This window comes from Chionomys nivalis, chromosome 3 (genome assembly GCF_950005125.1).
Source record: "Chionomys nivalis chromosome 3, mChiNiv1.1, whole genome shotgun sequence".
In the NCBI taxonomy this organism is placed as follows: domain Eukaryota; kingdom Metazoa; phylum Chordata; class Mammalia; order Rodentia; family Cricetidae; genus Chionomys; species Chionomys nivalis.
Window position 1 is genome coordinate 6,073,240 of NC_080088.1, and position 136,459 is coordinate 6,209,698.

A 136,459-nucleotide genomic window follows, 5' to 3' on the forward strand; every position below is an offset into this window, starting at 1 on the left:
TGCTGCCTTCCCATTCCCACGGGTTCCGGAAGCCTAAGGACGGGAGCCAAGTGAACCAGGCTGAACTCTTACCAGGGACAAGCTTATGTCTCTCACTTTCCTGAAGACGCTAAGAAGCTGCGTATGCCCACTGAGCTTTTCTAAGTCATGCCAGTGCTTGGGCCTCAATATTGTGGGAAGGGGTTTTGGACAGAAGGTGGGGAAAGAAAATTGAGGATGTGAAATAAAGAAGAGTTATGGAATTCTGAATCTCCCAGGATCATCCATCAGAAAACCTCCTCATAAAGAGAAACGAGTTAATGTCTAAAAGGAAAACCACCAATTCTTCTCAAAACTACTTCATAGACTTGAAAGAGAGGAGCCCTCGCCAAATTATTCTATGGGGTCAGTATTTCCCTCTTACCAAAGGGCACACCAACTACAGACCAATATTTCTGATGAATACAGACGAAAAATTAACAAAGCACTAAGGATTTGAATATAACAGTATATCAAACTGGTTTCCATCTGGAGTTACAATTATGATTCAACACAGGGAAATTTATAGATGCAATGCATCACGTCAACAGAATGGCTGAGTTCTTTAAAATTATACGTGGGCAGGAGACGGGGCTCTGAGATTAAGCATGGGTGCTGCTCTTTCAGAGGACCTGAGTCTGATTCCTAGCTCCCACATCAGGTGGCTCACAACTTTCTCCAGTTCCAGAGGATCCAATGCCCTCTTCTGGCTTCAAATGGCACCTGCACTGACATGCACAAACCCACACACATAACATACATACAAATTAATAAAAATAAAATAAACCTTTTGAAAAATGGGTTCATCTCAGTGGGTGCAGACCATGCATTCGATAACATTCAACATCCCTTCATAATAAAAGTCTTGAAATTTTTACATAAAGGGATAATTGTTTGATATAATAAAAGGGTTTTTTTGAGGTATGGTCTCATGTAGCCCAGGATGGCCTCGAATACACTATATAGCTGAGGATGACCTTGAATTTTGACCCTCCTGCCTTGCTGAGATTACAGACACTACTCATCTTGACAAGTCTTTATAAAATTCTGGAGACTGAACCCAAGACTTCCATGCATGCAAGCACCCAAGAGGATGCTGCCTAAAAATGCTGGGACAGTGAGGATTTCAGTTGACTTGGCAGTGCTTACTGGTTTTAGCCATCACACCCAGGGGATTCTCCTGTCTTTACAAGAGTGAGATGCATTCTGAAAGGGTACTTAAATTCTTTCTTCCAGTTTCCATTGCCCATCTCTGACGGATGGCTAGAGATAAGGCTTAAATGCATCCCTGAAAAATCCACGTGTTAAAAACTTAATATTGAGCTTCACATTTAATGGTATTTATAGGTGACCTTTGGGGAGTAGTTAGATCAGTGTGAGGTGAGGAACCTCATGGTGGTATTAGTGGCTTTAGGAAGAGGAGAGGTGACATATACAGACTCCCCCTCCCCCTCTCTGGGGGTGTATGTGTGTCTCTCTCCGTCTCTCTCTTTTCTTCTCTTTTCTTTCTCTCTTGCCCTTTCTTCCTGTATAAGAAACACTTTCTACTGCAGGACAATGCATCAAGAAAGTACTTATGAGAAGCTAACATATTTGATACTGGCATGTCCAGCCCCCAAACTATGAGCAACAAATTTCTTGCCCTTATTAATTACTCACTCCATGATTTTCTGTCAAAGAAAGTACAAAACCAAGATTACAGAACGGAGCCGGGCGGTGGTGGCGCACGCCTTTAATCCCAGCACTCGGGAGGCAGAGGCAGGAGGATCTCTGTGAGACCAGCCTGGTCTACAAGAGCTAGTTCCAGGACAGGCTCCAAAAACCACAGAGAAACCTAGTCTCGAAAAACCAAAAAAAAAAAAAAAAAAAAAAAAAGATTACAGAACGGAAACCCAATGACACCCACATTCATGTCACTTTTTTCCAAGGCTGAACTCTACCTAGGGAAGAGTAGGACAGAAGCCATGGCTTTGAAGAGATGTCACAGAACAACCACTCAAAGCAAGTCACCCACACAGGTAAGATTAATGGACGTGCCGGGTAGAACCTCTGTGGCCCCAGAGACCTAGAGAAGGAATCTTGTTGCATTCACCAGAGCAGGAAAGCATCCATCACTCACGCCTGTCTCTAAAGGAAGAGCAGGGGCAGCAGCGAAATCCTAACAGCAAATGGTGTATGTTTATGTTCCTTTATGTAAAGAGTGTAGGCCAAATGTACTGCAGAAAAGAGAATTCTGGAAAAAATGATTGCGTGAATTCTCATATCATATATTCTTGACACATATGACCCACCACCCTGTGATTAAATATGGAAGGTAGTTTTTTCAGAGATACAGATAAATAGCACAGTCTGTAGGGAATGTAAAAACCAGGCACTGGGAAGATGGCTCAGCATGTAAGAGCACATTCTGTGCAGGCATGAGGACCTGAGCTGGGATCCTCAGCAGCACCTAAAGAGTCAGGTGACGGCCACACATGCACCTGTGAGCCCAGAACTGTGGGAGACACAGAGAGAAGAATTTCTCGGGGTTGCTGGTCACCAGTCTAGTTTTGGGATCAGTGAGACCCTGTCTCAAGGGAATAAGGTGGAAGAGAATGATAAAGCTGGACATGTGGTGTCCTTCTCTGGTATCCGCATGTGTGGGCACACACGTACATGCATCACATCACATACACATATGCCACACAAACACATATGCACACACCAAAGCCCAAAAATAAGTGTAAAAAGTACGTAACTTCAGCTACACACACCCAGTTAAAGTTGACCTTCAAATGATTTCCGCTCAGACTGGTTTGCTTCAAGGTGAGTGTCCCGCAAAAGCTTACAGTGCTTGGAGCTGCTGGGGATTTCGGAGTATAAATAGGGATTGTGGATAGGAGCCACTGGAGAGTTCTCGCTAGGGTTATTTGTGCTGATTAGAATTCTGGGAGCCTAAGTCCATGTGAAGCTTCTTAATACAGCGCCAATGTGCTCTGCACCTCCCACAGACAGCAGAGTGAGGGTTCACACTTACGTAAGTTGATATTCAATAAACTTTAACTCAAGAAACTGGGTGCAAACGTCCTGATAGCTAAAGGGCCAGTTGAACTGTTTGTGGAACTGGCCCAGCCCCAGGCAAGCCTGTTGCCTGACTGGGTTATCATCAGCCTCTGTGTCCTTCCAGAAAGGCAAGGTTAACGAAGCCCATTTTGTTGGGGATGACAGACCTGCACATACAAGCTACTGAATCTCACAGCTTTGGTTGTCTTGTTGCTGGTTTTGCTAAGAGGTCTAGCACGACTCCTGCACCCTGGAATACTTCTCCACCTTCCATGTCCTATAGCAGCTGACTCCTTCTGATATACACTATATCTACACCAAGACTGTCTCGGCCCACAGTGATGCTGCTTCCCTGTAGATAAGGAGTTCTTATTTACCATTATCTAGAACAGAACTGGGCACATGTGTTGGATAGATAAGTACACACGTCACTCGTCTTCAGATTCATATGCATCAAACTGAACCAGTTTTTTTTTTTAAATATTTATTTATTTATTGATTATGAATACAATATTCTGTCTGTGTGTATGCCTCCATGCCAGAAGAGGGCACCAGACCTTATTACAGATGGCTGTGAGCCACTATGTGGTTGCTGGGAATTGAACTCAGAACCTTTGGAAGAACAGGCAATGCTCTTAACCGCTGAGCCATCTCTCCAGCCCCCTGAACCAGTTTTTAAAACAACTTTTCTCCATTTTTTTTTTACAATGTCATGAGGCATTCTAGCCACAGAGACCCTTACCTATTTATTCCCTTTGGAGACGACTTCAGCACATGCATTAATTAATAGCAAGGGACAAGTCCTATACGGGGCCACTAAAGAAACACCAATAAAAGTCGTGAAGGTCGTACAGGTCGCTTCCAAGCCACTCAGCAATCTGCACACTATTAAGAAGTCACCGTCTCTAGATTAGCAGTTTAAATACTAGGGAGGATTAGACAGAGGTGGCAGCCTGGTGGATGGGTGAGTCATCACATAGGATAAGTAACCACACGGTACAGAACTGAGCTTACAAAGGTGTCTTAGACCTAGAACAAACCAAAACCTGGTTGTTTCTCCTCTCTCTCTCTCTCTCTCTCTCTCTCTCTCTCTCTCTCTCTCTCTCTCTCTCTCTCTCTCTCCTCTCCTCTCTCTCTCTCTCTCTCTCTCACACACACACACACACTAACACACTAGTACCTGCTCTTCTCACATGGTTTCTATAACATTTAGCCGTAGGATTTGTTTACGAGTCAGCTAAAGTTCACCTTGTAATTTCTTTCTAGTTTTCCTCTCCTACAAGTGACTCCAAAATCACTCCTCTGTCCACTCAACTTTGCTCAATGGGGGAATTTGGCTCAGTTGGCTCAGTGGTAGAACATTTGCCTAGCATGCACAAGGCTATGGGTTCATCCCCAGCACCAGCAGGTGGCAATGACTGTCAGTACCGAAGAAGCTTACACTCAGAAGCAGGGACCTGGCGTCCGCTAATCCATCAGGAAGTTCTGAGAGCATTCTGCACTATCATCTTGCAGGTTGATAAAAAAAACATTGTGTAGAATAACTTAAAAGATAACTGGGTAAAATGGGGAGATTCTCCGGTCAGATTGCTACCCTATCTTAGAAACACTGTAAGATCTTGACCCTCAGGGACAGTGGTGGTCCCGATAGGATCATTGTCATTCTGAGCTTTAAGTCTGATAACCTATCAGCGCTTTGCCTAGAGTTTGCTGTTGTTAGCTGGTGACCTTACTAGTGTTGTCTCAGACAACAATGCTATCACATCCTGACAGCTGCTGTGTAATAAGTGTTAGGAAGTCACACGGACTAGGGTGACCCTTGTCATTTACCCAGTGACAATGCTGGAAACGGTGCCTCTGGTGTCCGCAGCATGACTGCAAGAGCACCCCGCCCCTCTCGGTGGTGTCCTGGGCTGGAGTACGAATTACACAGAAACCCACCAGAAACCCAGCTAGACCATCAGAGCCCTTGTTCTCTGTGTTCTTTGAGCCGTTCCCCGTGACCTTGTACTCCTCTCAGAACAGATCTAATTCTGACAAATATTCCTTGAACGGTTAGAAAGATGGACGAGGAGGGGCAGAGAAGACCCTCCTCCACAATTTTATTATAAATCCTGCCCAGAAAGTTCTTCTTGAGAGATAACCTATAATCTAGAGAGGGAAGAGAGGGGTACCATAGGCCCTAGCTGTAATGCAGCCGTCACCTGCAGGGCTGGTGATGGAAAAGATATGAAGACAGGTTCCTGGGGTCTGCATTTAAGCCTCTCACCTTCACAGTGCCTTTACTTTTGGCCCCAAAACCAAGAGTGACAATTCTTTTGGAAATTTCACAATACTAAAATTTAACAGAAACTCAGTTTTCACCTCCCACCTCTACCTGTGAATATTTTACTTTATATATTAACATATATTCAAAACTATTCAGTCTCCCGTACTTTCTCTCTACCTGTTTAAGGACCTTCAGTATCCTCTAGCCCATTTCTGCTGCCCTCTCACCTTCCGGAGAGAACTCTGGATCCCAGGTGGATGCTGACCTGCTGAACAGGTGGCCGTGTAAGAAATGGTCTCAGCTGAGGGACACTCAGTGTCCAGGCGCAGGTTTTGGTTGTCATAATCGGTGGCACTACTGGTTCCAAGTGTCAGAGGACAGGGGTGTTGTTAACTACCATAAGATCTATAAGGAGACCCCTACAATCGTTCATCAGATAAAAATGCCAATAGTTGTGTTGGAGGAGGCCCAGTCACCCTCCACGCCACCCTTACAGTCTCTGAGAGAAGACACCTTGACGCCTCAGTAGCTTTGGAAGTGAACAGAAGGATTCATTGTGTGCAGGGCAGATTCCTCACCTCTGAAACACCCATCACTTACACAACTGAAGATTCTTCTCGGAGAGCAGAGCAAAACACTGCTGTTTTACAAGGATGCCAGCTTCTCTCATGGAAAACGAAAAATATTTTTTTAAAAAAGGAAATACATACACTTGACATTCTTATGCATTTATCTGGTTAGTCAACTCTCAGACAAGCAAAAAATTTCCCAAATGGCTCTAGTTCATGCCCAGGTAGAACTTGTGAGTTGAATGTATAAATCAAGATTTCGATACCATCCCCTTATTTTTTCTTGCTGAAATATTTGCAGGTATTTGCATAGGGCATTTGCATGTCTTCCTTTAGGGTCTCCCCAGCAAGGATTGGCCCACAAGCCCAGGGGTTTCTTCAGGTAGAAACCACCAATACCCCGTCCCACCCAAAGCTGATGCTCAAGGGATGAGAGCATTTCTTTTCTGAAGAGTCTCGCCAATCTCAAGGAGTCATACCAGCTAAATCTCCTAAGGGACGTGTCATTGTCCCTTGCCTCCAAGTTGTTGGGAGGATGCTCCCTAGTTCAGTCCCAAGGAAATGCTTCTGTGGGTTTACACACCCGGTCCCTTCCCTGTGTCCTGAACGCCTCAGCTCCTGAATTCCCTGTGTCCTGAACGCCTCAGCTCAGGACACAGGCCACGAGGCGACCTGCCTCTCTTGATGTGGGGTAGCTTCTTCATTCCCCAACCACAGCCTCCTCCTTTACAGACTCACAAATGGTAGCTTCCCTCACCAAAAAGAAAGATTCAAAATATAAGTATATATGTTTAATATTCAGCACACTGACCCTCTGAAGGGCTTTCAGACACTGTTCTTCATTATTTTCACGTGTATGATGTATGGTGTGTACATATTTACATGTGTAAATCCATGTGTGTATGTGTGTTCAGATGTGTGTGTGTTCAGGTGTGTGTTCAGGTGTGCGTTGTGGTACAGGTATGTGTGTGTGTGTGTGTTCAGGTATGTGTGTGTTCAGGTATGTGTGTGTTCAGGTGTGTATGTTCAGGTGTGCGTGTGTGGTTCAGGGGTGTGTGTGTGTGTGCACATGTGCACGTGTGCGCGCGTGCGTGGATACCAGAGGTCGATACCAGATGTCTTTCTCTGCACATCTTTTGTACTAAGGCAGGGTCTCTCACTCACCTCGTCCAGCTGGCCGGCTTGCTCTGGAGATAGCCTGCCTCTGCCTCCCAAGCGCTGGGGTTGCAGGTGGGCCATCACACCCACCTAGCTTCCTGGACACTGCAACCTGCTGCTCACACACGCACATCAAGAGCTTTTCCCACCAAGCCATCTCCCCAACTTCTGACTGCGTTTTGTAAAGCAAACTTTTTTAAAAGATCCTATTTCCCATGCGAGCCCGTGCCTCTCACTGACTTGTCACGCACATGCGTGTGTCAATGGGGTGGATCACGTCACTTTTCCAGAACATTTCTTCAGAGGGCAAGGACAAGTTCGGCTGCTTGTCTCTCACCTCTGAACCTGGAGCCTGACTGTCTCCCACTGACCTTTTCATACCTCCAGCCCTCGGTTTCCCAGCCTGCATGTGCCGTTGGGAAGCGGCCCCTGCTGTTGACCTCACGTTTATTTAGGATGAAGCAAGAATCTTTGTGAGCAAAACCCATGAGCTGTGGCCTTGCAAAGGAGAGACACTGTTCTCCAGACTGCTGGTGTTGGGAGGGGAGGGGGTGCTGACGTCAGCTGGACGTCAGAATCGCTAGGTGAGCGTGTCAGAATAGATAGGGCCTGGACCTGACCTGCTGGCGCTCCTCTCTAGCTGGGCCGCCTGAGGCCCTGACGTCTGCTTCCAGGGGCTTTGTAGTAATGAATCATGCTCTTCCAAACCAGGAGCACCCACTCCAAGAATCAACTGACCAACCGTACTGTCGCAGTGACTTAGGCCAATGAGCAAACACTCCAAGTGTTTATACCTTGGTTCCCCACCCCCACCTGAGAAATAAAAACTTCCATTAAAAACTTTAAGGCATCTAAACATCAAGTGACATCATTTTTTTGTACTTTGACAGGTGGTTGACATTATACCATGTTGTAAAGGATGTAACTGAGGTACAATTTTACCTTGTGCATTTTTACAATATAGAAGTGGCTAAGGCATCTGTGATTCTAAAAGTAATTTAACAATGTGATGGAAAAGGACACGTTTGTTTGTTTGTTTGTTTGTTTGAGGAAGGAGAAAATGAGTGAATGAACATTCTTCAAACACAACCATAGATGAGGTAGAAATGTTTTTTTAAATATATTTCTATTTATAAGTATGTGGCTTATAAGACACGGCTGGCCTGTACATTTCTGGCGCACTCCCATCCATGACATGTGAAGAAAATCCTGTTGGGCTAGTCTGGAGGCATTCGATATACCGAAAACACGAGTCTGGAGGCATTCGATATACCGAAAATGCAAAGCTTCCTCTAAGCCTGTCTTTACACCAGGAAGCTGCGTTTTCCCAGAATCGCACTGGCCCTTGTTTCAACAGAAACTCTGAGCTCACAAATCATCACGTGTATTTTCTACCCTAGCTAACTTCTTGCCTCTCACTCTTTCGGGCTTTGCTTTGGTGTGTGGACACTGTGATAAGCCTGGCGGGCACATTTCCGAGGTAGAGACGAAAGCGCAAATTGCCTCTGCTGGAGAGAACGTTCAGCGCTTTGGTCACGGTCGCCTCCATTAGGATTGAAGGAATCTGTGTCTGAGGTCACAGAAACTGCTCCAGAGAGGTGTGTTATACTCGGACGTGAGTCAGCATGCAAAAGGACCCCCACTCGACCCTCAAGGAGTATATGGAAACAACCAAAAATGAGTCTGATCCCTTCTTTAAGGTTATAGCACCCAAATTATCTAAGTCATACAGCTTAGAATATTTTTATCCTGCTTTTTCCATTTTTCATAATAAATTTGGTATCTATTCATGTTGTTAAATGTATCAATAGCTTTTTTCTGTTTTACTGTTATTGCTCTGGTTCTAATTGAGAAGTGTTTTGTTATATGGATATACCATGGTTTGTTTAACTATTTCCAGGTCCTAGGGTATGGAGGCCGTTTTCATTACTATATCATTTTGGTAAGGCCATACTAACACAATACCTGCTAGGTAACAGGGTTGTTCCTACTGCACTTGAAACTGTGTGAGCCCAAGCCATTGACATTCACAGATGTAGGCTCACACCCCAGGAGAACAGCCTGTCCTTAGTTTCTCCTATAGCGATGAACTGTGCTCAGAAGTTTGAGGTCACTTTTCCTCTGTGGTTGTTTGAACGAGAATGGCCCCATGGGCTCCTGTACTTGAATGTTTGTTTCCCCATTGCTGGACCTGTGAGGGAAGGATCAGGAGGCACGGCCTTGTTGGAGGAAGTGAGTCACGGGGGGTGGGATTCGGGTCCCCAAAGCCAATGCCAGACCCAGTGTCTTCCTCCACCTCCCTCACTTCTTGCCTGTGGATCAGGATGTAAGGCTCTCCGCTACCCTCCAGTGCCATGCCTGGGTGCTTGTCACCATGATGATCATGACTAAGCAAGCCCCCAATAAAATGTCTTCTTGTAGAAGCTGTTGTGAGACATTTGATCTCACTGTGGAGCTCCAAGATTGTGTTAATAAAGTTAACCTTGAATCAGGGGGTGGAGCCAGCAGCTAGTTGACTAGAATTAGCCATAGAGAGTACAGTGCACCCAGAGAGACGGATAGAGATGCACAGGAAGGAGTAGGAAGGGACTTAGTGATTCAAGGTCCTTTTGGTCTGGTGTGTGTGGAGACACATTTGCTAGGTCTCGGGTGAAAAGGGGAAGGTCAGTCGGTCACTCGTCCTCCTCTTCTGTGATCTATTAGTTTTATACCCCAATATCTGCCCCCCAAGCTGTTATTGATAATGGAACAACTTAGATAAAAACAGCAGTAAGCTGGCTTGATCACGGCATCTCCACAGCTAATGCTATTGAACAGTAACTAAGACACCCTCCATGAGCAAAACCCCAGAACTGACACCCTGATTCCTCTCTGGCTGACTGCAAATTGAAAATGCAAACAGAGGAATTTGGATTAGTGTAGCATCCTGTGGCTCAATGTGGACTTGAATTAGTATAGCATCCTGTGGATCACCGTGGACTTGGATTAGTGTAGCATCCTGTGGATCACCGTGGACTTGGATTAGTGTAGCATCCTGTGGATCACCGTGGACTTGGATTAGTGTAGCATCCTGTGGATCACCGTGGACTTGGATTAGTGTAGCATCCTGTGGATCACCGTGGACTTGGATTAGTGTAGCATCCTGTGGATCAAGGTGGATTTGGATTAGTGTAGCATCCCATGGCTCAACGTGGAGGTAGAGATGCTTTCCGATTTTTTTCCACTTTGTCCAGTGCTTAGCAAGAGACAAAATCACCCTGGTCTCACATAACACGCTGTCCCCTTCCCATCAGCAAGTCAGAGGACTGGCTCTTAAGATCATGCTTAGATAAAGCAGCAACCAGGTGCCAAAATACTCCTTCACGTGAGTCTTGGGTAGAGAGTCCAGAAGAGGAGAAAAGAGAAGAAAATACTTTACTCTCCTTCCGTGGATCCAAAATTAATCATAAATTCCCGTGAAATGACTGACTCTCTGAGATAGTCTTACCCATGTTTGTCCCCTCTCTGGGGCCTGATGCTATTGTTTTATTCTATTCTATGTGTGTGGATGTCTCACCTACATGTATGTCTGTGCGCTGTGTGCATGCAGAGCCCCTGAAGGTGGGGAGAGGGCATCGGACTCCCTGGAACTGGAGTTGAAAATGGTTGTGTGTAGCCATGTGGGTGCTGGGAACTGAAGCAGGGTCCACGGGGAGAGCTGAGCCACTCCTCCAGCCCCCCGAGGTCATTTCGTCCTGGCTTTTTTCTGCCTTACTGAGGTTTCCCAGCCCAGCTCCCATCATTCTTGCACCACCATTATCATCTGCTGCTTCCTCAAATCGGAAGTCTTGTCCTTCCACAGAGAGCAATTTCTACGAAATATTTGGAAACTACAAGAAATTCCCAAGTGGACTACAGGTCAGGCCCTGTTTTAAGCCCGTGATATACATCAGCCCATATGATTTTAATAATAATCCTTGACATGAATATTGTTTTGCCACTGCTCTACTAAAGAAAAAGAACTAGAGAGGCAGTTGGCCCAAGGGCACCCAGATGGAAACCGACAGAGGTCGAGAATGGACTTAGATAGCCTGGTTCTGGCGTCTGTGACCTTAACCCTCCCTCACCTTTAGACACCTTGCTCGTTCCTGGCACTGAGCCGTGTGTGCACACACTCAGAAGATATGCACAGAGACATGCTGGGGTGTTTGTCGCTATGCTGGGGCTGAGGTCACAGAGGTGACAAGGCCATACAGGTTATGTCCTCATAAAGCCACATTCCTGGGAGACTCCAAGCAATTAAATGAGTGGTCCCACTATGGGGAGATGCAACAGTCGGCAGATTCCGGAGCATGTAGGGTGAGGAGCCAACTGTGGCCGGGAACTGAGCCTGGAGTCAGGACTCAAAAGATCCAAGGTCCAAGGTACATATTAAGGAGGAAGAGAAGACCCCCCAACCCCATGAAAACATAGGAAACAGCTTTCAGTCTGGTAGAAAAAGAGGTGAACTTGGAAAAATCCTTGCCAGGCAAAAATATGAACCATCTAGTGCAGTACAAACTTCCTGGAACCTGTAAGGGTGACCCCGGCAAGGACTCCTAGGAATTGAGGGTATGGAGCCTGAACTGGCCACCTTCTGCAGTCACGCTGTGTTCCCATCAGTGGGACTAGGATCCACAGCCTGTCCTGGGGTCGTGGTGGCTCAGAGCATGGGAGTGGCCAACCAACATCTGGTCTTACTTGAGGCCAGAGCCATGAGAGGGAAGCCATGCCCAACACTGCCCAGGTGGCCAGGAGTTGGGAGCTGGACAGCTCAGACTACTAGGGAAGAAGCACACAGCACTGACAAGAGAAAAGGCAAGGAAATGACTCCTGGCGGCATGCTGCTATCTGTCAGATCAGTGCCTGGCCCCGTTGTCATCAGAGATGACATCAGAGTCACCAGCAGCTGAGGGGATCAGATTCAGAGATCCACGGCCAAACATTAGGTGGAGCTCAGGGAATCAGGGGAGGAAGGATTACAGGAGCCAGAGGGGTCAAAGACACCAGGAGAACACCTCCCATAGCATCAACTAAGCAGGGGTCATAGGGGCTCACAGAGACAGGAGCGACAACCAAGGAGCTTTCATGGGTCTGACCTAGGTCTTCAACAAATATGTACCCACACATAGGCCCACATATATACACATAATTTAAAATTATCAATTAATAAATCTTTTTATAATGCTACACAGTAAAATAAACAAAATACCATGTTGCTACATTGGCCTTCAAATCCATTCCTAATCTCCGGACACCCCAGAGCAGGTCAGCAATGGGGTTCACACCCATCTGCAGGCAGAAGTGCTGAGTAACAGATCACCTACTTCAGATACAAGTACCTCAGATGGTAGGTCAGATGACCCCTGCTCAGATACCCGGGTACATCAGATGGTAGGTCAGATGACCCCTGCTCAGATACCCAGGTACATCAGATGGTAGGTCAGATGACCCCTGCTCAGATACAAGTACCTTGGATAGTAGGTCAGATGACCCTTATGTATGGGGCATGAAGAGCTGAGAATGTGTCTGGTTCATTACAAATACCCAACCCTTACACCTCCCACTTCTAGAACATTCCAGGAAGGGCCACCAAAAAGAAAAGAATACAAACCAGCATAGAACTTCACTCTCAGGGCTGGGGGATGTGAAGCAGTGGTCCCTAGAGGAATGGGGTGTTCACCCCTACCCCAAGAATCAGGTCATGACCTTCTGAGAACATACTAAGACATCCTTGCATGTCAACCTCACTCTTACTGTATATTTTTTGCATAATTTCATAGCACAAATAATATGTAAGTATAGTAATATCTTTACTTACATATAAAACATGAATAAAATACATTTTATGCATGCAAATATGTAGAATTTTATCACTATATTTATAATACATTGGAATATTGAGAATATAAGCCTGAATTTTTCCCACTGATAGCAGAGGCACCCAGTCAAACGCTGGCTCTGGAGCTTTAACCCATTAGTACAGTAGCATGTGTTTAGACACATGAATTCAGTTCTCAACAGACACCCTCCCACACACCTTGGGGGAACACCTCAAAACACTGAGATTTGGGGGTGACTAGATTGGAAAGGGTTGTTCTATTTATTCCAGGGCCCTACAAAGATTTAGACCAAAAGTTTCTAGTCTCCAAAAATTGAAATTGGAAGGGAAAGTTATTAACTGTGTCCTGGAGAATTGTCTGTGGCTTCCAACAATCACTCATGAGCTCTGGACTGGGCCTGCGGCTCTGCACTGGCTAGAAGGCTCCATTTCCGTGGTGATGATCACCACCAGGTGGAATGGTGCCTGCATAACTTGCTCATCTCGGCCACAGAGAATTCTGACCATGTCTAAACTCTGCCCACCTTTCTCCCCACTCACTGTGGAAGAAATCAGTGAAGAGCTGTTTGCATCTCCCCAGAGAAACCCTTTAAGACTAACCACAGAGAAGCCCTGTGAGCGGGTATGAGCCACCATTGTGAATCCCTTCTTAGCATGGCCTGGACCTTTGGATCTGTGAGTTATGGCCAACTAAAGATAACAAGATTTTAAAAAGAGATGAGCAAATCCAGTTTCCAAATTTCCATTCCCTTCTGAACTTCATATGTAGATCTTAGATTTTTCTAAAGCCCTTTCTTCCTGATAAGCATGTGACGTCTTTACTAAAATGCACACGGACTGTTCTGCATACTTCCTGTAAATGTCAGGTGCTTTCTGCTGATGTCCTATGACATGTACCAAGCAAGCGTGCATCCTATGTCTTTAGAAAAGGCCCCGTCTTCAGTTTAAACTCTTCTGGGCCAGCCTCCTCAGTCTGGTTTCAGTGAACTTTGTTTTGTTCTGGCTTAGCCGCTAAATGCTTTTCTCTCCCCTGGGAAGCTTTTCAAAGAGTCACTTGATCCTAAGCTAAGACCCAAAGGCTAGGGGAGGTCAATGTTCCAGTTTTCTTCCATGGCCACCATCCCCTCTGAAGGCTTTTAAAATGCTGGATGGAGGGCTAGGAGGATGGATCATATATCCGAGGTGTGAGAGCCCCCCTCTCAGAATGCATTCACCTGTTAAGGAGTTTTTGGCAGGGGATCAACCCCCAGGAATTTGAAGCCTTAACCTGCTACCAAAGCCCTAGATTATGGGGCCCAAACTCCTTTATTTGAAGGGCCTTGGAATTTATAACACGCTCAACAGTACCGGGTACTTGGCGTGTCTCTGTGCCCATGTACCTAGACTCCAAAGCCTCCCAGGGTTCCCAAGAGCTAGCCCTGTGCTGGCTCTCTTTGAGGGAGCCAAAGTACTGGCAGGACCCAAGAAAATACCTCATGCTGGGGAACTGTATGAGGAGGCTCCCTTCTCTGTGAGATTTGGGAGAGGTTCATGGCCATCAGAGGACATGTCAGGACACATCCTTCCGATGACAGCATGAATCAGTTTGTCTGAAATAGCTTCAGAGTGTGAAGTATCTTATGGGGGTGTGTTCCTGTGTGTGGGGGTATTCACGTCCAGAAGCATGTGTTAATATGTGCATTTATGGAAGCCAGGTGTTAACCTGCGGAACCGTTCCTTGGGTGCTGTCTATCTTGGCTGTGTTGCTGTGGCTGCTGCTGCTGTTGCTGCTGCTGCTGCTACTGTTTGTCATGTTTTGTTTTCAGACAGGCTCTCCCACGGCTCTGGGACTTTCTCATTCAGTTAGACCGGCTGTGGCCAGCAATCTCCAGGGCTATCCTTCCCTGTGCCTCCCCAGTGCTGAGATCCCAAGCCACGCCTGCTTTTTCACATGGATTGGGGGTGGGGGCTGTCAACCTCAGGCCTGTGTAATTGCATTGCAACACTTTAATGACTGAACTATCTCCTCAGCCCATCGTCTGCAAAGTTTTGTTGAGACTGAAATAGCCAACTGTGATTGATCGAAACACAGTATAATGGAGTTCCTGGAAGTAACTAGGTAGCCTGATTGGTTTGTTCCCGTGTGGTAATACATGCTTCACGTCAAGGATACAGTGAATAAAATCTGTAATGAGATCTGTCTCTACATGCGAACATAAATCTTTCCTGACAGAGACCTTTGCCAAAAGGTTAAAGGTAAGTGTTCTGGCCAGGCAGTGGTGGCGCATGCCTTTAATCCCAGCACTTGGGAGGCAGAGGCAGGTGGATCTCTGTGAGTTCGAGGCCAGCCTGGTCTATAAGAGCTAGTTCCAGGACAGGCTCCAAAACTGCACAGAAACCCTGTATTGGGGGGAAAAAAGAGAAAAGAAAAGAAAAGAAAAGAAAAGAAAAGAAAAGAGAAAAGAAAAGAAGGTAATTGTTCTGGCTGAGAAGCACAAAAACTGTAGACCAAACTGTGTATGATTCAGAACTCATTTAACCATTGTCCTTTGACCCAGCAAACCTGCTTGGTGGAATCTGCCCTAAATGCTATTGAAAAAATAAAAAGGAGATGTGTGCACAAGACTAGCCAGAAGAATTTTATCGCCATTGGGTGGGGATGTAGATAGGTGCCCATCACAGGAAGCTGGGTAAAGAAACTACGGGGGCAGGGGTGAAGGAGGACCTGTTCTGGGAGATGCTGTGGAATGACTTCCAGGATACGGGAGTAAGGGGAAAAGAGCTAAAAGAGAAAAGGACGAAGGGGGTGGTGAGGGGACACCCCCTACATGCACACACCCACACACAACCCCCCACCCCACACACATTCCCCCACACACACACCAACATCCCCCACACACACACGCACACACAAACACCCTACACACACACCCTCACACACGCACACACACACCCGCACACACACCCCATACACCGCCCCCCCACACCCCCCACATCCACACACACACACCCCAATACACCCCCACACACCCCCACACACAAACAAACACCCCCCACCCCCCACCCCCCCACACAAACAAATACCCCACACACACCACACACCCCCACAAACGCACGCACACACACACACACCCTCACATACGTGCACACACACACCACACACACCACACTCCACACACCCCACACATACACCCACACCCCCACACACACACAAACACCCCCCCCACACTCCACACCCCCCCCCACACGCACACACACCTCCACACACAGTATTTGGAACATACAGGCAAAGAGAGGTGTAAACCAAGAATGATAAATCAAATGGAAACAAGCAGATAGTTTTTATCTGGGGCATAGACGAGACTCACAGATAACAAATACAAAGGGTCCGGTAAAAACCAGGTGAGGGCCCCACCTGGCGAAGCAGGACCAAAGACCTACAAAAACAAAAAGAGCATCCCTCCAAGGACATGAGCAGTCCCGAGGTGGGTTTCAGCACTTGGACACTGCTCAGAAAACACCGGAGTAGCAAGATTTGCAAGTCTGTGGAATGTGCCCATCAAGAGGCAAGCTGGCTAACTTAGTATTTCTCAAGCATTGGGAAGTTATTTGCCAATGGGAAGTTATTAGTTTGGTGGTTTTGTTCATTGTCAGCTCGACAACCTAGGATCACCCAGGAGGTGAGCCATTAGGCATGCCTGCAGTGGGGGCATCCTTGGTTATATTAGTCGAGTTGGAAATGAATGCCCACTGTGGGTGGCACCATTCCCATGCTTGGATCCTGGACTTCATAAACAGCACCCGTTTCCTATTTTGGATGTGATGTAACGACATCCAAAGGATGTGCTTTAACTTCCCGGTGCCTTGACTTCCCTGTCGTGATGGAGAGGATCTTGAGCTGTGAATTACAAGTCCTTCCTCCTTCAAATAGTGTTTGCCACAGTATTTTATCACAGCAAGAACAAGAAACTAAGAGAGTACCATTAGATCCGTGAAGTTGTTTCCGTGGGCTGACTCATTTCCTGGGATGATGTTTGCTGGCAACTTAACCTGTCACGAAAATATCTAAGGCTCGGAAGGACTTTTCCTCTCTCTTTCTGGCCAGCTGAGACCATTTTGGCGTTTGTGTTATAAGGGGTTTTGGTCTCTAGCAGGTGCGAAGAAAGTAGCGGCAGAGGTCCCTCGGAACAGAGTTCTGGACTTCTCGGAAACGCTCTTTTCCTACCCTGTTCCCCACAGTTTCCTCGGAGGTCCCCTATTCTGAGCACCATGACTGAGGTGTAGCCCTGAAGACTATCATACAGTTGTTATGCCATGGAGACGCCATGCTTTTCTTCGACTGTTGTTGCGGGCTCATCAGAGGAACGGATGTGAACTGTTAACAGTCGCATTTGCTTGAGTCATTTCACAGGCTCCGACATGGCCAGGGGAAGGCACTTCAAAGGTGAAGTAAGCGAGGACAGGTAAAATGCAGTCATTACAACTTTGACATGGATTCTCAGGGGGCCAGGCTGGCCTCGAACTCCCCATTCAACCAAAGGGTGACCAGGACTTCCTGCATGCCAGGGGAGCGCTCTCCTAACTGAGCTACATCCTCAGCCGTTGTTATAACTTTTGTTGAACCCCCTAATCCTCTTCTGGAGACATGTCCAGTGCTTTCACTGACACCGCAATAACTTCTGTGGTCACCGTGTCTCTCCAAACAGCACAACCAGGAGGCGTGGAAGACTGGTTCAGAGAAAACCACAAAAGAAAATGCATCTTGGTCCTTGGATTGTTGCTGTGTCTAGCAGTGAAACCTAGAACACTGTATCCATCACATAGAAAGTCTGTATAGAGGGACTCACGGACTACATAATGCTGGAGCCCCCAATGGGTTTGGTCAGCCCTGAAGTTTGAGCTTCCTGCAGATTTACAGTCGCATGGGTTAATAAATCCTCTTGTTAGAGCCTTTCCAAGTAGGGGTTTCTGGGATGCAAAGCTGAACACACCCTATTATAGGGACATTGTCTGTGTGTCCTTGATCCCTGGAGACTTGTGTTCTCTGTCTCACCATGGATTTTTCTCAGCTGCCCCCTACAGGCGAGCATGACACACTGCACCCTCACCTTTTCCCTGACTCACGGGCAGACCCACTACACCACACGCTTGGGTCTCTCAGTGTGTGTGGAGAGGAACAAAGACCCAGGGAGGACATGCTTCTTCCTTCCACTCTCTCCGTGTTGTCCACTCCTCTCCACACTTTCTAGATCGCCAGGGCAGTGACCAGCTCGATGCGGAGGCTGAGCGGTCTCCTGACTGAAGAGTTTGCATCCATCTACTACAGTGAGCCAGGGCCAGGCTTTGGGGTGAGACTTCCTCCCTCCTTTGAGCCCCTTGGGGGCCTTCTTGCCACTGAAACTGTCTCATCAATGGGTTTTTGTAGCGACTCTGGGGCACCCCAGGCTGCTATCCAAGATGCTGTTTTCCTGCCATCCAAGTGCCTGGGAAACAGATTTGTAACCAGCAGGAGGCTTGGTAAACATGAGTTCAGAAAACATAGAAAGACATTTATCATGGATCATAACAGAAGTCTGGAGTAGCAGTGGCCTCAGCAGCCCTGTGGGCAAGATGCATGCACAACATAGGGACACACACACACAGACATACACAGACACACACACACAGGCACACACAGGCACACACAGGCACACAGGCGCAGACATACACAGACACTCACACAGACACAGACAGACAGAGACACACACACAGGCATAAAGGCACAGACATACACAGACACACATAGGCACAGACACACACAGACACACACAGGCACACAGGCACAGACATACACAGACACACATAGGCACAGACATACACAGACACACACACAGGCACACAGGCACACACACACAGACACACACACAGGCACACAGGCACACACACACAGGCACACAGGCACAGACATACACAGACACACACAGGCACAGGCACAGACACACACAGACACACACAGACACACACAGGCACAGACACACAGACACACACAGACACACACACAGGCACACAGGCACACGCACACACACACACAGGCACAGACAGACACACACACAGGCACAGACACACACAGGCACACAGACACACACACAGGCACAGACACACACAGGCACACAGACACACACACAGGCACACAAGCACAGACATACACAGGCACACACACAGGCACACATACTCACAAACACAAACACATAAATAAACAAATAAATTCAAAAATAGAAAAAGAAGAAAATAAAGAGTCAGCCCCCCCCTTGTGAATTTTGCAACACTTTTTGGGGGGTAGGACGCCATCAGCATGGTCATGCCTAGGTTCCCCACACCTATAAAGAGCTCATGGCAAAGAGAAGCTAAAGTTGAAGGTAAGATGACCCATGCGAGTCAGCTGACTTTACGACAATCTGGACTCTCCTGGCAGGGCTAATGTAATGACCCCAAATGTCCTTAAACTATGAAAGAAGAGGCAAAAGAGGAAGAGACAAGTGGCACATGCAGGGTCTCTCCGATATGGGGTCGTAAGCCAGAGAATGCAGACAGCTTTCAGAAACTGGGGAAGCCAGGGGTGGCTGTGTGACGAGCAGAGGAGGCCGCTCTGCTGGACTGTTTCATAAACACAGTCTAGAAGGCACTGAGGATTAAATGTTGAAAGAAACACTAACTCTTGATACCTGTGACTCTGGCCGTGTTTGGAGGTAGAGTCTTTGTGATGCCATCAACTTAAATCGAGGTCCTACGGGATGAGAGGAGACCCTAAATCTAGAACCTGGACTCCTTGTAAAGAGAGGGGGCTTGGAAACCAAGCCACATAGAGGAGAAAGTCATGTAGAGACAGAGATCAGAACAATACTGCAAGCCAAGGAAAACCAGGGCCTACCCCAAGCTGGAAGAGACAGGAAGCAATTTGCCTTAGACCACGCTAGCCCTGCTGGTGTCTGACTTAAGACTGTGGTCCCCAGAGCTGGAGAAAAGAAGTGTCCATTGGTTTCAGCATCCCCTACCCTCAGCTGGTAGTACCGTGCCCCCTGTAACCTCAGGAAACTCATATCGAGAATTAGCTGTGTGGTCACCTCAGAGCAGACGCTCTCCCAGAGTCCCTTTAAGGTAGGCAGCTTCCTCTGCAGAGGCAAAGTGACATGGACCAGCCACTGCCTGTGCAGCTGCCATATTTCACTAGAGGTGGAGATCCATGGCTGATCTGAAGTTGGCTTTTTATTTTTGTCACCTCTGTTCCCTGTCCAGTGTGTCACCCATCTGCTTGTGGTGGCACCTGTGTTAGTCACTTTCACCTCACTGGGGCAGAGTAATGGACGGAAGTTATTAAGGGCGACAGTATTTATTCCGGCTTGGAGTTAAAGAGGAGATGGCCCAGCATGGTGAGGAGGGCATGGGTTCCACCCAGGAGCTTTCGACATGACTTGTTACAACAGAAACCACAGGCTAGAACAAGTCCAGCCCCTAGAGGCTCGCCTCCTCTAGCTAAGCCCCCGGATGCTTCCCCAGACTTCAAAACACAGTGCCATGAGCCAGGCATGGGATGTCCAAATGCATGAAGCCTGTAGGTGACATCTCACAGTCAATCCATTCAAACCACAACAACATCTTCTAAATGTAGTCTCCTAGCCAGGAGGTCCAGGCCCCAATTCCCTGATTCCAGAGTTGGCCTCCAAAGTCCCTACCCTGCATACCAGTCAGAATCCAAAACAGCATATCTCTCCCACACAGAAAGGCATTAAAATTCTGACATATTTCCAGATGCCATCGGAAACATTCCATCCTGAGGACCAGCAAGACGGTGGAGCAAGGTCCTTGCTGCCAAGCTGATGGTGGGACTTCAAGCCCTAGCACCCACATGGTGAGATGAGGGAACGACTCCTGCAAGCTGTCTTCTGATGTCCACATGTGTGCTGCAGCGTGCACGTGCATGCACACACGTGTACACGCACACACTAGGAGTTAATTGATTAATTAATCAAGATAATTTTTGAAAATCCATCTGAGCTGCCAACAGGCATGCCTTGTCAGAACAGAACCTGCCATATCCTCACCTGACAAGGGCATCCTATATATTCACCTCTGTGTAACACAGCAGGTGTATGGTGTGTGGACAGAACCACACAGTCAAGCCAGTAGCTCTCCAGACTCCTCCGTGGTCTCAACACCAACCAGACCTGACCTCCTCTGCGTCCAAACCCTCCCTCTTCTCATTCACCTCTCTCCTCTCTCCCTCCCTTCTCCCAGATTTTCTAAAGGGATGTGTGTGTGTGTGTGTGTGTGTGTGTGTGCTGTGCCCAATGTTGAAGATTTGGTCCCTGAAAATGAATGAGTGCTAAACCACGGTTTTGGAAGGCTTTAACCACTAGGGGGAGTGTTTTGCAGGCGGCTCATCTGAACCTTGGCATTTGTTGTGAAGGACTCCGTGAGGAAGGAATTCTATTCTACACATATGTAAAAAGAGAGAAAGGGCTACAGTTAGTGGCTAGGAGAGTAATTCATAGCGTCATTCTTTTGACGCTAGTCTGTGCGATCCTGAAGAGGTGCAATCACAACTCATCTGTCTCACTTTCCTGTATTGCTTTTGTGAGCGTGCCACTGCCTTTAAAGCTGCAGGCTATGTTTTGGAGCAGTTTGGGATTACGGAAAACCTGAATGGAAGGTACACTGAGTTTTACAAATGGCTCGCCTACCTCTTCTCCCCTTGTTTTCCAGTTACTAACACTTTGCAGTTGGGTGGTTCAGTTATTAAAATCAATACGCCGATATTGGTACACAATTATTGACTAAATTCACAATTGACAATAAAGTTCATTCTTGGTGTTGAGTGTCCTGCACACATTATACATAAAAACATGTATGCACGTGTGCGCCTGCATACAACATACAGGATACAGCAAAAATACTGTGACTCTCCCCACAGAGGGCACAGGCTCGGGAGAACCTGCTGCTCCTGTCACAGTGCCATGCAAAGTGGACCGCCCTTTCCCCTCCAGCAAGTTGCGACCCAAAGATTGGCAGCTAGCTCGCTCCCCGTAACAGCCAATGGTTACCTCACTCAGCATCGCCCTCTGTGGGCACAGCGCTGCCAATCACTTATGGGGGAGGGGTCTTATCTAATAGCAAGAAAATGTGTGCTAGGGACCCGGTCCTTTTCTCCTCTTTTTTTTTTTTTTCCTTTGGACTTTTCGAGACAGGGTTTCTCCGTAGCTTTTGGTTCCTTTTCCTGGAACTAGCTCTTGTAGACCAGGCTGGACTCGAACTCACAGAGATCCGCCTGCCTCTGCCTCCCGAGTGCTGGGATTAAAGGCATGCGCCACCACTGCCTGGTGACCCGGTCCTTTTCTTTTCTTTTTTTTTTTTTTCGAGACAGGGTTTCTCTGTAGCTTTGGAGCCTGTCCTGGAACTCCCTTTGTAGACCAGGCTGGTCTCGAACTCACAGAGATCCGCCTGCCTCTGCCTCCCGAGTGCTGGGATTAAAGGCGTGCGCCACCACCGCCCGGCCAACCTTTTCTGAAGCCCATCGAGGCTCAGTATCCTCAGAAAGGAAAGCAGCTGAAAAGGAAAGACCAGCAGGAGGAGACTAAAATAACTCGATATATCAATGAGGATCGCTATCAGTGGTAGCCTGGGAGTCGGATGGATGGGAAGCGGTGGGGCTGGCTGAAGAGACCTGGAGCAAGGTCTCAGCCGTGAGTCATCTGAGATGAGTCACATGAGAAATGGTCCAGTCCCGAGCTAGCCAGCCCCAGGTAGGAAGAGAGGAGAGCCGTTAATTTCATCCATACGCACAGTGATTCACCAGGCAGAAGGGTCAGGACCTGAAGCCCACGTCTTTGGTGATGATGGGTCAGTTGAACGCCGTTCACAGGGGACCCAGGTTTCTTTCCCAGAGACTGAGAAAGTGGAAGGTGTGGGCTAGAGCAGAGCAGTGGTGGGCTTGGCAGGAGGCAAGATGGCTTGCTTCTTGGCCTTCTGAACTGGAGATAGTTTGGGGGTTTGGGTCTGGGTTTCTGACTTGGACACAGTAAGTCCCACAGCTGGTAGTCCCACCCGGGAGCAGACAGCAAGACAGTTGCTATGGAGACAGTTGTCAATAGTAGACTCCTTCCATTTTGTTTGTAACACTGGAGCAGGACTCCACGGTAGACAGTGATGGCTTCCACTCACTGGTATCAGGGAAAAATATTTGGATTTTTGGTTTTCTTTTTTTTGGGGGGGGGGGTTCCTTTACAAAATAAAAAAAGACATTACGTTCTACTGCTTTGTGAAGTGAGTTTGGTGCAGAAGCTAGAGACTCGGGTGCATAGATGAGACAGACGCCTGCAGAGTACCCGAGCCAGTCCAGGTTCGTTCTCCCAGCAGGAGCCAGCCAAGCCGAGGATGCAGCCACCCTACTAACAGGACATCTGGAGCTCACACAGTGTAGGCTAACATGGCTCTGGCCCTGCTCTGCTTCCAGAGTTTCGCTGCCATTGCAGATCCTGGAGCCTTGTGGGGAGGATTTGTGGGTAAGCTATCTCGTTTATACCCAGGCTAATCCTTCCTGAAGAAACAAGCTCTTACAGAGGTGCTAAGAAGCACTATGAACCAATTCTATCAAGCAAGTAAGATGGACAGAAAAGACTGGCACGCTACTGCTCCAGGTATAAACAACTGCCGGCCGTGGTTAGTGGGACTGAGCATCAGCATCAAGAGTAGTTTAAAATATATAAGCAAATGTCACCTGCCCACCCAAGGTCCAGGGCACACCTAACACCTGCAGAAAATTGTAACATCGTAGAAGAACATTTTAGTAACAGAAGTCTGGAAAGATTTCTGTCATTAAGCAATTTTGGTGCCAAAAATCAAGGCGTGGTATCTGTTAAAGTTCTCATATTTATCTCACACTTTAAAACTTGCAGGCAATTTTCAGCCGTCTGCTTTCAAGGGGCCCTGTGGGCTGCACCCATTTCTGAAGTTCATAAAAGTAAGCAATTGCAATTGATTTCCAAGAGCAACTCACTGACACCAAGGGATGTGGAAATGCTCTAACTGCATAAAGTAAGAACAATATTCTTCTGTCTATATGTAGATGGGGTTGAAACTATGAATACTGTAGATTAATAAGCATGGTGCTCAATGGTGCCTTGCCTCTAAGACGAAATACGCTTGACAGGTGATTGTCAATGCGCAATCAAAGGAACGTAAGAGTTTTGAGAAGGCAAAATCATTTCTTATTTTATTTTACTCCCAGAGTGGATTCTCCGAAGCCCAGCCTGAGCCCAGGCATGTGAGCTCCTAACTCAACCTCCCTCCTGAGCCTTTGGGACACAGGTATGCCACACCTGAGCATTTGGAACACAGGCGTGCCACACCATGAGCACAACACGCCGCGCCCATGCCATGCCCATGCCACGCCCACACCTACTCCAACAAGACCACACCTACTCCAACAAGGCCACACCCACTCCAACAAGATCACACCTACTCCAAAAGGCCACGCCTCCTAGCAGTGCCACTCCCTTTCAGACCAGCAGGGGTGTGCATCACTACCCCGTACCCCACTCTCTCCTGTGTTTATGTCTAAGCCTATTAGACTGCTTCCTAAAAAGCCCTTTACTGTTTAAACTGGCCATTATGGTTTGTGTTTAGATGTAAACTGCCCCCTTAGGCTTATGTATTTGGATAGTTATGCCCCAACTTGGTGGTGCTGTTTGGGAAATCCCAGAATCATCAAGACACGGGGCCAGCTGGAAGAACTGGGATGCTGGAGGGGTTGTATCTCGAGCCTTACAGCCTGGCCTGCTTCGTGGTTCCTTTGTTTCCTGGTCAGCTGAGATACAAGGAAACAGCCGTAGGACACTTCTGCTGCACAGAGCTGCCCAATGCCTGCTGCATCTTGCCTGAACAGACTGCATGTGCACGAGCTGCCCACTGCCTGCTGCATCTGCCTGAACAGACTGCATGCCTTCAAACCGAGAGCCGAGAGAAGTCCTTCCTCCCCCACTTTGCTTCTCAGCAGGTATTTGGCCATAGCAATGAGAAAAGTAACTGATGAACCGCCTTCAGAGATTCCTATTCTCACAGCTGGAAGAACCCTAACTCATGTGGAACCTGCACTGAGTGTCTGCCAGCAGAGAGGAATGCGAGCTGCATTTCCATAACTCCCCCAAACTGAACCGATGGCTTTCTCCTGCGTTAACTGGATGATGCTTTTCTAACCTTAGGAGAGCATCAAAACTACCTGAGCATTTAAGGAATGAGTTTTTTTTTTGTTTGTTTGTTTGTTTTTTCGAGATAGGGTTTCTCTGTGGCTTTGGAGCCTGTCCTGTAACTAGCTCTGTAGACCAGGCTGGTATCGAACTCACAGAGATCCGCCTGCCTCTGCCTCCCAAGTGCTGGGATTAAAAGTGTGTGCCACCATCGCCCGGCTAGGAATGAGTTTTAAGAATGAACCGTAGTTAGAAAAATGTTTCTTTCTGTAAAGCAAAGCTAGAGACTGGGGACTTGTGCTTGCATTGTAAGAATCTGGGCCAGATTTTGAGGTCTCCAGAATCCACATAAGTGTTGTGTGGGTGTGGTGGCTATTCCAGCTTCAGAGAGGCAGCAGCTCACCCCCAGAATCAAGACTAGCCATCTTTGCAAGCTCTGGGCTTGACTGAGAGACCCTGTCTCAATGAATAGGATGTAGGAATGACTGGTTCCTAACGTCAGTCTTGGACGGCCAGGTATGCACATCCACGTGCACGTGGATCCACACGAATGTGCAGCTACACACACATACACACCACACACACATACACACCACACAAGCACACACACACACAAGTGGAAGAAAATAAATAAATAGATAAATAAATAAGTCAAAGCAAAGCAAAACACACACACAACATTGCTTGATATTCTGGTTTGTTTGTGTGGAGTAAAAAAGCAGGAAATTCTAATTCTAAGTCAGTCTGATTGCTTGTGCAATCTTTGGAACCCTCAAAAAGTCAGCAATTTACCTTCCACTTTAAGTAGAATTTGCAAATGTCTGTAATTTTTCAGACTCTGCAGGAATACCTTTGGTCCATTTAGTAAACATTCAACAAATGCCTGCTGCATGCGCCGCCTCCACCTTCAGTACAGGAGACTAGAAAGCAACCGAGGGAATGGCAGGAGGAAGTTTCTCACCTGGCGGACAGACAGGCTGGCTCGCCCCTCTTGGGCACTGCATAACGGAGGAGGGGCGAAGGAAGAGGCAGGTACGGGGAGCAAAAATAACCAAGCCTGGCATCCTGAGCCTCGTTTCCTTTTATGCTGGGTAACCGTCACGGCCCACATAGAGCAGCAGAGGGGGAATGAGTGGGAGGGAGGGGCAATATCCTCACTCAAATAGCCTCACCCCGTTTGAAAAAAACCTGAGTAGCTCTTCGCCTTTTCTGGTTCTTCTCGCATCTGGATCAAATCAGCTGCAAGCAGCAGGTCTGGTGCCAAGGAGAAAATAAGGTTCTCCAGTTGGACACTAGGTAGATCCGGGTTCCCTTGCTGCCGCCAATAAAGGGGCTTCAGGGAATCAGACTCGAAGGGTGCCGGGGGAGGGGGTCATCCATGTTTTATGGCGGCATGCTCTTTAAAAAGGTTGCCCCCAAGTTCAGTTGATCTCCCTTTGGAAATAGCTATGATTCTGTTTACTCCGGGGCTGTGTCATGGTTCGTTTCTGCCTATGCTGCTGACAGCTTCCATTCTCATTTTTCTCCTCTTTGGGAACAGCCACTGACTGCTGATACTGATGGTGTCACTGAAAGCATAAGGCGCAGCTTCATCAACCTGAATTTAAGAGGGCTGAGGGTTCCAGGACTACAGAATGCTGTATTCCACAGGCAAAGAGGAATGGGACATGTTCTTATTAAACACGTTGCCTGTGGGAAGCAAGAATTCTGGCTACTCAGGTTTGGAAGGCATGGTGCTAATCCTATTTGTACATAGCGTTTTGACCTGGCAATTTTAAGAGTGCTGTCTTGCGTGCATCCTGCTGGAGCTAGCTCAAGTGTGTCAGGGTGTGCGCTGTAGCCTGTGTGGAGAGAGGTTGCTCCCTCTTTCAGCTCCAGGCATTACTTAGCCTCTGCTCTCAGGCTCCCCACCTTTTCCCCCTTCTTTTCCTTCCCTTACATTTCCCCTTCTCCATCTTTTCTGCCAGGTTTCTTTGGACGTTTCTCATAATTATTTAGCTGTAGAATGAAGATAACATGAGAATGGCCGGGTTCTGCCTTGCTGCCTGCTGCCTGTTTGCTTGAGGGAAAGCCCTTTGATGGATTCCCCATGCCTCCACTCTAAGAAGCTGCAGTAGTAACAGCTGTCTCTGAGGATGCAAGTAGATGCATTTGCTGACAGAGGCACCCATGAAGCATTACATTTAAGGAGGAGGAGGAGGAGGAGAAGGAGGAGGAGGAGGAGGAGGAGGAGGAGGAAGAGGAGGAGGAGAAGAAGAAGAAGAAGAAGAAGAAGAAGAAGAAGAAGAAGAAGAAGAAGAAGAAGAAGAAGAAGAAGAAGAAGAAGAAGACAACAAAACCCATTTGGAGCTGAAAAGATGACTCAGAGGTAAGATTTCTTGCTGCTTTGTCAGAGTACCTGAGATCAGTTCCCAGCAGCTTCACCATGAGGCTCACAACCCAACTGTCTGTAACTCCAGCTCCAGGAGATGGGAGGGAGAGGACAGAGGGAGGGAAGGAAGGAGAGAGAGAAGGAGGAAGGGAAAGAGGTGGGGGGAGGGAGGGAGGGAGAGGGCGAGGCAGGGAGGGAAGGGACGGGGATAGAGATGGGGGAGAATAAAATTTAAAAAGTACCCGTGTTACTGTTGGAGAAACTGACTTGGTATCAACCACATCTTAGGTCATGAGACTAAGAAGCAGCTCTCTCCTCTCTGCTGCCTGGGGAAGACCAGGCAGAGATGTTCTCCACTCAGAGCTTTGGTAGTGACCAGCAGCACTCTGACTTTAATTATGGGTCACCTTGGCCTTGCCACTTGCCTGAGGTTGTCCTCCATTCTCCTGTCCCGGAGCTGCAACAGAGAGCCAGCTGTGATCTATGCCTGACCACATCTTTGGTTTCTGTCCCCATGGTGTGTTCTTTCCTCTCGCTCTCTGCCCATCGGGCCCACTCTCCGTGCCACAGACGGCTTAGGGTAAGCCAGCCATGAAACAGTGCCCTGTCCCAAGGATGAAAACAACAGACCCACCCAGCAACTGGTTGGCTAGGTGTTGTTTTTCCAACACTGGGGCCCTGCACCCCTTGCCATCCTCTTCAGAATGTCTGGCTGGGGTCCACAGAGGGTTTTTGACTCCGTGATGTCATTCTCTCTGCTGAACTTCATCTAATCCCACGTGACCTTTATCATACTCTATTTTAAAGATGCCGGCTATGTGGAGACAATTGCATGTCACAAAATCTGCCCCTCAAAGCACCACAAAGTGATTTTTCCAGTACACAAGGAGTCGGGCAGTTTTAGCTGTTCATCACTTGCTCAGAGAAATGTGACTCACGGCAGTGACTCCCTGCTCCCTCCCATCAGTCCCTGGCAACCTCTGGCCTATTATTCTTTGTCTCCGTGTATTTGCCTAATCTGGAAATTTTATATAAGTGGAATATATGACATTTTGTGAGTGGCTTTTCATTAGCATAATATCTCCAAGGTCCTTCATGGGAGGGTGACAATATTAATACTTCTTTCCTTTGTAAGCCAAATATGTTTTCGTTGTGTGGATATGCTCTGGTACCTCCATTCACAGGACACCTAGGTTCTTCCCATGAATAAAGATGCCAAGAGCAGCGATACCATAAATTGTCAGATGCAGGTTCTTGTATGATTTTATTTTTCTTGGGTTTATACCTAAGGAAAAAACTTCTGGGTCACATGATGGTAACTTGGGATTTTTCTTTTCCAGGAAACCACCAAACTATTTAGCAGAGTGATGTGTCACCTCACAGATCCACCTGCAGGCCCGAGGCTTCATGTTTCTTCCTATTCACATCCTCTGGGCTTCTATGAATTATTTCTGCATGAGCCGTCTTTCTTCTCTTGGATTCTTGAGGGCATCATAATGACAACCACGGGGTCATACACTCAGTTTGGTATAATTTTTTGTTGTTGTTGTTGTTTGTTTTGATTTTGGACTGGGTTTCTCTGTGGCTTTGGAGCCTGTCCTGGAACTAGCTCTTGTAGACCAGGCTGGCCGCGAACTCACAGAGATCCACCTGCCTCTGCCTCCCGAGTGCCGGGAAGTTGGGTGTATATTTTATGACAATAGCTCCACTTCCTGACTAGTTGGGGTGCCTATTTTAGGAGAGTACATGGTGCTAACCCAACACCCCCCTAAGAAGCTAGCGGCACTAGCAGAGGGTACCATTTACTGAGCACATCCTGGATTCTGTCCCGTGTGACCTCGTTTAATTAGAAGGGACACCAGGCTCCAGATTACTCTCCAAGTAATCAAGAGAAGGATGAAACTCACACTCAAGATTTCCCTCTGCCTTATGTCCTTGCACAGTGCTCCCTTGAGGTCGCCGTGTTCCCCATAACAAATTTCCCCAAACCAAGGCCAGAGTCTTGCCTCATTTCCTACCGCCGCGGTTCTAAGCCTTTCTAAGGCTGTGACCCTTCGGTACAGTTCCTCATGTTGTGGTGATGCCCAACCATAAAATTATTCCATTGCTACTTCACAATTGTAATTCTGGTACTGTTATGAATCATAATGTACACGCCGGAACTGCAGGATATATGACATATGACCTCCGTGTAATGATCGACTCCCAGGATAAGAAGCACTATCCTGCTGTATAGGGTGGTTTGAATGAGAAGTATCCCCTGTGGGCTCAGGCATTTGAATACTTGGTCCCCAGTTGGTGGCAGGGTTTGGGGAGGTTTACAAAGTATAGCTTCACTGGAGGAAGTGCCCACTGGGCGTGGGCTTTGGCAGAAATAGTCTCCCCCTATTTCTAGTTCCCTGTCCCTGCTTCTCACTAGTGGTTGGGACGTCATCTCTCATGCCTGTTACTGCCGTGGTCTTCCCACCAAAATGGACCCTTATCGCTCTGGAACCTGACTCTAATAAGCGCTTCCATAAGTTCCCTTGGTCTTGGTATTTTATCACCGTAACATAAAATTAACTGATATGCACAGCAATAAAAAAAGACATTAAAGAAGAAAGATAAGTACTTAGAGGGAAGAAAGGAGGCCAGCAGGATGGGGCAAAAGGCACAAGGGAGGACAACGGGAGGCAGATGAGAGCAAAATACAGTATCTGTGTATACATACCTACACACGATATATGTATGAAAATATACTATTGAAACCCGTTATTTTGTATGCTAATTTGTATTTCTAATTGTTTGAAATTGGACAGTGGTATAATGATTAATAAGTTGACATACAGACGCGAGGCATGTTATCACGGTGTGATTCAAACCTTATTTGTGATTCCGTGGTAGTCCACACTAAGTATCCAAAGGCTGCTGATGACCACTGAACAAGCCTCTAGCTTTTTTTCGTTCAAGTCCTCCTGGCGTGGCCGCGCGGGAACCGCAGGCGCGCTGCCTCCTGGCGAGGACCGGGCTGGTGTCCTTCAACAGGCACTGCCAGCTGTCAGAAAAGAGAACCGGCAAGAGGCCTCTGCCCGCAACAAATATGGCCGCCCTGAGGCTTCACGCTTAGGGCGGTGGGATGGGCCTCACGTGTCAAAATTCTGCTCCGTTATTGGTCATATTTATAAATAGGGCGGGACTTAATGACCCGAGCGAGCCGACCTTAAAGGGACCGCTCCTGTGCTCCTCAGGATCTGCAGCTCGAGGCCGGCGGGCGCAGGCTGGCTGCCCCTCCCGCGTGGGGCGGAGGCGGGCGGGGCGGGCGGTAGAAGCCGGCGTCCCGGCGCCGCGGTGACCCCGCGAGGGCGAAGCGGGAGCCCGCGGCCGCGGCGCAGAGCCGAGCGCAGCCGAGCCGAGCGAGGGAGCGCGCGCCGGGAATGGAGGACGGCGTGGCGGGGCCGCGGCTCGGGGAGGCGGCAGAGGCGGTCGAGGCGCGGGCGCCCCCCGGGGTGACTCTGAGGCCCTTCGCGCCCTTCTCCGCGGGTGCCGAAGCGGACGAGGGCGGCGGCGACTGGAGCTTCATCGACTGCGAGATGGAGGAGGTGGATCTGCAGGACCTGCCCAGCGCCACCATCGCCTGCCACCTGGACCCGCGCGTGTTCGTGGACGGCCTGTGCCGGGTGAGGACCTTGCGGCCGTCGGGGCGGAGGGCGGACACTTGTTGCGGGGCGCGGCCGGGGCGGGGACGGGCCGCAGCCCTGCTCCCGGGGTCGCCGACTCTGAAGGCGGGCTTCCTTCTGCACCGCCTACATGGTCCAGATCGTGTTCTACTGGATCACTGAAGATTTGAAATCAATTCCTCCTCCCCGCTGCCATGGTTGGTTACTCGTACCTGTCCCCTCTCCTCCTTCCCAGAGTGTCAAAATTGTGTGGATTAGGGAGGGGAAGGAACGACTCCCAGTATACTGGATGCCCCGATGGTAGCATGTCACCCCTATAAGGAACTAAATATCCTAAAGGCTTAGGAAAGGGTCCCCTTTCCCCTAACACCATTCTACCAAAACTGGCCAATCAACCGCAAGATAATGAGCAACCAGGATCCTCACCGAAACACCGGCTTTTCTTCCAATACTGCAGACTGATAATGTAGAGCCGTAGTCCTATTTATGAACAGTGAGTCACGTCTGTTTCCTCCTTCCTCCCAGTGAATGATGTGAACCCCTCCTCTACCGAGTAAATACAGGTCAGGGGCTAAACCCCCAGGGACAACGTATAGCTCCCCTGGCCACTTCAGATGATAATTCATTCTGAGGACCAGCACGCACTTGCTTGTTAGCCCTGAAGGCAAAATTGAAATTTTATTCTCTGCTGTATCCTCAGATCTATAACAGCCCCACAACGGAATCTTAATAAATGTTGAAATTAGTAGCTGGCCAAGTGGGCAGATCCTTAGACAATGCTGTTTCAGGATCTTGCCACAAAATGTATGAATTACCAGGCACCCAAGCAAGTAAGTACAGTCTCACAGTGAACTGATCTTGCATGAGGGAAAGCAAGAGCCTGGGGTCCCTAGGAGGTCTGAAGTGCTGGCCAGAGCTAAGCCTGCAGAGGTGATGACGGAGCTCCTGACCTGTGACAGTTGTTGCTCGGAGGACGATGTCCGAACGCTTACATGGTCATTGTAAATCCTTTCCGAAAGTAAATGGGCGTATAAATTATAAATAACCAAGATACAGTGGTGTTTCTCTTGGCAGCGACCTTCAGCTGCAGTTCATTGACATATGGACCCAGCGCCAGGCTGGGAGCTTTGCTGACATGTTTGACTGGGGGAAACAGAACAGGCAAGTAGCAGATGAAGCAGAAGGTGACCGTGCTGTAGGGAGGAGGGCTCAGGGACTAGAGGTCTGTGGAAGGAAGAAGTTGGCTGCCATACATCAAAGGAGCAACGACACGTCTGGAATGATAAGGTGGCTCTTGCTAATTTCCCCGATGCTGGCTTCCAGAGGAAGGGGTGGGTGACCGTGAATCTGCCAAGCTTGTTGCTTTCATGGGGCTTGGATTCTGGAGAGTGTGGAGAGGAACGGACCATAGGAAAGAAGCAAGGGAATGGGGTATTTTAAAGCATAGCCATTCCTTTGTATCCATGGCAGATCCTTGGTTCTGGGGCACACACCCTCATACTAAAATCCGTCCGTGCACGGCAATGTAAAATAGCATGATGCTTGCACATAGCCTATGCGCATCATCCCACGGGCTTTAGCTCGGCTTCAGGTCATGTAGGATTCCAATGGGTTGTAAATGCTGTATAAATTTATCAGTAGGTTGTAAGTGCCGTATAAATAGTTGTTACATGATTTTTTTAAAAAATAATGGCAAGAAGGAAAGTTCTGTGCCTGTTCTAGCCGGTGCAGTTTTTATGAAGAAAAAAAAAAGTTGATTCCAGATTGCCCAGATCTGAACATGAGGAACCTTTGGGCACAGAAAGCTGGCAGAAATGGTGGTCCAATGTAGAATGTGAAACAGAAACAGGTAGGAGTGACAGGTAGCAGACTGAGTGGCAGCCAGGTCCTTACAGGGTTGCATATTGGTGGTTTAGGATATTGAACCAAAGAGCTGGCTAACTGGGCTAGCCTCAAGAGCCTCACAAGAGGCATCCAGTCCATCAGTCTTCGCAGCAGCTAGAAGCCACATCAAGGAGAGGAAGCAGCATGGCTGGAGCCCCCCTCACATCCCCTCCCCGCCCCATGAGGAGCTGCCGGGCAGGAGCTCTAGATCTGAAGGTGTGTAGTGGAGGGGCCAAAACTCACAGGGAAGGAGCCCAGCGGTGGCATCCCAGATCATCCAGTGATAGGGTCTGCCTTCCAGGGTCCAGAAAAGGGCCCTCGGGACAGTGTGGATACAGAGGTACCCACTGAGGAGTTAGATCAAGTAGCCCAGGATGGCCCCTGCACAGGCTGAGAGGGCTGACAGAAGCTCCTGAGGGGAGTTTTGTATCTGGGATCCATGCGAAAGGAATAGCAAAGCTGATGGGTGGGTGCCAGGGTAGGCGAGCGGGAAAGACCAGGAGTTCTAGAGAGTGTTGAAGGGCAGGGTGCCATGGGGGGAGGTCTGAATAGCAACCAGGAGAGGGTCCCCAGAGAGTTGGACTCAGATGTTGCTCTGACTTTAAAGTTGAGTGGAAACTGTCCTATAGGGAAGGAAAGTGGGTGGACAGGAGAGGAGGCAGGTCAGGCAGGGATAGGCTGTGCTCATTGTCAGGGTTGCTGAGACAGACACTGCTTAATGCAGGGGCATAGCATTGAAGGAGAAAGACCCAGCCTGGCTGAGCCTCCCCTTTCTCTCCACCTAGAGGTCTGGAGCTTCGGGATGAATGGTGGGGGAGTGTTACCCACTGATGGGCTGCCGGTTCATGGGTCCGGAGGGTTAAAGTGACGCAGGCATCATTAACCCACCGGGCGCAGGACGCCAGTCCGCAGCGCGAACAGCTCTGTACAGGAAGACAAGCCTGACAAAACGGCCTTCATAGCAGGCTGCTGTAGGTCTTTACCCGTTAGCTAGTGAGAAAATCTAGCAGGGGTTTTAACTTGCTGTCTGTGGGCCACTTTTGGATGGTAGTTTGAAAACATGCCTGCTTCAGGTTGGCCATGTCTACTCTGGACTAGGTAGGTTACTGACAGCAGAGTTGACCCAAGGCCCTGGAGCTGGTACCCCATTTCTAGTACTGACGTCTTAAAGGAAATAAGAAACTGAACTACTCACGTGCTGAGAATTTCTGAAACTTTTATAACTGCTAATATGTGAGTTGGATACGTGAGATTTGCTTTTAGTAGACTCTGTTAGTTAAATGTCTGCATAAGAAACTGTACCCTTGTTCATGTAAAGTAGTCTCTCTAGAGACTCATACCGTTACAGGGGGTGGAGACCTTTATTAAAATAAGGCTACTTTCTGCCTGGGCAAATGTTTGCCGGGCATGCTCCGTTGCACTAGCTGCCCCTTCTACGAATAGGTTCTACTTAGAAGGCAGAGCTGTGCCTTCAACAAGCAATTACCCGTGCTTTGGGCTGTTGACTGGTTAGTTGATTCCCTTTGCTAGCCATCACCAAGCTAACGGGCAGTTTCAGTGTTCCCATTTGGCTTCCATGGGGCAGGGCTCCAGACAGTGGAGAAACATGCACTTGCCTTGATTGTCTCAGATACAAATGTGCATTTGATGGACAGAGCTTTGCCTGAAGGTTATGTCTGGAAATCGCACAGAATCTACTTATTTCTACTGAACACACATTTCTTTAAAAAAATGATTATGATTTATGATATGTAATTTTATTTTAATAACATATACTCTGATCAGCATAAAAGGAGCTTATGCAAGGGCCCTAAATTCTTTATATACATGCCCCACCCCCAAGCAAAGAGATTCCAATTGTACCTGCTCCTTGCAATCTGTTTTAAAAAATTGTGTGTGTGAGCGTGCGCACGTTTGTGCATGTGTATGTGTGTGTGTGTGTGTGTGTGTGTGTGTGAAGGGGAGGATATGTTTGTGAGGTCAGGAAAACTCCATCTCGCTTTTGAAGCAGAGTCTCCCATGTTTCTACAGACTTCAGGCCCTGCCCCTGGCCTGCAAACTGTGCGCTCTCCTGTTTCTTCCCACCTCCCACCTCACTGCAGGAGCCCTAGGGTTAGATATGAGCCACCTCTAGTTTCTCACCCGGGTGCTGGGGGGTCACACCACCAGGTTTGTACCTGCTTAGCCACCTCGCCTCCCCTCCCCCACCCTCAGAATCTCAAGGGAGGTTTGAGAAGTTCCTGTCCTACACTCCAAACCAGTTCCATTCTGAGGCGAGGGAGCCGGGAATGACCTGTGGGTGACTTTCTTAGTCAAGTCTGAAGCAGTGCCTCCTGGGCTAGAAGGGGTTTGGTCTCAGTCAGGTATGGTAGCCCAGGCTTGTACGAAGGAGCTGAGGCAGGAGGATTGTCTTTTGTTTGAGGAGACCAGGGCTATGCAGTGAGCTGTGGTCCAGCTTGAGCTACAGTGTGAAACCCTGTGGGAGGGAAATGTGGCTGGGAGAAAGAGGCAATGCATAATTTAAAGAGACACCGAGTAATTGGCCACTGGGTCCCCACTAAGCAGATGTCCAGCCTGCCTGCGCCTGGATTTCTTCCAGTCCGTGATGGACAGCAGGTTCTCTGCCCCGAGGCTCCCTTTCCTTGACAGTTTGTATGACTTTGAAGCCTAAGCAGAATGACTATCAGCAGGAGTGTCCGTGTCTTCGGGAAGTTTACTCTAAGGAAGGACCATCCTCTCCCCTTTTACCCTTACATGCGGTCCCCAAGGGTAGACCATGGACTTGTAGGCAAGTCCACATTCCATGGTGATTTGATGGTTGAAATGTTTTGGGGAACTGGAATGGCACCTCTGGTGTCCACAGCTTCCACTCCAAGGTTGAACATCATCCATGTTTCTGTCTGTTTCCATCCCAAATCAGTCTGGGTAACATACTGGAAATATGACATCCTGGGGGCGGGATGGGGGGAGGGAGTTAGGAATCCAGGTAGTTTCAGGCCATTTTCACTTTTCTGCCAATTCTGGGGGCAAAGCCTTGTTCTCTCAGGCATACATCTTGGGTGAAGTTTCCTCTTCTGTTGTTTGGGCTCTGGTGTGGTGGGTTCAGTTTATCTGGACACATTTGGAACGCTGTGATAATCTGTAAAAGTCCACATTCACTAGGTGCAAGGCTTGGTGTAGCATTTCCGCACTATTTCGACTTTAGAATTTCCGACTGTTCACAAACAGGACACTCGATAGCCACGCTGTTTCCTTTTTAAATGTTTAGTCTCTCTTCCACCCCACAAGTCAGTCCACCACCAAATCTTGCAGCATTCTTCATAGCAGAAGCTATAACTGTTCCTGTGTGTACAGCTACAAGCTCTTCAATCCTGGGGACACTTACATAAGGTGACAGAAAAAGGCTTCGTGATAGAGCAGGAGACTGACTGCTGTTGACTCGGGGTTTGCATCTCAGGCTGCGCCCTTTGTCTCTTTGTTTGGCTCCCTCAAAAATAGTGGCGAGAAAACACAATCTTGTCTTCAGTGCCAGTCAGCAAAGGGCTGGTTTGCTTCTGTGAATGCATTGCTCCTGTGTAGTGTGTGTGTGTTTGTGTGTGTGTGTGTGAATAGACCCCTTGATGATGCATGAGTCATGCACAGTCATTAGGACCCATTTTCAGAGCTGTGGGGGAGTTCCCTTTGTAAATACTAATGACTATCAGAACCAGCAGATACTGAGGTAATGAGACCAGGAGTGATTCTGCTGTGTTCTGGAAGCAGTAGCAGGTCCCCATAGCAGTAGATGGTAAAAACGTGTCCTGTGTATCTGTATTGGCCAGGACTCTCTAAGGAGCAGAACTGATAGAATGAACACACACACACAAACACACACACAGGATTATTAGAGTGGCCTACGTAGGCTCTGGTCCAAGTAGTCTCCTGACAGAAAGGCCAAGGATGCAGTGGCTAAGACTGGACATCTTTACACCATTCTGGTGCCAGAGTCCCAGGAAAGTCCTAGAAAGGTGCTGGTCCTCATTGGCATTCCAAAAAAGTGGTCTCTAACCCCCGTGCACAGTGAGTGGGTCAGGATAGATGAGACTGCCGGTGAGGGTGAGGCAAGCTGGCAGGAAGCACAAGCTTCCTTCTCCCACATCTCTTCAAGAAGGCTGCCACCAGAAGGTGTGGCCTAGATTTAGCATGGGCCTTTTCACCTCAGATGATCCAGATTGAGGGTGAGTCTCCCACCTCAGATACTCCAACCAAGAAAATTCCTCACGTGTATGCCCAGCTGCTGGGGTTGAGTTAATTCCAGATGTAGTCAAGTTGACAACCAAGATTAGCTGCCACCGTGTCTCTGGGGGAAACCAAATATGTCAAAATATAGGACCTGTTCTCATCAGCACTGGGAACATCAGTACCATAAGGCTTGGTTGGCTTCCGGCTGTATGAAATTCAGTCTCTAGAAGTCCTGGTGTAGCCTGCCCACAAGGAGGCAGTGTGGTGTAGTGGGTAGGAGCATAGGTCTTTCTCCAGCAGGCCACATTCACCCAGCCTGTGTTCTAGTTCTTCTTCCTGTGAAATGGGGATGCTAATAGTAGTTTTGGGGGAGGGGGAAGAAGAGTGGGTGACTTGGATCTAGCGAAGGTTCAGTGTGAGTTCCTGTATCAGTTTTCAATGCTGTGTAATGAACGTGTGAGTTACTGTATCACTTTCAAGCCTGGTGTGACAAACTCACCCAGATGGTTGGTGAACTATCAGGGCATGGTCGTGGGATCCAGCAGTGGCTTGGGACAGAGCTGCACTTGGGTGTCATCTGTGTCTCACGTGGAGACAGGCAAAGGCACATTTCCTGTGGACTGTCACTGGGAGCCTCAGTCCTTTGATGGTTAAAGATGGGAGTGTCCTTAGTTCTCTCCACAACTCAGAGTGGCTGCTGGCTTCCCTCAGAGCATGAGGGTGGCTGGAGCCCACCATGCCTCCTAACGGCATCTCAGAGTGAGAGCCGTTGCCGTACTGTTCTAGGAGTGAGGTCCAGACGCAGGTTTGATTTAGAATTTGTCCACTATTCTCCTAATTGTAGAATTTCTGGCTCTTAAATAAAGGTGATGCTTACAGATGCCATAATGCAAGGCTGCAGTGCTGGGAGATGGGTCCCGAGGACCAGAGACAGGCCACCTGGCAGCACCACAGTGAGGACCTTTGCTGTCCTGCTTACTTTCTTCCAGACAGTCCTCAGGAAGCAGCTCACTCGCCTCCACTCCCTAGGCAGCTGAGGATGACCTTGAACTCCTGATCTTCCTGCCTCCACCTCCCAGGTGCTGTAATCACAGGTGCGCACCACCATACCCATTGGGTTGCTGGTTTTGATTTGATTTGTTTTTCTCACTAACTGCCCCCCCCCCCGGCCTCTGTGGAGCTACTGATGTTTAGAAATGTTCGCTAAAACAGGCTTGAGATAGAGCTCAGAATGTAGAACTCTCACTTGCCGTGCTCAAGGCCCCAAGTTCAAGCCCTGGCACAGAAAACAGGTGTTTATTAAGGCGTTCTTGTTTGGTTTTCTTTTGAAGTTCACCTTCATAAAAGAATGCCTCCGCAGCTTACATAAACTGCCTAGTTGGCGGCTGTGGAGCTCCGGAGATTCAATACCTGTCACCAAGTTTCTGAAAGGAGCAGGGAGACTGAGCCCGTCGGCAACCACAGCACCCTGGCTCATCTCAGAAGATGAGCAGTCAGACCTGGTTAACTCGGAGGGAGAAACTGGACCCTGAGCAGCTCGGGAAGGCGCCCAGTACTTTTCCTCTGTTGCGCATCTTGACTGGCGAGGTATGAAATTCCCACCGCAGTCGTAATTAACCCAGTAGAGAGAGGTATTTGAGGTTGGCCTGGATTTAGAATTAAAAGACAAAAATGTTATTTAATTTAGAGAGCTAATTTTGGAGTTTTTTCCACTCAAGATAAGAAACAGCAGCTTTCCTTACTTTATCATGGCATTAGTGTGCCTTCCCGAATGCCTCTGACAGACTTCATTTTCTCACAGCTCAGAGGCTCCGCGGCTGGTGTCAGGGTGGAGTTTCTCTCCGTGGTCTACAGATGGCGCCCTCTCTCCGTATCCTCGGAGGGTCTTTCCTGGTGTGTGGGGACAGGGAGCTTCTGTGGCCTTTTCTGACAACTTGTAAAGACATAATGGCCCCGGCCTTGGACCCTGGATTAATTACTTTCTTAGAGACTTCATCTCTTAGTCCAGCCTGTGTTAGGAATTCAGCATGTGGATTTGATAGCAGAGGAAAAGACCCAAACCACGCACCTTTGCGTTTCTGGTTAATCTCTAAGACAAGTGCGTTATTAATGCGCATTTGTGTAGTACGCTTTGTTTCCCCTTCCGAGAGCCTTGTGAAACTGTCCCATTGCTTAGGTGGTTGGTTCAGTGACTCAGGTCACACGGCGCTGGTCCCACTCCTGCCCAGCTTCCATGCACTCAGAAGACCTTGAGGCTCACCCTCTCACGGAGGGACAATGATGCACGCGGAGGTTCCACGTGGGCGTTGCACGTGTTACCCACATCTTAACAACATCCCGGGAGTTTTGTGAAGGAGCTGGTTTGTGCATAGGGTGCAGATTGACACGATACAGCTCTGTCACCCCTAGATTGACACGGTGCAGCTCCGTCACCCCTAGATTGACACGGTGCAGCTCCGTCACCCCTAGATTGACACGGTGCAGCTCCGTCACCCCTAGATTGACACGGTGCAGCTCTGTCACCCCTAGATTGACACGGTGCAGCTCCGTCACCCCTAGATTGACACGGTGCAGCTCTGTCACCCCTAGATTGACACGGTGCAGCTCTGTTACCCCTAGATTGACACGGTGCAGGTACAGCTCCGTCACCCCTAGACTGACACGGTACAGCTCTGTCACCCCTAGATTGACACGGTACAGCTCTGTCACCCCTAGATTGACAGGGTACAGCTCCGTCACCCCTAGACTGACACGGTACAGCTCCGTCACTCCTAGATTGACATGGTACAGCTCCGTCACCCCTAGATTGATACGGTACAGCTCTATCACACCTAAATTGACACGGTGCAGCTCTGTCACCCCTAGACTGACACGGTACAGCTCTGTCACCCCTAGACTGACACGGTACAGCTCTGTCACCCCTAGACTGACACGGTACAGCTCTGTCACCCCTAGATTGACACGGTACAGCTCTGTCACCCCTAGATTGACACGGTACAACTGTCACCCCTAGATTGACATGGTACAGCTCTGTCACCCCTAGATTGACACGTGCAGCTCTGTCACCCCTAGATTGACACGTGCAGCTCCGTCACTCCTTTCACTGTGCCTTTCCTTTGCAAGGGATGCTGTTGATGATCCTGATGGGTCAGTCAGTACAGTGGCAGCCCTCATGCTAGTCATGTGCTCAAGCCGAGTAGTGCCTGGACATTGGAGACAGGCAGACCTGGGTCCAGCATTTCATTCCCACCCATTCGTGCGGGCATTCATCAACAAGTGTTTATCGGGTCCCACTCACATTCTGAGCATTGCACCGCTCAAAACTTGCCATGGGAGCCCAACAACTCCCATCCTCCTCCTTGATTGCACAAACACCACCATGCTCTCTACCTAAAATCCAGGAAAGTCTGTGTAAGAAGGCCTACTGCTCTGGACAGTCATCACCTCCCTTCCTCGTCCTCAGGGCATGGGGAGGACGTGAAAGTTAATTTTGGATATTGTTCATGCCATGCAAATGATGAACTGTGTTTGTTGGGTGAATTACTTTCTTGTCCAAACCTCGTCTGCCTCCATTTGAGCAAATTAGAGTCTCTGAGGTCATCTCTAGCTCCAGAACCACAGTGCACTATTCTCCCTGTGGGTGCCATAGCTTGCTTGCTCCATGCTCCCCAAACCCACAGGTTCAGTCAGACTTTCCCCAGTTAGAATCTGCTCAAGATGAGGTGTGTTCAGTACATTCTATCTGTCCTCTATCGGGTCACCTATCTTCCACCCCCTCCCCAGCCTTCCATCCACCCCCTCCCCAGTCCTCCATTCATCCACCCCCCCAGCCTTCCATCCACCCCCTCTCCAGCCTTCCATCCACCCCCTCCCCCAGGCTTCCATCCACCCCCTCCCCCAGGCTTCCATCCACCCCCTCCCCCAGGCTTCCATCCACCCCCTCCCTAGCCCTCCATCCATCCACCCCTCCCCAGCCCTCCATTCATCCACCCCCTCCCCAGCCTTCCATCCATCCACCCCCTCCCCAGCCCTCCATCCACCCCTCACCAGCCCTCCATCCACCCCCTCCCCAGCCCTCCATTCATCCACCCCTCCCCAGCCTTCCATCCACCCCTCCCCAGCCCTCCATTCATCCACCCCCTCCCCAGCCCTCCATCCATCCCCTCCCCAGCCTTCCATCCACCCCCTCCCCAGCCCTCCATCTATCCCCTCCCCAGCCCTCCATTCATCCACCCCCTCCCCAGCCTTCCATCCACCCTCTCCCCAGCCTTCCATCCATCCCCTCCCCAGCCCTCCGTGTACCTCCTCCCCCCACCATTCCTCCTCCCCGTGTCTTGTATTGTTAGTTTGTGGCTAAAGGATGGTGAATCTAGACACAAACTTTGTGCCTTTAATTGATTTTGGAAATTCATGTAAAATTAATCTGATGATCTTGCACCAGTGAGGATTTAAGTGATCCCAGCCCTGGTCATTAAGTGGTCCAGCTGCTGTCTGAAGATTTGCCAAAACACTAGAATGACATTTGTTTAAAGTCTGACAGTGGAGAGTTTTCCAAATGTCAGGGCAGGTTTACCTTATTGAGAGGATGGCTAGTAGCTGTCCGTCCACCTTGTTTATGCTTATTGCCTGGGGAAATTAGTTCTTCTTCCTCCATGTGTGTGTGTCTGTGTCTGTGTGTGTCTGTGTATGTGTGAAAGTCTCACTGTGTTGTCCAGGCTGCCCTCCAGCTCCCAACTCAGACAACCCTCTGGCTTCAGCCTCCTAAGTAAATGAGACTCCAGGTGGCTGCCACTACTCTGGACGAGGGTATTCTCAGTGCACGCCTTCCCAGTTTGGGTGGCAAACTATAGAATTAGCAATTCCAAAACTAACTCTGAGTACATCGATTTAGCATTTTATGACTTGTGTCAACTCTGTATGAGTGTCACCCTTTCTGATCTTTCTTATGACCTTCTAGGGGAGATGCTGTTATCTGCTCATCTTCTAGACAAAGGTGACTTCTCTTTATAAAACAGCAAGCATCACTGAATCTCACAGTTCCTGCAGAGCCCATGGGAGGAAGCGTCCTGTGAACCTCACCTTGCATTTGTCTGGGAATAACGGAGACCCAGGTGATTCACCAGATGTGGGCGACCTGGAGCCTCCTAGGGTGGGCAGCTCCATCATTTCTGGGTCCAGTAGAGACTTCTCTCTTATTCTACATAAAGGAGCTCAGAGGACCCAGGCAGCAGGGAGTCATCAGGCTGTCTCCAGGCCACTGTTAAGGGTCTGCCAAAGAGCAAGGTGCCCCTGCCTGTGAAATTTGTACCTATGCTGTTCAGTGGTCACCACTAGAGGGAATAACTTCCTCTGAGTTGTCCTTGGATCCTGGTTGACTTAAGACTGTTCAGGCATGCCTTTCCCTTGAGGAAGCTGGGAGCAGTCATGCCCAGAAGTGCAAAGACAGATTTGTAATTTCAGCTTCAAAGGGGAGAGACACCATCCTATCTCCTAGCAGAAAGCAGGCCAGCAGGAAGACCCTCCTGCTGCTGCTTTCCCTGCTAGGGGCATGCTGGCTGCTGGTTGGATGCTGAGGCAGGAGAGTAGAGTTTGTCTGAAGGAGAACTCTCCTAATGGAGTCATCCTCCTGTTCCAGGTGTTTCCTGACACAGTTTAGGAAATTTCAAAAACTTGACTTTTTTAAAAAAATAATATGAATAAGTAATCAGAATAAATAATTAGGACTTGATGTAGCTCCCTGGTAGGGCACTTGCCTGACATGGGCGATGCCTCGGGTTCCATGCCAGCACCATGACCCCCGCAATAAAATATCAGAGAACTCACTCATGAAAATGTCCACTAGTTCAGAAGCGCCAGGGCATTGTGAGCAGCGTCCTGTGTCAGGTCGCTAACATGAGTACTCTCAAAGGGAAAGCTTGTGTCCCAGGTAGGTCGCCATAGCTCCATGCTTAGACCTGCTCACTTGCATGGGAGAGAACCCTGTGACATCCGCCTGGACTGGGACTGAGATTCTGGGACGCAGGGGTGGATTCAGCTTCCTTCCTGCTTCTTAACCTGTGGTTTTCAGGTAGGCATTGCCAGTGCTCTGCAAACCTTGGCAGCCCCTAAAAGCAGGCCCCAACCAGAATCCATCACAGGGCTGCCCTGCACACCTGCAGGTGGCTGGAAGGTGATTCGGGCCCGTTTGAGAAGGCGTGTTACTTCCTAGACTAGGTAAATCCAAGACGGAGCTTTGGGAGTGATGTGGAGTAAAGTGGGCTGTGGTAGAGCCATGTGTCAGCAAGGAGTTCTGCACTTAGTGCAGAGGACAGCAGCAGGGGACATGTGTCCTGCAGTGACGCTGCTGGGGCCAGGTGATGTGCGAGTTCCCTCTGTGAATAAAGAAATGGCCTTGGCCTGTTGGTAGGGCAGAACCCAGGTAGGCGGGGTGGGGAGGGACTAAACTGAATGCAGGGAGAAAGGAGGCAGAGGAAGAGAGAAGCCATGTAGCCCCGCTGGAGCCAGATGGAACTTTACCCAGTACCCAGTAAGCCACAGCCACGTGGTCATACACAGATTAATAGAAATGGGTTAAGTTAAGATGTAAGAGTTAGCCAATAAGCTAGAGCTAGTGGGCCAAGCAGTGATTTAATTAATACCATTTCTGTGTGGTTATTTTGGGGCTGGGCAGCCAGGAAACAAACAAGTGGCCCCCTCTGCATGGGGAGAGTCTCTCTTAGTCGAAATGCTTGGGATCACAGGTGATTGAGGCCCCATCAGGAGCTTTTATGTGTTTGGGATGTTTGCATAGCTTTACCAGTTGAACAGCCTTACAAATCCTATGAAAGCGGTTCAGATTCTCAGGTTAGGGGGCTCAACCAGGATTTCACTGGGATGCTGTGGGAGCTACCATGGTGGCATTTATGATAGTATCGAAGACGGGAGCCACTTAGCAAATACTGACGGAGTTTCCATCACAGCCCTCATTGTACTGATGGTGACTATGCCTCCCTGGTTCCCTGTGGTTCCGTGCTAGGCCACCATTGCATGTTTGTTTCCTCATTTATTTCCTGACCCTTGTTTCCCTACTAACTAATTAGTGCCAGGATTACTCCGGCAGGCGCTCCCACTTCCGGGGCTTCTTGCTGTATATTCTACCTGAATAATTATCTCGAGAGCAGGAATACAATCAAGATGTGCGTAACTACACGCATTGGAACCCATCCTTCCTTGTGCGTGAGTCCCTTCTTCAGCCAGCGCTGTCTTCTCAAGGGCCACCCCACGTGGAAAGAAGAGGCTGAGCCCCCGAGACAAGTCACCAACTGCTGTCTGTGTCACTTGTGGGGAGCAACTTAGCTGCTGTGTGACAGCCTCCTGAGGGGAGGAACATGGAGAACAATGCCAGGCGTGCTGAGTAGGTGCTCCGAGTTTACTGTTAGTAGTAGAGATGGCTGGGCTTGCTACTTACAGGCATTTAATAAGGGTCTTGTTGTTGTTGTTTCTTTTTTCTTTTTTTTTTTTTTGTGGAGTAGTGGGAGTAACCACCACGAAAATGAAAAATAGCACTTTTCCCCTAGTAGGGTTTTACTGTGTAGCTCTGATTGATCTGAAACTTGATATTTAGACCAGGTTGGTTTTGAATTCGCAGAGGTCTGTCTGTCTCTGCCTCCTGAAAGCTGGGATTGGAAATTGTCCCAGCAAGTATGGCTTGTTTAAGTCCGTGAAATAGTAACCCTCATTTTCCTTAGGACTACCTGCAGCTCTAAGGGAAGGAAGGTGTGTGTGTGTGTGTGTTGTACAGTCTTAATTACTTGTCATTTGGAAATACCTGGAATAAACTGCAATTTTGGTACTTTGGTATTTTGTTTTATTTTGGTTTGATTTTCAAGACAGGGTTTCTCTGTATAGCCCTGGTTACCGTGGCTCTGTGTGTTAGGAAGACAGGGTTTCTCTGTATAGCCTGGTTACCGTGGCTCTGTGTGTTAGGAAGACAGGGTTTCTCTGTATAGCCTGGTTACCGTGGCTCTGTGTGTTAGGAAGACAGGGTTTCTCTGTATAGCCCTGGTTACCCTGGCTCTGTGTGTTAGGAAGACAGGGTTTCTCTGTATAGCCCTGGTTACCCTGGCTCTGTGTGTTAGGAAGACAGGGTTTCTCTGTATAGCCCTGGTTACCCTGGCTCTGTGTGTTAGGAAGACACTGTTTCTCTGTATAGCCCTGGTTATCCTGGCTCTGTGTGTTAGGTGTTTTGTCTTAGACGAGCCTCTGCACCAATGCAAATAATTCAATCAGACCAAATTAAACCATATTTAATGGAGTGCTCCCAGGTGGCCCAGGGAGAACATGGAGAGGGGAAGAGGTAGAAGCGGAGACCCCACAAAACTCGGAGACCATGTGCTCATTCTGGGGGGAGGGGGGGCAGTTTAAATAGCCTAAGGGAGTGGTCTTGGCCCTGGGGGGGGGGTGTTACCATTTGGCGGGCTTTCTCATAGGTGGAGTTTGGATTGAGGCAACTCTCAGGAGAGGGAGCTTATGCCAGGAGCTGGGGTGAAGCCCCCAGCCAAACAGTCCGGACTCTTTGTATAAAGGGGTGTTAGGGAGCTGAGGTGATGCTTTCAACCAAACACTGTGAACTCAGAGATCTACCTGCTTGTACCGCCTGAGTGTTGAGATTAAAGTTGTGTGCCACCACCACCCACAGGACTTTGTTAAAAGGCTACTTAATGTGGAAATGACCTTTATTCAAAGTTGATAGCAACTTAGGAACTAAAGCACATTTTAAAAAATAAGGTGCAGAGAACACAGATATAGGGACCCCATGAACTGTGATGTGTCAATCAATGAATATCGCAGATAACAAATCCTAGGGCCCCTAGCCCAGTCTGGAAACAAGCCTTCTAACGGAAACATAAATGCTAGCTTTGTGGAGTTTCCCCGCCCTCTGTTCTTTTCTTCCTTCTCGTCCCATTCTCTTCTTTCTTCCCCTTCTCCGTCCCTTTAGGAGACGGACACCTCAGAACTTCATCCTGCTGTATTCCCACCTCCCCCCTCCCCGGCCTCCAGCTCCCAGTGGACTATGGCTGGGCATCCTTTACCACGTGTGGTCCTCGGAAGGCCAAAGCAGCTGTGACCCTTTTATCTTCAAATGCTGCCCTGGTTTGCAGGAGGCTGCGCCAGGGAAAGTGACCCTCCATCATCAGTGTGTGCTGGCTTCATAGTCTTCAAGGCCCTGCTGCGCTTTTAATTAAATGAGTCCGTCCTTTAAACTCCATGCTCACCTACAGCATGTGGCCCTAGTCACAGAGGCGCCTGGAGGGGCTAAAGAGTAGAAAGGGGGCCTTTGGCATAGTGTGGTCCATACTACGTTCTCGGGGTCCCCATGATCCATCTAGCTCCTTGAAGCTGCTAATCCAAGCTGAGCTCAACAGACAGCTGCCCACCAGCTGTTAGCTCTGCACCATGCTGGCTGCAGGGCTAGTTGGTAACGTTAGAGTGGGATGTCTGGAGAGCCCGACTCATCCACACCTTGTGCTAAGTACCAGCCATAGGTTAGTACATTTGTTTAGATCGCTTCATGGGTAAAGGGTAATTACAAAAGTAGCCAAAAAAGAAAAATAACAAGCGTTCACTAAAACCCTGCTTTGTCTTTTCCCACTGTCTTCCTCAGAGGTAGCGTCTGGGGCATGTCATATGTTGTTTTTCATACATGTCTCAGAGTCTGGCAGGTGACGCATACCACATGCCATGTTTGCAGGCTGTAAAATGCTGGTCACGACTTTAGCTACCTGCCTTTCCGTGGGTAGGCCTGGGCTCTGCATTCTTTTGGCTGCCTGAGGTTCCGCTATGGCAACCATCTTAGACCTGCCCTGTCCTTGGGGAACGCCGTCCTGCTACACACAGTATTGTACCCAGCACCCCGTCGCACATGTCTGTTTATGTGTGTGCATACGTTTCTGAGGCAGGAGCCCCTGCCAGCTTCTCTCCATCGTACTACCGTATGGCTGTGTTTACATTGCCACCAGCCCTGTGGAATCCTGTCTTTTACCATTTTGGGTCTTTGACAGATGGGAAAAAATCCCTCCTTGCTTTAAGTAGCCTGTCCTTAACAGGGAACAGGGCCGGCCATCTTAATAGGCTTCTTGGTCATTTAGTACTTTGTCTCTGCCAATTGCTTATGATCATGAGGCTAAGAATTCGTTAAGAGGGCTATTAATTAATTCATTTATTTATCTGTTTATTTATTATTTACAACTGACCCTCTGACTCACTGGCGATGACAGCCCCACAGGACCCTCTTCTTTTCCTTTGTAGTTCAGATGCAACACTGCTGTCTCCATTGCGTGCATGCAGGGAGGCGGGGAGTGTTTCTTTGAGTGCTTTGCATTATTGTTCATTTTTTTCTTTCTTTTTTTTTTCTTTCTTTTTTTGTTTCTCGAGACAGGGTTTCTCTGTGTAGCTTTGGCTGTCCTGGAACTCACTCTGTAGACCAGGCTGGCCTCGAACTCACAGAGATCCACCTGCCTCTGCCTCCCTGAGTGCTGGGATTAAAGGCGTGCGCTCCACCACCACCTGGCAGTGTTCTGTGTTCTTACTGTCGGCTTTTCTGTTTGCTGCAGGAAGGGGGTTGTTTGTATGTTAGCCATGGCTTGTTCCTGCTCTGTCTACTAACACTTCCCCTTGAACATTTGAAATACAATCTAAACGGTGTTTATATGCGTGTATCAGAACCCCTGTTAATGTCATGGTCCACGTCTGAACCAGCTTTGTCCTGATTTTGTGACTGTGGCCGACTCTCTCTTTGTCACTTGTCCTTCTGTCACCTACGTAGACTTCAAATGTGTTCAGATAGAGCTGAGCCAGTGAGATGCTCAGCGGGTCAGGGTGCTGACCACCAAGCCTGACTTGAGGCCCAAGCCCAGGGCCCACATGGTGAAAGGACAGAACTGCACACTGTTGTCTCACCTCCACACAATACACTCTCACACACACACATATGTCATGTGTGCACACGCATATACACATACACACTAACTACAATACACTCTCACACACACATGTGTCATGTGTGCACACGCATATACACATACACACTAACTACAATACACTCTCACACACACATATGTCATGTGTGCACACGCATATACACATACACACTAACTACAATACACTCTCACACACACATATGTCATGTGTGCACACGCATATACACATACACACTAACTACAATACACTCTCACACATTTGTCATGTGTGCACACGCATATACACATACACACTAACTACAATACACTCTCACACATTTGTCATGTGTGCACACACATATACACATACACACTGACTACAATACACTCTCATACACACACATTTGTCATGTGTGCACACGCATATACACATACACACTAACTACAATACACTCTCATACACACACATTTGTCATGTGTGCACACGCATATACACATACACACTAACTAAATAAATGTAATAAAAAGTGAGAACTCACTGTTCCTTATTTTACTTTCCCGTAAGGGAAGTGCCTGCCCCATCTTGACTCTATAACCCAGCCCTCGTACCAAAGCCTCTGTTGCTCCTCACTGGCCGAGTCCCTTGAGTGTTTGGGACAACCTGCTTTGACTCTTGTGTTTTTTCAGACTTTGGCGTATTTCCACACATACGGAGATATCTCGTGGGCAGGACTCCAGTCTAAACAGGGGTCATTCATGCTTTGTGTACGTTATCATACACATGGCCCAAGGCTGGCTTTGTAGAGTATTTTTATTGCCTTCATGTTTCCGTGTCAGCCCTTCACTCCAGTGTTGAAGCTTCCCTTGTGCTATGTGAGCATTCCAAAGGCTTTGGGTGAGAGGCTGTCAGTGTTTTAAATAATATAGTTTCTGTGTGATTATTTCAGAGTTGAGCATCCAGGAACCAACAAGTGGCCTCCTTCAACACAGGGAGGGTCAAGAAAGCCCACCAAGTGATGATCCCTCCCCAGGGAGGTCAGGACCACTCCCAGAGGCTATTTAGGCTGCGGCCCAGAGAATGAACACGTGGCCTCTGGGTTTTGCGTGGTGTCCCCTTCTCTCTCTTCCCCTCGTCATGCTTTCCTGGCTACCCGGGAGCACTGCATTAAACATGAACACCTTTATTTGGTCTAATTTGGTCTCATTGGAATTATTTGCATGGGCGGAGAGGCTCATTCTAAGAAATATTCCTAACAGAAGGAAATAGTTCAGTGAGGGTGTGCCTTGAACTCTGCCCCTGTCTCCTGGTGTACACACATATTCACTCATCCCTTCCACTTCTCTTCCTCCATTCCTTCCTCCCCTTCCTCCTCCCACCTCTCTCTTCCTCCCCTCCTGTCTTCCATAAGATGAGAGTCCTCCACTGTGCTCTTGCCCACCATGCACCATGAACCTCTGAACCCGTGGCTCAAATTGATCTCTCTTGCTTTTTAAGTTGGCATTCTCAGATCTCCCCCCCCCCACTCCCTCACCCCACCCCCACCCCCGTGATGGAAGCCAGCTGACACACCATTCCTCCCAGCAGGCGGCAGAGCCTTGTGGCCAGCTAAGAAGCCAGACCCTTGGGTGTGACAGGAACCCAGTCTCCCTTTCTCGGCAGCAGCCACCTGCAGTGCCCAGCTCTGGGCCTCACTTCCCACAAAGTGAACTGTGGCACACGTGGAAGAACTGGTTTGATGGAAGGTCTCAGGCAGCTGGAGTCTGTCCTTCAGCAGCTGTTGCTCCGTTAGCGAGCAGGGAGAAGCCTTGAGGCGGAGAGCCTCAGCAGTCAGTCATTTTCCCTTCCTCTTAGATGACCCTTCTTTTTTTTTTTTTTTTTTTTTTTTTTGGTTTTTCGAGACAGGGTTTCTCTGTGGCTTTGGAGCCTGTCCTGGAACTAGCTCTGTAGACCAGGCTGGTCTCGAACTCACAGAGATTCACCTGCCTCTGCCTCCCAAGTGCTGGGATTAAAAGCGTGCGCCACCACCGCCTGGCTTAGATGACCCTTCTGTTTCCCTCCCAGCACAACCTCTGAGCTTCCCCAGTTCTGTGGGTGGAGGAGTCTGGGCCTCTGGAGGGAGGGTCACTGCATGGTATTGCACAGCCAAGAAGGAGGGGGGTAGATATGGAACTCCATTGTCTTATTTCAGAGTCCAAATTCTTACCATCCCTTGCGTCCAGTCTACCCTGTTCTGTTCTGATCCCTGGGACACTCCTATTTCCCAATGAGGACGCTAAAGCCTGGGGAACATGCCCAAAGAGTAGAACCTGCACCATTTTTTCTCAAGCATTTGGCTGCCTCTGTCATTGTCCACTTCCAGTCCCTTGCACTGTGTCCTGCTCCGTGCCTCCTGTGCTGGTCAGTGTTAACTGTCACCTTCTGGAATCTAGAGCCACCTGGGTGAGGGTTCTCTGGGCTTGGCTGTGATTTCATTACTGAGGTGGAAAGCCCCGCCCACTCTGGGTGGCGCCATTTCCCTGGCTGGGATCCTTCACTGTGCAGCTGGAGAAAGGGAGCTGAGCAGCAGCTCCTGTGCATCCTTTCCTGCCTCCAGCTGCGGACATAATGTGAGCAGCTGTTTCAAACTACCGTCGCCTTGACTACCCCACCATGTCGAACTATACCTTGAACTGTGGCCCATAACAAACCCTTTCTCCCTTATATTGCTCTAGTCAGTGTTTGATCACAGAAACAGAAAGAGAAACTGAGATACTCCCACATCACTGGGATACTCCCACATCACTGGGATACTCCCACATCACTGGGATACTCCCACATCACTGGGATACTCCCACATCACTGAGATACTCCCACATCACTGGGATACTCCCACATCACTGGGATACTCCCACATCACACTCCAGGGCCACGGGCTCCCACACCACACTTCAGGGCCCACAGGCTCCCTAAAGGGTGGCCGTTCCCCTTTGCTGCCACAGAACGCTATTTTTCTCAGACAGCAAGATTGTTCTCTTCCATGTGTTTGCTTGCGGCTCTGTTGCCTCTTGTGGGTGGCAGTTCAGAGTCTTCATCTGTTTAGCTTCTGTTTGTTTATTCTAGGAGATCCGCATCTGACTCCAGGGCCAGGAGAGACACCCTCTAAAGTCTGTAGGGGACATTTCTGTCCCCTGTCTGTTTGTAACACCTCAGAATATAGTCGCTTGCCCATGACGCTGAACAAATATGTACGCGCACACATTACCCATCCCCTCCCTTGTAATTCTATAATTCAAACTGAGTGAACACTAGCCTGCCTTCCTATTTACTGTAGGATTCTGGGTCTGACTGGGGCATTGGTCACCCTGGGGCATAAACCATTCCTCTGGCTGATCCCTTGAGGGCAGATGGGATCTGGCTCAGCATTCTGGACTGCTTCCATCTGTTTACTAAGCCTGGTTCCCTCTGGACTCCCTGCAGCAGTGGGCCTGATGGTAGAGCCACCCTCCTGTCTCCTGCAGATGGCCCCCTGCTCCAGGAAGGAGGCTCAGCCAGTGCAGGCTGCTGAATGCTCTGTTAATGGCAGGGAAATGACAGAGGTGTTCGCCTTGCCTACCCATGCTTCCTAACTCCCACATGGAAGACTGAGACTCAGGATGGCCCAGCCGGTGTGTTGAGAGTCATACAGGGACACCCTGACCTGGCAGTTACAGGCACTGGCGACGGATGGCAGGCAGTTGGGTGAGGGCCATCTAGTATTAGGCTGAAACACTTGAACTCACCAATACTCAGCATTTTCGCCGAAATGTGAGTGTGTCTGATCAGGTTTCTTAGAGAGCATCCTGTAATTGAGCTTTTGGGACCTAGCAAGGTGGAGACCATCAATTATGGAAAGCCGGGGGCAGATTTTGTAGACATGCAGCAGGGGAAGGTTGAGCTTGTCTCAGGGAGGAGCGTGCAAGCATCTTTTTCAGTGCAGTGGACACTGGTGAGCAGAACAGTTCCTACCCGTGTTCTCTGCCTGTGGACCTAGCGCCAAGGCTCCATCCCATGGCCTCCTGCATGCTAATTAAGTCAAGCCACAAGGTTTTCCTATAATTGCAGATTGATGCCTCAGAGTCAGTCACTAGAACATGCTAGGGACATTACATCGGAAAATCCGGGCAGAGCTGAGACGACCTCAGCCAGGAAGTGTGTTTTTATTTCCCCCTAGAATTGGAGAACACAGGTACAGATGGTTGAGCCTGTGGTTTGGTAATAAATGAGTCCTTACTTATGACGAGATTTGGGTCTTGACAAGGGATAGTGGCAGGGATGTTTCCAGACCCAGGACAGTGGCTCTAGTGGAGCGGAGGTCAGGAGTTGGGCCCGGGTGTGCTGGTACACATTGCCCTGTTTTAGTATTGACTTCCATCTCTACCTTGAACTTGGAAGAGGGACTTTGCCCCCCTGCCTGAACCAGCCACCAGTGTTGTGTTCAGAACAGCAGTCCAGAACTGATCCTAGGACTTTCCAAGTCTTATTTTATTTTATTTTATTTTATTTTATTTTTAGCATCATCCAAAGATGATGACAGAGCCAAGGGGCATGTGGCTAGCTACCACTGTCAGGGACTAATTGTGGCACTGTGCCTAGCTAGAACGTTTAGGAGGATGTGCATAGGTTACTTTCAGATGCTACCACAGTCTATATAAGGTACCTGGAAGCCAGAGGGTTTGGATTCTGGAACCATTTCCTTACAAATACCGAGGGACGATTGCACAGGGCAGGCACCTTCTAGTCCTCCTGTAACTCCCTTCACAGTGCCTGGCACTCAGGGGCATCAAGGATGTAACTGACCAGCCACAGGCCAGGCTCCGATGGGACTCAATGGGCAAAGGTCAGTGGCCTGGGGCCACAGCCAGGGAAGGTGCCAGCGCTGCTGCATGCTGGGATGGGACATGGAGACAGCATTCACCCCCAGAAATTCCGTTTAGAAGGGTTTGGAGGTGTACCCCGAAGCCAAAGCTAGGACATGGAGACAGCATTCATCCCACCCCCCCAGAGATGCCGTTTAGAAGGAGTTTGGAGGTGTACCCTGAAGCCAAAGTTCTTGGTTAGGACATGGAGACAGTATTCACCCCCAGAGATGCCGTTTAGAAGGAGTTTGGGGGTGTACCCTGAAGCCAAAGTTCTTGGTTAGGACATGGAGACAGTATTCACCCCCAGAGATGCAGTTTAGAAGGATTTGGAGGTGTACCCCGAAGCCAAAGCTCTTGATTAGGCTTTGTTATTATGGTTGCTGGGACCCATGAACCTTACTTCTGTATGAATTCATGTGTGCATGCGTGTAGAAGGAGACTGCTGCCCACATCACATGTGTGCATGCGTGCATGCGTGCATGAATGAAGCAGGATGGATATGTTAATGGATAGACGTCGGGGCTCTGCAGTAGCTGCTCTGACCATGTGGGCTCTAAGTTATAGATCAACCTATAGACAGAACAGAATGCCAGACTGGCAGCTTAAGCAACAGACCCTTCTCTTTATTTGGAAGTTGGAAGTCTGAGGTCAAGGCACCAGCAGGTTAGTTCCTCATGAGGCCTCTCTGGTGGCTGTGTAACAGGCTACTTTCTGTTCCCCGTATCCTCAGACCGTCCATCTAGTGACCTTTGTGTGCCCTAGCATTTTCTGTCTTGTGGAGATATCAGGTTGAATCCAGGCCCTTAGTGACCCTGTTTTAATCCCCGCCCCCCTGCCCAAGGCAGCAGACACTCAGGCTACAGCCCTCGTGGTGAGGGCTTCAGTGCCGTATTGGAAGCTGTGTACGAGCCGTGCGTATAATTGCTCCAACAAGATACGCAGTAGCCACAGCTTAGGGAACAAGGATTCATTCTGGCTCATGGCTTCAAGGGACACAATCCACCCACCTGTCCCCAAACAGTGCTGGCAGCTGAGGACCAGGTGTTCAAACGTGAGGCCTGTGGATGACCTCGCACCAGGCAAACTGCACTTGGGGACAGAGGGACAAGGATTCAACTCAACCATGATGGTGACCTGAGCTCTCCAAGGGCCAAGTCAGAATACCTGTGGGACTTTATTAGCAAACAGTATTAGTTCCGGAATAAATAGCAGGTGCAAGTATGTGTATGTGCTTATGGTGTGTGTGTGTGTGTGTGTGTGTGTGTGTGTGTGTGTGTGTGTGTGTGTTGGGGGGGGCAGTACATGTGAGTGCAGTTGCCCACAGAAGCCAGAAGAGGGCATCAGATCCCCTAGAGCTGTTGTGGAGCTGTTATCTGCTCTGTGTGAGCTCCCGTGCTCAGTAAGAGCAGCACGTGCCTTTAACCTCTGAGCTCTTTCTCCAGCCCCCAACAGCCTCAGTATCTTTTTAAAAATATATATTTCTTTTATTTATGTGTGTAAATGTTTTGCCTACACGTATATGTGTGTGCATGTGTGTATGTGTGTGCATATGGTGTGTGCCTAGGGAAGCCAAAAGAGGTCATCAGATTCCCCGAAACTGGAGTTGTAGGCAGTTGTGAGCTGCAGTGGGTCGGGAATTGAACCTAGATCCTCTGCAAAAGCAAACTCTCTTGTCCTCTGAGCCATCTCTCCAGCTCCTCTCCGCCTCTCAGCCACAGCCTCCTAATTGTCCCCTCTCCTGTCCTGAAGTGCTGCCTCCTTAGAACCAGCCACGTCTGGATGGTCACACTGGGGCTTCTCCAGCACATCAGGACATGGCCTGCATGCCACAGAACGCCCGTGAGTGTCTCTGGCCTGCTGCTCTGCCTCCAGAGCCTCCTCAGCTCCGCTTCTGGCATGGCAGGGCCATTCTGCCCTCTCCCTATTGCTCCACTGCGGTGGGTGCCGTCTGGGTTCCTAGACTATTCTTCCTCCCCACACACCGCTGCTGAGTCCCGAATGCATTCTCAGGAGGCCTTCATAGCCCTCACCAGCAGCACACTGTCCTCCTGTGGCACGGGTCACCCCTTAACACACCATGACAAACTTTTGTTGAAGTGTCAGCTGTCACCAGCAAGTTGTCTTTTTGACCCCCAAGCACCCAGCATCTAAGACAGCACCTGGGTCTTGAATAGATGCCTCAGTGATAAATGTGTCTGGTCAGCCCTGCAGCTTGATAAGAGATTCCTAGCTGGAGGGTCACTGTCAGTTCTAGGCCCCACCTCCTCCCCACCATTATCTCCCACTTTCCAAACTTCCCCCAAATGCCTGCTTCTATTCTCCTTGTGACGCAAACATTTCCTTGTCAGTGTTTTGGTTTTCTTGTTTGTTTGTTTGTTTGTTTGTCTTTTTGTGTTTTTTTGTTTTTCTTAGAGTTAATGGCATTGATGTCTGGCAGTGACAGCTACCTATCTTTGCGGTTTGTTTGCCGTTTCTAACTGGTTTCCTAAGTGGACAGGAGTTAGAAGCTTAGGGAATGGGACTCTCTTCTCTCCTCTGCCATCCCCTCTGCTGTCACTCCTTCCTTCAGTCTGAGGGATATTTGCCTTGTGGAGACACAAGCCTGGCTTGTGTCTTCCAGTCATTAGGTCTAGTTTTCCCTGGCTCTCCTGGCTTTATCTACAGGACATTTTTTAAACTTCTGACCTGAAACTCTTCTCCCCGGTCCCCCCAGCCCCGTTCACAGGCTTTCCCTGCGGTGTTTGCCTCCAGGTGCTTCGCTGACTCTCCAGTGTGTGCCTGACAGGGGCAGTTGCAGGCCATAGCTAGGCAGGTTCTGGAGTCTTCCCTGTTTTATGTAGTCTTGAGCCAGCCATTCTCTCGTCCCTAGAGTGGGACCAAAGCTGCAGAGTACTGACGATCCCGAGACTGGCACCAAGGTGGGGAGCAGGGGGAACAGTACATGCTGCCCGCTGGGTACTTTGTGGGCATTTACACTCGCAGCCGCCACACCCACTGCTCCCGACTCCAGTTCCAAGGATCCTGTCCCTGCTACTTTTGCAAGCACTTCCTCGGGTTCCATGGGCCCCAGCAAGGACATGACTGGATCCTAGCCAGCAGAGTGAGCTGCAGTGATATTTTAGCACGGGCCCCAGGCTGCTTATTCATCCAGTCACTCAACCCTGAGCAAGAATGTGTTCATACTTTCCATCGTCCCCCGGCCAGCCAGTTTCCATATCAGCCCGGCCTCAGGAAGGTAGAGGACACACTGTCATTCTTTCCATTCATGCTGACCCTGCTTGCTGTCAGGCCTGCGTGCCAGCAGAGCTAGCTACAGGAAGTCACAACTGTTGACCCTGCCGAGCAGCCTCGCCTCTGTACACTTGATGACAGATAAGACGTCTTGACGCTCCTGCTGGACTCTCCTTATCCACAAGAGCACAACGCCAGCCACTCCTTTCTCCTTGGCAGTCCTCGGCCACTTTTAAGATGCAGAGGTGATTGTGGTTGTAGACTTTTGGGATCTGTCAGAGCTGGTGTGACATCGTCCCCTCAAACCCTGATGCCCTGGTGGTGTGGTGATTGTCAGAATGACAGCTGATGCCGTGTGCTCCTTTCTGAAATGACTATTCCAGTGTTCAGGCTCACGACCACCAGCAGCCTCAGTGGACGAAGCCTGTGCTCCCTGGTCCTGTCAGCCTCTGGTTCGATTCTAGGGCATCATGGCAGAGTTGGTGCTGAGGGCTTGGCAAACGTAATCATGGAATCCTGTGCCGTGAGAACTGGGATGGACTCTGGGCAGTTTATCCAGTGGTCTCAGAGTCTGGCTGTGTGTCAGAATCACATAAAGAGCTCATGCAAAATTCAGATTCTGTCAAACCTGTGGAGTCTATGTCTTTCATCACAGTGTGAATGTGTGTCTGTGTGAGTAAGAGAGAGAGAGTATGTGTGTACTATTGTATGCACTTGTGTGTGTATGTGTGGAGGGCAGAGGTCAACCTTAGGCGTCATTCTATAGATGCCGTATACTTTTTCTGGTTTTAAGATGGTGTCTCTCACTTGTAAATCACAAGGCTGGCCAGCCAGCGTTTCTCAGTGTAGCCTTGGCTGTCCTGGAATTCACTCTGTAAACCAGGCTGGCCTCGAACTCAGAGATCTGCCTCCCGAGTGCTGGGATTAAAGGCGTGCACCACCACCACCCAGTGGTATTTTATTTTGTTTTTTAGACATGGACTCTGAGGATCAAACTCATACTTTCAAGGCAAGCATTTTATTAATCAACTAATTATTTGTTACTCGATGAGGAAGGAGCACTTGTGCTGACTCTTTGTAACGGACCTGGAGCCCCCGCAGAGCTTGTGCAGCCCAAGGAGGCATTTCTTCTCAGATGAAGGTGCAGAGGTTAAGTGTACCCCACTACCACCTTAGGATGGGTTCTCTGTGGGGTTCCTTGAAGCCTTCTCCACAGAAGGGTGCCTGTGAGGCCAGAGTCAATGCCAACACTTGGCCTTAGTTAGAACCCCGCCCTTCATCCACTGTGGTGACTGCGTGCCTTGGAGAGGAGACATTGTTTCCTCTTCCTGGGGTACCTGGCTGATGGCTGCTCAGTGAGAGACTGACTGCCCTGTGGTCTGCGGCCATTCTTGATTTCCTCTTACACGAGCCCACATGACAAGCTGACATACAGAACAAGCTAATGTCTGTCTCCTGTCCCAACTCTTCCTGAAGGTTCTGACTGAACATTGAGCTCAGTGCTCAACCAGATAGGTGGAATGTGGTTTCCAGATTGTGCCCAACCCCACTTTCCAGTTCCCATAAAGTCCAGTATGATTTCATTTACTTATTCAAATGATATGTTTTGGGTACAGGGCAGCATGGGGGGGGGGGTGTCCTGGCAGCTCGAGGTCAGAGTGGTGCAAGGTTTACGTTTCCACAGCACTTGTCTCAGTCTCTCAGGTCTCGGCATGCTTTCTGGCTGTTGCCGGACTCTGCCGCTGACACCCGTGTTTCCTCACCCCTGTCGTGTCACTTGGGGACTCGTGGGGCTCCAGGCCCGCTGTCCTGGCTGCCCCCTAGCAGGCTTTCGTATCTTGGACATTTCATAGGTACTTCAGTTGCCTCTGGAGGCTGCCCGGAGCCACAGTCCCCAACACAGCACTGCTGGAAGGAGCAGCTCAGGGAAAGAGCAGCCCCAACATGGGGTGGTATAGGGGTGAGCCTGGCTCTAGGCCTGGCTACTGCACTTTCCTGACAGAGAGCACCAGCCCCATTCTATTTTAATTCCTAAGCTAACTGAAACCTGTGAGTCAGCGAGTAGGGCTTACACGTGTGTAGCTAAACAAATACACAAACAGTCTACGGGGCTGGGGCAGCCATGGCTCTGAGCAGGAAGGACCAAGAGGGTGTGCCTGTGTCACACATCAGTCACCACTTAAACCAACCTGTGGGTCACGACCCCTGGGGGGTTGAACAAGCAACCCTTCCACAGCAGCTGGATATCAGCCTCATATCAGATATTTGTGTGACAATTTTTTGTTTGTTTTTGTTTTCTGAGACAGGGTTTCTCTGTTTAATCCTGGTTGTCCTGGAACTCATTCTGTAGACCAGGCTGGCCTCGAATTTACAGAGGTCCGCCTGCCTCTGCCTCCCGAGTGCTGTGATTAAAGGCGTGCGCCACCACCGCCTGCCTTGTATTACAATTCTTTTTTTTTTTTTTTATTTATTATGTATACAACAGTCTGCCTCCATGTATGACTGCAGGCCAGACGAGGGCGCCAGATCTCATTACTGATGGTTGTGAGCCACCATGTGGTTGCTGGGAATTGAACTCAGATCCTCTGGAAGAACAGTCAGTGCTCTTACCACTGAGCCATCTCTCCAGCCCCTGTATTACAATTCTTAACAACAAAATCAGAGCTATAAAGTAGCAATGAAATGATTTCATGTTCGGGGATCACCATAGCATGAGGAACTGTATTAAAGGGTCCCAGCATTAGGAAGGTTGAGAACCACTGACTTAAACTATGTCACATCCTGCTTTGCCTGCTGTAGGACCTGCCTTTCTTGATTGACATTTCTGTAAGTCTTTCTGTGTGCGTTATGTGTGTTACCACAGTCCTGAGTGTGGGCATCTCCTGGAGCTCTGTCCTTCATGTTGTACATTCTGCGTTGGCTCATGCTAAGATCTGAGGCCAAACTGCCCTCACCACAGCCTCCTGAACTGACATCTGAACCCCATGTCTTCTTCCTCTGTTGTGGGCTTGCCTTGGTCTTGAAGAGCTACACACACACACACACACACACACACACACCAAAACAGGAAAGAATGGAAAGTAAATTATGTAGTTTCTCAATAATATGTTTCCTTGGTTGTTTTTCTTTATTTTGTTGCTGTATTTCACTGTGTAGTCCAGGCTGGCCTCAAACATCCTATGATCCTCCTGCCTCAGCCTGCATGCTGGGATTATGGGGGTAAGCCACCACACAACTCCCTCTTGAAAACATCTTAAAGTGCATGTATGTGTACCCCTTGCAGTCTTTAAGGCAGCTGTCTATTTGCTGATGGATACTGATTTCCGGGGGTGGGGGTGGGACTGGAGGTGCTTACTTGTTTTTGCTCTGTTTGACTGACAGAGCCTGAGATCCAGTCCCTGGCAGGTCTGCGCCTAAGGCTTCTCTCCATCTTGTGTTTAGCTCCTTCAGCCATGGGGAACTTCTTCAAGTGTTCCTATGTTCTTCCTTATTTCTTTCTTCGGTGGGATTCTGGAGATGCTGACCATCTCTGACATGTGTTTTCTCTGTGCGTGCTTTTGCCACCCTGGTAATTTGAGCCATTTTCTAGCAGTTGGGAAAGCAGCGTGTGCTGTACCAGCCGCACAGGTTGTACCAGCCACAGCAGAGGGTACAAATGGGAGTGACTGCAGGCTGAAGGACGGCCTTGGAGGAGCAGGGCCCTGAGACAGGAGAGCAAAGGGAGGAGGAAGCAGACAGGAAGGATAGCAGGAACAAAAGGAGGCTTCTCTCTCTTTGGGGGGGGGGCGACAAATGGTTGCTTCTTATGTATTAAAGAGAAGCAAGCTCAGATCAAGACAGAACTGCTGTGTAGTACAAGGGTAGCCTTGGGAGTTGTGATGCAGGGAGCTCATCTCCTTGGCTGATGCTGACCCAGACCCATCCAGAGTTACATAGGATGTGTTTGCCATGGGACCAGTCAGCCTGATTCTTAGCACTGGTGTAAGACCCATGACCAAGAGCTGGATTGAAATTTGGCACAATCATCATGATGATGGAATGTGATGAAGGGGTTCCGTGGGGCGCAGTTTCCATCACTCAGGGTTACCAACAGAGACTAGCTAAGGGATCGGAACTGTGTCCAAATGTGTGACTTCATCTCTCTGAGTTCTCCCTCTGCTCTGAATCACCATTTCCATACCAGTGCTTGTCCGAAGAAGAAACAAGAGCAAATGGAACCTGGAAACTTTGGTGCCACAAGTGTCCGTCCACACAATCCACGGCATCTTTCCATGTCCAAACAGACAGCACAAAGTACACAGACACATGTGTCTTCCTCCTCCGTAGGAACAGTGGTCACGCAGCTTCTTTCCGTGTCCACGCCAACAGCAAACAGCACTCAGACGGCATCTCTAAGTGTCCACTCAGACGGCATCTCTACGTGTCCCCTCAGACGGCATCTCTACGTGTCCCCTCAGACGGCATCTCTATGTGTCCACTCAGACGGCATCTCTACGTGTCCACTCATGTAGTGGCGAGCGGTGGGCTGTGTTCCGCCCACCCGGCTCCTGGCCACTGGCTAGCTTATGCCCCGAAATAATTGCATGGAAACTGTATTCTTTTAAACACTGCTTGGCCCATTAGCTCTAGACTCTTACTGGCTAACTCTCACATCTTGATTAATCCATTTCTAATAATCTGTGTAGCACCACGAGGTGGTGGCTTACCGGAAAGGTTCTTAACCTGCGTCCATCTTGGAGAGGAGAATCATGGCGACTGCCTGAATCTGTTTCTTTCTCCCAGCATTCTGTTCTGTTTACTCCGCCTACCTAACTTTCTGTCCTATTAAAGGGCCAAGGCAGTTTCTTTATTAACCAATGAAATCAACAGATAGACAAATGACCCTCCTCTATCACACTCAGACAGTGCTCAGACGGCATCTATATGTGTCCACTCAGACGGCATCTATACGTGTCCACCCAGACAGCGCTTAGACAGCATCTGTCAGTATCCACCCAAACAGCAAACAGAGCTCAGACAGCATCTTTGGATCTCAGATGTAAAACCAAATCCCCATCCACGAAAGTGATTCGTCTTGCCTTCAGAATGTCTGCTGATGTTTGCTAGGAATGGGGAACAGGTGAGCAATCTCACACACTTCCATGGATGTTGGGATTGACCAAGCTGGAGGAAGCATTAGAGATGGATCAGCTGTCTCAGTGATTATGAAAGGTTCGTTTTAAATTTTTGATGTTGCTCAAAATGAAACAGTTTTCCAAATGAATTATTTTACCAACTCCTTACACATAAATACAGAACTGTCCTGCTATGAAGTAGAGAGTCGACCTTGGAGCCCTACAATGCTCTCCTGTACTCACTGAATCTTTCCGCTGCCTAGAAAGTCTCTTTATTTTATGGTTGAGGAAGTCAAGCCAGGAAGAGGGGTTGGAATTGCACCTGGCCTCCATGTTCTTTCCCAAGAAGCAGCAGCTCCCAGGACAATAAGAATTTAGACGTCTGACATTCCGACTCCTCGTTGAGGCAAGAGGAATAATTTCAGGACAAGAGTTTAGTTCAGGGCTTTGTTACTTTGGGGCTGTGTGGCGTCTCCTGGTCATAGAGGAGTTAGTAGCCATATTCTTGTCTCAAGGCCTTTCCCATGTCCCTCAGTTAACATGTAGGTGAACTCTGCCTGTGTTCTAGTCTGTTGCCCTGCATGACAATGACCACCTCAGAACAGCCAGTGCAGCCAGCTTCTGTGCTCATAGTTCTCACCCTGCAGAGTCATCCGGCTATAGCACAGAGAGAGCAAATGAAAGCTCAGCGCACAGCCGTCTTCCTAGGTCATTATTTCCTAAGCAATGCAATTTGCTAACAATCTGCATCACAGTTGCCTGTTAGATATTCTAAGTAGCTCAGAGATGTCATGACAGCCACAGAAGGGTGTGTGTGGAGTCTGCACAAATACTCTGCCTCGTGTGAGGGTCTGGGGGCCTGAACTAACCCGCCATGAACAGTTGTCCCTCTGCTCCCAGTGACAGAAGAGGGCTTTCCCACACTTGATGGATCGGCGGCTCTTCTTGGTTCCAAATTATCGTCAGTGATTATTAAATTAGGGCTTGGGTAGGCAGGAAGTAAAAGCAGTTTGCTGTAATTTACCAAATTAAGTAAATTAACTTGATGTGTTTTTTAAAGACTTATTTGTATTCTCTATGTAGTTCTAATTTAATTAATTGGTAATATTAAGGAAATTTAATTTCTTTACAGTACTTCCATATTCTAACAGCACTGCTTTTTTAAACAGATACATTGATTTTTATAGGATATATTTCAGTTTTTAAGTAGTTATTTTTGGTTTTTGTTTCTGTTTTCAGGATAATTTAACAGCCCCATCAGGAAACTAATAACAGTGTGGTACATTGGACAAGCCCTTGTGTTTCTAAAGCAGCTGCCCTAGCAGCTGCCCTCAGCTCCTTGCCCGTTCTCACCTGCCCCGTGTCTGTGGGTCTTGGCTAAAGTGTGCAGCTAGCACTCTGTGATCAGGGAGAGGAAAAAAAAGAAAGAAAAAGAAATCCTCAGTCCATCATTGTGTGCGTCTTCCTAAGCAAAGTTCTCTGCTGAAAGCAGGCGGCACATCTCTTCAGTTATGTTAAAAGTCTGTTTCCCGAGTATTGCACTAGAATCATAGATGGCGATGGCCACTTTCTATTTTTAGTTCAAAATTATGTTGCTGGGTTCATCATGGACTGCATAGATCATGTTTTTATTTCAAATCTTCATTCAAAACGGGGGAGGAGCTGCCTCTCTCTTTTAGTTGGCAAACTTATTCGGGAGGGCAGGATGCTTTAAGTCTAACTCAGATTGCCGCGATGTCATACAAAGCCCGTTCCTACTTAGTGGACCTCTGCCCCTCTAGTACCCAAAGCAATGGGCGCTCTTCAAGCATAGCGTGAGTCACTTAACACATCTATGAATAGTCAAACCCTAATTCTGTATATTAGCCGCGTAATCAGAAAGAGTTCATAAACATTTCTCCTTCCTGAGACACTAGGGTTGTCAACTAGACAGAGAAGGCGGTGTCCACAGAAGGCCTGCGAATGAGGTGGCTGGGTTCTGGTGCTGTGCCGGGCTCTGGTAGATGGCAAGACTTTCTCTCCAGGCATTGCGGTTGGCACTGAGGAAGTACAGGAGAACACTTCCTCTGGGGTGACTTCTGGAGCCAGGGAAGGCTCCTTCTGTTGTCTGCCCTGCCTTCCTGCCTTTCTTTTATTTTCTTTAGCTCATATTTTCCTGTGACATCCCCCCTGTTTGAGGTGAATTAGGGAGTTGGAGAGATGTCTCCATGGTTAGAAGCAGGCACCGCTCTTGTATAGGACCTGAATTTGGTTCCCAAGACCTGATCTGGGTGGCTCACAACTCTGTTACTCCAGCTTCAGTGCCAACACCCTTTTCTGGCCTCAGTGAGCACCCTCATGTGTGTGCGCGTGCACATACACAGACACACGTACAGAGCTAAAACTATTTAAAGACATCTATTTAAAAGATTTTTGTGGTGCTGTGCTTACTGAAAGTTCTGCTCTCCAGGCCCAGGCCAGTCTACTGCAGGTTTCTAGGACAAGCAATGGAGACCCCACTTGACCTCATCATCTTTCCCATCCATCCTCTTCACCCCACTGAGTCCTACAGAGGTCCCATAGGACAAATCTTGTCCCAGTTTGTGTTCAAAGACCGGATCTGCAGGAATTCACGCCAGGCCTAGGCAGAGCCTCTTTGAGTTGGTTTCGTCTCTCAGACAGGAATCCACACCTACCTCACAGCCAAGATGAGAGGCTAAATGTATGCGTGAATGCCTGGTACAGTGTGGCACACCTGCACCTCAACTGCTAGAGTCTTCCTCCTTTTCCTTCCTTCCGTCTCCAGGTGCCCTCCGTCTCCACCCACACCTATTCCGTCCAGATGTTCTCAGCAGTTTCCCTGTTAGGTCTGCACTGGGCAGAACCATCCTCAGTGTGGGGCAGACCGAGGCCTCTGCTGCTTCCCACCTGAGCCCCATTCCTCTTCATGGTAGTGTGTACTGTGTCACTTCAGAGTCTGAGGCCACCAGGAATGTGGTATTGTGTCAAATTGTCAGTGTTGTTATTATTATTATTTGTAAGGGTGTTTGCCTCCATGCATTTCTGTGCCAAAAGAGGGCACTGGGTTCCCCGCAACTGGAGTTACAGATGGATAAGCCACTAAATGGGCGCTGGGAACCAGACCTAGTTCCTCTCCAAGAACAAGTGCTGTTACCCGCTGAGCCATCTCTCAACTGTATTCAGTCATGTTGAGATAACGGTCATGGAGCAGCTGCCGAGACCTTACAATGGCTCCTCCACAGCCATTCTTCCATGTCAGAAATATTATTCCAGAACCCCGAGAGCCCCCTGCTCAGAAATATTATTCCAGAACCCCGAGAGCCCCCTGCTTGGTGTTAGGAAGGTCTTTCCCACAGACGCCTGTGTGACCAGCAGTGCTACTAGATGTGATCTAGTGCCTATCTGGAACCCCAAAGGGAAGTGCTAACGGAAGGGAGCCCCGAAGAAGTGACAGGGCATAGGTGCTCTGGCCGCTTTGCCGTACCGGAAAGGCAGCTGCTGCCAGTGCCAACGGTCCTGTCAGTCATCTGTGAGCATGCTTCCTCTAGGGAACAAGGCTCCTTTCTGCAGAGTCCACTGAACATGGACTTCACACACTTCTCCATCTCAAACCTCAGTAGTTCCATGGCAGATGCCAGGAGACTATAGGGGGCCCGCACAGTCTGGCTTCAGGCCCCAGGCTGTGCAACTTTCAAAGTTAACTGAAACCTTAAAACACAAGTTCTAACGGCTCATCTAATTATACAGCAAAGCCCTTTGGCAGACACTGGGCTGGATGAGCATTGTACCCAGACTGAACACCTTTAGTTTCCCTTCTGTCAGAGATGCAGAGAAGGCTGACCTTCAGGGCTGAGCTCTGGTGGCAGGGGGCTAATGAGGAGGGGCCCTGGAGCCAGCAGGAGGCCTGCTTTCAAGAAAACCTGTTGACCTTCCTCCTGGTGGGATGGCCTTTGAGGGAGACTCCAATAGAAACTGCTAGAAGTATACTGCCACCCCGGTGTGTCTGTTCCCCCACATTTCCAGAGCTGAATACTGACTAACTGCAGGAGAGACTGGGGAAAGATTTGAGCTACTCCAGCATGGAGCCATGAATGAACGAGATATAAACAGTCATCATAAGGCTGCCTGCCCCCCACCCCCGCCCCGTCGTCTGCTACTGTTTCGTGATGTCAGCAACGGCGGCAGTACGGATTATCACAAAGCCCATATAGGTAGGGCTTTCTTCTGCTGTAATTAATTTTAGGGAAGTCTGGCAGAGCGTTTTTCCCAGTCAGTCACAAAGACGGTGTTCAAACCTTCCAAACTGACTTGAGATCACCCTGAATAATTATGGTTACCGTGTATCAGAGGCTGCCCCTCAGAGCTGCGGTTTTCAATAATATATACATTTTATTTTTGTGAGTTATCTGTATTTCTAGCAATCTTTCTGTATTTACACACACCACATAATGTAGTCATACATATATATACATATACATACCATATACATGCACACACTATATTCACACAAACTTACACTGTACACATATACACATGCATATACAGCACACATATACAACATACACACTAGACACATACATTTTCATATCACGCATACATATGCATACACACTACATATACAAACACCACACATTTATGTGCTGAGAAGAGAGAAGAAAGGGAACTGGGAGACTGTAGACTGAAACGGGAAATATACTTCAAGAGCCCCTTACACATAAGCCATTTGGCTCGGGTCATGTGTTATGACAGAAGAGCCTCTTCAGTTCCCAGGCAGCCCTCTCATCTTTACGTGGTCCTCAAATAGTGCTCCTGTGCCCTCAGCCAGAAATGTCTCTGTAACTACTCAGAGGCTTCATAATAATTACAGACTGTTTGGCCTATTAGTTCAGGCTTATTATTAACCAGCTCTTACAACTTAAATTAATCTATTTCTTTTAATGCTCTTTTTAAAATTGTTTTTATTGAGCTATATATTTTTATCCACTCCTCTCCCTTCCTCTCCCCTCCCCTTCCATCCTCTCCCATGATCCCCGTGCTCCCAATTTACTCAAGAGATCTTGACTTTTTCTACTTCCCATGTACATTAGATCCATGTATGTCTCTCTTAGGGTCCTCTTTGTTGTCTAGGTTCTCTGGGATTATGAATTGTAGGCTGGTTTTTTTTCGCTTTATATCTAAATTAATCCATTTCTATTATTTTATATTTCACTACGAGGCTCGGGTCTTGTTACCTCACATCTTGCTTCTCCAGCTAATGCTGACCTCTCACTCAGCTCCACCTTCTTTCTCCCTACATTCAGTTTGGCTTTCCCGCCTAGCTCTGTTCTGCCCTGCCGTAGGCCAAAGGAGCTTCTTTACTAACCAATGGTAATAAAACATACAGCATGCACGCATCACCTCCTTTTCCTCTGAGGTGTGTGTAGCGCATTCCAGTACTTTGACCAATGTGATGAGCGGCTTTCACTGTGCGAGAGTCAGGAGAGAGAAAGGCCAATGCTGTCCTGTGCCCTTCCATCAAGAGGGCATTCTGTTAGCATTGTCTCCCATTCAGTGCTGCATACAGCACGTACTCACACTCACATGCGCACACACATCCTTATGTGCATGCACGCACACAAACATGCACACAAACACGCACACACAGGGTGGAGCTGGAGCTGTCTCACATAGGTGCCCACCTCTGTGGAGCTCCATCAAGTACATACACAGTCATCAGTGACAAGACCCCAGAAGCACAGTAATTAAGGGTGTATCACCTCTTGTTGTGTTTTTATTTAGTTTGCTTTTTGGTTTTGCTTTGAGATGGATCCACTGTGCTTGTAGACAAGGCTGGCCTTGACCTTATAATCCTTCTGCCTTTTCCTCCCACGTGGATGGGATTACAGGTCTGTGTCTTCACTTCCAGAGAAGCTCATGTCTGTCCATACCATCTGTGTGCCCCAGTGGCTCTAGTTCCTTGTGTTGCTGTGATAAAAAGCAACTTTGAGCAAAAGCAACCTAGTTTTACCTCAGAATTCCCAGGCCATGATCTATAGCTGAAGGAAGTCAGGCAGGAGCTCAAGGCAGACACCCAGAGGCAGGAGCCATGGAAGAATGCTGCTTGCTGACCAACTCTCTGGCTCTCTTTCTGGCCTGTTCAGGCTCATGCTCATCTCAGTTCCTTAGACAGTTCAGGATCCTTGTTTGGAGATGGTGCCGCCCACAGTGGCCGGGGCCCTCCTGCATCAATAACGGTCAATCCTCATAGACATGTGCTCAGACCAGCCTGGTGCAGACCCTTGCTCCACAGACCACTCAGTTCTCGGCTGGGTCAGATTGACAGTTGATGGTAACTAGGACTCTAGTCCCAAGTATTTATTTGTTTCAGGTTAAATCACACAGGGCATGCAGGAGGGTCACTGGATCCATGCCGACTTTCTGAATGGCAGTCAGAGAAAAGCTTTGAGCCCTAAGGGTTCTGCGTCTCTTGGATGGCATGCCCGCCCTGTCTTACGCTAGCCATGCTTTCTGAGCAGTGGGGCGGTAGCTCTTACACTGCGATCCACACACAGGCAGGGCTGAACGAAGTCATCAAGGGACATCTGTCCAGCCACAGCTGTTTTCTACCACCAAGCCCCTCTACCCCCAGCATCTTGTCAGTGTCTACAGTGCTATCTGGGATACAGAGCATGTGGGAGAACCCTACTGCTCTCTGAACCTCTCCATCCCCAGAAGCATTGGTTGCTGGGCTTCCTTGGGCTCCTTTATGCTGGGCTGCCCTGGAAAATAGAGGCTTATTTGGCATGTAGTAGTCATCCATGCATTGGTGACTGCAGGAAGCAGAGTGCTTAGAGGGGAGAGCGGAATGCAGAGGACAGCTGCACGTAGCCAGAGCACGTCGCCCTGCATGCTCTAAAGTATCTCTAGGATGTGTACAGTAACTGGTACAGTGTAGACACTGTGTAGTCACCGCACTGTATTGCTAAGGGAATAAGAAGTCTGTGCAAGGAGACGCAGCGTCCTTTCTTCGTCCTTTCTTAATTTGTTCTGTGCACTCTGTAATTCATGTGGCCGTACCCATGGACACAGATTTCCAGGAGTGTAAAGACATAGCAATGATGTCACTAACGATGTCACTTTATTGACATTTAGCCAAGCTCTGCCTTAAAGGTTTGTCCTAGAGAGAGTGGCACATAGCGACTGCGGTCCAAATCCTCGTTTTGGAAATCACGGAGGCCTCAGTGGGTCCCACTTGAGGGGCTTTGCTCTGCATGAACTCACAGAAACTGTGGGGCAGATGGGGGAGTGCCGCACCCAAGCTGATGCAGCTCCATGCAGGAGAATGTAATTGAGTGTGGCGCAGGAATGATAAATGACCTGGAATTTCTGGGTCAGTGCCGGAATTGGATGGGTAGGACTATGAGCCTTTTATGGAACCAGATCCCTGAGTCCTTTGCCTATGGAAGAATGCAGTCTGCGGTCGCCAGCTCCGAATCCACAGCGTTTCTAACATCGAGACTAGTGTCTGTTTATGTGGAGCCAATATTGTAAAGTTAAGTTAAAATTTAAGCCTTTTGTTGTTGTTGTTGTTGTTTTGTTTGAAATGAGATCTCACTTTGTAGCCCAGACTGGCTTAGAATTCACTGCCTAGCCCAGATTCACTGGGAATTGAGCAATCCTCCTGTCTCAGCCTCCCAAGGCGTAAGTCACCACACTAGCCCTAAAAGTTGGGAGTTCACTTCCTCATAACTGTTTCTGGATTCATGTTTGACTGCTTTTCATAAACAGATGTCTGGGATAGATTTTACCTATAATAACCCAGAAAGAAGCAACACTTCCCAGAAATGACCAGTTTCTACAACTCTGCTTTCACAGGGGCTGGAGAAATGGCTCAGTCATTCTGGCCCTTGGGCTCAGTTCCCAGCACTCACTTGGTAGTTCACGGACATTTGTAACTCCAGTTCCAGAGGATCTGACACCCTGTTCTTACCTCTGAAGGCACCAGACACATACCAGTGCATGTAGGTAAAACATGCAAAATTAAAAAAAAACAAAATAAAATATTTGAGCCACATAGAACTTACTCAATATTTTTACCCTTGGAAGAAGATGAGTGCTTTTGTGATCATACACAGAGTGTTAGAATGGAATTGAATATAGACAGGGTGTGCAGGCAGGTCACTGTTTCTGGATTCAAAAATAGTCCCACCATGGCTTACAAACGTACTTTAGGGATCATCTTTCATGGCACTACAGATAAAAGTTTTAAAGTAGCCACTTGCCACAAACACAAAACAAAACAAAACAAAAACCTAGTGCCAGAGAAAAGAGTATTGGAATTGTTCCCTCTGTCTGTGCTATCATGGTCGGGGCTGTTCCCTCTGTCTGTGCTATCATGGTCGGGGCTGTTCCCTCTGTCTGTGCTATCATGGATGGGGCCGTTCCCTCTGTCTGTGCTATCATGGATGGGGCCGTTCCCTCTGTCTGTGCTATCATGGATGGGGCCATTCCCTCTGTCTGTGGTATCATGGTCAGGGCCGTTCCCTCTGTCTGTGCTATCATGGATGGGGCCGTTCCCTCTGTCTGTGGTATCATGGTCGAGGCCGTTCCCTCTGTCTGTGCTATCATGGATGGGGCCATTCCCTCTGTCTGTGGTATCATGGTCGGGGCCGTTCCCTCTGTCTGTGCTATCATGGTCAGGGCCGTTCCCTCTGTCTGTGCTGTCATGAGTTCAGCACAGTGTGGCTCATAGCACAGTCAGATGGCTTACTGGATGTGGCACTTTTTTGTTTCTTGATTGACCACTCATTGCCTTTACTGCCCCCGCCCCAGGCACCAGCGGCTTCCTCAGCAGCAGAGTGGCCCTTCCGGTGCCTCTCTGAAGCCATGTCAGTATCACTGACTTCTAACAGTCCTCTTTTTTGTTGTTACTCCAACCAAAATTTCTTCTGGAACATTCTAGATTATTCTATTAAGCATTAAAAGTATTAAAGAATTGCAAAATAGTTTCCATTATAAAATCCTGCTTTTCTCATTTACAGCTATCTTTGTACAGATGTTTCCAGGAAGTGGTTTCCCACCAAAGCCCACAGCCCCAAGGAAGACATCTATACAAAAAGTCTTTGCACCTCCTCTCATTTCTCAATTTTAATTCCCATTTTCTACTGCCTCCATGTTCTCGGGGTAAAAGCTGGAGAAAGGAAAAGGATGGTCCCACTTTCTGATGTGGAATGTCCTTCTGTATGTGTGTTGCTTTTATTGGTTGATGAATAAAGCTGTTTCAGCCAATGGCTTAGCAGAGTAAAGCTAGGCGGGAAGTCCAAAGAGAGAGAGATTTACCTGGGGAAAGTGTTGAGAGGGGAGACTGTAGGGTGCCTGGGGGTGCAGAACTGTTAGGGCCTGTTCAAAGGCCTGGGCAAATTCTCAAGGGACAGACTCTTCATCACTGCACGGCCGCTTGTGTGCTGTGACTCTTCTGCACACACCTGCTGGCCCCATCCGTTGTCTTGAGTTGAAGGAACAGGAGGTTCTCAATGGCTCTAGGCCCTTGTAGCCCTGAGTTAAATCAACTTACTTGTAAATTGCCAAGTCTCAAATATATCATTATAGCCCCGAGTGTGCACTGGCACTAGACTGGTCGCCCAGCCGCAGGAGCCCCGAGTGTGCACTGGCACTAGACTGGTCGCCCAGCTGCAGGAGCCCCGAGTGTGCACTGGCACTAGACTGGTCGCCCAGCTGCAGGAGCCCCGAGTGTGCACTGGCACTAGACTGGCCCTCCCAGCTGCAGGAGCCCCGAGTGTGCACTGGCACTAGACTGGTCGCCCAGCTGCAGGAGCCCCGAGTGTGCACTGGCACTAGACTGGCCCTCCCAGCTGCAGGAGCCCCGAGTGTGCACTGGCACTAGACTGGTCGCCCAGCTGCAGGAGCCCCGAGTGTGCAATAGGGAATTCAGATGCGTTCCCTCCACCCTGAGCAGCGTTTAGTGGGTTAGTGTGGCCTTGGGCACTCACTGCTCTCACTGAGTAATTCTGGGCATTCTGAGGACCTGTCAGGGTTCTAGTTTGCTCTCTGTTGATCTGATAAATCCCACGACCAAAAGCAGCTTGGGGAGGAAGGGGTTTATTTAGATTACATGTTACAGCCCACCATCCAGGGAAACTAAGACAGGAACTCAAGGCAGGCACCAGAGGCAGAAACTGAAGGGGAAGCCACAGAGGAGCTCTGCTTACAGGCTTGTTCCCCATGGCTCGCCCAGGACCACCTGCCCAAGGTGGCACCTCCTCCTCTCATGGTCCTCCTTCTCCGTCCATGTCATATACCTGCAATGTGTGTGCTATGCATGCACATATAGACGTTCTAAGTGTACGTTTTGCATACAGGAAAGAGTATGTCATCTTTGTCTGGCTCACTTGGCTGAATGACATGATCCCTGGTTCCATTCACTTCCCTACACGTCAGAACTTCTCAGTGAGAGTGTTAATACAGGGGAAAGGCCGTTGCCAGCTGCAAAGTGTAGGCTCAGTGTCACTTGGACATGTTGTCAGTCACAGTCTGCCGCATAGACTGGAAAGTGTGAGCTACATCCAGAAGAATGTCAGGCCCTTCTGTGGGACCTGGCTCCAGACATTTCGGCTGACTTAACACACTTGAACAAAGAGAAGTTTCGGAAAGTGGTCTTCACAGTCTGTCTCGCCAGACTGCTGCCATGAGGGGCACTGTTGTCTCTTAGAGCCGCGTTCTTTATCTTTTACCTTCATTCCTGCCGATGAAAACTAAAGAGGCCCTGTAGTGGTGTCTACTGAGATGCCTCTCTGGGGCACACTGAAGAATCCTTCAGTATTCATACCAGTGCCCAAGATAGTCTGGAGTTTGACCAGGGCTCTTCCTACAGGTATCCCATGCTGGGAATCAAACACACTGTATTACTTACTGATACCACCCAATGGCTCAAGCATGTTTTTGTCTGTTTGTTCCCCTAATTCAGCTTTGCTGTGCTTTTCCAACTCTTCCTGGAATGAGCTGAATGCCTTATCCACCTTTGCCATCTCACAGTTTCCAGCGACCCTAATGGGAATTCTGGGCAGCCAAACTGACAGAATGTTACGGGCTTTATTACTGTTAGGATCACGTGGAGCCTATTTTTGGTATTCGGGTGAAGCATCTTTCCAGCTCTCTGCTAGTGCTTTCTTTCCCACACTAGGTCCCGTTAGCAGAGCTGACCTAACAGGGTGCCGGCTTTCTGGGCATCCCTGCGGAGTCCTGGGGCTCTGCGATCAGGACTGAAGGAGTCCCAGTCGTCAGACTGCGGTGCAGGGCACAGAGGGTCAAGTCCCCACAAGCACATAGCCTGTCACAACCAGAACTCTGGGCTCCCAAGGTGACACCATGGTTCTGCAGAATCAAACTCTGCTCCCATCTGAACTCCTTGAGAAAGAATCGTCATTTTGGACGGTTGGTTTTGCTGTAGAGCTGAAGATTGCCACACGTGGGTGGGTGTGGATTACTGCAGGTTTGACCATCTGGGCTCCATGTAGGACAGCAGTTGTCAGCCTGTGGATCGAGACCCCTTTGGGGTTGACCGACCCTTTCACAGAGGTTACCCAATACCATCTGCAAATCAGATATTTACATCAAAATTCAAAACAGTAGCAAAACTGCAGTTCTGAAGAAGCAGAGAAAATAATTTATGGTTGGGGTCAGCACAGCGTGAGGACCTGTATTAAAGGGTCTCAGCGTTAGGAAGGTTGAGAGCCACTGGCCTAGGACATGTGCACTCCTACCTGCGTTCTTGTGTGCAGCTCAAAATTTTGTTCTTTTTTAAAAAAGGAAATTATTACGTTTATTCTTTGGGGGAGAAGGCACACTTATGTGGAGCTCAGAGGACAACTTGTGGGAGCTGACTCTCGTCTGCCAGGCGGCCTCTGGGATCGATCTCATGTCATCAGCCTTGTCACTTGAGCCATCTTGATAACCCAGTCATCTATCGGCTTTCTTGGTAATATTATTAAGGTCTTATCTGCCCATCGCTCACAAGTTTCAATCACAGGTAGAGTTGGGGCTGCCAGGAACCCAGTGCCTGGGTTCAAGGCCTGTCTTTCTGGGGAAGGGGACAGAGCTGGAAAACCTTCCTATCCGGTTCTTTTACTTGCATTTATTTTACTGTGTGAGTGTGGGTTCTACTCTGTACCCTCAAATTTTTGTCCTTCCTGACCTAGCTTCTGGAGTGCTGGGATTGTGCTCAGAAAACTATTATTCCTGTGGCTTTTGTTTCTTGCAGGGCTAGGAATCAATCCCAGGGCCTTGTGCATGGCCAGCAAGTTTTCTAGCCATTAGGCTAAGCCCCCAGCTTTCCCACACACCAGTAGTTAGTGTAGGGCTCCTCTGCAGGACAGCACCGTGCCTGTCTGTAGAGACCCAGGAGAGTCTGAAGCAGCCTTCTCCATAGGAGCTCCCTCGCCTGTAGGTCACCCTCTGCCCAGCAGCCAACTGTGGGGTGGGCACTGCAGGGTTGAGAATGATGGGCTTTTTCCAGCAGCGGTGCCTGGGGCCACGGGCACCACCTTGGCAGCTTGAACTTGTCAGCATGGTTTGTCACGAGGCTGATGGATCGTTCCTCACTATTTGAAGAATCTGTGTCAAGCTGGGTACAGTTTCATTGTTAAGTTGCTTTAAATCCTGATTGCAGTCAGATCTCCAAGAGACCTAAGCACCACGTGCAGCCTCTCTTCCGTCTGTAAATAACCACGCCTGTCTCAGAATGGTGCGGGAATGAATGAAAAGCTAAATACTGCGGTACCTGGCAGGTGCGGTCAGCTGTGGTCAGCTGTTCCTTAGTGGGTGCCCACCACAGTACCTGGCAGGTGTGGTCAGCTGTCCCTTAGTGGGCGCCCACTGCGGTACCTGGCAGGTGTGGTCAGCTGTCCCTTATGAGGTGGGTACCAGTTGTCCCAGTATCCCCGTCATCATTAATGTTAACCAGTGCTGCTGAATCCCCAAGGTCATCTTCTGTGAACAGTGGGCACTGTCTTGCTCGTCTTTCAAGTATTTTGCATATGGGACTTGTTTCCGTGTTTACTGTTTTTAAAACTTACCTCATGGTGCGTGTTAATATGAATCTGAGTGTGTCATCCAGTGTATCATTTCTCCAGGCTCGGCAGCAATTCTCTGGTCATAAAGCTGCCTGCAGGGGACCGGTAGCACAAGCTAGGTGCTTTTTGGCCGGTGACTCCTGCCCTGCCCTGTCTCCCAGATGAAACTGCCACCTCTGTCGGATTGCCACGGGAGCTGGGAATTAGGGTTTTCTGAAGCAGGTGGCTGGAATGAGCCTCGTGAGTGAGAGGCAGTGTAACTGGCTGGGTGACTTCACTGTACCTGGTGGCTCTGGCTTGATCTTCACCACTTTGAAAGGCCAGGTGTGTCCACCAGCAGAACAGTAAGAGTGACTTCTCTGATGGTGCCATCGGCTAGACCCCAGTGACACAGGAAGGAGCAGCTGTGTCCTTGATTCTTGTCCCCCACTGAAAGGCTCACTGAGTGCCCAGCCTTCCCCTGCGCATTGTTCTCAGTATTTCCCCTTACTGACAGCAGTACAGTGATCGTAAAATATAATCTGAACATCTTTGCCACTGATTATAGTGACTTACGAAGAAGCTGTTCCTAACAGAGCTGTAATCTCTGGAAAAAACTTAAAGCTCGAATGGCGCACTTCAACTCTGCATCTGTCTCACTACTCTTAGACACATGTCCACTTAGCGCCAGCCTGGGGTAGTGTGGGCAGCTCAGCCTGGGGTAGTGTGGGCAGCGCCAGCCTGGGGTAGTGTGGGCAGCACCAGCCTTGTTCTGACTCTTACCAAGTCTTCTTTCTTTCTCTTCCTTTAAAATTTTGAAGTAACTTTTTATTGTGCAGATTTCTAACCTCATACAGAGGCAGGGAGAGCGTTCTGATGTAGCTTGTTGCACACCTGAAAACCCCAGCCTCGGTACTGGACAGCGTGGACTCTCCATTTGCCAGCATGTTCCATTCTACACAGCTCTAAAATATAAGAATTCTGGTTTTCTTTGATTTTCTTTTTGGTTTGTTTTTGGGGTTTGTTTGTTTGTTTGTTTGTTTAGAGACATGGTCTCACTGTGTACCTCTGGCTGTCCTGGAACTCACTCTGTAGACTAGGCTGGCCTTGAACTCACAGAAATCCAACTGCCCCAGCCTCCCGAGCACTGGGATTAAAGGTGTGTGCCACTAAGAATTCTGTTTTAATAAAAATTAAGTAACTTTGATATAATCATCAAATACCCATTTTGTTCTCAGATTTCCCAATTGGCTTCATAATGCCTTTTTTATAATTTGCATATTTGAATCCAAATCTAAATCCGTGCCCCTTCTGTGTGGCTGATCTGTCTACGCTGTGCCCTAATATCAGGGCTCTGCCCTTAGTCATTCACATTTGAAGGCACGGTCTCATTTGTCTGATGGAAGGAAAGAGCTGTTGCACCCGGTTAGCAGCCCTGAGCACGTGTCCTCATTCCCAGCGTCGCGGGTGGAAGCTCGGCCAGACTGAGTATCTGGTTTGATCGCACGCCAGCCCTTCACCTGGGCTGGGCGACCCACTGCTGACCCCTACCCTGCAATTTGTCAGTGCTAAGACTTCAGCGACCCAGCACCTCTCCTTCACCCGATGTCTAAATCAATTTGAAAGTTTGCTTTTAAAAATAATAATTCATTTAATTATAGGTGTTTAAAACACCCAGTGATTCTTCTGAAGTAATGCTCTTTAGGTCCCAGTGATTGCGTAATTCACGACATCGTGGCGTCTTTCTGTAAGGACGCTTTCGGGACGATGGCTAGAAACGTAAAAATCAGAGTCAGGTGGAGTACAGCATCCTTGGGGACCCGGAAGTGATCCCCAACAGTGTCCAAAAGAGAACAGAAGCAGATGCAAAGGAAGGCGAGTACAGAAGTGATTGGTAGAGTGGTTTGCTGTCTGTCCACTAGTGCCACTGAAAATGTGTGCAGTGTTCTAGAAAGAAATCCCCTCTCCTCCTTCAAGCCCAAGGAAGCTAATGCAGCAGTGTTCCTTTTGGTAATAAAAACATGATAACGTATTCAAATGGCCTTTAATAAGGCCTGTCTTGGCCCCAGCAGGACTGTATGTTGTGGCTTAGCTCATGTGCATCTTAACTACTCTGGAGTCCAGGCTTCCCTGCTGCCTTCTGCTCTTTTGTCTCTCTGGCAGTAGCTCTGATTGTGGGGCTGAACCCGGAGTTTGAGTCTGAAATGCTGGCTGTGCTGTGCCAAAAGCTCTTCCTCTGGGGTAGATGTGGCCCCAGGCCTCTTCCCCTGGAGTAGATGTGACCCCCAGGCCTCTTCTCCTGGAGTAGATGTGACCCCCAGGCCTCTTCTCCTGGAGTAGATGTGACCCCCAGGCCTCTTCCTCTGGAGTAGATGTGACCCCCAGGCCTCTTCCCCTGGAGAAGATGTGGCCCCTGGGCCTCTTCCCTTGGAGAAGATGGGGGCCTCTTCCCCTGGAGAAGATGTGGCCCCCTAGGGCCTCTTCCCCTGGGGTAGATGTGGCCCCCTAGGGCATCTTCCCCTGGGGTAGATGTGACCTCCAGGCCTCTTCCCCTGGGGAAGATGTGACCCCTAGGGCCTCTTCCCCTGGTGCAGATGTGACCCCTAGGGCCTCTTCCCCTGGAGAAGATGTGACCCCCAGGCCTCTTCCCCTGGAGAAGATGTGGCCCCAGGGCCCAAAATACTGAAAGTCTTGGGATTTTCTGACTAAACCCTTACTTGGGGCTTAGACTCAGGAGTTCCATTGTACCTGGGTTTCTGGGTTTTCTATATACCCGACTTTTTAAATGTGGAATTCTCCTCATCAGAATCACTTGGAGCAGAAGAGGCTGTGAGTCGGCGTGGAAACGACAGCAGGGAGTGAATTAGTCAGGAGTGTCTTGGTGGCGGGCGGGCTGTGTGCTATCAGGAAGTGGTGTGACTTTCCATGGTCTCGTGCCCTGGAAGTCATGTGGCAGCATGCTCCAGGCACCTGGCTGGGCTTTCTGTTCCTTTTGGAAAATCCTAAATTTGGGGAGAAAATTGGTAGGTGCTGGTTGAGCAAAGGCTGCCGATGACTTCTGGGCCCAGTGAGTCCATCCCACTGGGAAAGGCCTCTGCCCTGCTGCCCCAGCTGGAAGGCTGTCTGTCTGGAGCCCAGTGGAGGCTGCTGGGTCACATCTGAGAAGCAGCTAGCGGACAGAGCTGCTGTCCCAGAACTTTTGGGCCTGACCCCTTTCCCACAGCCCTGGACCTTAACGCTGTCACACCTGTGGTCTAGAAAAGAGTTCTGTGTGTTGTGTCTCAGGCAGCTTGAAATTCAGAATTATATTATATTCTGGCCATTATACTCCAGTCTTCCCTCATCCCATTAAGAAAAACTTGTGGGAATGAGGCAGATTAAAAGTTTAAGTCATGTGAATTCTATAAAATTGGTCTCTAGAGGAGAATGTTGGAAATCAGGCAACCACTAAAATTGGTCTGGAGGGAAAGACATTTATTGTTTTATTGGTCATGTAAGTCAATTAAAATAAAGTCCAGACACTTATCCATCTTTATAGACAGTACCACAGCTTCCCATGAGCTCAGGTTGGCATAGCGCAGCTAGCTGCATCCCCATCTTTATGGACGGTACACACAGCACCCCCCCCATGATCTCAGGTTGGCACAGTGCAGACAACCCCATCCCCATATTTATGGATGGTACACACAGCGCCCCCCCCCCCGTGATCTCAGGTTGGCACAGTGCAGACAACCCCATCCCCATCTTTATGGATGGTACACACAGCGCCCCCCCCCCGTGATCTCAGGTTGGCACAGTGCAGACAATCCCATCCCCATCTTTATGGATGGTACACATAGCGCCCCCCCCCCCCCCCGTGATCCCAGGTTGGCACGTGTCACACATTTTAACCAGCACATCAAATAGAATGATTCAGTTGAGAATGGAGGGTGTGTGTAAGTGGTTGAGTTGAGTGCTCATTTTCTGGTTGAGCCAGGGTCTCACATGCCCCAGGCTGACCTTGAACTCATGATACATTGAAGGATAACCTTTAACTTCTCATCCTCCTGCCTCCATGCCACATCCCAGCCCAGGTGATCCTAATACCCCGGACCACGTGCTAAACATTTTCCCTGGGCAGTCCTGAAACCGCATTGGCCTTTTTGAGTCTGGCATAGTCCCTATAGAGAAGTTAACGCTGACGTTTTCATGTTCTTACCATATGTTGTCACGTCCCTCCACGGGGTCGTGCTCCTCGTACCTCAGCATGTGGAGGAGCCCTCCGGGGACCGGGGCCAGGACTCTGTGTTTTCAGCCATGTCACGGCTGTTGCCTAAGCCTGTTGCAGACTCAGGATCCCTTGAGGGCCCAGACTGTATAGTAAGTGTGTCTGTAGCACCACCAAAAGTCTGAGCTGTAAACAGGATCACATCTGATACATAGATCATGTCACAATGGTAGACTTTCCCTAACAGGACCTGCCCGTGCACAATGTGTCCAGTAGAGACGCAGTGTGAGTCTTAACCTCAGGAAGCCCGGCAGAGCTTCCTGCCTGTATCCCAAGCCTGCGTCCTAACTGAGCACTCGGCTGTCTAAGACCCCAGACAGTGAGGGGCTGTCACCCCCTGCCTCGGCTTAGTAGAGAGTTCCTAGAACCTTGGCCATTCTGGCTTTCTCATACAACCTGTGAGCTAAGAGCTAAGGCTTCTTTCCATGGTATTTTTTAAGGCTCTGTGCCAGTGTCAGGCCAAGATGCCCTCCAGGGGTCTTGCTGCTGAGCTACAGGGTCAGGGAGCTCCAGCGCTGCCTAGGAGCAGGAGGGAGATGCCAGCGTCCTGTAAGGAAAGGTGCAGGAGGCCCTCCAGTGTTGTAACACTGACCGAAGGGAACAGGGCGGAAAGAGTGTCCATCGGGGAACATTGCAGCCGATCTCAGCTGATGGTGCCATGCTTGCCCATTGTCGGAATACGAGCTTGTGACCAGATGGAAAGAGGTCCCTCTGAGTTCCCCTCGACTGCTCCGGTGGAAAGCGGCAAGTCAGCATCATTTTAAAGTCCAGGACAATGTGATTCAGGCTTTGTCATCTGTTTTTCCAGGGGAGAAGTAATTACAGATATTTTCTGCAAGGATACATTGCTGTATGAGCTTCCACCTTGGAGCCCGCCAGCAGGCCTTCCTCCTGACCTTGGACAGGAGCAGTGCTGGGGGAGATAGCCTCTACTGGCACGGATCCACTCTGTTTCTCTGGGCGTGGTGGGCGCCTCTCAAAGCCTTGGTGCCACTCCTCTTGAGTTCATTAAGGGAGGGGACTGCCAGGAAGGTGGCATTTGGGAAGGAGCTGCATGACTCAAAGAGTTGCCTGTCCCGCTGTATCTCATTGGCGATTCTCTGGGCTCTCACTTGTGAGTGAATTGCAGCCTGTGTTGGTTGGCAGAGTTTGACTGCCCTCAGCTCCACAATAGAGTCGCGTACCTCTCTAACCAGGCCTGAAGGTAGCTAGTGCGCTGGGGTAGGTGGCCTGCAGCCATCAGCACATTCGCTGTTTCCCCTTGGAAACAGAAGCTGTAGGTAGGAGCTTTTGTGTGGGGCACAGATGTTCTTCAAGGTGGGTGTATGTTATACTGTCGCCACCCCAGACGCTGTGATTATACAGTTTATTAGCAGTGCCCAGCACAGATCACAGACTGACTGTTCAAAACAGCTGTGTTTCCCCCTCCAGTCCTGAAGGCCAGAAGTTCAAGATCACCATGTAGGTGGGGATGGAACTGTCTGTCTCCTTAGAAGGTTCCTCTGTCTCACGGCCTTTGCAGCTCCGAGTCTGACATAATCACACTAGGCAGCTGAATTAGTGCTCATGCTAATGGCTGGCCTCTTTACCATAACCAAATTTGAAAAGTCCTCCCTTTAGGTGCAGTCATGTGGAAAGTGCTGGATATTAGACTCTTGGTGTGTGTGTTTGGGGGTGCCATTCGTCCCGTAGCAAAGGTCATGGACTCCATGGTGAATCACAGAGCTATTTCTTGAGTCGGGTTACCTGGTGCTTCCTTCTTGAGGTTGTTCTGCCTCTGTCTTAGTGGGCACATGGAATCGCACCCCTGAGTAAGAACTGCAGTCCTCCGCAAAGCGTACTCCAGGCCACTGGGGAAGCCTTGACTCCATAAGAAGATTTCTTGAGAATCCATGCGTGGACCTCGGCCACTTACTCGTGTGAGTCATAGCTGGACCTGTGACACAGGCCTCTAATCCCAGCTACTCAGGGGCCTGAGGCAGGAGGATCACAAATTCAAAACCTGCCTGAGTTGCAGAATGAGTTCAAGGCCAGTCTGAGCCACTTAGTGAGCCTTTGTCTCAAAATACAGAGTAAAAAGGAGTTAGTGATACCGCTGGGTGCTAGAGCTCTTGCCTATTGTGTGTGAGACCCCACATTCAATTCCAGATAACTCTGATCAAAACCAGGCCTGGGTGGCGATTCTCACCCTTACCTCCCTGGGCTGCTTTAAAGCCACAAAACCACTAATAATACTGGGTGGAGCCTCAAGATCACACCTGGCTACCCTCAGTGACCCCCACAGTCTTTTGGGATGGTCACATGTGCCCCATGGAACCATCAGCTCAAGGAATGATGACATAGTTGTATCTGGGCCCCAAGATCTGGCCTAGTCAGCGCCCAGACCATGGCTGGTGTTTGGTGAACAAGCGGATGGTTAAGTAAGCAACTGAAAGAACAGGTAGTCTGGGAAATCACTCCCACCCCACTGCTGGAGCTCTGCAGAACAAGGAAGGCAGCCATGGGGGAATGTCCTGGTCTAGGTTGATGACTTCTGCTTTTTCATCCCTGTAAGGGTCTCTACTGTGTGCGATACCAGTAGAGCTAAGCCCGCCTTTGTTTTACGTATTAGAAATAAGTCAGGCACCCTGCAGCCCTGTTTGAACCGGGGTTGGAGGGTCAGCAGGGTCACCCTGGCTGTGAGCATCCATCTTCTAAGTTGTCCTCTGTGATTTGTCATCTTAGGGTCTTGAGTTCTCACCACTAATACTAGTTTTGAGCAACCACAGTGAATCAGTTGGCAGATGTGTTTTTAAACCCCAGATCATGATAGACCATCACCTCACCACCAGGTTAGGAAGTGGACAATTAGCAAAGATATAAAAACAATATTTAGATCAAATCATAGGTTAAGTTCTGGACGGTGCCCCCATGAGGAGTTCACATCTTTGACCTCATGCTGACCAAAGTGTGGTTCTTACTGTCTGACTCCCCTTTCGCCCTCTGAGAGCCACCAGCACTCAGGCCAAGCATGTGTGGGCACAGCACCTTAGTCATGGGCCAAAGGCTGACCTCCACAGGACAGGGGTGGCGAGAGGCAGATGATGGAGAGCGGGGTCATGAGGCTTTGTTCATAGCCCAGCACCCAGCAGCTGAAGCCAACGCGCTTCTTTCCTGGAGTTTGACCACAAGCCAGCTTATAGAAAGAGCAGCGGGCTGCGTTCCTGCTGCCCGGCTCCTGGTTGCCTGGCTAGCTTATGCCCCGAAATAATTACATGGAAACTATTCTTTTAAACACTGCTTGGCCCATTAGCTCTAGCCTCTTACTGGCTAACTCTCATATCTTGATTAACCCATTTCTGTTATTGTGTGTAGCACCACGAAGTGGTGGCTTACCAGGAAGATTCTTAACTTGCATCCATCTCGGAGAGGAGAGCTATGGCATCTGGCTCACTTCCCTTCTTCCCAGCATTCTGTTCAGTCTACTCCGCCTATCTAAAATCTGCCCTATCAGGCCAAGCAGTTTTCTTTATTAATTAACCAATGAAAGCAACAGATAGAAAGAAAACACTCCCACATCATTTCCCCTTTTTCTGTTTAAACAAAAAAGAAAGGCTTTAACTTTTTTTTTTGTTGTTGTTGTTGTTTTGTTTTTTTCAAGACAGGGTTTCTCTGTGGTTTTTGGAGCCTGTCCTGGAACTAGCTCTTGTAGACCAGGCTGGTCTCGAACTCACAGAGATCCACCTGTTTCTGCCTCCCAAGTGCTGGGATTAAAGGCGTGCACCACCACCGCCCGGCTGAAAGGCTTTAACTTTAACATAGTAAAATTACATATAACAAAACAGCATGGCCATCAAACCTGCATAGATGAGCAGGGCATGCGCAAAGCAAGCACACAGAGGAAACACATGCATCACTTTGCCATTGCTTCATGTTCTCGCAATAGTCCTCTGCCTGCGTTTACAGGGAGAACTTGGAAGCATAAGGTTTTATATATGTATATATTTGTTATGTGTAAATGTGTGTGCCTGTGTGAGCTTATGTGCACCATATGTGCAGGGCCATACAAGGCCAGAAGAGGTCACTGGATCCTCTGGAACTTGGGTTATGGATTTGGGTGCTGGGAATTGAACACCGGCTCCTCTGCAAGAGCAGCGAATGCTCTTCAGCCTGGAAAAAATAAGGTTTCCTTTAGTTGGCACCTCGGGAGAATTTAACATGTTTCTGCTGACCTGTTTTAGATGGAATTTAAGGAAATTTGTGGGTAGCTGGGAGTTAACAGCCTTTACATTTTTCATGAATAATATTGTTTTAGTTAAAAAATGCTTCTGGGCTAGGGAGGTGGGGCTGTGGGTTAGAGCCCTTGCTATAAGGACAATGCTGGGCTTGGCTGCTGATGCTGTGACCCCAACATTGTGCTGTGGCCGCAGATGGATCCTGGAGCCCCCTGGCAGCCAGGCAAAACAGCTTTAGCTGCCCACTCATTGAGATGCGCTGTCTCAGGGGAATAGGTGGGGAATGACACATGTTGTTCTCTGGCCTCATATGTGTGTGGGAAATGACACATGTTGTTCTCTGGCCTCATATGTGTGCGCCGGTGTGAATCCGCACTACACCACACACACACATACCACGCAAAAACAACAACTATAAAAACTGTATTTAAAATCTCAAGCAATATGTCAGTTGTATTCGGTGTATGAAGATGTTGACTGTACTATGACATCATATGTGTTTTAACTCAGGAAAGCTGTTAAGAATACCATGCTTGTATTTCAGAAGCCTTTTATCCTGTTCACAGCTGCCTTCAAGCTGTTCTCCCCGAGGGGAGAAACAAGAAGTCCCTTAGCAGGTGAGAAAGATGTGGAAGAGCATTGCATTTGACTAGGGGAACAAGACCCTCCCTCACCCAGGATGTAGCCAGCTTTGCAAGTCAGATTCATATGTTGCCTTGAAAGCAAAACATGTTCTGTAATCAAAAGACGACATTGACTATCTTAATTCATTGTCTCTCAGTAAGTCAAGAACCTGGACTTATAACTTATAGACTATTCAAACCTGGTTCTAAAGCTGAGTGGTGAGGGCATCTTAGCTCAGACTATCATGACTGCCACAGACTGGTGAGGGCATCTTAGCTCAGGCTATCCCCAACTTCCACAGACTGGTGAGGGCATCTTAGCTCAGGCTATTACTAACTTCCACAGACTGGTGAGGGGGGCATCTTAGCTATCATGAACTGCCATGGACTGAGTGGCCTTAACACAGAGGACTTGCATTTCCCGTCACTTTGGGAGACTGGCCAGTGGCACAGCTGGTTCCTGGGGAGAGCCTTGCCTTGGTCTGCAGACAGCAGTCTTTTTGCTTGGTACTCAGATGGCAGAGAGAGGGGGGAGGGAGGGAGGAAGGAGAAAGAGCAGGCAAACAGGTTCTCTCGTCTCTTCCTATGAGGAGCTATTCCCATCCCAGGACCTCATCTGACCCAATCCCTTCCTCAAGCCTTCCCCCAGCGGCCATAATGACAGAGTTCAGGCCACAGTAGTGGGGAAAGTGATGTGTCTCATTTCCCTACCCTCTGTACCATAGGTTGACTCTATGGTGTAGTCCTAGACAGCAAGTGAGAGGAGCGAGGCCAAAGGGAGGCTCTGGCTCTGGGGGAGACCCTTGTTCTGGGAGACAGAGGTCCCCGTCAAAGCCTGTGTGGTAGGAGTTCCTGACCAGTTCCTCAGTTTCATGGCCCTGCTGGTGGCGGCAGCTGCTGGGTGGGAGCTCCCTGGCTCGCTTTGAGGGGAAGCAGCCCTAAAAAAGTCCTTCTTGTAGACTGTGTGACTCTTTCCTATATATAGACCCCGAGTAATATTTGAGCTGCGTTTCCTCATCGGGTACATCCCCATTGCTCAGCCGCTTTTCCTACGTCGTGCCTTCGTGACTTTTCACGGCTTCAGTTTTCGGTTCTATAGACAGAGCATGGTAATAGAGCAGGACCCCTGACCTTTCCTGTTCCCCATCTTGGTGGGAAAAACATGTTCTCTTTCCACATCTGAGATGGAATCAAACATTTCTTGTGAAATATATATCGGGGCGGTGGGGGTGCTGGTCATTGCTATTCTAAACCTGCTTCCTCCTATTGAGTTCCTGGTCTGCAGGCCACTGTCTGTGGCTTCCAGCTTCCACGCTCTGAACTGCAGTTAACTGCGTACATAATGGTACCAGAGAAGGCTGCATTTGTTAGCAGGCTGCAAAGATAAGGGTGGTTGACTTTTGAATTGCAGGAGGTCTTCTTGGTAGCTCTTGATTTTTTCCATTGAGTTCTAGAACGTTGATACTCTAGCGTTTGGCGGTTTTTCAAGTAATTTAATTATAGCAGTAAATGTCAGAGCCTATTTAGTTTGAAACAAAGTTTCTACGGTTTTTTTTAACTACTTCCTTATTTTTTTAAAGAAGGAAGAAACTATCATCATACCTTAAGATCAACTTCTAAACGTCATTCCCTCTTAGAGCCTGTGTGTAACGGTTCTCGGCTTAGGAGTGGGCAGGAGAGGGACACAACAACAGCAAAACCCATTTGGCCTGAGTCAAATATCTTACATTGTTTTGTTTGTTTTTGAGACAGGGCCTTACTATCCAAGGCTAGCCTTGAACCCCTTTGTAGCTGAGGTTGGCCTTGAGTTGCCCTCCCGCTAGGCCATCCCCAACCCTTGGATCATTTTCTGAATCACTAAAATGTTTTCTCTCACTCCTTTTTACTTCGTAAATCCCTCACTTGGCCAAAGAGCGTGCTGCATGTGTGGGGCGATTCACTGGGGAGCAACCGCGCCTTTCAGCATGTCTGCTGCGTGCATCACCCCACTTTTGAGTTGTGTACAATATGAGGCTCTGCCTGGGCCCTGTGTGAAATGACACATTTCAAAGGTGTTCTATATTAAAAGAGGTCATTCTTTCCTGCTGAATAAGAAATTAACTGAGTGCATTGGTGTGCTGGGGCTATTCTTGTCATGTTAGGACAACCTGCTTAATTTTAGATCCCAGCGCTATTATTCTGTAGGCTGCCCTCCCAGGGAGATCTGGCAGACTCTGGAAGGCTTCGCAGTTGCAGGAACAAATAGAGGACAGCGACTGGCCTTCAGGACAATCAGGAGAAGGGACAGCGGGGGATGCAGGGGTGCGGGGAGACGGCGCTAGAAGGCAAGTGACAGGACCACAGGAGAGATTGTTTCGTTCCAGATGTCTTCTGTTGAGAAACGCTGAGCGAAAACGGGGTTCAGAATATTAGGACACTGGGCCTTCCTACCCCGTGAGCTCCCTCCTCCTCAAGCACACACACGATGCATGCTTGCTGCCCGCCCCTTCCAGGGCAGAGCCCTTCATACACTGTCCACTCTCTGAGGTGGCCTTCTTAGTACAGGGCCAGTCCACGAAGGAGCTCCCGCAACAGTCCACCTTACATCAGCAGACCTTGGGTTTTTGTCTGGGGGCATTGAGGGAGGAGAGGTCGAGACGGTTTTACTGTTTATCCCTGGCTGTACTGGAACTCACTCTGTAGACCAGGCTGGCCTCAAACTCACAGAGATCCACCTGTCTCTGCCTCCCAAGTGCTGGGATTAAAGGCATGCACCACCACTGTCCAGAAGGATGTTAGGTTTTCGGAGTGTCCTCTGACTGAGCTGTGAGAGACAACATGCCGGACCCCCCAGAACAGACCGCTCAGCTTGGCCCTGATCCCCCCACTAGAGCGAGAAACAAATGCGAGGTGGTACTAACACCGGGAGTGGGGAAGGAAGCCTGGCCCCGGCTTTGTGACTTGGCCTTGATTTTGCACTTTGCTGTAGTTTCCCACAAGGATGCACCCATTGGAAGCCTGTGTGGTGCTGAACTATATAGAACGCCTATCTGTAAACAGAGATTGCTCGTTCGTTTCCTGGCTGCCCAGACCCAAATAATCACACAGAAACTATATTAATTACAACACTGTTCTGCCAATGAGTCAGGCCTGTTTCTAGCTAGTTCTTACATCTTGAATTAACCCATTTCTATTCATCTGTGTATTGCCACAAAGCTATGGCTTACCAGAAAGGTTCCAGGTCCTTCTCCTTTGGCAGCTATATGGTGTCTCCTCGACTCTACCTATTCTTTCTCTATATCTCTGTCCAGATTTCCTGCCTGGCTTCAGTCTGCCCTACTATAGGCCAAAGCAGCTTCTTTATTAACCAATGGTAATAAAACATATTCACAGCATACAGAGGGGAATCCCACATCATCTCCCCTTTTCTGTCTAAATAAAGATAGTATAAATAGTATAGTAAAATTTATTTAGTAGTCTAAGTAACATAGTAAAATTGCATGTAACAAACAGTCATCAAGAAGTATAGTTACAATATTTGGTCCATTTACATTTGGTAAGTTAAGAAAAATACTCTATCATCTATCTTATCTTTGTGAGTCTAAAGTTTTATATCTAATTTATCTTTTATCATAACTAAGGAAAACTATATCTGTCTTAAACTCTTCAAAGACTATTTACTTCTTTTTACAACAGTCTATACTCTTTTTCCTCTCTCTCCCAAGCCTATGTACATTTTTTAAACACACTGTGACCTGTTGAGAGGTTTATTTTGGTCTGAATCTGTCTTTATTGCATATTTGTAATCATTTTCTGACCCAAAGTGCCTTTTTTTATGCTAAGTGGGCATGGCTAGGACCAACTCCACAGCCCTGCCTGTTGGCTACACCCCGTCCAACATGGTAGACGTATGTTCACCGCCTCTGCGAGCCATACTCACTGTCCCAGCTCCAGGGACTCATCAAGTCTGTGTCACCATTAAGCAATTAGTATCACACTGCTTACAAACCCCATTTAAGTGTGGGACCTCCGAAAGAGCCAGAGTTTGTGCTGCCAGCAAAAACCAGGAAGACATCTCTCAATAAAGCCACACAGTTTTTGCGGCTAACGCTGAGTCAGGAAACCTTCTCTTACAGGAACTGCACCTCTGCTTGCCACCAGCAAGCAGCCTATCAAAAAAAAAATGTAGCTACCAAGAAGCTGTGTTTGGCTTCCATTTTTGTGGATCTAGAAGCCCTTTTTCTTCTTAAGCTTTTTTAGGTCTTATGTGGATCCGTGCCCCAGAAGGTGAGTGCCATTTGTCAATGGAGACGCTCCTTCATTTCCCAGACACCCAGACTCGAATAATAACACAGAAACTATATTAACTACAACACTGGGGCTAGAGAGATGGCTCAGAGGTTAAGAGCATTGCCTGCTCTTCCAAAGGTCCTGAGTTCAATTCCCAGCAACCACATGGTGGCTCACAACCATCTGTAATGCGGTCTGGTGCCCTCTTCTGGCCTGTGGGCATACACACAGACAGAATATTGTATACATAATAAATAAATAAATATTTTTTTAAAAGAACTACAACACTGTTTGGCCTATTAGCTCAGGCTTCTTATTAACTAACTCTTACACCTTAAATTAAGCCATTTCTATTAATCTGTGTATCACCACGAGGATGTGGCCTACCAGGAAGGTGTCTGTGGCATCTTTCTCCTTCCTCAGCAACATGGTGTCTCCTTGACTTCACCTACTCTCTCTATATATCTCTTTCAGTCTGACTATATTCTGCCCTGCCATAGGTCAAACCAGCATTATTCATTAACCAATAAGAGCAACACATATTCAGAAGGACCTCCCACATCACCTATCCAGCCTGCACCCAAGGGTGTCGCGAAAGACTCAAATGCCACGCAACAAAAGTCCTCACTGACCAACTTCCTGGTCTTCAGGTCAGACCTTATGTTCATATCCCCTGTGGACCAGCCAGGGCGCTCCCCTCTTCTGCCTACTTTTGACACCTCTTCCCCACCACTCCAGCTGCTTACTGTCCTCAACGACTTAAGGGGTGGCTCCCCATGTAGACTGCAACTCCAGCTGAAGTGGGTGCCTCGCTTTCCCTTACTGCCCTCTCGGCGTCATCAGGCCCCTCCCACAAGGAAGAGACTGAAAAACACAGATGGAGGGAATGTTAAGAAACTTATATACTAGCATCAGAACCCACTACAGTTAAAAAAAAAAAAATTCAGGGATTGCCCCTTTTAACTTCAAAACTGTGGTGAAGGATATATAATGCAGCGTTTTCTATCTCAGCCATTTCCAGTGTGTTTAGTTGTATGGTACCAATTGTCTTTTAAAACCCAGTTCTTCTTTTTAGGTTAGTATTTAGTTTACAGCTACCTGGACTGATGATCATCCATCCAGGCATTCTGGATGGATCAACAAATAGTCAATGAGCCATCTCCTGGCCTCCCAAACTGGACAAGGGGTGAAGCATGGGTGTTTGTTTTCCAGTCCGTGGGGAGTCTCATGGACAGCCTGGGTTGTTAAAAAGATAAACCTGGCGGTGGTGGCGCACGCCTTTAATCCCAGCACTTGGGAGGCAGAGGCAGGCGGATCTCTGTGAGTTCGAGACCAGCCTGGTCTACAAGAGCTAGTTCCAGGACAGGCTCCAAAACCACAGAGAAACCTTGTCTCGAAAAACCAAAAAAAATAAAAATAAAAATAAAATAAACCTGGACCCATTATCATTTTCATCTGAGGCTGGAAGAAAGAGGGCCAACCCATGAGGCACTGGGGCAGGCTTTCCAAGAAGAGTTGAGCTGTCTACTTTCTATTAAAGTAGGATGAGCTAGGAAAAGATAAAGGAGATGCTGTCACGGAGGAGCCTTGGATTCAGGGCACCAGACATGGAGCCAGCCTTGGGGAGCCTCTGTGATCCAGGACAGAGTGGAACTAGACACAGGTGAGAAGGACTCGAGCTGAGAGGAGCTGGAGTGGCTCACGGTCCAGAGACTGGGTTTTCTCCCGAACGCACATGGAAACCATCGCTGGGCTGTCACTTCTCACGATGTTTGGGATGGTTCAGAGGGGCTAGTCTGCTGTTTTCAGGGTGTCTATGTGAGCAAACCAATCCGGTTGGGCCAGAACTACCCCAGGTGGGCCCATTATTCACACCAGTGGTGTTCAGGCTTGCACAATCCTAGTCAGCTGGCAGGTTGTTAAACAGACTCCCAGTCAGTAAGTGTGTGTGTGTGTGTGTGTGTGTGTGTTTTCTGTTGCTGTGGAACGAATGACAACAGAGGTGTGTTTTGCACCACAGGTGTCTGGCAGGACTGGAGGTGGGGACCAGGCTTGCTCACGGGGCACTGGTTCTGGGAGCTAGAGGTGGGGCTGTGGCTGGACTGGAGGTAGGGACCAGGCTTGCTCGCGGGGCACTGGTTCTGAGAGCTAGAGGTGGGGCTGTGGCTGGCCTGCACTTCTGTCAGAATTTGTGGAGCGGGCTCTGCCTCCCAGCATGGTCAAATCCTCCTTATGGAGGGCTTCCCGCCACCCCCCATGGCACCTGCATTCCTTACCCCCGACTCCTCCATCTTCAGAGTCAGCATCAGAGAGTGCTTCAGTCTTCTTTTAGACACAGACTCACTTAGTTGCCCAGACTGACCTTGAACTCACTATGTAGCCCAAGCTAGTCTCGAACTCGGAACTCCCAATCTCAGTCTCCAGAGTGGTTGGGATTACAGGTCCATGCCACCATACTTGGCTAGAAGGCCTCACTCACATTGAGTCTCTGATTTCAGGAAGAGTCCAGTCCCTTTGAGGGGCTCCCCTGCTCAGTCTCCCTGAGTGACTTAATCTAATCGCAGAGTAGAAGCAGGCCATCCTAGTTCCTGTTTCCCCATCACCGCACCCTTTGCCTCTGCCCTCTGATCTCCTGTCATAAGATGCTGTGATTCTATTGTGCCCACCTTGGTAATCCACCATCTCTCAGTCTCAAACTCAGTGTACTGGCCCTGCGTGCATAGTTCTCCTTGCCCCATAGGATGCTCACAGTTCTGGGATCAGAGGACACACTGATGTGCATGCTAACAGCCACTGTTATATAACTATATAGTAACCACACAGTAGGTAAGGTTCCACTGCGCCTGTCAAGGTTCCTGCCCTGCTGTGTCCTTGAGGTCCTTGCCATGACCACTCTGTTGTGTACCTCACACAGCTCTGCTACCCCTGTGTATACATGGTAAGATGCTCTCTGTTGTATAAAGACGTTATACCCCACCTTGTTCCCATTCATGATCCTGTGGTTATCACATTTCTGAAACTAACAAAATGCCTAAGGTCGTTTAATTCTTTAAAAACAAAAAGCAAAAGTTTATTTTGACTCACAGTTTTGGAGGTTTCATCCCGTGAAGATAGGAAGGTGATGTGGCACTTCGTGGAAGTACATGGGAAAGCAAGGTGTCAGTGCCTGGAAGAAAAAGTTATTGATATATACAGTGATTGGCATATGCAGTGATAGACATATACAGTGATTGACATATGCAGTGATAGACATATACAGTGATTGACATATACAGTGATTGGCATATACAGTGATTGGCATATGCAGTGATTGGCATATGCAGTGATTGGCATATGCAGTAATTGACCTATGCAGTGATTAGCATATGTGGTGATAGACATATAGTGATTGGCATATGCAATGATAGGCATATGCAGTGATTGGCATATGCAGTGATTGACATATGCAGTGATTGGCATATGCAGTGATAGACATATGCAGTGATAGGCATATGCAGTGATTGACATATGCTGTGATAGACCTGTGCAGTGATTGGCATATGCAGTGATTGACATATGCAGTGATTGATATGTACAGTGAAACTTGTTTTCAACCATAAAGAGAAATCAAGTTTTATCATTTTTAAGAAAATTGATACTATAAATAATGGTACTGAGTGAATTAAACCAGTCTCAGAATGAAAAGTCTTATATGCTTTCTCTTATGTGTGGATCCTAGATTTCACATAATACACAGTATCAAGTGTGTGTGTGTCTCTGTGTGTGTATGTGTGTAGATGCCAAACTTTCTAGGAAATAAAGGATGGGGAAGTAGGGGCAGATGGTGAAGGGTAGCAGTGTGTGTGTGTGTAAATGCCCCACTGTCCAGGGAATAAGGGATGGGGGAGTGGGGGCCGTGAAGAGAAGCAGGGCTGGGGAAGCACTCAGTGTACTGTATACCCCGGCAGGACAATATCCTTACTAACACATTGCCGTATGCACTGAATATAGACAGTGAAACTTAAAGAAACAGAGAGGAAGTGACAGAGTCCTACAGTCACCTGACCTTAGGCTCTCCCTAGGGGCTCAACCCCTAAAGGTTTCACTGCCTTCCAATAGCTCCAGTGTGGGACCAAGCTTTTAAGGGGTTCTCTGGGAGCCACTCACACACCAACTGCAGCAAAGCCTGCTCTTGTATGTGCTCCTGTGGAAAGCAGTTGGCGACTGGCCCTGGATGCTCGCTTTCCTGTCTGACTAGCTGCAAGTCTTGCCCCGAGCACACCTGGGACATGTTCCCTTTACTCTTGCTGCAGAATGGTGAAACTTCACGGCTTCAAGAGGAAGCACTGACTGTTGGTCCTGAGCTTCCATTTCTGCAGAGGTATCTCTCTGTCTGTGGAGTCTGCTCAGCCTTGCTTGGCCCAGAGGCTAGAGCCTCCATTCAAGATGCTGCACACAGCGAGCCTAAGAGGAAAGGTTCTTGAGGCTCAGGTAGGTGCATGTGGCTAAACTTTCCAGAGGCCATGCGGTGTCCACTGAAGCACTCGCACAAGCCCTCCCCATTCTAGGGCAGGTGACACCCTACCTCTTGGTCCACAGGACCGTGTGGATGAGGGATGGAAATTGTCTGCAGAGATGATCTTTATCACAGCGGCCTGCAGCTCTGCACCCACCCCATCTCGCATACACTGCTCTCCAGGCCCAGATTCCAGCTATGGCCTAGTGAAAGATTTTATCTAATAAACTCATTTACTTATGTTAATGTTCTTACCAAAGTATTTTTAAATGTGGCTACATGTGTGGATTCTTTTCTTTGAAAATGAAGTATGGAGAGACAGGATGGATGTCCTAATATATCCAGGACCTATGTGAGGTATTCCTGGGTACTGTACTATACCCTTGGTAATGACTGAGTTTTGTTTTGACTTTTGTTTTTGTTTTTTGACTGATTTGGCAAGGAGATTTTGGGAGGAGCAACTGCCTTCCTCTCACATGAATCTCCAGGTGCTAGGTGCTATGTGCCCTTCAGCAAATGCTTACGAAGGAGTTTTCATGTTTTGGGATATGTAGTTTGGTCTGCCCTTAGTTTAGTGGAGGAAAACAGTCCTGATGGTGAGAGCTAAGAATCCGGGGTTCCTTTACAAGGTGTTTGATGGGGTCCTTTGGCCCAAGTATGGTGTGCACCCTAGGTTTTAGTGTCAACTTAACACAACCCAGAGTCACCTGGGAAGAGGGACCCTCACTGAGGGACTGTGTTGTAATAGGGAGCGGCGGGGCTGCGTCCCCGGCACCCGGCCGCCCGCATGGCTAGCTTATGCCCCGAAATAATTACACGGAAACTGTATTCTTTTGAACACTGCCTGGCCCATTAGTTCCAGCCTCTTATTGGTTAGCTCTTACATATTGATCTAACCCATTTCTAATATTCTGTGTAGCCCCACGAGCTGGCTTACCAGGGAGGATCTTAACCTGCGTCTGTCTGGAGTGGGAGAATCATGGCGACTCACTGACTCGGCTTCTTTCTCCCAGCATTCTCTCTGTTTACTCCACCCACCTAAGGGCTGGCCTATAAATGGGCCAAGGCAGTTTCTTTATTAAATGAAAGTAACTCCTCCATCAGGACTGTATCAACGAGTTTGGCCTGAAATCATGCCTGTAGAAGACTGCCTTGATTAATGGTTGATGGGGGAGCTCAGCCCACTGTGGGCGGCACCATCCCTGTGGAAGTGAATCTGGGCTTCATAAGCTATCCAGCTGAGCGGGAGCTGGCCAGCAACACTCCTCCATGATTTCTGCTTCCGTTTCTGCCTGAGTACCTGTCTTAACCACCCTCGGTGATGGATTTTGACCTGGAATAAACCCTTTCCTCCCCAAGTTGCTTTTGGTTGTGGCATTTATCTCAGCAACAAAAAAGTAAACTAGAACACACAACAAGTCTATAATAAGTGATGACTGGATGGACAAACTCATCATTTGTCTTGCGACTTGGAATCCTGACTGTTGTAGGTCCTGGGAGTTTTCCCCTGTAACTGACTGCTTGCCTGGAATTTTCCCTCTAGCAATACATTCCACTGGAGTTGAGACTTTGATCTCGAGAATTTGCTGATTAAATACCAATTCTCTTAGAAGGCCTTGCACATTAAACAGCTGTTATCTCTAGTGCTGTAATGGGGAAAGTTTGTTGAGTAACATTCCAGTCTTGTTAGAAGGCTGATTCCAAGGAAAGGGCCCTTGCGGGCGGGCGGGGTGCACCTGCGTGATCACAGAGCACTAGGGAAGTGGGAACAGGTGAGCAAGAATTCAAGCGCAGAGTCCGCACAGTAGACCTCCAGTGGGTGTTGGATTCTCACTGCCAGCCTCACACTGCAGTCCAGTCGGCAGAATGCTCTGTACTCTGAGGTCTGATTGTACTAAGGCAGAGGTTGGCCCAGCCTCCTGCAGCACATCACAGACAATCAAATGACTGTTCCCTCACACATGATGCCTCTGATTACACTGTAAACACCTCGTCCAACACGGCTCATTACTGGGGTATTCACTAAAGATGGTTTGCAGAGCAGTTTTTGGTTTTGTTTTTTCTTGGTGGTTTTTTTTTTTTTAAGTCAAATAAATAGTTCTGATAATTTTGGTTTTAAAAAAGTCACTGACTGACAGTACATAATATCAATATACTGAGAACACCAGGCTCAGGCTGGGGTCATGGAGTACTTGCCTTGCAAGCCTGAGGACCTGAGTTGGACACCCCCTCCCCCCCCCAGAAAACACATACAGAAAGCTGGGCGTGGAGGTGTGTGCTTGCAATCCTAGCACTGGGCGGGCAGAGACAGGTGGATTCCTGGGCACTCTGGCCAGCGCCAAACCTACTTAGTAAACCACAGGTCAGTTAGAGAGACCTTGCTCCTGCAAACAAAGTAGATAACACTCCTGAGGAACTAACCCAGCTGGGATTATTTTCTGATCTACACACATGTACACGCATGTGCACCATGTGCACACATACAAGACCAAAAAAATCACCAAGCTGAGGAATTTTGGCTAAAAAATAAAATATAAATTAATGGCCCTAGTACCAAATCAGTCTTCTTCTTTTTGGGGGTGGGGTTAGTTTTTTTTCTTTGTTTTGGGAGGTGGGTTTTTTTTTAGTTGATTGTGTGTGTGTGTGTGTGTGTGTTTGATTTTCCAAGATAGGGTTTCTCTGTGAAACCAGTCGTGGCTGTCCAAGAACTCACTCTGTAGACCAGGCTGGCCTCGAACTCACAGAGTTCCACCTGCCTCTTTCTCCTGTGCTGGGGTTAAAGCTGTGTGCCATCACCGCCCAGCCCAAATCAGTCTTCTAACCGTGAATTTTATGTAGCATATCTGTTAACCTTGACCATCAAGATATAGCGTGGCAAGGGGGGGGCAACGGGGACTTTTTTGTTATTGTGGAAATTTTGTGACCAGCGTAAGCCCAGAGAGAAACACAGCAGTCTTCCCTACTGTGCTGTTTACTGTGTTACTTTTCTTCACCCGAATTGTCACGCTAGCCTATTGCTCATTATCGCTAACACTAATGACTTTACAGTGAACAGCATCCTTTTATAGTGAACATTTTCACTTCTTAAGTATCTTTATTCTCTATTCAGTGGATTTAGGATCTTTATTTTTTAATATATTTTAATATTTTTTTTAATTTTTATTGTCTGGTCATTAGTTGGATATTCAATGGCCCCAAAGGGCACATTTCCATCTCAGTCCTCTGCCATGAATGATTTCTTTACTGAGTTCCCAGGAGTGGGTTGTTAGTCCGAGGGTTTCAGTAGACCTTCCTCACAGTTCAGACCTCCTTCATCCACTTCTGTCAAGTTATTCACCTAGGTAGATGAGCTAATGTCCCTGAATCCTGGCTGCTGTCTTGAAGTTAAATGATGTCCTGTCTGTCACGACTTCCAGGTGATTCCCGGTGGAACTTTCTTGTCTCCTTGAGTTCGTGCCTTGTTTGGTTGTTTGGGACATAGACCCTTCAGGAATGGAGATCAACTCCCGGCTGCTTTCAGCTTGTCCTCTCTGGGGATCACTCGTGCTGAGGGGAACCCCTGGACTCCCTTCTGAACAACATGGGTTAGCAAGGCCCACCCCTCCTGCGCCATCCTTGGGACTCCCCACAGGTTCAAAAAGGTGTCCATGGGGACCAGGATCACAGTGCAGCTCCCTCCATCCACCTTGGCCTGCTCCCCACACCGCTTGCCCATAGCCCCTTACACAGAGCCTCTTCTGTGGGGAAATCAGACGTCCAGACAACTGGTTGGCTGAGCTAAGTTGATCACTATGGGTTCCAAATAATTCCCCTCATCACAGGCAAGGAGCCTCCACAACTGTTTCTCAGAAGTTTGGCTGGTCCTAAGGGATGTTTCTTAAAAGATAAAACCACGTTGAATGGTTTTTATAGTTTTTTTCAACATAAGATGATTGATGAAATAAGTCCTACATCTTCACATAAACAGTTTAAAATGCTGTCTTCCCAAGATCATCTCTTTTTTTTTAAGTATCTTTAAAAATCCTTGGGGATTGGATTGGAGAGATGGCTCAGCAGCGAAGAGCACTTGCTGCTCTTAGAGAGGATCCAGGTTCCACAGCACTCCACTTCCCAGGGATGCCTTCTCCAGCCGCCGTGGACACTGGGCACATATGTAGTGGAGTGTTCACAGATAAAACAGTCATCCACTTAAAATCTTTAAAAATCTCATCCTAGATCCACCTCCAGTCCTCCCCCAGATGTTCCGTTTATCACAAGCTAATTCTGAAGGGACTGTAAGTGCTGAGGTTCTGACTCTCAGCCAGGGCCTCCCCGTTATGGTCATGTTCACGCCTTTTCTCACTGCTGAATGGAATGCCTGACAGAAACAACAGGAAGGATGAGGGCAGGAGGTGGGGCTTAGGGATTAGAGAACAAGTCCATCGTGTCAGAGAAAGCATGGTGGGTGGACAACAGGCTCTTTCTGTCATAGGAAGCAGAGAGCTAGACCTGAGGAGAAAGGGGGTCTGTAAGCCCCAAAGGGCTCATCTCACCTCCTAATGGTTCTTAGCCCCCCAGAACAGTGCCACACATGAGCCTGTGGGGGACATTTCACCTTCAAATGGCAAAATAATTTCTTATTAACAATTGCTATTGAAACCAACAGTGGTTTCTGTGCACTAGAGTGTGGTCGAGGCCATCCCCACAACCATGTCAGTCTCGTAATTCCCATGAGCCATCAGGAGATTTCAGAAGCGAGAGAACATTATCCAAGTGCCCAGCAAGTCACCTCAGAGAGTGGAGGCCTGCGAACAGCCTATGAAAAATCAATACATTTGAGGAAGTGCTGTCGGAGGCGAGGGCACGCACTGTGCGGACACCACAGTGAAAGCCTCAGCGCGGCCCCCAGCACCCCCCAGTGCCTGGCTCCAGCAGATAACTCTCTAAGTTAAACCAGATGCTGTGACTTCATGTGTCTTTGGGGTTGGTCCCCGGTGAAGGGGCTCCAGTGAGACAGTGGCAGTGGCACTGGGACCTTGGAGAACATCAGTGTCCAGAGCGCACAGGGCTCGTGGCCGTGCGTCTTCTCCCACGCAGAGAAATCAGAAGTCAGTCTGTCAATGCTGGCAGCTGTTTTCTTCATGTTGTGGGGCGACTACCATTCTCAGGGCAACTGACCAGGCATTGTCTTGGGGAAAAGAGGATGTTTTGGGTCTCCCACATTCTAGCACAGGGGCGTGAGCCCAATTCTCTGGCACATAAAGATTAACTTCCCACTGTAACTCAATGGGAGCCCCCTGGATTTCCTAAGGAACACCCAGGTTTTAGTGGGGTCTTTGTCATATGCTACCATTTACACACCACCAAACTTCTTTTAAAAAATGTGCATTGGTGTTTTGCTTACATGTTGGTTGGTGTGAGGGTTCTCGATCCCCTGGAATTAGAGTTATAGACAGTTGTGAGCTGCCATGTGGATGCTGGGAATTGAGTCCAGGTCCTCTGGAAGAGCAGCCAGTGCTCTTAACCGCTGAGTCATCTCTCCAGCCCCACCTTGAATTTCCTATCCCTCAGCCTCCAACTCCCAAGTTGGGATTACAGACATGCGTCGTGCTGGCATATGTCGTACTGGGGACCAATCCCAGAGCTTCCTGCACACGAGGCAAACATTCTACCAGCCGAGCTGCACCCCATCCGTGGAGCTGGCCTTTCCATCCGATGCTGGAGAGTCACAGACTCCAACCTTGACTTCTCCCTCTCCAGGAGCAGCTCCCCTTGTCCCCCTCTGGGTGACCTTCCTCTCTAGGCCACAGTGCCATGTCTGCCAGCTCCCTGGAAAAACTGCCAGAAGGTTTTCTCAGCCCTAATGATGAGGGGGATGAGCAGCTGCCTGGGAAAGACAGGGGTTTCAGGAGTGGCACCCCAGAAAGTGGGGATCATGCTTCAGAGGTGAAGGGACAGACTTGTTGGAAAGATTGAGCAGGATTTTGTGAAAGCCATTTGGCACCTGGAGGAAGACAGCCAAGCTAAGTGATTCTGTGGGGCGAGGGGGGTGTGGCCAGACCCCACAGGCAGCAGCCCAGGTTTTGCAGGAAGTGCCAGTGTATGTCTCTGGGTGAGGACTACATCAGAGCTGAAGTTAAAAGTGGTTGTTAAAGCAAGTGATCCAGGAAGAACAGACCAAAAAGAGCCAAGCCGGAATGACTAATGGCAGCAGCTCCGGTCTTACAATCGCTAAATCATGCTGCCTCCCTTGGTCCTGGGTGATGGCGGCCAGGTGGTTAGGGCCGCTCTGATTTGCCCAAGGCTGTTTCTTCATCTTAAACTTTGCAGACCGTGCTTTTCCGAGAAGTAATAGAAGGAAGGTGATCTTTATGTGCCCGGGAAAGATTGTGGTAATAAGGAAACAGACGCTAATCAGATTCCACTTTAGGAAGAAAAGTGTGGTCTTTCTCCATGCTTGAGGGTTGAGACTGGCCTTCTCTCCTCCTCCCCCTCCTCCCCTTCATCTTCCCTGCCATCTTCTCCTTCCTCTTTCTTCCCCCTCCCTCCCTTGCCTTCTCCCTTCCTCCCTTTCTTTCTTCTCCCTCCTCTTCCTTCTCCTCGTTAGAATTTTCTTCTGTTTAGAATTGTCATGTTCACTTTCAGTTTGGATTGCCCATAAACTTCCCTCCACTAAAGCCATTTCTTAGTGCTTCCCCCTGACAGGGTGGACACAGAGCGTAGCCGCAGCCGTCACTCTTGGTGCTGGCATAAACAGTCGTTAGAATTCCTATATCAGGCCGGGCGGTGGTGGCGCACGCCTTTAATCCCAGCACTCGGGAGGCAGAGGTAGGCAGATCTCTGTGAGTTCGAGACTAGCCTGGTCTACAAGAGGTAGTTCCAGGACAGGCTCCAAAACCACAGAGAAACCCTGTCTCGAAAAACAAAAACAAAAAAACAAACAAAAAAAGAATTCCTATATCAGTCCCCAATGCAGAACAGTTGTCTTTCCCCTTGACTAAGCAAATCTTTACCAGTGGCACCACATGTACAATGAATCCTGAGTCCACATGTCATAACTGCGCCCCATTCTCTCATTGCTCCCAAAACTGACCCAAGGGGCTGAGGAGGTGGCTGGATGGTTAAGCACTAGCTGCTCTTTCAGAGGACCCAGGTTTGACTCCCAGCACCTACATGGTGGCTCACAACAGTGTGTAACTCCAGTCCCAGGAGGTGGCGAGGGTAAAGCGGAGAGAGAACATTTAGTTGGTCAGAAGAGACCATTATGATGGGCTTTGAAGAGCAAATAGGAATTTTACAACTGGTGAATCCCCTCCTCACAGTCAGCTAACAGTGAGTGTAGGCTGGAAACCAGTAACGACTGTAAGAGACATCATCGCCTAAGGTAAGGCTGCTTTGTTTGACGCACACCTACCGCTCAGTGTTCAGAACATTTTTAGAATAAATGCATTTAAGTCTTTTGGAGCTGGCAGCCCTGGGTGATTTGGCAAAGCAAATACCATAACTGGTTTCTTACATAACCCCAGAGTTGGCAGCAAGGCGCCAGGCTTTGAAATTAAGCAACATTCACTCATCTCAGGAGCCTTGCCTTTGTGTGTGTGTGTGTGTGTGTGTGTGTGTGTGTGTGTGTGTGTGTGTGTGTGTAGGGATAAATGCACTGTTTGTTCCGCTTGCACATATTCTTTGTAATTCCTGGGCGACTCCTGGGCGACTCTAATGGTGCCTTGAATAAAGTTTTCAGTGTGGAGGTATGGCTTGACTTCTGGACGTTTGGAGGCTCACTCTGCATCACCTAAAGAAGGTGTTGATACTGTGAATGCTTTAATGAGGTTGGGACAAGCGGGAAGGACAGATTGTCCAAGACTGGTAGTTGGAAGTAGGAACTAGGGCCCTTTGGAGGCCCATGGGGCCCTCTGGATGCCCGCAGTCCGCAGCAAGCACTCCACACCGTGCGGGCACAGAGGCTGGTGAGACATGCTTGTCTGTAGAACCTGAGTCTTTCCACATCTGCCTCCATTTCTGATAAAAAGAGAAAGTGTGGTTGTTGGACAGGACGTCCCCCTCAGTTTCAGACCCCGCTTCCCTGTCCCACTGTTGTTTCTGTGACACGGGCACCACCTTGATGGCATGATTCTGCCAACCTCGTTCCGCTGGGACAGTCTTCGCTTGAATTCTTTGAGCCTCCAGGAAACATTCTATGTTGCCCATTCCTGACCCTCCAACTCAGGAGATTTTCCAAAGGAGAATCCTGGGTGCCCTTCCCACCATCCCACTGGGAAGTGGGACTTTTGTCCAGTAAAGTACAATTGGGGAGGGGGTAAAAACACTGCGTTTCACAACAAACCCTACTTTTTTCTTAAAAAACAAAACTCACTGACCAAGACCAATTGCAAAATGTTTCTCTGATGCCCAGCAAGAAACATTGAGGTTTGTCAGGGCTAGCAACTCCCCACGACTTGGATTTCTAGGTCTTACAAAGCCTAAAGACTCCCTGGAGAATAATTGCTGTTTACCCCGCAGACCTTCGTCCCTTCTCATTCTGTAACATTTTCCATCTTAAGCGGCCCGCCCCGTTCAGCCCCAGAAGCGTGTTGTCTGGGCGGCCGAGTGGAATTACTACCAGTGGGAACTATGCCGCAAGAGGGGTGGTGAAGCTTCGAAGCTCAGCAAACCTCAGCGGCCTTTCCACCCTCGGAGCAGAGGTAATTAGCATAGGGAAAATGACTAAGGTGTTGACGTCACCTCTTTCCAGTAGAAACTTACACTTTGTCCCTGTCCGCCTGCAAGCACGCTGGACTTGACTCAGGAATTTGCTGTCCAAACAGGATGCTCTGGAAGCCGAGCCCTCCCCACCCCCAGGGGGCTGGCCCTCAGAGGAGCTTTATAAACCCGGCTGGAGAAAGGACCCATGGTATCTGTCTTGCCAAGGAACCGCTCCAGCTTGGTGCTTGCCTGCCTGAGTCGTTAGCGTCTGCCCCGTAGGAAAGCAGAATGCATTTTAGGGACTTTCACTACAATTTTAGCTCCCTGATTGCCTGTGTGGCGAACCGTGATGTCTTCAGCGAAAGCGAAACCAGGGTAAGGTTTCCTGGCGACCCTTGAGCTCAGAGCATTTTCCAAGAACGCCGCTAGTTGGGACAGTTAGCCAAAATCTCAGGGGCGGGTGGCTGTCTTGTGGGGTTTATCAAGTAACCCCCAAAGTAGTTAGAGTCTTGAAAATCAGACGCTGTTGCCTGAAGAATTAACTGGGATGGGAATTGGGTAGAGCTACTGCTTTGAACGCTCCGGGTTCCCTGTGTGCGCGGGAGGTGCGGACATTGTGTGTGGCCACACTTGGCTCCTGTGAACTCTGGAGGGAGGCTGCTGCCAGCTCTTGCCCCTGGAGTTCCAAATGACCCGATTTCCTCGTGGGAAATACTGTGAGAAGACTGCATGTTTGCAGTACTGGCAAGTGTCTGCCTTCAGCTTCCAGATCCTTCCGACTAGAGAAAAATGCAGGCATAGCAAATATTAAAACTCAGTGTGGGATGAGATAGCAGCCATCACAGAGATAATTAGTTGTCTTTATCACTTTGCTTTTCTTCTCCATTTGGGAAAAGCATTAAGAGGTTTTTTGGTTTTTTTTCCCATCAGTTACTATCAAGCATTAATAGTAATAGTAACTAATTGATCTTTACTAAGAATCATATATGAAAGGATATTGAATATGTCCCGTTTGTGGGGATGGTGTTTGGAATGCTTTCTATTCAAGTCCATTGGGACGCGTAGAGAGTTTAGTCATAGCTAAATGTTATAACGTTTGAGAGACTGGACAGTAGCTTTTTAACTTGATTGTAAACACAGTCTATTCACAGACAGGCTACAAACTTGATGTGCTGAATATTAGCCTAATAAGTGAACTCATTCAACTGTTTCTTATTAAGTAGAGATCCTATACAACAAGTGTAGCAGCTGGGTATCTACTATTAGAACAAATAAGATTATTTCCTAAGTGTGCGCACTTAGCAATAATGTGTGTTCTCTGTTGCTGTGCTTCTGAGCCCTATCTTGCATTCTGAAAATATTCACTAAGTCATCTCTCCTAGTTTCTGAATCATAACTTCAAAACTACAGTTAGTCACAGTGCCCATTTATGAGATCATGTGAAATCCCAGCCTTACCAAGACACCCTTCTGCCAGAAACCTGCCCAGTCCCTCACAGCTGCAGGAGAGGATCGCCCAGCTGCCCAGCTGGTGACGTCCAGGTCAGAGGTCAGCTCTGCTGTGCTCCACACCTACATCTGGGTCCCCAGCCACCTGCCTCAGAGAAGAGCCCGGCACGTGGTTGTGCTGCGCTCCACCTGGAGCAGGCACAGAGCCTCTAGGTTTTTAGTCCCAGAGATGGCTGACTCAGAGTTCCCTGCCCTGTCTACACTTCCCTCAGTGTTTCCAGGATAGGCTTGTAAGTTTCTGCCTCAGTTGTCCACCTCTGCAGGAGTGAGACCACGCTCAGGATCCAGGATCCAGCTGCCTCTCACCACCCACCCCCAGAAGTCCCTGCAAGCTGGCCTGAGTGTTCTTGTTTTTTGTTGTTTTTTTGTTTTGGGTTTGCTTGGTTGGTTGATTGATTGTTCCAGACAGGGTTTCCCAATAGCTATGGAGCCAATTCTGGAACTCGCTCTATACACTCTGCTGGCCTTGAACTCATGGAGATCTGCCTGCCTCTGCTGGGATTAAAGGTGTCCACCACCACTGCCCAGCTTGTCCTGAGTGCTTTAGCCTGTAGAAAAGAACTCAAAAAGCTGGGCGGTGGTGGTGCACACTTTTAATCCCAACTCTCAGGAGGTAGAACAGGTGGATCTCTGTGAGTCCAAGGCCAGCCTGGTCTACAGCAGAGTGAGCAGACTCCTAAAGCTACAGAAAAACCTTGTCTTGAAAAACAAACAAACAAAAAGAATAAAAAAAGAAAGAAGGAAGGAAGGAAAAGAAAGAGGAAGGAAGGAAGGAAGGAAGGAAGGAAGGAAGGAAGGAAGGAAGAAAGAAAGAAAGAAAAAGAAAGAAAGAAAGAAAGAAAGTCCAAAAACACCTGGCATCTAAAAAGCCCCCATAATCTTCCTGGAGTCCCTAGGAGGTGCATCCCACATACTGCTGCAGGAGAGGGTGGGGCCCCCAGCCTTTCCCAGGAGACTGATGAGCTTTTTCCAGAAGCCAAGAGCCAAGCTAGTAATCCCAGAATCTGGGCTTTGCACGCTCACAGCTCTCACTGTTTCCTAATTCTCAGCAGCCCTTACAACAGCAGGGCAAGGCTGTACCTGCAGGAAAGCATCGCCCCCCCCCCCCCCCCCCCCCCCCCCCCCCCCGCCCCTGCCGGCTTGCGCCACATTCAATTTTAAGCCTTTAAAAAGTTAAAAAGTAACAGACCGAGATAAACCACAGTGGGAGTTCACAAAGAGCTTCCTTTAAGTAATGGTCAGACTTTCTTTTTAAGGTCATTGTGCCTTTGTTCTTCAGTTTTCAGAAAGGTTCTCCCCCCCACACACACACCGCTTCAGATTTGCTTGCAGGACCTTGAACCCTAAAGAAATATTTGAAGAACACAAAGTCTACTCTGGATGAGCTAGCTAGACAGCAGTGGGTCATGGGAGTATCAGGCTTGGATAAGGAGCGACCTGATGCTACCTCCCTGGAAAATGTGTATCCCACTTTTAAAAGGAGTGGTAATTGTTCTGCTGTTTAAATGAATTTGGCATAATAAACTCTGTCTACTTCCCTTCTTAGAGGATCACCTGAGTTAGTCTAATGGTGGCGAGTGTGCTTAGTCTCTCTCTCTCTCTCTCTCTCTCACACACACACACACACACACACACACACACACGAAGCCCTGGAAATGGCTGATACTCATTTCTTCACCAAGGAAGGTAATGAGTAGGGCCTCCCTCAAGCAGGTGAATTTTAAACTATTTTATTGGTACTGTTTTTCAGGCCAAATTTGAATCCCTCTTCAGGACGTATGACAAGGACATCACCTTCCAGTATTTTAAGAGCTTCAAACGCGTCCGAATAAACTTCAGCAACCCCTTATCTGCCGCCGACGCCAGGCTGCAGCTGCATAAGACTGAGTTTCTGGGGAAGGAAATGAAGTTATATTTTGCTCAGGTAAGTGTGTCCGTTGCAAAGCAGGGTCCTCCCTCCTAGCACGTCCCAGCAAAGCGCCCCATGTGCTGGTTATGATAGACACTGGAAAACTAGTGCGCATCCTAAGAGAAGAGGAGCCCTACCCTGAATTCTGAGTCTCACCTGATCTGAGAAGGAAGCAGGGAATGTGAGGACCACCTCAGAGATGGTTACCCTGTAGCTTCCTAGGCTGGATGGGGAATGAGGGAAAGAAGCCCTTCTGGTTCACCTCAGAGATGGTTACCCTGTAGCTTCCTAGGCTGGATGGGGAATGAGGGAAAGAAGCCCTTCTGGTTCACCTCAGAGATGGTTACCCTGTAGCTTCCTAGGCTGGATGGGGAATGAGGGAAAGAAGCCCTTCTGGTTCACACAGGCAGCTTGCAAGGGTGTCACTGCAGGCTACTCGGGTACACTAGGACCTGGGCATTGGGTCTGTGCGAGGTTTCTCAGGGATCTGGTGCGGGTTCTCTAGGCTTACAGCAGTATGTGGCTTTGTGAAGAACCTGAATGCAGATCAGCACAGCGTTGTCAATCTCGAGGTGGGGGAATGGTTACCATAGTTGAGACCCTCTCTCAGCTGAGGGGCAGAGATGGGGAACTATGGGTAGGTTTGCCCTTTGTCCTGCCAACCCCAGGTGAACCTTCAAGGCAGCTCCCACTTCTGTGTGATATTGTAACAGGAACTGGTAGATTGCCAAGGAAAGAGAAAAGAGGTTCTAGAATGCTACTCCTGAGGTAAAGTCAGCCCTTGTCAGGTCCTGAGCCTTTTCCTCACCCCACCTCCACCCCCAGAATTGTTACTTAGCCTTTGGGTCTCCCAGAAATTGATTCTGAGATCCCTCTGCCCTCAGCAACAAGGCTTCATTTATTTTAAAATCGTCTGTGTTCGTCACTGTCATTTAGGGCAGGCACAGTCGGTGCAGTGTGAGGCTCGCAGCCCTGGGGGCTCCCACCGTACTGGCGCTGTTAGGGTTTGAATATGAAATGCCCCTCGTGGGCTCATGTGTTTGAATACTTGGGTCCTCCGTGATGCCACTCTGGGGAGTTACTGAACCTTTAAGAGGCGATGACCTAGCTAAAGGAATGGGATCCTTCAGGGGTGGACATTGACGGGTTAGAGCCCAGCCCCCCTTCCTGTTGAAGCCCTCTTTGCTTCCTGGTTAGCACCGTGTAACAAGAGGCCACGTGCTCCTACAGGTCCTAGCCACTGCAAGCTCTGCCATGCCCCCGCCACGGTGACTTCACTGTGAACTCCGTCATGCCCCCGCCATGCTAAGTCCTGTCTCCCTTCCGCTGTGTTCATCCAGTGTTGTCATAGCCGCTAGAAAAGTTTGCCCCACAGACACCTCCCTTCACCTCCACACAGACATCTTCACAGCTCTTGGAATAGGAGCTGGTACCCTCCCTGGCCCCTCCCTGGCCGTTGGGGTGCTGCGGCTGTGCTTGCCTCCCACAGGCGTCCGGGAACCTCTTGAACTGTTTACCGCTGCTCTTCTCTCAGCGCACTGATGAGCTGCTTTCTCTCCGCAGACCTTACACATAGGAAGTTCACACCTGGCTCCGCCTAATCCAGACAAGCAGTTTCTCATCTCCCCTCCCGCCTCTCCGCCTGTCGGTTGGAAACAGGTGGAAGACGCTACCCCAGTCATAAATTACGACCTTTTATATGCTATCTCCAAGCTGGGGCCAGGTAAGCAGCGCCCTCATGTGGTCAAGGGGCTGGGAGAGGAGGGGAGGTTGTCCTGACACAAGACACCCCCCATGACCCCATGCAAATATGTTGTATGAACCCTGCATTCTTCCCCATTGCTGCCACTGGTGCCCAGAGTGTGTCCCCTGGAAGGGCTGCAGGAGAGACAATAACAGCCCGTGTGTTTCTGCACCACCATCCCCGAAATGTCCCCTAAATCTGTAGCCCCATCAGAATTGCCTGTGTGGCACACTCCCCGGCCACAGAACAAGTTGCTCCAGGTGGGGTAAGCAGCTGGCTTTTGTTGGGAAAGGGCAGACAGACCACCCTTCTCAGGAGTTAGTGCCTCTGCAGTCACTGTTCCTACCTGGCTTTTCTAGTGGGTGGGAAAGAGTCCCAGGTCCTGGTGAGGACAGAGCCCAGAATGGATCTCACTCGTGGAACTGTGAGCCATCGAGACAACCATCACCTGTAAACGGCGCTGTGCATGGTGCCTGGCCCGTGGCAGCTCAGTGCTCGGGATGTGGTTTTTAGGAGTAGTGTACCAGGGCTCGTCAGAGGGGTGGGTCGGAGGGAGGGCTAGGGTGCAGAGATGTGAGGGTCACTCCTGCCCACCACACAGCAATGACTGTCTATCAGCTTCTTGTTTCTCCTTGAGCAGCTACCTGATGTTCCCTTGGGGAAGGGTTTTATTTTCATGGCCCATCAGCAGTTTGACGCTGAAAGATTACACTTCTGAGAACACAGCCTAAGCGGAAATTCCTCCTGCGGTACAAAGCAAGAATCACGTTACTAGTGCTAATTGGGGCCTGAAGGTCAAGACTGAAAATGACCTGTGTGAGCAAGTAGATGGCTGGCCATGGCAGCTGCTAGCTAGCATCATTAGTGAAGCCAAGGGTCTGGCATCAGGGAAGCACATGGAAGCAGAGGGCATCTCCATTTGAGGCAAGGAGCCAAACTGTCCCGGGCAGGAAGTGAGACGAGCCTTCCGTCTCTGAGAACCCAGACTGGGGATGAATGGGCCGAAGCCTCCCTTTGGGAAGTCTGTACTGTACACTGGAGTAGCAGAGTGCCCCCCAGGGCCCTGAGGGAACTCATGCCCCAGAGTCGAGCACACCTTCAGGACTGATGAGAAGGTTCTTACAAAAGGGACTTTCTCAGAGCGGTTTGCCCTTCTTCTATTTAGCAGTGAAGTTAATGGGTTTTGCTTGGTTGTGTGTGTGTGTGTGTATTTTATTTTTTGTTTCAACTGTGCCTTTCAGGACTGCAGAGGTCTCACAATACAGCCTCGAGTCCTGAGCCTTCTTACTTGGGACGATGGTAGATACTTCTGTGGAAAGCCTCCATTTTCAGCTTTCCCAGCAACCCTCAGCACTGGGAGAGCCGAGGCTCCTTCACGTTAGCAGACAGGGCAGCATTTTAGCCTCACTGGTGGGGCAGAGGCCAGGCCATGTGCCATGTTTGGTCCTGGTGCCGTGCTTCCACATCTGAGGTGCACACTACAGAGCTGGCGGCCCCGCCAAGCCACTGCGTCACCTCAGAACTCGGCTAGTTCAACAGTGGGGTTCAGACCTGGGACCTTGCATCTGCTGGCAAGTACCCCATGTTTGATCACGTCCCAGTACCCTACTTTTTTAAAACATAGAACTGGGTGGCATTGGTGAAGGCAGCGTGTCGTGAGCCTGCTGCTGGGTGTCTTGAATGCTCTCTGGTGGAACTGGCCTCATGGCCGCCTTGGTTGCCCCGTTTTAGAGAAGAGGAAGGGCACAGAGGAATGAAGCGGCCTGCACGCCCACTGGGCCCAGGTCCTAGTGTTTGCGCTCTCAGTCAATACGGCGGCCACTCTGCCATGCTGACCCCCTCAAGGGGTGTCCCAGACCCCTGCTTTCCAGCCACCGTGTGTCAATAACAGAAGGCTCCCTGACCTTGCTGCAGCAGAGCGGTGTGAATGTGATGGAGCCTGAGCAAGTCTAGGCTAGCCCTGAACAGCAATGAGGGAGCACTCCACTCCAGCTAATAGCTGATAGAAGAAAATCAATGGTGCTGTGGCTGAGGATGTCGCTCAGGTGGTGGAGTACCTGCTTAGCATGTATGAAGCCCTGGGTTTGGCCCCCAGTGCCTCATAAACCAGCGCAGTGGTGTGGGGCCTCTGTGTTTAGAAGGTAGAGGAAGAGGGACAGAAGTTAAGGTCCGCCTCAGCTACTTAGTGAACTTGAGGCCAGCCTGTTCTCTGTCAAACCTGCCTCCAAACTAAGGGAAGGATGAGACGGTTGGACAGATCCAAGGCAGGCGTGTGTGTGTGTGTGTGTGTGTGTGTGTGTGTGTACACAGGGCCTCTCCACACCTCCTCCCTGCTGTGCTCTGAACCCCAGCTGAAAGCCTTACAACAGACTCAGGACATTTGTTCACAGAGTGGTTTTTGCCTGTCCTTTCCCTGAACTGAGGCTTCCCACACCTCCCTTGGATTATGCTCTGGGTAGACCTGGGAAGGGTTAGCTAACAACACATGTTCCGTTCCTCCTGCTCTCCCTCCCTCCCTGCCCTAGTGCCAGTCCCGGGTACCTACATGTCATGCTCAAGGACTTGCCCTGGTTACCATGCGGTGCTTTCCTTCCCTAGGCGAGAAGTATGAGCTCCACGCAGCAACAGACACCACTCCCAGCGTGGTGGTCCACGTGTGTGAGAGTGACCAAGAGAACGAAGAGGAGGAGGAGATGGAGAGAATGAAGAGACCCAAGCCAAAAATCATCCAGACAAGGAGGCCAGAATACACGCCTATTCACCTCAGCTGAACCGGCTCACAGACCGCGACGACACGTTCTGAACCCTGCTCATGGGGAAGAGTCTTTTACTGTGCAGGTGGCTGGTCATAGCTTTGGAGGTGACAGCCATGACCACTGTGGCCGAAATTCCAGTTCATGTTGCTCAGAAGAGAATCAAGGCTTTGTCTCCTTGTTCTGATATCGCACCTCAGTCCATGTCCGTGGCACCCGGGAATGTCTTGGGCCATTCACTGAGTCTGTGGTAATCACACAAGGAAATCTGGGGACATCTCGAGAAACTGATAATGGTGGTGTCTTGTACTCGCTCTTTTCTAGGTTCTGTTTTTGCCAAGGACAGGTTGACTGGTGGCCCAGGATGAGATCTGTTTCCAGCCAGCGTTCAGGGTCCAACCCCACTGGTAGGCAGAGGCCTCCCACAAGCCACCGCGTGTCCAGTGCAGAAAGGCTCCTCCTTCCTGCCGTCATGTTCTAATGTCCATGCATGTGTACTACTGGGTTCCAAGACTAACCTTTGTTCTTGTTGAGTTCCGCCGTTGCTGTCTGTCGTGGGAAGCCGGGGAGACGGAAACCTGTGGCCTCTCCTGGCCCCGGCTCTCTCTGCAGTGGCACCCACACATGGGGTCACATCTGGAGGGGTCACCCAGTCGCTTGTGCTTTCTCACAGAAGAGGGTGACCCTGAGTTCCTGTGTATAATTTAGCGGGAGTGGAGAGAAGAGCAGCTTCACTGCCAGCTGCCGACGGGCGGGAAGTTTAGGTGTAGCATTCGGTTTCAGACATCGATTCCCATTGTTTCTTTCATGTAAGTGGTTTGTGCGTGAATTTCAGCCAAAAACCCCTTTGGGAACTGTTGGTCGAGACGGTTTTTCACCCCACTGAAACAGGAAGACAAACTTGTAAATAAAGCAGAGAGCATTTCTGAATTCCTGTCGTGTACCTAGGTGAGGATAGAGGGCAGAGGGGTCCCGAGCTCCGTGGTTTGTGTGTGGTAGAAATCAATGTCATGTGTCTAACGGGCTGAATTTGGAGCATGTGAAGCCGTAGCCGTGTGTTGCTAGAGGGACACAGTGCCTTTCCCCTTTCCTTCCAGATGGGCCGTGACACTCGGTGAATATTTGGAACTTTCTCTTTTCTAGTTGCCGTATGTGTCTGGTAAATAGGTGTTCTGTTTTGACACTCGGTGAATATTTGGAACTTTCTCTTTTCTAGTTGCCGTGTGTGTCTGGTAAATAGGTGTTCTGTTTTGGTCTTACGATACCATTACCAAGTTTGTCACCCTGAAATAACCTGATGCCATTTAACAATGCATGCTTTGGGAGTTCAGAAAGCAGTCTCCTCTGGGGAGCAGATTTGCTGGCATTCAGTCTCCATCAGTCCACGATGAGACATGGATCGAATGTTCTCCACACCCTGTCCACAGTGCTCGGGGGAGGAAGCCAGCAAGGGAGAGACGGTCACACCGCTGCCCAGTATTTCTAGTTCAGTGCTTTTGAGCCGGAGAGGCTAAACCTCAAAGATATTTTTTTTAACTGCGTTCTGTAATAAATCAGCACAGTCTGCTCTTCTGGAAGTGTTGCTTGTCACTTTCTTTCTGGGACAAGTCACGGGGACATGCATTCATTTGTCACCGCCTGCTGCCATGCCACATACAGAATGTCAAGCACACGCCACTCGGGAAAGGGCCAAACAGACAAATTCAAACTCTGAACACCTCCTCTGTGGAGGTGGGCGAAGGGCATTGTGACGTCAGCCCTGATGCCCGGCACGGCACGTTCATGCGTGCATCCCTGTGATTCCTGCGAGGAGCTGGGAATTAGACCCGAGGCCTCATACTTGCCAAGCAGACACTTTTATCCCTGGGCCCGCCCCCAGTGATGTGTGTTAATTTGAGGGGTTCTCTACTAAAAGGAATATCCACAGAAGTCAAGCTATTTTTTAAATGTTACCTTAGTATAGATGTATGTGTGTGATCGGGCCCCACGTGGCATGTGCGAAGGCCAGAGGATGGTTGGCGGTAGTCTGGCCTTCCCTACACCATGTGTTCCTGGGGACGGACCTCAGTTCCATGAGGCTTGGCCTCAAGAACTTCTACCTGCTAAGCTACCTAAAGGCCCACCTGTTCAGAAGACCTGAACCTCTGGTCACCTCTTCCTTGGAAAGGGAGTTGTGAAGCTACTGGCCAGCCTGCAAAGGCCTCAATAAGTATTTATTAGCTGATATAGGGAAATAATCTTGATTGAGATTAACATAAAATATTCCTCCATGGAAACTTACATGCTGCTCTTTTTTTAAAACCATGTATGGTCAAGATTGAAGCCTATTTGGGAGGTCCACATTTTAATCCAGGTGCTCAGAGCTAAGTACTGAACAGCTTCACTGACTGGCGATAGGCAAGATGCTTTTCCAGACAGGAATACAGCATGGGGTTCCCCTTCCCTGTTCTGGGTGGCTCTGAGACCGAGGGTATTCTGGCCCCGGGTAGTAGTTCATAAACAGCCCTAGACGAGGGCTGTGGTGTTGCTCGGTACCCCACACAGCTGATGTGGAAAGGTGGCACTGTCGCTGCTGAGGATGCTGACCCTAGAACAGAAGGTTTCGAACACCCCTGTGGGAGACCCCTTGTGAGTAGTTCCATGGCGAACGTGAGCGGCGGTCCCAGCTGAAAGTTTGAAAAGGTTACTGGCTAGATCTCCTGGGTCTGCAGGGCCACAAATGACAGGTGCCTCTGTCTGAGAAGGGCTCGATAAAGTGAGAAAGGCAGGGGCCCAGTGGCCAGGTCGTTTGAACGTAGTTCCTAAACAGTGTGTGCATGGCACCACTGCAGCAGTTTCGAGGAGGAAGATTTAGCCCGTGGTTCCGAGGGTCATCCCGTGCTGGCTGACTCTGTTGTTCCTGGTGCAAGAGCATGGTGAGGCAAGATTACTCACCTCCTCGCTGCCAGGAGGCAGAGAAAGGGGAAGGGGCTAGGAACCAAGTATTAGTTCAGAGGTACACACACACCCTGCAGCCGCCAGCCTGTGACCCGCTCCCTCTGGTTATACCTCCCAACATGGCGCCACTGACTGAGGCGATGTGGCGAGAACGTCTGCTATTGAAACTAGAGGTTTCGTGGCTGTCTTACCAACCTGACGGTAGGTGATTTGGGATCATCCCAGGACACAAAGCTCTTTGACATGAATGCTAAACCAGCCGGACAGTGGTGGCAGACGGTGAGCAGAATGTGGTTGTTCTCGACGCTGTTAAGGTCAGGGCTGCAGACAGTATCTGCAGTCAGCAATCACCGCATGTAGAGAAGACATTCGCAGAACGTCCTGGGATTAGCGCCCTCAGGAAATCTGGGTGTGCAGAGTGCTTTCATTTCTAGGTAAAGCATACAGAACTCCCCAGGAGGTAAATAGGATTTATAAAATGCTAAATTACAAAGAATTAAATGCGACACTTGTGGGCAAAACTGAACAGGCAGCAGGGATACATCCCACCTCACGGTGCCGAAGGCTTGCCTCCATTTTATAGGTGTGTGTCGGCAACAGTCATGGAAAGGCCAGCATCTCAGGTGGGAGCTACACAAACGGTCTACCTCAGAGTTACTTAGGAAGAAGACCCTCTGAGCTTCAGATACTCTCCCTTCCCCCGTCTCTGGGCTTCTGCTCAGATTTCCTTTGCAGTATTCTGTAGACAATTGGCAGTCCGCACTGCAAATGCTCTCTGACTCATCGGAGTCCCGTGGCCATCGGTAGGCAGATTTGCTTCCCACATGCCCCGTTTTCTCCAGGAAGCCTTCCCTGCTGTTCGTGAAAGGTCATTTCATCGTGGCCGTGTGTATAAAAGACAAGGAGATTGCCAGCAAGTGATGGGGTTGTAGTGCCCACAGTTGGCATTTCCTTTCCCTCTCAAGATTCTCACAGGGCTCTGACCACCATTCTTCATGGGAAGGGAATGCCAGGCAGATGTTGAGCCTCTGGCCCGACACTGCTGGTTTTCAACCATGTTTTAATATCTGCACCATGCCCCCCACACTGTTCATTTAGAATACCACCCAATGTCCCAACCTGGCATTGTTGTCTGCCCCGTGAGAACAGCCCTGTGTCTGTCCTGCCCCTCTGTGCCCAGACATGGGCAGTTAGCACAGCGCCTGGCCCACAGTTCTCTACAAATACTAATGAATAATTAGTCTACTCAATATTATCCTACAAATCTCCGTCATTAGTGCCTCTTCCCTAGAGACTCAATGCTAGCTACCCTTGCTGGGTCTCTCATTCTGCCCCATTCTTCCTTGTAGAATGTATCTTCTTTTCAACATAATTGTTTGCCTTCCTTATTCCCACATAAAATGGGTGGAAGGTAGATTTGGGGTACCTAGCTAAAGGTTATAGTAGACACAAAACATACTTGATGAAAACTAAATTGAATAGAATGGTGGATCAATGAATCAATGGATGATAGGTCAGTTGGTGGAGGATGAGCAGGGGGTGAGTGGATGGATGGGTGGGAAAGTGTGTGGTTGAACAGGTAAACTGGATGGGGTGGTTGGGTGTTTGGGGTAGGGATAGGGGGGTTGGTGGATTGACGGATGGGTGGCTGAGTGGCTGGGTAGATAGATGATAACGGATGTTTTGAAGAATAAAAACTGAGCTTCTGAGAGAGAATGGAAAAACAATGAGGCCTGTTCCTGCCTCTCCGGTCAGCCAGCCCAGCCCGTAAGCAGCTCACGCCTTTAATCCAGCAAATTGCCAGGCGGCTGCCGATGCAGCAGGAAATTAAAGGCAGGGATTAGCAGGCACGCTGGTGCTGGGGAGTCACTGAGCAGAAGAGCTTGTTCAAAACTGTTTCCTCTAAAAGAGAGATTGGCTGCAGGGGGAATGGCTGGGAAGGCCTTGAAAGAACTCTCTTCAGTAATGAGACTGTTCTTGACTGAGCCACCTACTACAGAAGTGACATCACAGGTGTGGGCATCTGCCAAAAGGTGCCACACCCCGGTAAGTGGGGTCGTTTGCCAGCGCGTGCATAATAAAGGTGATTTGACTTAAAAATCAGTGTGTGGGGGAAAACTCAAATCTTAGGCGGTGGGCAGAAAAGGAAGGAAGGTCTCAGTTCCCATCGTCTAATTTAGAGATAGGCCAGAGATGCAGAGACCTGGCAACATTTGCAAAACATGGTGTTACACAGAAGAGTGGAGCAGGAACCCTGATTGGAGTGTGGGCATTCTAGATATTTTCTAGAAGTCAATGTTGTGTGTGTGTGTGTGTGTGTGTGTGTGTGTGTGTGTGTGTGTAAGATCAAACCCAAAGCTTTGTACATTCTATGGAAACATTTATCACTGAGCTACACCCAAGCCACCCTGGGAAGCTGGAGAGACGGTTCAGTGGTTAAGAGCACTTGCTGCTCTTGCAGAGGACCTGGGTTCAGTTCCTAATAGGCACGTGGTGGCTCTCAACTGTCATCCATAACTTCAGTTCTGGGGTATCCAGCTCCCTCTTCTGACCCTCATGGGCACAAAGCAAACACATGGTGTTCATATATACCCACAGGCAAAACACTACACATAAAATAAGTAGGAATTTAAAAGTCAACTTAGACCACATTTGCTTCCATTTCTTTGTTGTTGTTGTTTTAGGCAAGGCTTTTCTGTGCATCCTTGGCTGACCTAGAACTCACTCTATAGACCAGGCTGGCCTTGAACTCACAGAGATCCACCTGCCTCTGCCTCCTAAGTGCTGGGATTAAAGGTGTGTGTCACCACTGCCCAGCTACTTCCTTCAATTTAACATATGATTGATTTCCTGTATACCTAAAACCAATGTGGTTTTTTCTTCAAAAACAATATACATTTGAATGTAAACTGTAGAAAGACACATGGCCATGGCAAGATTTGTTGGTCCCTGCCGTGAACCCTGACCTTTGTAGAAGAGAAATACTGCAGACACCCAAGCGTGAAATGACCGTACAACCCAGGCTGGTCCTGCTATAAGTGCTAGGTAGGAGGTGTGTCAGTGGATTTTAAGAAATCACAAATTACTAAAAATTCCTAAGTTTTTTTCAGGGAAATCTGTCTTCCTCCCAGGGATGCAGGACTGGACTGGAATGGTCTCTGAGTGGTGGTGCTCAAGGAAGCAGAAGCAGGAGTCCTAAGAGGCTTGGCCTTTGGGTATATCAGCCGTCCTGTTCGGATGCAGCAGAGTACCCGAATTCTTCAAGATCTGGGTGAGCAGAGATGATGCCATGCAAGTCCTTCGGCAGGTCCATGCTAATGGCTGCCCTCCCTGCTGGGGAGAGTTCTTCATTCAGGCAAGTGACAAGGACACCCTAAAGGGCTTGTTTGGCTTTAAGCTCTTTCCTGGGTAGGACTGAACCCCACTGACAACTTCTGATCACGTAAGCTCACAGAGGGCTACTCGAAATGAGGCCACCAGGTACAGAAGATGGGTTTGTGGACGGGCCAGGCAATGCTGCTCCCGCTGTAGCTGATTGCCTAGCAAGGGGTCTGAGGGCCTCCTGCAGGCTCAACGTGGCTGCCACGGTGAGAGAACCCAGTGTGCCTCACAAGAACAAGCCTCTTGGCCTGTGATGCGTGGAGAAGGAGGTGTGGTCTGGAGCTCCTCCCACAGGGCTTTGCCAGGTTCTCGGGGCTACCTGAAGAGAGCCTGTCTGGAATTACCATGGTAGACGCTTTCCACTGGGCCCTACTCTGTAGCCACCCCACCACCCTGGCACACACCAGGGTCAGGAACAGACATGAACACATGGACAAGTGTACCCCAGTGCTGGGACCTCAGCCACACCTCTGTCACCCACCAAGGACAGAGCCTGACTCCTCTATGGACTCGTCATGGCGGGGAGAGGGACGACTACCCACACAGCGTGGCCTCTTCCCCCAGGCAGGGTTTGCCAGTCCTGAAGCTGCTGGAAATTGGGGCCATTGCGCAGGGGCTTGAGGGCTAAGCTTCCCCTCCATAGCATCCCACTGGCCCAGGATAGCAGCAGGAACGGAGAAGGGATGTGTCCCAAAAGGATCCTGGATCATACGGAGATCGGGAGAAGGGTTTTTACCAGAAGATGAGCTCAAGTGAAAACCTGAAGACATGGGGCCGGAGCTTGTAGTACTTTGGCTATCCAGGAAAGGACCAATCCCGGAGGAAAGCAGCAAAGTGTGTGCCCAGGGTGTCTGGGCATCGGCAGGAGGGATGGAGGAGGTTGTGGCATGGAGGGCTGGGGAGCCTGGTCAGAAGAGGGACACAGATTCAGTGATGGTTGTCCCTTCTGAAAGACAGCTCCTCATCAGGCTGTCCGTGTGTCCCCAGGGCCAGCAGCCCTGACAGATGCTGTGAGTCTGGATGAAGGGGACAAGATCTAGGAGTTGTGGCTGACTGATGCTAAGATAGCCCTCAGAGTCTCACTCCATGCCCAGAGTGGACAGGCCCTGCAAAACCCTCTCTGCGTGCAGGCAGACCCTTGGAGGATGGTGGGGTGGTTGACACCCATGCATTGCTCCCTTTTGTGTGGCAGTGAGAGAATCAATTTGGCCCTTAAGGGAGGCCAGGAACAGCAGCGCCCCCTGCTGGCCAGAAATAAATAAGTGGCTGCTGTTGGAGAGGGGAGCCTTGTGGCAAGGGCTTGGGGCCACCTCTAGTTGATTTAAAAAAAAAAAAAAAGTCTAACCCGAACCTGGAGCCAACAAGATAAAACTGCATCTCTGTCCTACCAGCACGGAAAACAGGTTTGACTAACAGCAGGGGCTGATGGGAGCCCATGCTGCCCTATCTACCTTTTCCTTTAGAACAGCTCCCATTAAACACCAGGAAACCCTAGCAAGCTCTCCTCTGGTGGCCCGAGAACCTGACAGAGCCCCACTGGGTGAGTTCCCGGCCACATCATCTCCACTCAGCACAGGCCGAGAGACTTGTTCTTGCGTTGTGCACCAGAATCCTCTCCCGGCGGTAGCCAACCCAGGTGCCCTGACATGCCACCTTACCCTATCGGGCAGTTTGGTATGGATGCTGGACCTCAGTTGAGAACGTAGCTCCAGCTGCCACCTTGGCTTCAGCCTGATGACGCCCTGAAGACAGGAACCATCCCTGAGCTCTGACCCAGGGACTTGGAACTGATAAATTTGTATTGTGGCTATTAGTTATGTAGTGATATGAGCTGTTAGAGATGTGGTCTTGAGGGCCCTGGAACTCACTGCGTGGATCCTCCCATCTCCGCCTATTGAATGATGACGTTAGAGATGGGTACTACCACATAAAGGCCACGCCACCATGTCAACCATAAGTCTCAACACCCGGGTTTCAGAAGGGACACCTTTAAACAAGGTCTCAGTCCTTCATACTATTACATTGAATTGGGTTCCAACATACGAGCTGGGCAAACATACACACGTCAGCGTGTGAGCTCTGTAGTTTCAAAGGGTGGGTAACTGACTTATGGCGATGTGACTGATTTGTATGAAACAGCCCCCTGAAACCACCACTCACAGCTAAGTGGCAACTGCCCCTGGTCTGTTTGGCAAAGAGGACAGGTGGCCTGGCTGTCCATGGGGACTTCCAGGTAGACTGTTAGATGCCATTCCAATTTCACCTGACGCGAAAGCAGTATATAAAACTGAGTCTTGCTTTGTGACCTATAGCATCACATTTCCTATTACTGGCGTCAGTCCTCCTGCCTCCCTTTGGGCTACCTGCATGATCTGAAACAATCTAATCTTCCTGTCCTGAGATCACTGATGTAAACACACCAGCAACCTTGTCTTTACTATGTACAAGCACATACTGCAGAGTCAGGGCCAGGACATGGGTATCTTTGTGGGTGGGGAGGGACATGGTGGGCAGGTACAGTGGACTGCATAGGGTCCAGGAACACAGGACACCTGAGGCTGCAGGGTCAGATAACTGCTCTGAGACAAACTGCTGGACTTAGGTGAGAGAAAGAACACCCTAGATATCGGAAAACAACTGCTTACATTCTCACGGCGAGTCTAAAGTTATCTCGAGAAGTTTCCCTAGGACTGTGAAGAAATTAAAGATTCCCCTCCAGGCTGGGCGGTGGTGGCGCATGCCTTTAATCCCAGCACTTGGGAGGCAGAGGCAGGCGGATCTCTGTGAGTTCGAGACCAGCCTGGTCTACAGAGCTAGTTCCAGGACAGGCTCCAAAGCCACAGAGAAACCCTGTCTCGAAAAACAAAAAAAAAAAAAAAAGATTCCCCTCCAGCTCAGCAGTTAAGAGAACCTGCTGCTCTTGCAGAGGACTGGGGTTCGGTTCCCTACACCCACACAGCAGCTCACAGCTGTCTGTGACTCCAGTTCTAGAGGCTCCTACACCCTGCTCTGGTCTGTGCAGGTTATTGCACACACATGGTGCACAGACGACAAACAGGCGAAACACCCATAATATATAATAAAAATAAAAAGCCACCAAGCCTGTATCACATCTAGCAAGGGGCCCCCTCCCGCATCAGGGATAGCCCAGCTGCAGGGCTCGCTAGTGCGTGCCCAACACACCTGAGTAAGAAGTCTAATTGGGTACCAACCCTTCTGATGCAATAGCAGTCTTCTTCATTCATGAGAGCCGAATCCTCATGGCAGAACCGCCTCTGACAGGCTTTTCTGCTGACCCTGTTGTTAGGGATAATTTCCAACCCACAAACTTCGGGGGACACACTCAAGACACAACACGTTGTGCTTTCTGCTCTTAACAATGGAGCCACCTGGTGACTCCAGTCAGGGTCATGAAGCTGCCCTGTCCCACATCCCCCTGTCCCCCTGTCCCCGATCTCTTCTGTTTTATGATGGACCCACTGTGTCCCACCCCGGAGCTATTTGAGTAACTCATTCCTTTACTGCTTCTCAGTTTGTGACCAGCAGGGCCTTCCACATCATTCTCCCTGCTGCTGGCAAGATGAGCTCTTTAAAGGATGAAGGGTGTGTTCCTGATGTCTTCCATGACCAAACTAAGCCTCCTGCCATGACCCCATCTGTGACAGAGACTCTTCCCCTGCCTCCTAGGGAGATCAGGGCATGGATGTGTTTGGATGTGTTGGGGAGGGTGCCAAGCTTCCTCACCCCAGTGTCGCCCCTAGCCGTGCCCTCTTCTGACCTTCCAGCCTCTGATCCCTCTCACAGACCCTTCTCAAGCCCCTCATCCTTTAAAGACTTATACCCGACACCTGCCAGCCTCACTAGGAAGAACTATGTGGCCCTGCTCCAGCCAAGGTTCCCCACACAACTGTTCCTCTCTCGGCCCCATGGCAATGCTTGGCTTCCTTCTCCCAACTCCCCCAGTCCTGTGACCGTGTCTGACTGAACAGCGAAGTCTCAGGGGAAGGCTTGGAATGTAGTCTACTCCGTGAGTAATTGTTGGATGAATCGCTTCCATTCAGCTCAATTCCCTTTTCCATTAACCCTTTATAGACCCAGATGTCCCCAGACACCACTGGTCCTGGTCGGGATGAGACTGTGTGGGTGGGGACCAAGCAGCTGCAGCAGTAAATATTCCAGGGAGGTTGTTTTCTCAGTGGAGACTACGGTTTCCCCCAGGTGCTGCCAGGACGGGTCAGTTCTCCGACTGTTTCCCCCTGGTGAGGACACTGTCTCCTGCCCAAGGTCAGCAGAGTTAAACTGAAGCAAGAAATAATTAAAGACCGAGACAGCATTTCAAGGACATGAGAAGCCCAGAAACCCAGATTTTCCGGAAGCGTCTCCTTGGGCCTAGTTTGAAGAGTTGGGATAGAGGGTACATTCGTAAGTTTCAGACCTGCTACGTGAAACCAGAGTGACGACCCCATGGTTCTGAGAGTACAATAGCACTCATTCCTGAGGGATTTCCTATAGGGAACCGAGAACAAAATAGTCCCCAGTGTGGAGCATTTGCAAGCTCATTGGCCAGTTGCCTGAGAGGGGGCATGCACTGACACACTTACCTGAGAGGGGGCGTGCATTGACACACTTACCCGAGAGGGGGCGTGCATTGACACACTTACCCGAGAGGGGGTGTGCATTGACACACTTGCCTGAGAGGGGGTGTGCATTGACACACTTGCCTGAGAGGGAGCGTGCATTGACACACTTACCTGAGAGGGGGTGTGCATTGACACACTTGCCTGAGGGGGGTTGCATTGACACACTTACTTGAGAGGGGGTGTGCATTGACACACTTACCAAGCAACGTTGTGTAAAAATATAGCATGAGGGCCTGGGGGTGGTGGTGGCAGTGACAGCTCGGTGAGGAGAGGTGCTTGCTGGAAGGAGAGAACAAACTCCACCCATGAAGCACGGCAGGTGCCCCCATACAATACATCCTTCACACACATGAAAACAAATAACTTAGAAGCCTGGCACAGTTAAAAAGCCCTCGTTTAGGAGCCCCTTGTCTTGCTGGCTGAGTGGTGGCTTGAGGAGAGAGTGAGGAGAGAGAGGGAAGGTAAGATGGTAGATCGCCCTGCCGGAGGAGGCCGGTCCTTTCAGACCAAAACAAATGGCCGATAAGCAAGCAACGATACTCCACACCACAGGGAAGTGAAAAATTAAAGCCCCGGGGGTCGGGGAGTGGGGAGGCGACTTCACACCCCGGCAGAACAGGGCATCATACCTGTTGATAAGCAAGTGTGAAATCTGGGCCTTGACAGTGGATGTCTGTGGGCCTGCAAGCTTGACTACAGAAGACATCACGTCTAGTCCTGTGCATAGACCTGGCCTGACCTCTCTCGGGCGGCAGGAACCAGGAAGGCGTTGGCTCTCACAGGTGAGGCTGAAGGTGGGCAGGTGTGCACGGGCCACTCGCCCAGGAAACAAATCCAAATAGGACTCAGCTGCGATGACTGTGGGGGCTAGGGTGGGAGAACCCGGGTGCGATTGCTACCCACAAGCCTCTGCTTTGCTTTTGTCCCATGCCTCTTAGACACAGCCCACTGATTTGGTTTTCTGCTTTGTTTTGTTTTCAATGCATTTCCTGAGATATAATCCGCACCCAGATGGTTCACCCACTTAGCACTGTAGTTCGATGGGGTTCGGTAGAATCCCAGAAAGTGCAACAGCCACAGCCCCTTCTCATCAACATGTGCATCACCTCTGAAAGAAACTGAACGCTAGCTGTCACCTCCTCTGCGTCCTAGTCCCTTTCCCAAGTGCCCAGCCCCAGCCGCCATTCGCTAACTTTGGGCTGTTTCTCTGCCCATGGCTTTCCTCTGAATGGCATTGCGGAAGACGTGGTCTTCTGTAGCTGGCTTCTGTCTCTTAAGGTAATTATTTCTCAGATTCATCTACACTGTATTGTGAGTTGGGGCTTTGCTCATTTCAATGACTGAATAATTCCATTGGGTGTATATCACATTTCATTCATGCATACCTCATAGGAGCCATGGTCAAGCTTACAGGGACACTAGAACATTCTGGAGCTGAGGGCTTATTTACTGGTTGATTGACTGATTAGTTGATTTAGGTTATTGCAGGTTGTTGCTACTTTTTGTCTATTATGATTAATGCTGGCAGGACCCTCGTGCACAGTGTCTGTGTGAGCATATCAATTTTCATTTCACACAGGGTGAATTTTCTGGTTATTTCATCCGATCATTCCAGTATCTTACACTTGCTCTCTCTTCACTATCTACCTTCCTAAGGTTCCCATTCTCCTGGCACTGAAGCCCCACCCTCACGACACAGAATGTTTTTTCCTTTTCAAAGGCCCACGCCAGCTAGCACAAGGATGAGCTAAGTCCCAGGGACTCTGGAGCTTCCCCAGGGAGTTCACCTGGCAAGGACAAGACTTTTCACATCAACCATTCAGGAAAAATATCTAATCCATACCTGACCGGAGCCATGATCAAGCTTATGGGACACTGGCAAGTCCCGGAGCTATGAGCTTATTTACTTATTGGTTGATTTAGTGTTTTAGGACAGGGTCAAGGCTGGCCACAAGATCACTATGTAGCCCAGACTAATTTTGAACTTGTGATATCCCTCTCCCTACCTCTCACATAGCTGGGGTCACAGGTCATGTCACCAAACATGGCTAGACCCATGTTTCTTTCTAATTTTTGTGGTTTAAAGGGAGTGTTAGTGTGATCTCCTGTCTGGCTGTGTTCCAGGCCCAGTGCCCCAAGCAGCTCTTTACTGTGTCAGTGGAGAACAATGGACAGTCGTCCCTCAGTGAAGCCTGAGGCCATCAGGTGGAGTCAGGTCAGCGAGCACTGTGGGGGTGCAGATGGACTGTCCTAGTCACAGACCATGGTGAGGCCCACGAAGCTCAAGGAGGAAAAACAGCCAGTGATGGCAATTAGAACCGCAAGCCTGACCACGCCTATACAAGGGACAGGGTGGGCCGTGGGATGAACAAGCCTCGTTTGACTAGCACTTCCCAGTAAGTGCAGAGCTGAGATAAACTGAGGGACCTTGGAAATGATATCCAAACCAATTCCTTTGGCTGTTGAATTCACTCATTCACTTATTCTCTTGACAGTAAGTATGAGCTAAGTGCTAGGAAGGAGAAGAATCTAAGTCATCATAACCTGGTTATGACTGATGCAGAAGGAACCAGAATGAAGGACTGTCTTTCCTCTTGAGGGGAGCTCAAGAAAGGTGACACCAGGAGCTGAAGAGATGGCTCAGCAGCTAAGAGAGCATATGCTTTTTAGAGGACCTGAGTTCAGTTCCTAGCACCCATGGCCAGCACCTCACAACTGTCTCTGCCAGCTCCGGGGAGGCTGTCACCCTCTTCTGACCTCTGTGAGCACTGCACTCACATGCACACACACACACATACACACACGCATGAGCACACGCATGTGTGCTTACATATGTAAAAAGTAAAATCAACTGTAAGCCAGGCATAGTGGTGCATGCTTTTAATCTCAGCACTCAAGAGGTAGAGGCAGGTGGACCTCCATGACTTCGAAGCCAGTCTGGTCTACAGAGCAAGTTTCAGGACAGTCAGGGCTTTGTAGTGAGACTTAGCTCAAAAAATGTTATTATTATTATTAATAAATCTTTTAGAAAGCAAAGTCCACATTACCAAGGTGAACTCTAACAAACAGAAATCTCTCTGCCCACATAAACAAAAAGGGGACAGAGCTGCAGACAGTTGGAACAATAGCAAAAATGTAGAAATGTTTTCCTCTCCTCTGGCCCTACATGAGTTACTTTTTATCACTGTGATCAAACACCACAGCCAAGTCAGCTTCTAGAAGAAAGAGCTTCTGTGGGTTTATCCCCAGAGGGATACGAGTCTGTGATGACAGTGGGGGCCTGGCAGTCAGCGCAGGAAGCTGAGCCCTGAACCTCAAGAAGGAAGAGTGTCTTTAAACTCAAAGCCCACCCCCAGTGACACACTTCTTCCGTCAAGGTCACACCTCATCGACCTACCCAGACAGTGCCACCAACAGGGGACCAAGTGTTCAGATGGCCCCAGGGGACATCGCATTCAAACCTCCACAAGGCCCCATTTCCCACGGCCTTGATATTCTTGGTTGGCTGTGATGTGGGACCTACAGGTCAGTCCGCATCAGCTCACCAAGTTTACGGCCCAGCTTGGGATGTGCTGATCTAAGAGTTGGCGCACATTGTTTCTGGCATTCAGCTCTATCTAGGCAGGTGAATGACAGGTGCTATTCTCAATGGGCAGAAGTCATAGACAAACCAACTGTAGAGTGGTGGCCTGCTAAGGATGAGATCACAGTTCAGGGGTGGGTCCCATGTCTGGGCTTGTTTCTGGGTACTGGTTTGGGCCCACATACTCAGCCTCCGCACCCCAGGTGGGTGCTGGCTCCTTAGTACATACATGGGGTTCATCAGCCACCACCTCTTAGATCCAGACATTATCAACATTCTAATCCACCTCCATCCTGCCCCTTAGGGTCCCTGCACCTCCATGTGCACAGCCTGAAACCAATGGGGATGACTTCATCTTCTTTCTCAGACAACTGAGTATCTACCTCCAGGGAAATAACAAGAGCTGGGACTGGTGATGGAAGCGTGTTCCCAAACCAGGGGGCAGCCTGCCCCCACCTCTGCAATGAACCACTTCTCCGCTCCAAGTGGAGCTTCGAGCAGCTCTCAGCTTCTTCAGGAGGCACATAACGTAGTAAGTGTCCCTGCTTCCCTGTCCAAAGGCTGCGTGCACAGTATGCCCAGTCTATCCCCAGACACTACATCTCCCTCCTGATAGGCGCCTGATGACTCCCTGGTACTTGGAAATGGTCCTGGGACGCTCTGGCATACATCTGGTTCCTCTCTTGCCAAGGACCTGGGTGTTGTGAGAATGTGCCAGAACTTGCTGCTGTTGGGGAAATAATTAAAAAATAAAATCTGGCATTTTAGTAAACCTGCTCAAAAGGAAACAAAAAAGACCAGTCAAGCAATATGTCTCTCTGATGAATTCAGCTGAAGAATTTGTCCCTTGATGTTTGTATGTTCTGAAAGGAAACATCATATTAATCAAGACATCTTTTAGTCAACAGGAAATTATTCTGATACATGTAGTGAGGGACTGAGAACATTTTTCCGAAACAGCCACACCACATAAATTCAGCCAAATATGAGTGTGTCACATTGCAACAAATGCTTCTCAGGATGCCTTAGCTGTAGACTTGCTCCAGTGGGGTTTGTTGTTTAGGCTATGCATGCCAAGAGGTGGCACAAAGCCGAGGCGGGCCTTCATTCAAGTTAATCCAAGCATGTTGAAAACCAGCAGAGACTGACTCTTGCTAGGTGCAGCCCAGGAATCACGAAGACTAAGTGTGCCAAGCTGAACTGTACAGGATAGGCAACAAAGTTTGGATGGATTGATTGCCCCAACTTCCAAAGACCAACGGCTGGTGGACAGAGTGGTATCTGGGATGTCAAGAATTCCCCAGAACATGGCAACAATACTTTGCAACATCGCTTGTCAAATGATGGGAAATTTCTGGTACCACAAAAATGAGCAACCCAATTATAAGGTTGAGACTTGAGCTTAAATGCCATCCTCAGCAGAAAAAAAAAAAAAAGGCAAGAAGTTGGATATTCCTGGGTGCATGAGGCAAGTTATGGCCAAGTGAGCAGGAAAGGTGACATCCAGATTTGGTTAGTGAGATCGTTGTACACATTTAAGTCTGTGCCTTCTCCATTGTGTTGTTAAGGGTCTTCCTGAGAAAGTGGCGCTCCCGTGATCCTTTCTAGTATGAAAACTTACTCTGTATGTTTAGACCTTTTCATCGATCTCTCATTCCCAATGACTCATAGGTCACAATAATCCATATGCTAAAGAAGCATGTATTAGTTACTTAGCTCATTGCTGTGACAAAATAGCCTGATGGTTAGAAGGGAGGGCTGTTTTGGCTCAGAGATTGGGGTGCAGTCCATCATAGTTCTGAAGGCAGGTGCAGAGGTTGAAGAGTCTGTAGCCAAGAGCTGAGAGGGATGGGCACTGGCATTCCCCTGGCTTCTCCTTGTGCAGCCCAGGACTCCAGCCTGGGAAATGGTGCTGCTCACAGTTAGAGAGAATCTGCCCACTTTAATTAGGCAACCTAAAATCCCTGATGGACATGACCAGAAATGTCTCTCCAAGGTGGTTCTAATCCTGTCAGGGTAAGAATGTAAACCCTCCCAAGGCAGGTTCTGGGATGGCCTATGACTGACACAAGAAAGCTTGCTGTGTGCAGCAATGGGGCCCAGGCTTGGTAATGCAGAAGGCTTTCTTGGGTTTAATCTTTAAATGCAGATGACTGCTTATCAACTATGAAAACTGGAAGGAAAATAATTCAAGCCTCAAGGCAAGGTCCTACATCGCTCCTCGGATCTGAGATTGGGAGACTGCCGGCTCTCCAGTGGAGGCACAGGACTCTACAAATAGTTCACAAAGGCAGCACCTGGTCTTGGGAAATGAAATAAAAATTCAGATACTTGGGACCTGGCCAGACTAATTCAATAATAACTCATGGGAAGTTTTTAATGCTCCTCCAGATTCTGAAATGTAGCCAAGGTTGAGAACAATTCATGGGAGATAGAATGTGAAGGAGCTTGCTGTGTTGCTAGAGGATTTGCCTTAGGACTTTCGTGCAAAGGGAAACCAATGGACTTCATAGGGGAGCAGGGCAGTAGAGTGGGATTTGAAAGACTCTCAGTGGCTGTGTGAAAGATGAAGAGGCACGGACTAGGGAATCTCTAGCCAGGTGACTGTAGGCTGTTAGCCAGCTTTACATTACTATAACAAATACCCGAGAAAAGACATCTTATAAAATGAAAAGAGTTATGTGTGCTTATGGTTTTGGAGACTTCAGTTCATGGTAAATGGGCCCCATTGCTTTGGGGCCCATGGTGAGGCAGTGTACTGTGGAACAATGGTCTTGTACCCTGTAAAGATTCTTCAATTGCATTGGTTTAATAAAACGCTAATTGGCCAGTAGCCAGGCAGGAGACCAGAACAGGAGAATTCTGGGAAGAGGAAAGGCTCAGACTGCAGTCATTGCCCAGACAGAGAGGAAGCAAGATGAGAATGCCTCACTGATAAAGGTACCAAGCCACGTGACTAACACTGACAAGAACTATGAGTTAATGCAAGATACAAGAGTTAATAAGAAGCCTGAGCTAATAGGCCAACCAGTTTATGGGACTGGGAGAGACAGAAGCCACTGTCAACAAATAGAGCCCAATGTGGGCATTGACCCCACGACCCTGTGATTAAGAGTCTCATGCTGGAAGGCGATGTATACTGTGAATATGTTTTATTGCCATTGGTTAATATAGAAGCTGCTTTCAGCCAATGGCTTAACAGAGTAAAGTCAGAACTAAAAGAGATATATAGAGAGAGTAGGTGGAGTCAAGAGATGCCATATAGCCACCACAGGAGAAAGACACAAGCTGCCAGCTGGAACCTGCAGTAAACCATGAGCCTCATGGTAAAATATAAAATAATAGAAATGGGTTAACTTAACAAGTAAGAGCTAGCCAATAAGAAGCTAGAGCTAATAGGCCAAGAAGTGATTTAATTAATATAGTTTCTAGGTGAGTATTTCAAGTCATGGCAGATGGGAAATAAACAAGCCGCCTCTCCCAACAAATTGGCACCAAGGTCGTCAACTAAAATCATTTAAAAACTCGAGAGATCTTAAAAAGGAATTCTAGACAAAGGAACAGAGCTTAGTGCAGGCAGCTTCTCGCTCTGTTTGCTGTCAGAAAGCAGAGACATGGCTCCTTTAAAAGGTTTCCTGACTCGCCTTTAGCATAAAAACTGTGCAGCATCTTTTTAAAATGTCAGCTTCCCAGTTTGCCAGCATGAATGGCTCTGACTCTTTTGGGAGGTATAGCTATGAAACATTTAAATGAGGTTTGTGAGCAAAGTGCGACAACTTGCTTAATAGCAACACAGACCCTTTGCAACCAGATACCCTGGATCTGGGGCAAAGAGAATGGCCCTCAGAGGCAGTGAACATGCCCCCACCATGTTGAACTTGGTGGAGCCAACAGGCAGTGCCACAGAGTTAGTCCTAGTCACACCCACTTAGCATTTAAAAAAAGGTGCTTCTGGTCAGAAAATAATTACAAATACACAATAAAGACAGATTCAGATAATAAAAAAAAAATACCTCTAAATGGGTCACAGTGTTGGATAAATGTACATAGGCTTGGGAGAAAAAAGAAAAAGAATATAGACAGTTATAAAATGTTTTTTTTTTAAAAAATAAAACAAAGATTTTAAAAAGACAGAGTACAGAGAGTCATAGATAAAAGGAATAAAGAAAAATAAGCCAAGTAAAGATGGAATATACACAGAGAGTCTGTATTATGGATATTATTGTGTTTTCTTTGAATTTTTTGACTGTGAAGGAAGCTAAGTACAGAGAGACATTTCATTGTACAGACTGCTAAGCTAAACCAACACATATATTTTAAAAGTATCTTGACTTCAAAATTCGGGTATAAGGATTTGTTGCTTTGAAAAAGAGGTTCTTCTTTTGTCTTTACAGAGGATGAGAACCTGTGGATTCCTTCCAGACTAATGTGGTTTGATGGACCAAGACACCCTGAAAGGTGCTATGAACACCCTCAAAAGTTACTTCACCCAACAAAAAACAGGAAGCAGTTTGGAGAGAATTACACCCAAACTACCGAGTATTGTTTATAAATGTTTGTTTACATTTAAAGGGGATATGCTATAGAGAAAAATACTTTGCATTGGTATGGATCTTGGTTTATTGGTACAAATAAGGTCAATTTTGTTATATATATTTTTTTGCTCTTGAATAAGGTATTATGTTTGTGCAACTCATTTAAAAATGTAATGTATAATTTAAAAAATTCAGGTTAATAGATAATCATCTATAATAGTCAAGCTTGTAGTCATGTTAGTTAGGTTTTCTAGATTACAGAGATATATTTCAGATAGCTAGTTATTCTTCAAACTTCTCAAAGATTAACAGAATATGGCATTTAAAATGTTTTAAGAACTTAGGACTTTTCATAACAGTGAGACACATCTGCTCCTGGCAGCACCAGTCTACTTCAAGAGGATGATGGGAGTCGAAGAGGCTCCTCATGAAGTTTGTTAGCCATTTGGGCAAGAAACTGCTCTCGCCTGAACTGTTTGACTGGACTTGCAGGACCCACAGGAAAATGACTGCTAAAGCTGCCTAAAGAAGGTGAGACGGTGCTCAGGGTTCCTGCTTTATGAAAGAGTCTTCCAGACAATCTGAAGGACACAGAAGAAAGTAACTGACAAAATGCTAATATAGGTGGAACTGTCTTTGAAATTTCCTGCTTTGTTGAAAAGTCTGCTGGATACTATGAACCTGTAGACCAAAGATGGAGACCCAATGGTACAGAAGAACTTTGGGTGACTGTCCAGGCAGTGAAATGTCTCTGTCAATTCTAGAGTTTTTGGAAGTTGCTTACAATGCACTTCCTGTTAATTTAGGTAATATTGCACGCTTCTGGGGTCTTTGATGGAGTTGAAGAATAGATAGTTATAATTTTCTTTAGTTAGGATAAGAGATAAAGTAGATCTAAATATTGTAACTGTAATTCTTGCTTGATACCTGTTTTGTTATATGTAGTTTTACTATGTTAAAGTTAAAACCTTCCTTTTTACTTAGACAGAAAATGGAGGTGATGTGGGATTCCCCTCTGTATACCATTGGTTAATAAAAAAGCTGCTTTCGGCCTGGCTTTACAGAATATAGAAAGGCTGGAAAAGATATATAGAGTAGGCAGAGTTAGAGAGAAGCCATGTAGCCACCAAAGGAAACAGGTGCCTCTGCTGGAGCCCACCAGAACCTTGCCAATAAGCCATAGATTAATAAAAATGGGTTAATTTAAGATATAAGAGTTAGCCAGAAATATGCTTAAGCTGTTGACCAAAGAGTATTGCAAATAATATAGTTTCTGTGTGATTATTTTGGGAATCTAGATGGCCGGGAATGATCCAACAGCCTCCGTCAAAAGCAGTGCACCATACCTAAGGCATGAGGCAGAGCAAAACTACTCACTTCGTGGCCGTAAAGTAGAGTGGGGGGGTCAGGGCTTCACTGCCTCTTTTGAGGACACGCCCCAAAGGCCTGAAAGCCTCCCACTAGGCCCCACATCTTCAGTTTTCAGGGGCTCCCATAGTACCAGGGGCTGCAACCAAGACTTTTATGAATGGGCTTTAGTAGGATAGCTACCCAAACCAGGCACTGGAGGACAAGAGCCATCTGAAAGTGACGTCACCATCACTCCCTTTCTGCTTCCTCTGCTCTTCAGCCTCTGCTGTCTTTAAGGACGTTTCCAAATAAATGAGCATTGATTTTTATACCAAGCAAAGAGAGTGTCCCTGACACAGAGAAGCAGCAATACCTGCTCATATCACTCATCAAAGATGACCTTACTAAGGGCGGGGGCAGGGGGCAGAGCTCAGTTGGTGAAATGATCACCTGCCAGCACAGTGCCCTGGCTGCAATCCCACGACGCTGTAATCCTCCTCACTAGGGATGGAGAGGAGCAGACTATTTCAGGGTTAACCCCGACTGTCCCTGACTATAAAGTAAATCCAAAGCTAGCCTGGAATACATGAGTGAGAATTTGTCTTAAAAAACTGACAAAATAAGATGAAAGTAAAAAGAAGATGGCCATAAGGGCTATGTTAGGTATAGAGACTGTGGGCAACTTTTAAAAGTATGTAATAGGCTAGGCGGTGGTGGCGCACGCCTTTAATCCCAGCACTCGGGAGGCAGAGGCAGGCGATCTCTGTGAGTTAGAGACCAGCCTGGTCTACAGAGCTAGTTCCAGGATAGGCACCAAAGCTACACAGACAAACCCACGTCTCCCTAACTCATCCCAGATCCACTCCCACACCCTCAAATCCTCAAATTTATGTCCTCTTTTTTTTTTTTTTTTTTTTTTTGTGGCAACCCTCTGCCTTCTTGGTAAATTTAACCTATTTTCCACTTTGAGGATTTTTGAAACTTGGTCAGTCAACTTCAGTAGAAGAAATCTGTATCTGTGATAATTATTAAACAACCCCTGCTTGTGACTGACAGTCCCCAAGGTGAAATACGAAGAGGCAAGACACAGAAATCATTTTTCTTCTCCCTGTCTTGAACATTCTTAAAAGAACTTGAGAATGGAGGTCACTAAAATGGGAGTGAGCGGGTTTAGTCTCACGTTAGAGCAGACGTGCCTGGGCCTGGGGTGCTGCCTCAGCTGGGGCTCTAACCTGTCAGGAACCCAGGGCGAAGCTTCGATTGCTTCTTCAGAACAGAGAGCTGTGATGGTTAACACTGACGGTCGACTTTACACGATTTAAAGTCACCATGGAAACAAGTCTCCAGGCATCCCTGCAAGAAATTATATTTAAACCGGATTAATTGAGGTGGAAAGTTTCACCCTAGATTAGATGGTTCCACTCTGTGGACTGGAGTCTTGGACTGATTAAGGAGAAAAAGCTGGCTGAGCAGAGCCGTTCATCTCTCTCTGCTTCCTGACTGGACAGAGTGACCGCCACCCATGTCTTCCCTGACTTGGGGTGAGGACAGAACCAGCCCTCCTTTAGTCACAGGAAGGAGACAAGAAATGAACATGGCGGAGGGGTGGACAGGCATGTCAGGTCTCAGCGTGGGTGCAACTTGTGTCCCAGAAGGAGTGAAAGTTTTTTCTCTTCCTAAGTAGTTATTTCTGAGTCTACTATTGCTTGAAGTCACAGGAAGATGTGTTTTACATTTGAGAACTCAACAGGAACAATTGCATCTTTTTCATCCCCCCCATTCCCTCACCTCCTACTCCCACTAAGACTTCCTGATTTGCAAGAGGATGTTTCTGCTGGTAGGTATCTCCCCTCCTGCCCTCTCCTCTCCTCTTCTTCACTCTCTTCTCCTCCTCTCCTCTCCTTTCTTCCTCTTCTCCCTCCCTGATACCCCTCCTCCTCCTCCCTCCCTCCCTCCCTCTCTCCTTTCCCCTTTCTTTCCCTTGTAGATTCCTGCCCTGTTTGATTCTCAGAGAGATTCAGTGTCTCAATGGACAGTGGCCAAATCGCATGTACAACAGAACTTTGGCTCACCACCTCTAGCAACCGGCCTGGAAAACCATCTCCTTTCCTACAAATAAAGCAAAACATCTGGGGAAGCCATACTCCCATGGGTCAGACCTGCAGGAAGCCAGCTGGCTACCTCCAGTCCCGGAAGCTCAGAAATGACATCTTCAGCAATCGGCCAGGGCTTAATCAGTCCCTGCTGTCTCCTACAATGTTTGTCCCTGCTGGAGGCAGTCAAACAGGGCCTCCGTACCACTAGCCCACCCGCAGCTTCCCAGACCAGCAACCTCCAACTAGGGAGACCTGAAGCCCCTCCCTTTTTCCCACCATCGTCTACCTCTGAGTCTCTGTAGGAGATGGGGCCTTGCCACATCAGATCTGAACAGCCTTTGCTCTCCTCACTTGCTCGCTGGACCGGACACCCAGACTTTTCTCACCATCTCTAGGGTATGGCGTCATGAGATCCTTGGCATTAAGTGTATCTGTAACACCGAGAGTTCACTTCTGGAGTTGAGCCTCTTTTGGCTCCAGGCTCAATAGCCAACGGCCTATCTTTAGTCTTAGACATTGACAGACCCATTCAGAAGACACACTTGATTAGCCTAGCACGGCCCTCGTGCACCTGTCTGTCTCTTCCCCCTGCTCTTGCTGTTAATAGTGCGACCTCCACACAGTTGCTCAAACCAACCTTTCATCCTCCCCACTTCCATCCCGTAGACTCTGAGAGAAGAGACATAAGTCTAAGATTTAGACCCTGACATGTTGTTAGGACCCATTCTGTATCTCGAGAGCTTCACCCCCTCCCAAACCTCATCTCCAGCCATGCTCAAGTCCCGCTGGGCCTGCTAAGGTCACGCAGATATTCAAGCTGGACAGCTGGGTAGGTTTCTCACTGACCTCCAAGTTCTGGCAAGCTTGTCAACAAATGTAATTGCTCTCCCAGGGAACTGTGAGACTAGATTTCACAGACGATAGGAGGGTAACAAGGGGCTGATGAAAAGCAAAGGTCACAGGACTTGAGCTGGGAAGCAGTCAGTGAAAATCTGCTGTTCCGCTAGGGCTCGGTGAATCCATCACCCTCAGTGACAGAGGAGGTGGGTGCGGAAGCCAGAGTGCTTCTTCATGTTCCCTGGCTGTTGTCCTGCACAGGCGTGCTCTTGTAGGACTCGAGTTATCTTTCTCTAAGTATGTATTTATTCATAGTTCTGTAGATACACACACACATTTCACCTAGAAGCCCACATACAGCATAATCACCCATAGCTGAATCCAACCGTTCACAGCAACGTCTTACAACACACGTTTAAAATTTTCTGTGATACTGAGGATAAAGTCTAGAGCCTTGGGCATGCTAAGTTAATGCTCTGCTGCTAAGTTAGGGCCAAGCTCTGTGTTTTATACTACCTAAAGAGCTGTGTGGACCCGGGCTGCAGCTTAGCCGCTGTGGGATCTGCTTGGCACGCACACAGCCTTGGGTTGCATCCCCGCTCTGAATCAAAAAGATGTGGTGGTGCCCACTGGTTAACTGAGCACTCGGGAAGTGGAGGCAGGAGGATCGAGAGTCATCTTCTACCAATAGTAAGCCTGAGGCCGACCTGGGCTCCATGGGACCTTGTGTTGTACAGGACTAACCTCTGGGGCAAAGTGGCACCATCTTCAGGAACTCTGCTGGGCCTACTTGCCGAAGATCATCACTGGGCCTGTTTCTACCTCCCCTCAGAGAAGGAGGCCAAGAAAATCATGAGGACCTTGCCTCCATATCTAGTCAGTACTCCCAATAGGTTGTATGTAATTCTGCCGGAACTCTACCTGACCTAGGGGTTAGAGGATATGGGTGGGGAGGATGGGGAAGGGGCTCCATATACACAGCCATGGGGAAGCCATATCCATGCTGGATGCAGACCTTCCAGTGTGGCAGCTTTAAGGCCACCCATGTTCTCTCCTGTGCCCTTCACCCATCCCTCAGTAAGCTCATCTATTCCCCAGGGTGTACTTTGGGAGAACAGCACCTGTTTGCCATCAGTACCTTATGGGGGGTGGGGGAAGGAGGGTGTTGCAATTTTGACTGTTTTAAAAGGTTGGAATAAATTTTGTTCATAAACAAGTATATATAACTTCTCTTTTTAAATGGTGTCTTTAGTGTGGCACCCTTTGAGTCCAACATTGTTTTGGGAGATTTGTCGGTCTGTGTGGGCACACACCCTTTACTAACACCTAAGGGAAGAAACAAAAATTATGAGTATTGGCTCTGTAAAGGACACGCGCATCTCATCCCGCGAGAGCAAGAAACAGAATGCTAATTGAGCCCCCAAAGTTCCCCTGTGATGTCACCAGCCAGCACCAGTTCTGCTTCCCTGAAGGCACCACACCCCCAAGCTTCTCAGGCTCAAATGTCATGCCGAAAGTATCGGGGTGCACTGAGCTCATCTCTCACTCTGCTGCCTAGTTGAGGGGTTCGTCTCTGTGCTCCAGGAAACAAAGAGCTAAATGATTCACTTCCTTTACTTTTTAAGAGACTTTACATTTTACAGCAGGTTTTAGAATTTCAGAAAAACAGCAAAGATAGTAACAGGGTCCCCACATCCTCCACAAACAGGTTCCTCTTATTAAAATGCTGTCTCTGTATGCCCTATTTATTACAGTGAGCTAGGAACGATGCGTGGTTAGTAAATTCATAACTTCATTCATTTCTGCTTTTGAAACTCTTGCCCCATATCCATTCCTATATCCGCGTTCACACTCTATTGCCTAATGTTGCTCTGGGCCCAATGGGTGCGACTCTTTCTCAGGCATTCTTTTCCCCTTGCCCTTGGATGTCTGGAGGAGGGCATCCCACCGGGGGAGCCTGTCTGATGTTTGCTTCAGGATGAGATTGGGGTCATTGGTCATTGAGAGGACGGCAGCAGAGGGGACAGGCTATTTTCTTCACATCATATCAAGGACACGTACTGCCATGGTGATTTATGCGTGCCGACAGCAGCCTCAGTCACCAGTCTGAAGCGTTGCTTATCTGATATGTCTGTTGCGAAGTTATTCTTTTTGTTTCCATATTGTACACAGTAGTGTGGAGCCTCTGGTTTAGGGAGGCTACAGACTGGAAGCTGGGAGAGCAAGCTGCTTTATTCAGTGTGGGATTTAAATACTAATCTCATCCCAAGCCATCTTCATGAAAACATCTATCCAGAATAGTGTGTGTGTGTGTGATGTGTATATACAAGTGTGTATGTGTGTGCATGTGTGGTGTGTGTGTGATATAGGTATGTGTGCGAATGTGTGGTGTGTGTGTGTGCATGTGTGGTGTGTATGTGATATGGGTATGTGTGCGAATGTGTGGTGTGTGTGTGTGCATGTGTGGTGTGTGTGTGATGTGGGTACGTGTGCAAATGTGTGGTGTGTGTATGCATGTGTGGTGCATGCAGTGTGTGTAGTGTACACAATGCTATAATGACCTGACATTTTTAGGAATAGCACATGCTATTTGTTTTAGAATGGTTGGGTTCCATCTGTTAATACTTGGTCTAGTATTTTGGCATCTGTTTTCAGGAGTTGTGTTGTCCTGTGATTTTCCATCTTGCTCTGGTCTCGTGCAGTTGGTTTGCTGTCAGGTGTGTAACTCCATAACCTAAGGTATGGCTCGCTAGGTGCCCTTAGTATTAAAGCTCAAAATGTGTTTTGGAATTACAGATGTTGGTCTCATTTTCGGTGAGTTTTGTCTTTATCTCCTGTACTCTTCTGCCCAACTGCCTCTATCCCGTCCGGCCAGTCCTTCCTTGACTATCATTGTATAACAGTTTCTGCCTGGACTCTGGATTGAATCCTGGACCAGATTTATAACAGAAATGTGGGTGTCTTCCCTCACAGAGCCCCTAGGGACAGTTTCCCATCATGAGGCCAGTATGTCACTAGGCTTAGAGTCTCGTCTGGCCTTGGTTGCCTTCTTCCTGGGTCCCTGAGTAGTGGTGAGCCACTATTCTTTCTTTCAAGGTCTCCACCTGGGTTTCTGACTATGTGTACCATGTTTGGTTCCTGTGGGTTTGCCCAGCAAGGGCCAGTTCCTTGCTAGTTGGAGACAGAGAGCCTAGCAAGCTGGTGTTCTGGCATTCTTTCATGTTTCTATTGAACCAGACATTTCTCCTCAGCCCTTTGTGTTTAACACGTTATCTGTCATGGCTTTGTGTTCAGAGGTAAGGACAGGTCAGAGCCTGAACTCATGACCTTCCTCGTCTAGGAAGGAATGGATTTCACACATCACCGGGGATACCTGTGTGACATGCTGAGATCCACGGCCACCGCCTCCCGCTCCTGTGCCCTCTACCCATCTCTCTTGTTTACAGTCCACCTTCTTGGCAGGAGGAGGCTTTTCTTCCTCACACAGCTCCTCCCTAGCCTAGCACCAGTCTAAATGAAAGAGAACAGGAATTCATACTCTCCGAGTGACACATGAACAAAACCAGAAATGGAGCTCTAGTCCCTTGCTCAGGGTCAGTGAATGGCTGGCTGACTGCAGAGCCTGGGACCCGGTGAGGCTTTCCAAAATCCACCTCATTTGGGTCACTCTTGCCAAGAGAAATAGAACACGAAGTAACCACGGCCTTTGTTGAAGACAGTTTCCTTGTCCATTTACTCAGCTCTTAGTCTCTGCGGCATCTGTGATTTCCGAGAGAACAATGTCAGAGGAGACATGGTCTGAGCTGTTGTCATGGCAGCAGATTTTCATTTAGATACTGCCAATCACACGCTTTCTTCTTGCTAACATTGCTGGTCCAGATATCCAGGCTCCTACTTTCCACTAAGTTCAACTCAACCCCACGATCATTGAGATTTTTCTGTGTTCAGACACCATTAGGTGATACAGACAGGCCTGCCACTGTCCCAGGAAAGGGTGCTCCCCCAAACCATGGATAGACAAGCAGCCAGATACTTCAGAAATGCCTGGAAAACTCCTGCCACATGACTAAGTCCTTGGTGGCAGTGGGACTAAATGCAAAATTGGTTGTTAGAATCTGCCTGTTGGAAACACACAGGTAAAGATGTGATACATTATAGCATTGCTGGCTAACATGGAGGATGCTA

At 48.8% G+C, this 136,459-nt stretch overlaps 1 protein-coding gene across 3 annotated transcripts; it reads left to right on the forward strand.

The window, feature by feature from the left end:
* The first annotated feature begins 30,811 nt into the window (after window positions 1–30,811).
* Window positions 30,812–110,486, forward strand: Rcan1 (regulator of calcineurin 1). Of its 3 annotated transcripts, none has more exons than XM_057765968.1 (4): window positions 30,812–31,140; window positions 104,260–104,433; window positions 105,982–106,141; window positions 108,761–110,486. In XM_057765968.1, exons 1-4 carry the CDS (start codon window positions 30,898–30,900, stop codon window positions 108,931–108,933), a joined length of 750 nt encoding a protein of 249 aa, XP_057621951.1. In that variant the 5' UTR covers window positions 30,812–30,897; the 3' UTR covers window positions 108,934–110,486. The 3 variants fall into 3 exon arrangements, with proteins under 3 accessions (XP_057621951.1, XP_057621952.1, XP_057621953.1); XM_057765969.1 differs by lacking the exon at window positions 30,812–31,140 and adding an exon at window positions 101,205–101,376; XM_057765970.1 differs by lacking the exon at window positions 30,812–31,140 and adding an exon at window positions 101,591–101,749.
* Window positions 110,487–136,459: the final 25,973 nt, after the last annotated feature.

Coding starts and splice junctions, on each gene's coding strand:
- Rcan1 (XM_057765968.1), top strand. CDS start 30,898: ATGGAGGACGGCGTGGCGGGGCCGCGGCTCGGGGAGGCGGCAGAGGCG. Junction 104,434..105,981: donor TGAAGTTATATTTTGCTCAG/GTAAGTGTGTCC, acceptor TTCTCTCCGCAG/ACCTTACACATAGGAAGTTC. Junction 106,142..108,760: donor TATCTCCAAGCTGGGGCCAG/GTAAGCAGCGCC, acceptor TTCCTTCCCTAG/GCGAGAAGTATGAGCTCCAC.